The following is a 125,073-nucleotide window of genomic DNA, read 5'->3' as shown; positions in this document are numbered from 1 at the left end:
TCTTTAGTAAAATCGACTTACACAACCTGAAAATTTAGGAGAACTCCTTCATAGACTCTACCACTGAGTTGATGGATCTCCCGAAAATACAGTAGAAGAAAATAGTAGATTCAAGAAGGGTTTTGAATCAAGTACAATATCTGGTTCATTAGAGGGGTTATGGACCTGAACAGAGGTTGTGGGTCCCTTCTTGAGATTTCCATTTGGAGAGATGAAAAGCAAAATTTTCATTATCAGTTTCTGAGAAAACACCGCTAGGAGACCGTTTGTCCCGCGTCAATGGGGGGATCTGTTAGGTTTTCATCTCTCTTACATTTTGCTATTTACTCAGATCTGCTATGCAATTCACATGTGTCTTCCTCTGAGTGCTGATTAGAAGACTGTACTTTATAAACCCACACCTGTCCTGCACTCGTTACCAGTGATAGCATTGACAAGCTAGCTTCCTGGTTACTGTATCTCTGTGCTCCAGAACATGCATTAGTAGTTCCTGATTCTGCTTTCATTTGTCTACCTGGATTTGCATCTTACAAATCTGCTAGTTCCTGGCTCTGCTTATATTTCTCTCCTGGCTCCTGTTAACTGGTTTTGTATCAGCACGCCTTTCATATAGCTCAACTCAGTTTTCCAGGCACAGACTACGGTAACTATCTATTGCTCTCTTGTCAGGCTTCACAGTGATCACTGGACTCTGTGCTAATCTGCACCAGCATTGTCTCTGAGACATTGTTTATACTTTTGCATTCCCTCAAAGACTGCGTAAAGCTGCACCAGAATTTCTTCAGAGACACTGTTTATATTCTTGTATTAACCTGAAAGTCTGTGTATAGTTGCACCGACATATCTTTAGAGACACTGTTTAAAGCTCTATATTGCAACAAACACTGCTACTCTGCAAAATAACCACAACTATTTTATTAATTACAATCAGAGATTGTCTATTGTGGTAAAAAGGGAAAGAAAGTGTGTGTGTGTGTGTGTGTGTGTGTGTGTGTGTGTGTGTGTGTGTGTGAGGGAGGGGTATATGGAACATATAATTAACATAAGTACTTACCGCTTTGTGATCTCAAACTTAGTATGAACATCTTATAGCTATAACTACTATCATTTAAACTTTAGGTTTGAGTCCCAGCCTTTGAATTAGGAATAACCTCTGTCAGAGTTTGGGCTGAGAGTTGCTTACCCTTGTGCCAAAGTAGTATGCAGAAGAGATACCTCCATCAGTATGAAATGTTGTTGTTCCGAAGTATGGTGGTAAAAGGCCTGAAGTCCATTCTTTTAGCCACCATGACTAGAGAAATCTGAACGTGAAGCATTTTTATAATAAAAGAAAATACTTTTTAGTGATTGGTGCATCCTTCTTGGAGTATGAACTTTCGTGACTATGCAGCGGGCTCTCTGTCCAGATTTGCTTTTTCTTGAAATACTGAGAGCTCTATGGAGCAGGCTTTCTTACTGCCTTTCAGCATATAGTATATAGGAGTACTGAAGGCAAAAAGTAAAGTGGTGTGTTCTCTCACAAATTGCCACTAGATGGAGTAGATATTCCACGATATAGAGTGCAGCTGATTCACATCACATTGCCAGGTTGTATATTTATAGGGAACCGTTGATAGATATATATATATATATATATATATATATATATATATATATATAGTAGAGATGGCACTCATCATTTAAAAGAAATAGTGTTTTTTTTATTTTAAATCCAGTTTCTTTATACTGTAGCCAACATCATGACCTTATCAAAGAGAAATCTATATAGAACAGCAGACAAATATAAATGAAATAAGCAGGGTTGTCCATAAGTGTGGAAACACACTTTTAATTCTTTTAAAAAATTATAGTCGCATCCAAGATGGCTGACTTCAAGATGGATGCCATAATGCCATACATCCAGTTTTCCACCACTCCCAGATCATATGTATAGATGCAGGACTAATATTTCCTTACATGAGCACCCTTCTGGTGATGCACACACAACACATTCTTGCTTGTAATTTGTTTTTTAATTGTTAGCATGGCAAAGTAGTTGACAACAAAATTCCACACACTTTTTGAAACCCCGATGCTAAGTTTACAGAGACCAACTCGCTACTCACCAGTCAAATTGTTTGCCATCAGTCACACTGCATAATGAACAAGTCATGTATAAATACTTTACACTCCTCCCCCAGACCTAGCCTTGAACGACAGTTGACATTCCCACATGGTCTTTATAGAGGAATTCTCTTCAGGTGCTCTGCTTGATTAGTCTCACCGCAGACACAATGTCAGCTGCTGTTAGCTGTGGAAAAGGATACCTCTAAATCACATAAAAATATGTAGGTTAAATCACACTCTATACTATTATTTTGTCACACATATGTCCTCCAACTGTATGTTTTTAAGCTAGGAGCACTGCTATACAAATGTGTAACCCTATCTGAGGCCTTGTCCTGCTGACTGTCAGCTAAATAACTAGCTTTTCTCTTAGAGGCCTGTGGAAAACCACTCTCTTTGTCACAATACACACACACACACACACACACACACACAAGTAAACTGCTATTCAGACTTTTAATTAGGCCACTACTTGGGTTTTAGCTTTGGTCTTTGTTTAGGCCTCAGGCTAGAGAAGGGACTTGTAGAATGATTGGGAGGCTTATGCTGTATCTGGGGCCTGTGGATACAGGTATTAGTTCCTCCTAATGCCTCCTAATTTCTCTGATTCATAAAGGACTGTTTATGCAGAGGTTCTGGAGTATGGAGCCTAGGAGTGCAGGAGTGTCTGGCCTTGCAAGTAATAGGTGTCGGGGAGATGTCTCTGATATTTCTGTCATCCCTCTACTTCTTGTACGGGAAGTCTAAGCCAGTATTTTAGTGGTGAACCGCCCATGGTTGGCTATGGACAATAGGCAGTTTCCAGCTGGTCTATGAGTTGATCTGATGTAGATGGGGTTGATCTGGCACCCGGCAGACCAGAGGCCACTGCTCCATTGGCCAAATCCACCATGGGTGAGTATTATTGGAAGCGCTGCGGCCCGGCAAGGGGTGGGAAGTGCAGTAGCTGAGCAGCAGGAGTAAGGACAAGTTTCGTGGAGTGTAGAATAAGTTCACATAAACACTGAATATAAATTCTGGCACTAAGCCTGTGCAATTTTAAATGATAAAGACATGCAGAAATATGTTTTAGGGCAAGGGGATGCCCTTAAATTATGTACGAATAGAGCATATAGCCGGAGCTCGAGTGAGATGCTGTCTCTCTGTGTGGTTGCCAGGTCACACTCCATTATACACTGGAATTTAAACGCTGCATCCCATTTTAACACAAGTTCAATATGTTTTACTGCATGTGAAAATAAAGCCAATTATATTCTATATGTCCATATATTTGTGTCTATATATACTTGCACCGCGGCACGATTTGTTGGATGCTGCTTGCTCTATGCATGACATCACACTTCAAAAAGTCTATTGGTCACATTGTATACATACCCACTAGGGGTTAACAGGTGAAGTTACAACTGCTTATTGCTGTCAATGGCTTATTCCTTCCAATACCCCACTGAATGGAGTTGTGCACAGAGACCAATGGACCCCATCCAAATGAATGACGTGAATGGACCATTGACATGAATGGAGCTTCACAAAATTGTTAAGTTGTGTTTTGCCCAAATGAATAGAGATTTAGTCAGTCACTATTGATATGTGATCAATGCAGAGAGCCTCCAAGACAGCCAGTCAATCACATTGCGTCTCTCATGGAAAACTGATTATGATTGGCTAAGTAACTAATGGAGGTCCCGGAAGCCCCTAGGAGTGGTTCACATAATCTAATATTGTATTTTATTTTTGTCCAGAATTTTTTTTTCAAGAAGAAGATTACAAGAAGAATAATTCCCTCGGATTACAAACTAAGAAGATCTCATTTGTATTACAAATCAAAGAAGAATCCTGTGGATTACGAGAAGAGGATTATAAAAAGAAGATCGCTTTGGATTACAAAATTAAGAAAATATTTTTTCTATCAAAAAAATAAATGGTGAACAAGGGTTTGACGTGTTTTTTTTCAATAAAAGGTAATTTAACAAGTGTGCTTCTTTGTTTTATTTGGTGAATTACATGTATTCTGGCTACTAACATTTCGCTGGGAAGAAGGTTACTTTGATTGCCCATTAGGTTAAAAAAACAAAAAAGATGTAGAGGAGGAAGATAGAGAAAGGTCCCGCGCTCTTTCAGGGCCCACTTGGTTCACCCATGCCTGGCTCCAGTCCTGCCAATGCCGGCCTAGTTAGTCCACTATAGAACTGTACCACTGGGCCTATGCCACCATGACCCGTCGCCATGAGGGAAGAACCTCTGGGCAGGGTGCCGGTGAATCCCACTGATGAGCTCACTTACACAGACCACCCACGTTATGGAGCTGCAGCCTGAGTCCAGATAAGCCTGGGCCAGACAGACCAGGGCCTGGTCCCCTCTTCTCTCTTCCCTCATGGTAGGCCAAAAAAAACAAAACTGAAAAACAAAATGAAATAAAGAAAATGCTCCATGTGACTCAACCTCTGAGCACAGGGTGGGCCCATAAATCAAAGGGCTGTTGTGTGGTCCTCTTGACTCCTTTTGGTATATGAGCACTGCACACCCTGAACCTTTGGAGGCCACTGAACACCGTATCATATACTTAAATTAAACTAAAATTAAAATCTAGGTCAGTAGTGCTTGATATTATTTTTATTATGCCACCATATTATGCAATACTACACAGAGAAAATTTAAGCCCCTGCACCATTGGAGCAACACACACACACACACACACACACACACACACACACACACACACATACCTCCCAACTGTTCTGATTTCTGCGCAGGCCCAATTTTAGGGCTCTGCCCCTCCGTCCCATCCTGGGACATGTTTGTCCATAGGGTGGGAATGCTGGGGGAAGGGCAGTATGTTATGGGCAGCCCTCTAGGGGTATGGCCCTGTCCTCATTGTGATGTAACCACGCCCCCTGTCCCACCTCTGGAGAGGTATGCACACAGCAGCCAATTAATGGTATATTTTGGAGTGTGGGAGTAAAGTGGAGCACATAAAGGCAGCCCATGCAAACAGAGAGAAAACTTACAATCTCCACATATAAGGCTCTACTTGCAAAAGAACCCATGGTCCAGCAGTGTGAGATAGCACTGCTAACCACCGTGCCACCTACCACCCAAAATGTTTAACTTAGATATATATTTATGCTCTGTCTGCACTAATAATTCTCTTCCGTCACCCACTCTCCAATAAAACGGGTTGTGCTGAATATCATTAATCTTAGTGCCTTTAATATCCTTATTGTGACAGAAAGATAGTGCTGACAAAGTGGATGTGCTTTTCTCTCTCTTCTATGGCTCTTGTCATTTCTGCATATGAATACCCACAAAGAAGGATTATTCTGCTGTTTAGTGCTATAGTGAATACTATAATCTGTCCCTGTGGTTATTTATATGTGGGAATTACGACAAGAGAATAATGAATCGTCTTTTCTCTATTGATATGACATATCGCTTGGACGTACACACACTGTTTGCATTTTAATATTTGACGTTATAAGAATTAAATATTGTGTCTCTTTGAGCTGCTCCATGCCAAAGGAGACCCAGAGGGAAAATATTAAGATGCATTTTTTTGGCATTTTTTTGGACTGCCAAAATTGATGTTCAAAATATAAATGGTGCCCCCAAAATGACATACGTGTTACCCTATCTTATTGCCCCACTAGCAATCAAATTATTGCCCCTTAATTTCATTATAAAATAATATTGCCCCTTAATTTTATTGTAAATTAACTTTGCCCCCACAAGATCATCAGTTCAAGTTAATTATAAATAAATTTTGCCCCCTTAATCAATAAATATTTTTTTCTCCATAATTCATAAGTTAATGTTGCCTTCTCTTATGTTATAGCTGAAACAGCATTCTGTTCAGGTATCACCTCCATTGTTCTGGTGTTTTGCAAAACTGCTTGATACATCCCACACTTTCTATTCTAATCATGGCTAAAGTTGGGACGGTGATCTCTAGTTTGGCGCTTTTGAAAATATCGATTTACTATCCCTTTTGGCCAGATTTATGAGTTCACCCTTTTGTACATCTGTGATTTTAAGAACTGCTGAAAAATTGCTGAAAACCATAGATTTCCACAAACCGCAGCTTTGACACAGTTCGTCCTCAATCTCACAACATTGGGTATTCCCCATTCCCAACATAATTGCACTTACTGTGGAAGTGATCAGGACAAGAACCGATGCAATCAGCGTTGAGTATTGGCAAGAACAAAGCATCTGGGCACAATATGAATTCTCAGATCTTCGCCCACCCAGAAGACGACGGCTCAACTGGACGCGCTTCACGCTCCTCTCGGTTGGACGAATCTGTGGGGTCGAGTGGAGCTGTTGTGGTCCAGGAGCCTCACTGGATACAGCGGTGAGATCTACACTGCCTCCTGCTGGCCGAGTGACTCCAATGCACCAGAGCTTCCTTCAGTAAGAGCCACCCATGTGGCCATCAGTGGGGCCAGGAACTACATAGCATACTTGCCTACTTTCAGCAGGCGACATCCGGGAGAGGGGTGTGACTAGAGGGCGGGGCCAAAATTAAGCGATTCCTGGTGAAATGCGTCATTTTAGTAAGGGAATTGCGGGATGCGGGAGAAATGGCAGCTCTCCCGGTTGGCCAGGAGACCGACCCGAATTTCGGGAGTCTCCCAGACTTTCCAGGAAAGTTGGCAAGTATGAGTTACAGACTTCCTGAAAACTAATACCCCAAAACCTAGGAACACATCTCAAAATAATTAATTCAGACAGGCTTAAGCTTCAGCACGTAAAGTGCTTTACAAACTATGTGAGTGAAAATCATGCTTGCCTATGTCTCCTGAAATGCCTGGGAGGTAATAAAAATAAAAAGGGACTAATATTTTAGCAGCCTGATATGTAGTTTCTAAATGAACACAATTTTGTTTTATATAATCTTTCAAACCACATCTGGCTACTTGCTATATCCTCTAACACCACCAGAGGGCTTCATCGGTCTAAATTTACACCAGACTTGATTGTTTGCATGCTTATGCCAATTTAGCTTTTCTCTTGTGCTGTCAGCACTGAACTTTTAAAAGTCTTATAAACCATGTATTAACCATTGTTAGGGATCACAATATTTTTGAAAATGCTGCAATAATTGAAGCCGACATACTGTCTAAGCAACAGATTCATGGGTGAATTAAAGGAACTTATATATATTCAATATTGTATAACAACAAACAACTCCATGGGGTATATTTACTAAACTGCGGGTTTGAAAAAGTGGAGATATTGCCTATAGCAACGAGATTCTAGCTGTCAATTTGTAGAATGCACTAAATAAATGATAACTAGAATCTGATTGGTTGCTATAGGCAACATCTCCACTTTTCCAAACCCGCAGTTTAGTAAATCTAGCCCCATGTCTCTACTGACATAGTTGTTTCACAAAAAGCAGTCAACCCAATCGAGATGAATGGAATTGTCTTATATCAGGTTGGAATCTGAGTCCAAAGGAGGAACAATGATGAGGTCCCTCAAACATACTTTGAACTGCAAAAGACAGATTTAAAAACTTCTGTAGGAGAAGGAATAACCTTTGCATCAAGAATATCCCAGAATCTATTGATTCCTCTCAGTTGGAGCCTTTACTCTCGTGCTTTTTCCTGTCCCTATTACCGGACTTTTCTCAAGAACATCTCTTGATAATTTTTATAATTCAAGAGAAAATAGAATGAATACAAATTTACTCAAATTGTATAGAATGTTCTTTATTTTGCCTTCTGTCTACAACTTCACATGCTGGTGATGTTGGTATGATGATTATCTTAAAATAAAAAAAGATTGTTTAAAAAAACAAACAAAGAAATATATAAACCCCCGGGTTGTATATGAGGGACTTGCCTCCTTAAGAAAACTGCTAGGAACAGTGAAATCCTCAGTAGACACCAAAAAATTGAATAAGATGAACTGTAGTAGAAACTTAAGTGTACAGTCTTACTCTGGAAACGATGGATTCTTGTGTCAAACCTGTCTATATGCCTTCATCACCATTTATTTATATAGCGCCACTAATTCCGCAGCGCAGGGTAAAGCAATACAGAAAGAGACAAGTAAAACCAAAACTCCAATAGCTCCAAGCATAGCAAGTACAAGGAGAAGAAGAAATGGAATTGAGACAGAGGGGAAGAGGGCCCTGCTCACAAGAGCTTACATACTAAAGGGAGGGGAAACAGACAGCAGTCACGAGAGGAGTCAGTAGAAAGTATGAAGCACAAGATGAGTGTGAACAGGAAAGAGGGAGAAGGTGAAGCTTTTGAATGTAATGTCAATTGATTCCCCACTGGCTTGAAGGGCTGTTATTGTAGCTTGTTCGTATTACAACTCTGGACCTGGTGCAGAGCTGAAAGCAACTTGGGGTGCGATTTATGGCCCAAAAATGCACACACAAAATAGTGAATTTAAGCTGGGGAGGTTGCACAGGGCATGTTTCATGGAGCTCCTACTATTGGGCTGTCTAATCCCATAATACCTGGGTCCCCTGTCCCCCTTCTCAAATCCCAGCACTGAGATCTTTCCAGGATACACCACAATCAGTTTTGGCACCATAATGGCTGATTCACGTCGGCCTTCTAGCTACCATCTAAAGCTAGATGGCTCTACATAGGACTGAGCTAGGAAAACCATCCATGTCTGCCTGGTGCTACTCACCTTCTGGAGCGTCTCTGAAGCATCGCCTACTCTATTCTGGTGATCCAGCATCATCCCACTCGCCTGCTGACTTCCATAGCATGTGATTTCAGGCCCTTGCATATGATGCACAAGGCCACATATCAGCCAGTGGCCTTGTACATCATCTGCCAGCTCCCACAAGCCGACCTGCTTGAGTCCTCCAAGCCTCCTGGCCTACCGGGAACTGCCACCCCTACTTGGTGTCGCCCTGCTTGCAGCTTACTATTAGCGCTACTGAAACCTCCTTCTACCATGACATCATACTCAGTGCCATTATGCTTCTCTACTATGTTCCTCTACTTTGGTGATGTCACAAATCGGGATCTTAGCCGCACTTACCACATCCGCCGCTGTCATATCACGGCTACCTGGGTCCCTTCTGGCCGTCTGCAACATTCCCATCATCCACACCTCCATTTGTAAACAAACACATACTGTTTGTTCTGCTGCATGGGCGCGGCCATCTTGGATGCAGTCAGGTGATCATTCCAGACCAACCAGATTCTGCAGCTGTGATCACATGAACTGATCAGCCAATAGTTGTTTGGGACACCCTATTTAAACCTGCTTCTGTGATCTGTTCATTGCCAGAACAACACACTTCTCTCCAGAGGACAGTTCTTGGCTCCAGTGTTCCTGTCTGCATTCCTAAGTGCAGTGTTCTGGACTGCATTACAAGTGCAGTAATCCTGACTGCATTACAAGTGCAGTGTTCCTGTCTCCATTTCTAGTGCACTGTTCCTGTCTACATTTCCAGACTGCTAATTCCCCTGCTATATTCTACAATCAGCAAGAACATGAGCAAGAAGTTCATCCAGGCTGCTAAGTTCTGTTTCACTCCTGCTCCAGCTAGTCCCAAGGGTCCCGAATCGGATCAAGAAATTCAGACGACCGTGACAGGTGATTGCTTTCCATGTTTCTCCCCACTGCCCCATACCCAAAATGAAGGGTCCCACTTGATTCTACTGTCTCTCCTTATCTCCCCTCTAGAATTTAAGCTCTCACAGGCATGGTCCTCACAACCTTATATCTTATGTTTATACATTTGCCTTGTATCTTCCTTGTCAATTATGATGTTAAATTTGTTCTGTTTACCATGTGATTTGTTCTGTTAATAGCATCTCTTATTCCGCTAAATTGTATGTCTCATGTCCTGCCTGATTTTAAATCAACAACTCAGGCGCTTTTAATTATCACTAACCAATTACACCTCAGTTACTGCTGCTGTTTCATGGAGATATTGCTCGATCCCCAAATACACGAACAAGAGCATAAAATGAAAACAGCGCTGTACTAGAATCAAAATATGTAATGCTCTATAAAATAATGTCAATTATACACCTTAAAAAATGTACTCGTTCCCATCCACATAAATAAAATTATATATTTTATTTTAAATTGTCAAACATATTTGAAAACAACCATTGAGTACATGTAAAAGATATTCATATGAAACTCCCAATAAGAGACTTTGGAAGCTGCACTAAGGTTCAGCTCTGGGGATGATGACCTCTTGAAGAAGCATGCACCCTTTTCAAATTGGTCCCCTTCAAAAAAGGCCCCTTTCCATCTAAGAGAACTCAGCGCCGTTGTATGTTTCCTGGGGAAGCTCACATTAGAAAAGTACTATCATCGGTCAATAAAGAAACCTGTGAACAAAACACCCGGCATCAAAGACCAGCAGAACATCGAGTAGTCTACCTACCCTTTCCCCAGAATGAGGTCAAAGACAAAGCAGTCTGGGCCAAAATGTAGAAGCAAAAGACAGGGAGCTAAGAGGAACCAAAGAGAACAATAACCCTTAAGTTGAAGCTCAGGGAGGAACAACACTAGAATTAAACTAAAGATAATGCTTTGAAAAAAAAGGGTGGTGGTTGGCTGCTAGAGAGGAAGGTATGTTTTTCAGAGCAACTATCCAAACAAGACTTTAAAGGAGTATTAAAATCAATTTAGATAGCCATCCCCAGGCATAAAGGTTAGATCAGGGGCAAACGCGGGATTTGTAGAGGGGGGTTTCCACACCACGCCACCAGTGGGCGTGACCAGCATGCATGGGGGCGTGGCTATAATATTAGACAGTGCTTGGCTGATCTCCAACTCTTCCTATCCCCATCATATACATGGGCAATGCTGCGTGCACTACTGTTAGGTGCACACAGCTCTCCCTGTTCACGCAGAGCCGTGTGAAGCAGGGGCAGGGTCCAGCCACCTCAATTATACAGTGCCCCAGGCTTGGAGGGGGTTTCCAGGCACTTGGAAACCCCCCTTCGGTTTGCCTATGTACATAATAACCCGCCTACCTTAGTGGGTGAATCAAATTAACTTACACAGACATCCTGGCTCCTTCAGATCACATTGGAAACCGGCAGGTGCATGACCTACATGGCCTACAAAGCTCAAAGAAATGTGCGGTGATTGTGTTCGTACATTATACATCATCATCATCGCCATTTATTTATACATCCATGTCGCTGACGGAGACTAAGTTTAGATCCCGACTCGAGGACTATACCCAGAGCCCATACTAGTCCTATATGGGAGGAAGTAAGAAATCAAGTATAGTATTTATTTCCCCTCCTCAGACTTATGTTCTTATGTTGGAGAGAAATGTAGAGAAGTGGGAACATTCCTCCATATATGGTGTGATTGCATCAATATTGGATTAATATCATAAATCTGATAGAACTAGGAATACACTAATTAATTGTATCTGGTATAGTTCATCCATGTAATATGTCTTTGGTCTTTAAACGATACTATCCTGACATAGGACTTGGGAGTTCTGGTTTCCAGCCAACAATTCTCCTATTCTGCCTTACAGCACTGGGGTCATGAGTTCAATTCCCGACCATGGCCTTATCTGTGAGGAGTTTGTATGTTCTCCCCGTGTTTGCGTGGGTTTCCTCCGGGTGCTCCGGTTTCCTCCCACACTTCAAAAACATACTAGTAGGTTAATTGGCTGCTATCAAAATTGACCCTAGTCTCTCTCTGTCTGTGTGTATGTTAGGGAATTTAGATTGTAAGCTCCAATGGGGCAGGGACTGATGTGAGTGAGTTTTCTGTACAGCGCTGCGGAATCAGTGAAGCTATATAAATGGTGATGATGATGATGATATCTGGTACGATCTACATTTCTATCTACATTTGTGAGCTACAACCTGTCAAACATTACCTTTCCCATGACATCTTGTTCCCTCCCCTCTCCTTATATTAAATAAACAGCAGTATTGCAGATTTAGAAATTCAAAGTGCAACTTTATGTAAAAGATGTATGGTTATATAATGTCTATTTACACAATCTCTTGGTTACAATTTTATCGATCACTATTGTTTATGTATTTTCCTCACTCCTATAAAAATAAAGAGATTTAAATAATAAAAGAAAATAAGATAAGGTATATGTGGAAGCGGTATGCTGGGCCGTTGTGCATGGCTATACAACCTGTGGCTCATCAGGTGTTGTGAAACTACAAGTACCAGCATACCCCGAGAGCGATGGGCTGGCAAAGCATGCTGGATTTTTTAGTTTCACAACATCTGGAGAGCCATAGGTTGTTCATAACTGCCAAAGTGGATGTGTACAGAGTGAGAGGGCCAAGAGGAGTGGTATTAAGTATGGAAAAAAACTATATTTTAGTCACAGCTATGACTGCAATAAAAACTGTGTGTAAACATATAAAACCTACAATATAAAAAATATTAAACAGGTATATCCAGTGCAAAGTATAATATACATTCTTATGCAAGAAGCAAGCAAGAGTCCACTCAAACAGGAATTTTTAGCAGTAATAGGTTATTCAAGAACGTGAAATTGACAGCTGCATTTCAGGAAGAGGAGATTTATCCCGAGTCTGGGACTATGAAGGAGGATCAGAGTCGTCATCTGTTTGCTTAGCTATCTTGACCAAAATGTTTATTAGCATACAGGGGTCTTGTTTCGTAAAAACTTGTAATTGAAAAGGAAAACACTAATGATATCTACAGTCATTGACAAGTCTAAAACCAGCCTTCTGTAAGGTTTAGGGACCACTAACTGTCCCAAAGTGTCTTTTTCTTTTTGTCTATTAGATACAATAATTTTTCTCTATAGCCATATGTGAGACTGAACCTAGATTTGGGATTTACAGTTTTTCCATCAGTTATCTTTATACTTTCTCTTGCTCTAGTAAGTATAAGGTCTCACATTGGTTGTGAACCAAAATAATCTTTTCTGACGTCCAGGAGAGGTGTACAATCATGAATAGCAATTTCATTTTGTATATCAGAATGATCTCAGACATTCCAGAAGCATCATTTAAGCTGGGTACACACTGACGCAATTATTGTGCAGATCACACCATGAACGGCCGTTTGGTCAGATATTGCAAGAGTGTGCACGCTCCCATAATCATGTATTATCCTACCAAAGCACATTGCATCTGTTGATTTGGTTTTATAAACTTCCTAAAAATCACGATCAGCGGTGTAATGATGTCGGGCAAATGTGGCAGTGTGTACGCAAGTCACGACCAGCAGTGTAGGCAGATATCTGTACAGTGTACAGAGTCACGATCCTTTCAGCAGATGGTTATGAGAGATGAAGATCACAGATCTGAAGGTAAATCATGTAGACGTGTACACATGAATCGGCATGATCATCGAGGCTTTCAGTTGTCGATAAAATTGTTACAGAAATCACATATTAATGCAATATAGTTTTCCTAACTTTACAGGATGATCCGTCACTAGTTTGTTTTCTCCTAAAATTTCCAGGAATATGAAAAATCCCTCACCAGGATAGCATCATGCAGCAGAGAGGGGACTAGGCCAAACTGGTGCAATACAGACCCATAGGTTCTGTTAACCTTTACAATAGCAGTCTGGTATTACTATGTATAGAAAGTATCACAAGTGTATCAGAGTATCTGATTAAACTACACAAGTCCAATAAAGCTTTTTCACATCAATTGCACGGTGGCTCAGTGGTTAGCACTTCTGCCTCACAGCACTGGGGTCATGAGTTCAATTCCCAACCATGGCCTTATCTGTGTGGAGTTTGTATGTTCTCCCCGTCTTTGCGTGGGTTTCCTCCGGGTGCTCCGGTTTCCTCCCACACTCCAAACACATACTAGTAGGTTTATTGGCTGCTAACAAATTGACCCTAGTCTCTGTCTGTGTGTGTGTGTTAGGGAATTTAGACTGTAAGCATCAATGGGGCAGGGACTGATGTGAGTGAGTTCTCTGTACAGCGCTGCGGAATTAGTGGCGCTATATAAATAAATGTTAATAATAATAACAGAGAACATCATGTTTCCCTGGTTCATCAGTCAAAGGACAGTTCGCTGCAATATGCCCTAACCCTTGACAATAAAAGCATTTTATGGGCCCTGCAGCTAGACCGGTATAAAGTACTCTAGGCCTTCCTGGCTTATCTGGCCAGTCTGCAGGTTCAGGGCCTAAAGCCTCATCCCTTTTAAACACAGTGGAGGCCATTTACAAAGCACGCCACAGTGCACCTCCTTGGTAAGTTCAGCACACTCCAAGGTGCATGCCTACATTTTGCTTTTGGGAATTTCCCCTGCAACCCAGAAGTGAGGTGAGACGCGGACAACTCTAAAATGGCGCACTGACAATTCTAAAATGGCGCACCATGCGACAGTGTAGATATCTCCTCAAAATTTAACCTTCCACTTTAAGACCTTTACATTGTTTCCAATTTTCACGAAAAAACACACGATTTAACCGTATTTATGGCTAAATTAATCAAAAGTGAGAGGACATGTGGGAATTGTGTGTATGTGAAACTTTTATTCTATTGCTCAGAATGTGCTTCCCCACCATCAAGTGCAAAACAGAGGCACAAAACGGGTTCCATTTAAAGTATAGGACGAGTACCAAAGGCGGACAACTCTGATCCGTCGCTAAACTGAAGTCCGTTTGTGGAGTGGAAACAATCGGTCTTACATCTGGGAGCGTGGGGACATTTCTGACTGGTACACCCATTGGTGTGTTAAAAACAATTGAAAAGTTAATACGGAGGGATGCAAGGATCCGTGGATTAAGTTTCCAATTCATCAGCTTGGAAAGTTGCACTCAGCCTCTTGGAGAAAGCGGCTTACACAAATGGATCTTTGTACAGCAGTTCCGGATTCAGCTTGATCCATTGTCACATTTGCCAGGGTCTTGCACCTTTTATTTATGTCCTCCATTAACATGGTCAGCAGAGCAGATAACCTTCCTGCTGGTTGTTATTAGCACACTTCTGCTTCCTGGTATGGTCGTGCAGTACAGCAGTAGATGGTAACACGGCCACATTGTCCACCTACCTAGCAGTTAAGCGTGCAGGCTTCCTCCAACACAAGCTTACTGCAGCCTTTTCACTCACAGGGATAGACTTTTCAAACTTTTTAAAGGTGTTAGTATGAGTTGCTATGAGCAACTCCTCCACTTTTCCTTTCTAGAAAGTTTGATAAATCGAACCCACAGTTTGCAAAGTTTCCTCAGTTCTCTTATGCCAAATAACCACAGGCGTTTTACTTGCATCTTGTAGCTATAATAAAAGCAGTAACAAAAACACATATTAAAATGCAAACTCGTTCGATTAGCTTTTGATATGCATTTTTGCTAGCGTTAAAAAGGTCACCGAAGGCTTCCTGATGAATTTAAATATGGCAAACACAAAAAAAGTATATAAAAAAGCAGCGATCTGAAAAATGCAACACAAACACAACACAATGCACGTATAAATGCCAATGGGAATAGTAACACTAACAATTAAGGTTTCTATTGTCAGAACCATTGATATGCTTTAAGAATGCATGTAACGTTGCCAGTGGTTATGAGGCCTGACACAGATAGTCTCTGAAACTGAGGACACATGAAAGTCTAAGGGGTAGATTCTAAAAAGGAAAAGTGGAGATGTTGCCCATAGCAACCAATCAGATTCCAGCTATCATTTTCTACAATGTACTAAATAAATGATAGCTGGAATCTGATTGGTTGCAAAACCTTCTTTCCTTTTCAGAAGGTTTGTTGAATCTACCCCTTAAAGACCTGTTAGCCCGTGCACCCTCTGTTTAGAGGCCATATTCTAAATATCTGTCCTGGCGTAAATGTTTCAACCTCCGATTTCTGCATGTCGCCGGAAATTGGCGACTTTGCAGTGAAAATTTAAAGCGGCGATGGCTTGTAAAGGCAGGATTGTCTTTACAAGCCGCTGCAGGTTTGCCTTCGGAGGATGATATATTTACCCCCTAGAGTTGAATGGACGCTGGATCCAAGTACTACGCCGACTCTTAATCCTAGTTGGGAATTTTGGAGGTCTGTACTTCCCTCGCATACTTTCTCCAGCATATAAATCACACATGTATTTATGATAACAGTAATAATATTTACAGAGCAAAATAAATACATTATTAACTAGTGTGTTTTTATTTGATAAATTCTGCTAAAACACAGAACTGCTTACATATAGATTTGTGACTATTACAAAAAAAAATGTATGTAGTGACAGTTTGGTGTCTTAATAGATATGGGAAAAGCAATACCAGAAAATAAATGGCAAATTATAATGCTGCGAAGCCCTGTAGGCAGATGCAATTAGAAGTGGTGTGGTTCAAGTAGGCAGGACATGATCGGTTTTGTTGGGCACATTAAACATTGCATTAAAACCAGTTCCAGGACTGTAACGTCAGCCTTGTAAAGCTGGTAAACTGGAGCAGTGAGATACTGGTGACTGACAGATTAGGCTGGTCTGTGTAACACACCCAAACTCCACTATCTACAGGAAAACTATGAGTGGAATTCACAAATGTCTCTTCAGAAAGAATTCTAACATGTATTCTTAAAAATCTTCTTATTAATATGCTATTTACTGTTACATATTGTGCTTTGTGAATTATTTATTATTCATACTGAAATGCAGAAAAAATGTGTTATTTTTATCATTATCAACAAGTAATTTTAGTTAACGGTTTAACATTAATTATTATGAGTAGCACAAAGCAGAATCCATGTACGAAAGTAAAAAAAAAACAACTTAAAAATCAAAAGAAATAAATTACTATTTACAAAAGAGTAATTCAATAATAGGAGTAATAGATTAACAATATTAGCAACCTTAACAAATAACACCTATCAAATAGTACAACCTTTTGAGCAAGGTTAATAAAACTATTTATTGCACTTTTACGTTTCTTTGTTTTTGCTTTGTGAAAACGTAGATTTTATTTTGGTGAAAAACAATTACAATAATCAATGTCACTTACTTGGTTGTGAAGATCTCACACAATCTGTTACCACATCAGAGTTTTAGGACAAAGTTAAAAACCCTTAACTTCACTGTTGATGGAGGGTATAGAGGGGAAGGGGCTTTGCAGTTATCCAATACTGCCTGGAGATGAATTAATTTCTTAAATGGTATTCCCCTGGAGCCAGTGATTACACCTACAATGTGGTAATTGCTTTGTGCAAAAACTGAAATATTAATATTGCCTACGTTTGTAAATATAGCTGATCTATGTAACATTTTATCATGTTTATTAAATCAAGGTAGTAAAAAAAACAACATTAATAATACAATGCAAAGAAAAAAAAATGAACAGTGTTATATGCATATAACAAATGGTAGTTAAACAGTTTTCTCCTTCAGTATGATTGTATCCACACATAGGAAGGAATTCAATTGGCCCCGCTACTTGAAAAAGTAACGCAGCCTGCACACTATTACTGTTATTACGGTAATAGTGTGCGCGTAAATACTGTTATTACAGTAGTTTTAATGCTGGCTTTTAGCTCGCAGCTCCCTGAGCTTTGAGCAGAAAGCCGGGTTAATATTACCATAATAACGGTAATAGATTTTATGCGGCGGTACTTCGGGGGGAATTGAATTTCCCCCATAGGGCCTGAGTCATTAAGAAGTGCAAAGCAAAAAAAAAAAAAAAGGAGTAAGTTCGCTCCTGGACAAACCTTGTTACAATGCAAGGGGTACAAATTAGTTTATTATAGGACAAGCTACTGAGGTAGTCAGGACCAGGCCAAGGTTTAGGACAGGCAGCACATGATCAAGGTTGGAATAAAAGCCAAAGGTCACAGTCAAGAGCATAGAGCACCTCACCACCACTTACAAAGCCCTCTCCCAGTCCACTGCCCCCTATATCTCCAACCTCCTCACCATTCACACCCCTGCCCGCTCCCTGCGCTCGGCCAATGACCGTCGCCTCTCCTCCACTCTGATCACGTCTTCCCACTCCAGAATCCAAGACTTCTCCCGAGCTGCTCCCCTCCACTGGAACGACCTCCAACGCTCCATCCGTCTCTCACCCAGTCTGTGCTCCTTCAAACGGGCACTCAAAACTCACCTGTTCCTCAAAGCCTACCAACAATCCACTTAACCCTTACCTTGTTGCACCTTCGCAAACATCCTTCTCTCGTTCTCCCCTCTCTCCACCAGCCCCGCCTTTCTCTCCCTTACTTTAATGGCTCCCTCCTGTGCCTGTTTGTCCACCCTCCCTTAGGATGTGAGCTTGTATGAGCAGGGCCCCTCTCCCCTCCTGTCTCCATACCTGTTCTTCTACTCCATCTTCGCTCATATGTCTGTCCGGAGTTCTGAAGTATTGGTACTTTGTGTTTATTGCTCTGTACTATGTCACCCTGTATGGTCTCCTGTTTGTATTATGTACGGCGCTGCGGAAACCTTGTGGCGCCTAACAAATAAATGATAATAATAATAATAATAGAGCATTGGTCAGAAACAAGAAGCGTAGTAACGGGTGATCAAGTTAGCACATAAACACCTGTATAGAGCGGCAAAAATACCTTATAAATCTGCCAGCAGGTGTGACCTTGACTTGCGACTGAGCGCTCAAGGGTAGAAGAGGGGATAGAGGGTGCAGGAAGGCATATATGGAGCGCCGCTAAGCATGGCTTGTTACAACTAGAACGCTGTTTGTTTCTATGTCTCTCCAGTGATAGTATAATGTGCAGTCTATTTTAAAATGCAGAATACTACACTTTCATTCCACTAATGCAGTGCTACTTGCCATGTGGACAATAATGTTAAAAGTACACATGCTTGCTTATACATTTCTGGTGTGGTTACTTAAGCACACAAAACACATTTGGCTTTGGACATAACAGGTTCCATTAATCCATCAATGCAACATTGTGTTACAAAGCAGTAATGGAGAGTGAGTGACAGGATGCAACACTTTAATGCTTGGAAGCACAATATCAGGACAGGATGCGTCTATGATCAATCAATATTTAGCTATATACAAAAGTGCATGAATAGAATTTGCATTCTCATTATGAACCTATGATCCCTATGTCTCTACATTACTGCAAAGTTATATGTTTAGTCAACTGAGTGAAAGCAACGGAGATTTGATAGAGGAAAGAAAGATGGTTGGTTTCCTCCGGGTGCTCCGGTGTCCTCCCACACTCCAAAAACATACTGGTAGGTTAAGTGTGTGTGTGTGTGTGTGTATTAGGGAATTTAGACTGTAAGCTCTAATGGAGCAGGGACTGATGTGAATGAGTTCTCTGTACAGCACTGCGGAATCAGTGGCGCTATATAAATAGATGATATAAATAGATGATGATGATGATGGTGCGGCTGGAGCCACAGAGCAAGAGAACCCACCAGGGACACAGCGATGCAAAGGGATCCATCGGAATCTTCTGTGCCGTAGAAGCCAATGAGTCATTTTAAAATCACACAAACTGTCATTAGTGACACAGTAAATAAAACAGACAAAAACATGCAGATCCCTAACTAGTTACAAGGATGCAAGCGAGTGCTGGTATTGGAGAGGAGAAACAGTCGGGACGGTTGTGGTGATAAGAAACGTTCAGACACTGTGTTTAATGCTTAATAATAGGTTTCCACCTTATGGCTCAGCGTCTATAATAAGGTGTAATAATAAGGTGACTATCAATCAAGTCTATTACCTGGGTGGAGAGTGCACACAATGGGAAAGGTTGCAGTCAGGATTTTATTAGAACGCCCATCAGATGAGGTTCACAGGGTTTTGGACTCTGGCTGGAAAGCAACTCACGTCACCTTTCGCTGGGCCAATAGTGTCTATTACTGTCTCGCCAATGTGGATAGATCAGATTTGCAAAACTGATAAAATACAACACGGATGTTTTTTTTTAAATGATACAACAGATAAAACACAAAGGGGGGTATTCAATTGTCCGCAAGTTTTTTTTTTTCCCGCAGCGTAAAAAAAAAATCTGCAGTGGGTTTTTACCTGCAATAGCGACCGTTTTTAGTCAGCGCTGCGCGCAAACTTGTGCAATTCAATTGAAAAAGAGGGAACGCCGACCCTGCCCGTTAAACATTATGTTTGCGAGTTTTTAGGGGAGTGAAGGGGAGTTTTAACACGGTCGTGTATAACACAAAAAAAAGATTTTGCATACATTAGCTTGCTTTACACATTGATAATATCTACATTACAGTACTTTCTTTAGCATATTTTTTAAATGAACTATTTTTACCATAGCATCATCTATACCATTTCAAAACACATTTCTACATTTATATTTGTACCAAAAACATACATAAATATAATTAATTATTTTATTTCATTATTTTTTCACAAGACAATCAACTTTTTTAGGCATTAGTGATAAACATAGTTTAAAGTTTTTTCACATTATTACATGATTTCAAATACTTTTCAGAGGTTTTTTATTTTTAACACACCCCAAAGAGGTGCGAGATAAAACAGCATATTTGCCTGTTTAACGCGTCGCATTAAAAAACAATTGAATAACTTTTAATGCGGCTGCCTCTTGCACACCCTATACTTTCAATAGACCGTCTACTGGACCGCGAGAGGACCGTTTGATGAAAAAAAAAACTGAGCGTTAAAAATGGAATTGAATCGCGGGTAAAGTTAACCTGCTTGAAAATTATAAAAAAATGACAACGCGGTCAAAAGAAAAACTTGCTGCACTTGAATAGCCCCCAATGCGGATGGTCATCTGTCATCGCAACGATGGCAGATGAATTGATGGGACCATTTACTACTAAGTCAAGCAGGGAAAGTGCATCCGATATGAGGCTGTCCCTACGATGACATCTTTCTGATCTGCAGTCTTTACTGTGCATGCGTGACCTAGGCATATGTCATTCACGGAAATTAATCAGAAAATCCCTCTACCGCAGGGGTCAGGGAACGTTTTTACCTTTTACCCCCAAATATATTTAGAAACGCTAACTTTACCCCCTTGATTTGAAAGGAAGGAAATCATATATTATTAATTATTGGAATTCAAAATTTTATTGAATCTATTCACAATTTCTTTGAAAGCTTCAACTTCAAAACTTCAGGTTTTGGAGAAATGAGGTTGCTTAATTTTTGATACGAGAGCATCAATATTGGGGCATTTTGATGTCAGAGCAATTTGGGTACAGTCTTCTGCGTCCAATCGATTTCTCTGCTTTGCTTTTATATTCATTAGAGTGGAAAATCCTTGTTCACAAAGGTAGGTTGTCGCAAAAGGCAGCAACTTTTTGACTGCCTCCTTATGTGCAATTCTGATGCCTTTGCAGCTGTTGACATCCAAAAATATGACAGATTTGCTTTGTTTTCAAATGCAATACGTGCTTCATTATTGCATCGAAGATCAAGAAGTGCCTCTGCCAACCCTTGAGGCTCTTCTGGTACAACAGCAATTTCACATATAAAGGGGTCTACAATCCAACTGACAGCATGTGAATCAGCAGCATTAACCCCAGGGATTTCATTTTTACCCCATTTGGGGTAATTTACCCCTGTTCCCTGACCACTGCTCTCCCCATATGATAGAATGGCTAATGTTAGACACTGGGGACAAGTTAAATTCGCAGCATTAAAATTGCCCAGTCGGCAGAGCCCAATGATTATTATAGGGGACTGCAGTTAATGCTGTAATTTGCCTAATGCAGGATTTTCTCCGATATTTTACTTAAAAATGCCTAAACTATGCGGAAAATGAAGTTTCTGCATGGTTTAGTGCTTTATAAATAGGCTCCTAGGTCAGATGTAATTCGCATACAGCATACCTGCTAATTGTCCCTTATTTTCTAGGATAGTCCTGATTTTTCTAGATTTTAAACATTGTCTGTGCAATACAATTGGGTATTTCGGCTACTAACTGCAATGATCACTATCCATTTTATGCTCTGGGCTTTACAACCTAATATGTAATAGGGACATTGAAAATGCAAATAAATGACATTATAACCAAGCTCTGTGCACACAGCATGCTGGGTAATGTAGTCCTGGCATAATGTCCCTGGAAATAATTTGAAAACAATGATACAGGCTATGTATGGGGATCTTAGGTCCACTCCCTCTTCCCCATGCACTAGGCACCTCACTGACCCCCAAATGCCCCTCTCAGGAGCAGAGCCAACTGCGCATGCGCCATACACACCCCGGAGAGCGCGCACCGTGGCCGCGCACACGCCTTGCCACTCAGCAGCCCTTGACGCATGCGCAGTACCCGGCTAATCCTGGGACTCTGAGATGTGCGGACTCCCGGGGACAGTGCAACCGCTCCCAGCTCACGGTCCCGGGGACAGCCGTGCACAGCCCGCTCTGTGAGCACCAGGCCGGCGGTAGAGGTGACCCGGACGAGGTGCTGGGCTGCTGGTGACCTTTGGCAGGGTGAGTTGCACCTCGCCCCCTTTGCACACCCGGGAACGCACAGACAATGCAGAATAACAGCCTCTGATCTGGACTATATATCTCTATTAACAGAGCCTGCTGTGTGCACAGCCTCCATCTGCAATCCCTATAGCCTAATCTCCATATACATCTTACTGTACACATATATACAGAGCTATTTATACACATGCACACACCTATCACATGTCCCACACACCACCACTGATCTGTATATAGTGTCTAGCTTGCAGTTCATTCACTTATTGTTTATACATTAACTTGTAATACTACATCCCTTTCAATGCACCTTTGTCTTCTTATTCCCCCCTGTAGTAAGTTACTTCCAGCCCTTCTACATTGTATATACCTCTGTATATATCATATAGGCACACAAGTCCTCTATTAATGTCAAATTCCTAGTCTTGATTGTAAAGCATCACTTAATATCTATCCCCTCCCTGTTTATTGCAGGGATCATTGTCGACACTATTCCTGCTGTATAGTATTTTATTGTTTATAGAGGTCATCTCAGTAGCCTTGTTAGTAATTTATCTACATACCACTGATAACTATATATGCAATAATCAAAAAATAAACTGCTTCCATTAGTTACAGTATGCATATCCAGCAGTGGTTTGAATTATAAATAAAGTGTAATTTCCAAAGCTGCTAGGCTTTTATAGCGGTGTAATAATTAATCTAATCTATGCACATATATTTATGCTGACAGAACAGGTATAGTTGTGTTGAGTTTCACTGACACATAGGAGAGAGTGTACTAGAAGGCAGTCACCTCTTCATTCACTAGTAAAAGCTAGGTACACTTTGGATAAGAAGGATGTCCATGCTTCCTTTGTTGAGCCGGACTGCCCTGCGCCCCACTGTCACCCTGAAGCCATGGAGCTGGCTGGGGATGAGTGGCAGGAGGTGTCCTGGGACCTCTGTCATGAAAAGCTGCCGACTGATGGGCACACACCCAAGGAAAGAGCCCATGGAGCCGCTTAATACATCACAAGGAGCCAGGGACTTCATATACAGCCTTCATGCTGCCGAACGGAGCTGCTTACTGAAAGAGCTGCACAGATTTGAGTCAATAGCTATTGCACAAGGTAAGGCTAACACACACAGAGCATTTGAGGTAGTATTTGTATTTACTTCAGCTTATTGTGTTTCGTTTTCTCCTACAATTATTTTAAACATGACAAAAAAGGAATTGGTTTATAATACTGGCTGCAAGTCCAGTCATTATTTCCTGCCGTATAATACTGTGGAGCAGTGAGTGCATATGCAACCTCTGACCTTACTGCATCATAATTGCAAATATTTGTAGTAACCTCATCGCTGGCTAGCTTTTTTTTTTAAAAAAAAATATTTTTTTTTTTTTAACTCTCCACCTGCTGTCATCCTGTCCCCATCTTGCCCTCAGAATTTCCATTATCATGGTAAATAAGGAGCATCGATGCCTGTAAGCTTTGCTTACTTCCACTTTAATCTACTATGAAGCAGTGGCTGAAACATAGTTTTTGTCCTTGTGTAAACCTCTCTCGTGGGCGTTGCTATTTTTTGTGCTGGTTTAAAGGAACATTCTAAAATTCATATGGATAACATTTTAGAAGCAATTTTATTTTTTAAAAAAATATTTGGATGTGTTACGTGTTGAACTCGGTCGAGGTGTCTGGTAGGAAGTTTAACAGCAAGCTGATTAATGCAAGGAGTTTGGCTGGCATTGATCAGTTGTCATCATTTAATCAAAGACACAGGACAACGGGAAGAAGAAAAGCTCCATAGTCCAACTTTGGTTTTTAACTGAACTAACTGCTGATGAACAGTTTATTTTTCAGCCTATTTAAAATATTGTCGTCACGTGTTTGTGTCAAGAAGAATATTCTATTTATTAAAAAGAAAACATAGACTATACATTGTGGCTGTCCAATTTTTAGGTCGTTACCTATACAGATTGGGCTTCACAGTCATTAGCACTGATATAGCTCCAATTTTTTATATATATATATATATATATATATATATATGTATATATGTTAACCCGTGCATGATACTCATGCATTCTAGTCAAATCAAGCTACTTAAGGTGTTAAAAAGGTTCTTGTCATGCATTTGGGCCTAGCCCAGGCCTCCTCAGGGGAAGAGCGTTACTTCCCGACGCAAGCGCCCTTTTTCAACGTGGTTTTGTCCACATGTCACCACCTCATCATTTTTCTCCATCACCTCATCCTTCATCTTCATCGCCACATCCTTCATCAAGCTACTTAAGGTGTTAAAAACTCCCCACTGTCACCCCCGGCAACCACCAACTACTCCCAACTGTCACTTCTTCAAGAAATATATAGGTCAGTGTATACCTCTGCCCAGCAGGTGGCGCTGCAGCTTGTTTTTTTTTTTTTTTTTTACACACACGCCACTAGGCATTTATATAGTAGATAGATATAGATATATAGATATAGATATATATATATATATATATATATATATATATAATATGTGTGTGTGTGTATGTTAGTGTATAAGACTGTAAGCTCCAATATGGGCAGGCACTGATGTGAATGATGACTGTACAGTGTTTCGTAATATGATTGGTTAGCACCAATCATATTACGAAACACGAAATAAGGGAACAATTATAATAATAATAAACGTTCGTTGTAGATGTTATTAGCTGAGATATTTTATATGTTCCTGAACTTTATATGGCATCAGTAATAAATAGAGATTTCTTTGTGAAGACGTTTCCTGACGGATATTTGGGTTTATTTGCTAATTGGTGCCAATTTTGGGAATTAGCTCGTATCTGTCTGGTGCAGGTGACACAATGTAACCAAGTGTCTGGTTACTATTATAAGTACAAATGTTGCACCTAAATGCAATGTTAGTAAATAAGCCCTTCCAATAACACTTATTATAAGGAAAACAAGTTTAACTATATGTGTTTGTCATACCTCTAACCTGCAGATATCTCCCAACTTTGTCTTGATAAAATAAGATTGGCACCTTTAACCCTTTTGCTGCCAGAGGTCTGCTGACTTTTTATACCTGGGGTGTGTGGGCCAGTTATTCACATTTTTGTGTGCACCTATTAAACATGTATTACAAACTTACATTTATTGTGTGTAGAGCTCATACACACTGCTCAGCTGCACAGATCATTTCTGGCTGCATGGCGGCTTGTTAGCGCGTTCGGCAGACGGCCGTACACACAGGCCGACAGCGGCAGCCTATTGACCATGTTTTCTGCCAAGCTTGATAATGATGCTCTCGGCAGCATATAATGTGTCAGGCAGTGATGGGACATGTAGATGGTCATCAGGGACCAGGAGCGGAGATCTTTATGATCAGTGACGGAGTCCCATAACAGGGACATTAATGCGCTGTCGCAGTTCTGGGGTCTAGGTCCTTCTGTCGCATGTTATGGTAGCCGCGAACGGGTCGGTGAACAAGGCGGTTGTAATAGGTAGCTCAATATATGACATAACTCTGGGACCAGGGAATTATGTCTGTGGGGAGAGATAAGGTAGACAATTTGGAAAAGGAATGTAGAATGTAGCCGGTCATATTGACAGATGCAGTCTCATTTGCCTTATATGTAAACATACATAGCAATGGAAGTCTACATGCACACGGATGTGACCTCTTTGGGAGCTTTGACATGCATTCATTAATGTGTCGCAAAGCTGCGCGGTAACAGGTATATGTAGCCCCTTGGATATCGTTCCCATTATATTTTACAGTGCGTTCTAGGTTGGGTACACTGCAGGTAATGTTAAAATTAGAGATGCTCACTGACCCCCGTGAACTGGTTTTGGATCTGGATTAGCTTTGAGTTTTGGTTTTGGCAAAACCACCCTTGTGTGTTTTGGTTTTGTATTTTTTAGAAAAATTGCCTAAATATGCTAAAATCACAGAATTTTGCTTTTTTTTTTTTTTTCCTACATTATTATTAACCTCAATAACACTAATTTCAAGTCATTTACAGTCAATTTTGACCACCTCACGGATCACAATATTATTTTCATACACTTTCGGACAAAGACTGCAGTGACCTGGTTGGATGGTAAGAGACAGAGCAATGACACAAACACACGGCAGTTCCTGGTACATTTAGGACACATTGGCACACAGCAGTGGCAGAAAAGAAAAATGGTGCAAGATGGAATTGTCCTTGGGACCGCCCTCCCACCCACCGTTATTTTGGATCTTAAAATGAAATCCAAAACTTCCGAGATCCGACGATGTCATGATGACGTTTTGCCTCCTTTTCAATTCCGACTCGGCTCGGTACTCTGATCCCCCAAGTTCGGGTGTGTTCGGTTTCCGAGGAACCAAGCCTGAGCATCTAGTTAAAATTGACACCGCACAAAGCTAAGCAGACACTGGTTCGGAAAGTGGGTACATTTGCTTGCTTTACTTTTATGAAGCATTGGCATTTCCTAGTGATTATACGGGGTTGTAGACCTGATTTTAATCTTTGCCTGTATGAGCCCAATACAAGAAGCATAAGTTTGAAGCAATCTTTTATTTGCTACAACAGTCTTCATGTTTTCTTTTATTCACTAGACGGCACCCATGCTTGTTCTTCATGAATACGTTTGCTCGTATCATTGCAACTTAAACTGGGTGCACACTGCAGATGGGATTTCTGTAACGATTTTACCAACGACTGAAAGTCCCGATCAGCAGCCGATTCATGTGTACACACTATACACGACTTACAAGATTTACCTCCAGATCTGTGCTCTTCATCTGTCATAACCATTTGCTGAAAAGATCCTGACTCTATAAACTCTATGGAGATCTATGGACACTGCTTGTCATGAGTGTACATACTGCAGAATTTGCCTGACATCGTTCCATCGTTTATAGAGATTTTTAGGCAGTTTGTAAACTCAAATCAAACGATACAATGTGCTTTGGTACGATAAAACATGATCGTGCATGGTAGCCTACACTCTAATGCTATATAGGACCTTTACATTGGTTAAACTGAAACACATTTCCTAGATATTATTATCTCTGTCTCAAAACCTGCTTACACAGCCATACAGTTGTTGGCATCCTCTGACTGGAGAAGAAATGGATTTTTGTTACTGAGTAACAGTGAATCACATTAAGCAGTTTCAGTGTAGTTTTAAAAGTCATGCATTTCAAAAGCCGAATAACTCTTTACCAAATCATGTGACTTCTCCTTTCGTTAGTGAGGGTGTTGCTTCCTATTGGAGATACAATGACTTGTGAACCAATTACAGATATTTTTGACACCATTCTCATAAGATCCTATGGTTCAGGCTTAAGCACTCAGTTGCTCGTCACCTGCAGTGGAACTACAATTCCCAGGAGGACCAGCTTGCTGGAACTTCGGTTGCCAAGTCTTGCTGTAGTACCTGCCATCTGTTCTCCAGGATAGGTGTAGCACTGTGACCTGGAGAGGAGTTTATTTTCAGATTCCAGTTGCCTCAGAGCGTTTGTGGAAAACATGAGGCGGCTTTGATTCAGTTTTGGGAGTTGTCATCATGTGATGTGGAATGAATAGAGAAGTCGGCTGGTGTTCAGAGCAGTGATTCATAGGGGTGTCAGTGAGCTGCTCTGTGTTCTTGGCGTTTTGGAAATGTGTCAGAGTGCAACACACAATCCAGCCTTCAGTTTCCTATTTCAGGGGCGAAGTATTTCAAAGTGCCTGCAAGTTCAGGAGCAAACTCCACTTGTTATTTTGTCCTTTGTTTCCCTGCTGTAAGTGTTGGTTATTCTCTGTTTTCAAAAATATGAATTTCACAGGAACATGAAACGTTGTAACATCTTCTCGAAAACCTCCCTGCTTTGTTCAGTAAACTGGCACTGAGAATGGCACGTAGTACTTGCAGATGTTATCAGATGCATGCTGATGGACTTAATTGTTGGAAATTGCTCTGAAAAAAAAGCTGTTTAGGATTTTGCATTGATTGCATGCTTGTCATCTGCTTCCCCGACGCCTTTGTCATCTCGGAGCCGAGATTCCGTCTGATTTCCTAAGACACAGGATTTGTTTTCGGGGAGCGCAGTTCTTGTCAGATATTGCTACATTACATTCATATATGAACAGTACATATGTAGCGTGCACTAAGACATAGATACGGTACATGCTTTCATTAGTGTTACACAGAGTCCCACAATATCCACAGAAAGTTGATATTAGACTGCATTGTGGTTCACGTGTGTACAATGTAGGGGACAGTTCTGACAACTGTAAATTGCCTTTAAAAAGAGAATAATCCCTCCAAATGTAATAGCGAAATATAAAACAAATAAAGTGAAACAAAAGTGAATTAAAATAGCAAAAATATTTGCTATGCCCCGCTACTTAATATTGCAATAATTATTATATCAATTGTTTATGCTTGACAATATGTGTTTTTATGTATCACTCCACTATGAGACTGACTTGGTCAAAATGACACTGATGAGATTAGTGGTATGATCGTTTTATAATTAGTACCACCTAGACTGACTACTGCAGTTCATTAGTTTTCTTAACATTGCTAATTGACAATCATATAAATAAGCCTATCAAGGTAATCCTATATAGTTGCTACGTATTGCGTATGTAGCATACCTAATATGTTAATTATAACTGCATTATCTCTGTCCTATCGTTGTCCAGTCTCACACTTGCATTCTATTGTATCAAACTCAATAGAAATTAGGCGCTGTCTATGGCTGTATTAGTGGGACACCTAATAAAAGTGTTTATAGCTGCTATAGAGTCTAAATCCTCCATGTTAATTGATCACACATACACACTGAAATATTCAGCTAAATGAGGATTGAGTGCTATCTATAATAATATGGTGAAACTTGTTATATAACACCTAATCTCATACTCTTAGCTGCTGCTAGATCTCGATCATACAGTTAAACGATCTCCCACATGCCCACTGATATATTCAGCCCATTCATACAGCCCTACCTATGATAACTAATTGAGTTTACTAATAACAAGGAGTGAAAATATGCAGTAGCGAGGCAAAACGCCAACGCGCGTTTCGCTATTCGCTTTTTCAAGGTTGCTGTATGAATGGGCTGAATATATCAACCCCCTAATGCAGTTATAATTAACATATTAGGTATGCTACATACGCAATACGTAGCAACTATATAGGATTACCTTGATAGGCTTATTTAAATGATTGTCAATTACCAATGTTAAGAAAACTAATGAACTGCAGTAGTCAGTCTAGGTGGTACTAATTATAAAACGATCATACCACTAATCTCATCAGTGTCATTTTGACCAAGTCAGTCTCATAGTGGAGTGATACATAAAAACATATATTGTCAAGCATGAAAAATTGATATAATAATTATTGCAATATTAAGTAGCGGGGCATAGCAAATATTTTTGCTATTTTAATTCACTTTTGTTTCACTTTATTTGTTTTATATTTCGCTATTACATTTGAAGGGATTATTCTCTTTTTAAAAGTATAATTAATAAAGATTTATATTTTATATATAATAAAGATCGCTGAGTGCCTCTGCAAGCACATTTTCTCTTTCCTTAACTCAGACAATAGAATTTTTGTGCGTGAGTGCACCAACCAGTATTAATAAGTTATACGTGATCAACAATTGTGTACTATCTGGTTATCATAGTAGCGATCACCTGGTGCAGTGGTATCTTCTCTATTGAATTTAACTGTAAATTGCCATAATTCTCCTGCAGTTCAGTAAATGAAAGTTAATGTCTGGTTGCCATGGGCAATACCACTTTTATTTTCTGCTCCTTTTTATTTAATAAATAACCCATTTTGTGTGTGTTTAAACTATATGTGCAACTGTACTCACAAATCTTGTAACAGTGATCAGCTCCTTGGGCCCATCGCAGAGATCTGGGACGCCTTTTGCAAATATAAAGTGCTGTTATTTAGTATAGTGTTATAATGTAGGTAATGTTATAGAATTTGTTGTTTTATGTACACGTTTAAAATAAATTATCCCTGCCCCTCCTCATGCTGCCTCTAAAATCCCCTTATAATTAAATTGTTTAGCAGTGCTCCTCACAGTAACTGTAGCAGATGTCACAGTGATACTTTCTCAATGTATGATATCGTTACTCGTAGGCAAACCGAGGGGAGGGTTTCCTAGTGCCTGGAAACCCCCTCTAAGTCTGGGGCACTGTATAATTGAGGTGGCTGGACCCTGCCCCCGCTTCACACGGCTCTGCTTGAAAAGGGAGAGCTGCGTGTACCTAACAGTAGTGCACACAGCATTGCCCATGTATATTATGGGGATAGGAAGAGTTGGAGAGCAGCCAAGCACTGTCTAAAATTATAGCGACGCCCCCATGTATGCTGGCCATGTCCACTGGTGGCGTGGTGTGGAAACCCACCTCTACAAATCCTGCATTCGCCCCTGTTACTGATCAGCACTTTAATCTTTTTCTATTTCTGATTTTTGGAACTACCTGGATAAGAGATCCAATAACTGCATGTATCCGTTTATTCTGGTCCTTCCATAAAAAAATATATATATTTTATTTATTAAGCCTTTTTAAAATAAGAAATAAACGGATGTCTGCTAATAATTGATATTTTCTATCAACGTCCTCCCCCTCACAATTAGCAAAATGATATAGTCTGATGTTAGGTGCCCCTGTCGGTCTAATTCTGCTGCTTGCTGAGAGCACTGATTGTACAGCCGTGGTAAAATATTGCATTTATTTTCTGTTTATCTCTGGCCGCTTGTGTCTACAGTCTGTGTGGTAATGGCTTTACATTATAGACGTGTAAGCATCGTTTGTTTGTGATGTGCAGGGAAAATCATGTTTTTGTCGTGAAGCGATCCCAGTGGATTCCGTGAATCATGAGCCTAAATTGATGCTCGTTTTCGTGCAACTCTTCTATAAAGTTCTCAGCGCTGTGTGTGTTTTGCACCGCTGTGGCTGAGCTTTTCCTCTGTTTGTCTCATTAAGCCCAGGGCTCCTTGTAAGTAACTGCAGCACGATCAGTGATAAGATACTGCTCTGCCTCAGGACCAGGTCTCCTAAGACTCTTATAATTACGGTTGTCCTAGGCATACTTGGTTGTATTGATGTTTTTTTAGAGTATCTTTCTTATGTTAACTTAGTTAGAGGTGTCAACTTGAACTAAAACTGAACCTTTTTAAAATCAAAATTTTCAGTATAAAAATTTGGAAGTAAAACTTGTTCATTGCTTATCTCCTATTCCACTGCGGCTCTGATAAAAATTATAGTATCGCCCATTCTGTTAGAGGTAGCAGAAACATTGGTGTCGTGTTTAGGACAGTATTCTGATTTGGATCCGGAGACGGGACAAAAAGCTGAAAATGCAGTCGTTTAATTACTGCCCTATCTCCCGCCTAATATATGCTTCCAAGCCTCTTGAGCAGGATGTTTGCAAATGCCTTACCGGCTTCCACTCCTCTCATCTCACGGCCTCCTCGACCCAATTCAATCTGACGTTTGCTCCCCCCACTCCACAGAAACAACCCGCGCCAAATTCCCTAACACTCTCGCTGCTTCATCTAAGGGTCACTTTTTCCTTTTTCTTGGCCTCTCTGCTGGTGACCCCCATCGCCTCTCTTGCCAGCTCTCCATTCTGTCGGCCTCCGTGACACTGTCCTCGCCTGGTTTATGTCCTAATTTAGCAACCACTGCTTTCCACCCCCCCCCCCTTCCCCCTTGGCCCTCACCGGTCGGGGTCCCCCAAGAATATGCTCTTGGCTCCTGTTTCAGAGAAGCATCTCATTCACTCCCTCATAATCTCGTGTAGATTACTGTAATCTCCTCCTCTCTGGCTCACCTGACTGCCACCTCGCCACTCTTCAGTCTATCCTCAGTGTCGCTGCCCATCTTATTTAACTCTCTCGCCGCTCTACTTTCTCTGCCGGCCGCTACACTGCTACCCATCTATTACAGAATATAATTCAAACCTCTCACCTTCACCTACAAAGCTATCAGCCACCTCTTCCCTACATCTCCAACCTTATTTCTACCCACAGTCTCTCCCGCTCCCTCAGCTCGGCTAACGATTGCCACCTTATTACCACACTGTTCCCTCTCCAGTATTTCACCTGTCCTGTTCCCCACCTGTGGAACGCACTACCATGACCTATTAGATTAGCCTCTAGTCTCCAATTCTTAAAATATGCTGTTAAAACTCATTTCTTCATTCAAGCTTATCAACCCTCCCCCTAACTTCCCTTTGCTATCACCTCTACTACCCCCCCCTAAGTGCCACCCTATTTGTGTCACTTCCTCTTGGTTGTAAGCTCTCGTGAACAGAGCCCCCTTTCTTTTCTTGTGTTCTCCTTCCACCATAACACTTACTGCTCGGTCCTCTGCGCCTCTATTCCTGGTTCTCCTGCCTGGTTTCTCAACCCCCTGAGCACAGGCTACTTCATTTGGGTGTTATCACTTATGCTCACTGTCTGCACAATGACTTAATCTGCAATACTATGTCCTCTGTTGATTTGTAACTGATTGGCCCTTTGTATAACTGTAGAGTGTGATTATGTATTTTTCGTAGCTGTGTGTTACTGTAAATGTCTACTTTGTTCGCCCGCTATGAACGGCACTGCGCACCTTTTGTGGTGCTCTATAAATAAAAGATGACAATGATTTGACTTTCCATGACATCATTGACCCTTCCTCTGCACTGCAAGTCTGGGAACCTGTCACTCACTCTGTCTGCTTACTTAGGGACTCACCTCCCTCCTAACATGTCAACCTGAGTGATAAAGAGCATGGTCATAGTTAAATGTAAAGACTCCATTTATTATATACATGTTATTAAACTCTGTAATGTATTAGATTGTAAGCCTGCGAGCAAGGCCTTCTCACCTCTTTGTCTGTTTTACCCAGTTTGTCCCCAATTGTAAAGCGCTACGGAATTTGCTGGCGCTATATAAATAAAAGATTATTACATGTTTTGTATATATATTAATGTCAAGTAGAGCCTTAACTTGCTCGTTAAGAAGTACCAGGACTCCAGTTTAATAAATATTGTATAACAAAAAGGCAGCTTTCTGATTTTCCCTTAATATGTTGTTCAGTCCTTAAAAGATAACCAGGTTATAGACTTTTCTTGTATTGTAGCATTGAGTTTTAAGGCTAGAACATAAACAAATGCCACATAACTAATATGGTTGGAGGGCATAGGAGAGTTTTCTATTTTATATTATCTTCTGCTTCCTTTCCACCATTTGTTAGGCTTGAAATTGTCAAATGTGTTTTCGTTTTCTAACGCTTGGTGTACTGATGACTCTATATAATTTATATTATTATTAGAGCTCTTTGGGGGTCTGGTTTCCATAGTGATACATGAGGTTCACAGGCGTTAATGTGGAGCAAGTCATTTGTAGCGCAGAGCAACCAGTAGTAGCTATTAGGACCAATGCTGTTGTTTTCTTTTAAAGGGGTCTGACCAGAAAGAATATTGATGTTATTTTATAATCGTTTTGGCTTATTGTTATAGTACTAGTTTCCCTGATGTAGGATATTCTCCAGTGTTTATCTCACTGAGATAAGGTGTGTGACTGACAACTTGCCACACTTGCTGTGCAGAAATACTCTGTTTGGATTGGTTGATTTGTACTCTGGGAATGGACCAGTGATATCTCAGCTTTTTGTTTGTATTCAATTTCATTAGGACATTGTCTTACAGATTTGGAAGGGGATTCAGCTGTCTGTAAAAATGTGGGGGATTTAATGCTCTGTACCCGAGCTGCAGTAGAATGTCAGGTTAACAGTGAACAATGTTTTTTTACATTCTTGGTTCATATCAGAAATTGTTAGTTGTAGGATTGTATTGGTCCTCTCAGACAAATAAAGAAAATGGAAGTTGCTCAAATCAATTTATAGGCTATATCAGGTGCATGAAAGGGTGGGGTTATCCTAAAAGGAACAAACACAGACAAATTCCCCCAGCACACTGCTTTAGCCAGCAACAGATCTGCTATTTCTACTGTAGATAAAAATGCAAAAGTCTTAGTTGCACACATTTGCAAATGTATGTTGAAGCCACCCGCCACTCCACGGTGCTTTTGCTAATAGGGTGGTCCTACTCTAAACAATGAGAGTCCCATATATTTGGGCCATACATATGTGTTTTTAAATTGAGAGCTAACTTACCAAAGCGGCACCCCAGAAGCCTCCAAATAGCAATCCAATGCCAGCACTCCCCCTCAGCTACTGACATCAACATGCCTCTCAGACAAATAAAGAAAATGGAAGTTGCTCAAATCAATTTATAGGCTATATCATGCGCATGAAAGGGTGGGGTTATCCTAAAAGGAACAAACACAGACAAATACCCCCAGCACACTGCTATAGCCAGCAACAGATCTGCTATTTCTACTGTAGATAAAAATGCAAAAGTCTTAGTTGCACACATTGTATTGGTCCTCTAAGTTTCCCGTGTAGAATTGATTAATAGAAACATGTTATTACTCTGCTGTCTTATTTTTGATCATCAGTAGGTGACTTGTTTTTGTCTAGAATTATCCTTGTTGGCCAAGACCAAAGTAGAAGAGGCTCGTCCCTTGGGGAGGGGGAGGGACAGGTTAATTGCTTGGAACAGAAGGTACAGATTCAGTTCTTCCCTACAAGGTTGAAAACAAGATGATCCTGACTGTGATAGTCATCTGTGAATGCAATCAAGCATTTCATTCAGTTTATTTTGCATTCAGGATGGAGAACTGGGACAAGAAGTTAGAGTTTACCCTTGGCTTTCACAGAGTGCCTTTGTGGGCTGAATGAATGTTAAGCCCATCAATCCACTAGGGACTGATGACATCATTGAGGCTTAAGGCATGGGGTGCCTCATTGATGTCATTTGTCCCTATTGACTTGTTGTGTCTAGGGTGTCTCCGCCTCACAACCTTAATTTTTATCTCTGTGTGCCAGAAGGACCAGACCTTGGGTTGTTGATCCATGAACAGCGTTCACACGTGTGTGTTCATGGTGCCGTGACTTCTGTCTTTTTTTTTTTTCTAGCTCACTTTCACTTTAGAAATGCATCATCCACCCCTCGCCAATTTCCACTGCCCCCCCCCCCCCCCTTTATACCTGTGCCACTGTATTGCCTCACGGAACCTTGAGAAACCTTTGTTTGTATTATTACTTCCTTTCTATTAACATATTGTCCAAAAAGTTCTTTAATGGTCCAACTTTTTTTTTTTTTTTTTTCAAAGTGAACACCATGCTCATACATTATGTTGTAATAAAGCCCCTTCCCAGCATCTAATACAAGGTTGCAGTATTATGTACCAGAAGACTGTGTGGCCAAAATGTGCCAATTATTCATCTGGTTGTTATTGGATATATTCATATTTGTGCGGTTTGTTATTAAAAAACTCTTTTTAATACTGTACCGTTTTGTAAATGGACTACTAACCCCTCCCAGTTTATTCTATAAATATTAATAGGGAATTAGCTACTTCACTTCTTTTTGCCATTACCAGGAATATGGTAATTCTTATTTCTCAATCTTGATATCTTATATATAACATTTTTGGTCTCTCTGTTTGTTTGTTTGTCTGTCCAGTTCTGCATTGGGACACCCCTGCAACGCTTAGGATGAAACAAACGTGAGGTGGTTCGCTTGAGTCCTTGCCAGGTTTTAGGGGGGGATAGGGTTCCGGTCGGACCTCCCGACCCGGACCCAGAACTTTGACCCGGGGAGCCTGTTCTGGACTTTCCAATTGATGGATTTGGATGACCTTTACTATAAAAATGACCCTGGGCAGCCACCTCATGGGTGTATTGGAAGAGCTGCTAATTATTTCTAAAAGGTTGACCGTTACATCTAACTCATTGATAACTTAATAACTTGAAGATTTAACCTGGGCAACGCCTGGTACTTCAGCTGCTTCTTAATATGCTGAGATTAACTAAAAAAAAAAATGCCTTCTGGAAATGCCGATGTTCTGCTGTCTCCTTTCAACCCTAGGAAAAACAAGAGAACTTGGGAAGTCAGGTACAATTTGATGCCCATGTAAATGACAACAGACTCTGTATCTTGTTAAATGGACTGCTTGTTCTAATCATTGCAAATCAAACAATTGCATATGATATTATTGTGACATAGGAAAAGGTTGAGTTTTCAATAAAGCAAATACTGGGTTGGGTCCTACAGTGCTCCTCCTCTCTCCCTTTAGAACAGAACTTCCCCCACTACCTTTTTGCAGCAGACATTACCTAGTTATTAATCTCTCTCTTGTTTAGTTGTGGTAGAGTTTATTTGCACCGTTTTCGCAGGTAGATCCTCACAATGTCGGGCATGGCCTTGCAGAGCAGGATTACAACGCACAATAATAATAGGTTTGACAATTCATTTTGTTAGTAGAACTATTGTCCTTTTCTGTAGAGTTCTTGGCAAACGTCCCAAATTTCTCATTGTGGTTGACGATGTCTTTTTTTCCTTGTGAATTGTTATGTTCTTGTCAGGTTGCACTGTCTTTTTTTATTGAATTAATAATGTGACAACAGGAGAGTAAAAATTACTTAAAGTCTGTATTTAATGCTTTTTTTTTTTTTCAGCCCATGTAGTAAAATACACCATAAAGAGCTATTGTTATATTTTCGTCCATTGCTGCTCGTACGAAGAACGAGGAGGGAGGGGGCAATAATCCAGCTTGTACTGGGCCAGGATGGGTAGATAGGGGCTCTTCTTATAACCATGCCCCACCCCCCCCCCCCCTCCACACACACACACACACACACACTCTTTAGCGTCCCTTACTACACGTGCATGTTAAATGACTTTTAGTCCTTGTGCTGGATGTAACTCCATATTACTCTAGGGGTATCTTTACTCTAGATAACTCTGAAGCCTGTTCTCCTTGCGCTACTCATACTACTTATAAGACACGATATTGCTACACTGAATACATAGTATCAGTGTTTTAAGCGTATACAGATCACTAAGTCTTTACACTGCAGAATATAATATAGCAGTGATAGAAGAGGTCTAATGCAACAGATCTCCGATTCTAGGATCAATGGTCAAATACAATTGAGACGACATAATTTAGGACAGCCCGTTGCCAAGAGGGTATAACATTAATAGTCTTTATTTATCAGACTCACTTGCTGATAACCCCAGACAACATAATTGAGAATTAATAGATGTGACCAGCTCTTATAATACACCAATTTTTTTTTATTCTGTTTATATTTTGCTGTTTTATTACAATTAATAAAAATAATTTTTTTACAGTTATAATAATAAAAGTTAAGTTTTATGATTCAGAGCCTTGTTGTTTTCCCTATAATGATTATCAACTAGTGGTCTGTGCATCTTAACAACCATTCTTTTCTCTTTCTTCAAATACCCTGGTACTACACATTTGGTTTTGATGCACCCCTTATAGTAGAATTATATGTTATTATTTGTGCAACTTTCCCTCACTTCCCTGTTTCCCTTACTGTACAAGCTGGATGTAACTCTCCAGGTCTGTTGGTATTTTCCATGTGTAGAGAAACTTGCACCACTAAGCTTCAAATAATTTTCCATTTAAACATAAATATACACTTTGCTGTCAAATAGTGTAATGTGTCCCATTTTACAAAAACCTTAGGGCATCCTTGCTTGTGTTGTCCCCTTTGGTCAATTATGATTACATTTAATATGGGCAGGTATTGTATTATCGGGTGGCTGCACCGCCCATGTATGTATTTACTGAAGATTCTCTCTCACTCCAATTAGCAGAACTGTGGGAGTTTCGTGCCAGGAGAATGAAGGTCCGGTGGAAGGTCACTAAGCACCCTAGGTGCCGGCTGTCCTTAGTCGCTGATTACCTTGTGTAGACCATGCGGGAGGCAGCAGACAGAGGAGAGGGGGGGGGGGGGTGTTACAGTCAGTGCTGAGATGTGACCGCCAGCTGCTCCTCCCTATCCGTGGCAGGATGATAGTGAGGCGCTGCGCTGTGACATCATCTTTTCTTTATAAATCAATAACCTTTGTACAAAGCATCTCTCAGACATTGGTGCTTATAAGTGAAATCCCACATAGCTCTTTTCTGTTTGTTTTATTTAAACAGCAAGTTTTGTACCTAGTAAATATGAAACTGAAAGTCATTTTGCAGGAGGTTTCACTATTGCTCAGTGTTCCATTCGCATAATTGATCTGCAGAGCATTCTGTTATGTCTGCCGCTAGATAAATGTCTCTCTCCTGGAAACGTTTGGTTTCTGCTAGTTCCCCGGAGAGTGTAATCTGAGCCCCATCTAGCCATTTCTGTCGTTCAGGGCTCTGTGGATGGGGAGAGCAGCCTGGGTCCTTAGATGGTGGATGGGAGAACAGAATAGAGGTAGCAGGTTCCAGGTCTGAGATGCTAAAGGGTATAAGTAGAGATATTGTGAGTGGTGTAATACACAGCTCATTCACTGACCCTTGCTGCTGAGTGACAGAAACAAAGACGGACACACATGGCTCTGGCATTTTTATTTTTGTTTCTAGGTGGAAGATCCCATGTTATTTGTGGCACATATACATATTTTCCCACAGTAGCCAAGCACATTAGTGCACCTGTAACTTAGTCTGAGCCAGTCAGTCACCAAGCTCCTTGGTGGTCACATGATAGAGAATGCTGTATTTTGTGCAGGCGACCATTCCAAATCCTTTCTGCTCACTACATAATGTGGTTGCGTAATGACACTTGGCAAACAAAATAATAACAGATTAAATTAAAATTCAAAGGGCAAAGCGCAAATCTTGTGCAGTCACAATTCGCTTTGGGCAGGTGAGTTAAGTAGAAGGCGGCAGGGTGGGGTGTGTTGGGGGGGTCATTGCAATGAAGGTTTTGCAGCTGTATCAAATATCCTTTGCTAAAGATAACAGTATCACAGCTAATAATATACCTATCCAGGTCACATGTGGGTCATAGAGCATTACACTGTTTGATGTGTGCATAAAGATACTGCTTGTTATTATTAATATTATTAATTCTGGGATTGTTAGGTGAATGGTTAAATGAACAGAGCTCCTATTTGAATAGCAGATTCTACGAATCGCATGCATGGCATTCCTCATTTGCAGATTTATTTAGCACCTGCATGAATGTGGTCATTTATATGGAATTTTAGCTGTTCGTTGCCAGATTAAACTGGGCGCAGTCTGTGTGTGGCTGCGGGAAAAATAATGGGATCTTAGGAAAAAATCTGCTATCTATCCCCACCTTCTAGTGCAGCAGAGACTGTCATCTTACATCCAGAGCTATTTATATCTAAGAGCAGTCAGTGACATATGGAGGGAAGAGATACATTGTGATTGCAGATACAAGATCATAACAAAGCACTAGAGTGCAGGTAGTTTATGTATCTGGGGCAGGAGGTTATCATAGCCTGTGTCACAGGGAGAAACATATAAGGGCCGTCCTGAGCTTCTGGGGGATTAAATCTGCAAAATAGACCCTTTATGTCCATCAGTCTTTAGTGGCAGTCTTTAAGTATCCTCTGTGCATTTGCTTTCTTTCACTTCATTGTGTTTAATTAAAGAAATGCTATGCTGTGGTTATAAAAAGGATTTATCATTACGTTACAGGCAAAGTATTAGTCATTCTGTGCAAAAAGCCTAATTTTATTCTGTTTATTAATTAAAGAATGATGTTTTGCAACAAGAGCTCCAAAACACATTTTATTGTGGCTTAATGGTGTAGTGCTTCAATTGGCCGCATTACTGCCTGAAAGTACCGCGGCCGATTACCGATATTACGGTAATAGTGCGCGTAATTACCGTTAATACGTTAATTTCAACGCCGGCTTTTTGCTCGCAGGGTTAAAATTACCGTGTTAACAGTAATAGATTTAGCACCGCGTTACTTGGGGCAGAATTTAATCCCCCCCCCCCCCCCCCCAGTATGTTGTCTCTTTAAGGAGCAAGTAAAGCCATCATTTGACATTAAAGCATGCAATAATGGTTACTATGTAATTTAAACACCTCCTGCTTAATATGCAAGTCCTAGTGACAATGAAAGCAAGAAATTATATTTCCCAGCATGTCATCCCTGCTGTTGCCTTTTACCCAGTTTTCTGTGTGCACAACGTCAGGCAGGTGGATCTAAGCCTGATTGTGTGATCGTGACGAAAGCTCCTTGGGGAGACCGTAGAATTGAGTCCAATGCTGCAGGGAGTTGATGCTGAGTGCTGTAAAATTGGATGATATGTAGCCACAGTTGCAGACTGTACAAATAAACAGGCTTTTCAGAGGAACATCCTTTAGGTACTTTTATTCTTTTTTTTTTTTGTTTGTTTTTTTTTTTTTTAGTGGTGTAGCAATTATTTTGTAAGGGACGCGTAATTAGACACTTTCCCTAGTTTCCCAAAAATCAAAAAGAGAATATAAATTAACTAAATGTGTCCACAAAGTTCTTTCAGCCCTCTGCAGCTGGTTGCAATATATGAAGGTAGAGGCTTCAACTCTGCAGGCAGAGTGTGACTGATGTATTTGCAGACTTGATATGCGCAAGGGAACAATGTGTATTGGTCGGTACATACTACATATGGGGGGTTCCAGTGATGTCACAGGAGCTTATCTGACTTCTGTCTCAACCTTTTTGACCTGTGTCAGAGCCCTTCCTTCAACCTTCACGTAAGCACTCTATGGTGGCAGAGGCTGTCCAGCTGTTAAATGTTATTATTATTTTAATCTTCTTGTCACACCTCTCCTTGTTTAGTTTCCATAGGATTAGTGTTAGTTATTGTATACACAAAGTGTACCTGTATTTATAATCTGGCGTATAGTAATCCGTACACTGGTAGATACAAGCCCTCTGCACGAGTCTTCCGAGCAGTCTGAGAATGTTATTTATCCGTCATGTCTGCCAGATGAGTTGTAGCCGCCTCTGTGGTGTCGTTCATTTTAATGGGAGGAAGTTATAAGCGAACCTCGCTATGCGGGCGTTGAGGAATCGCCATCTATAGCTGTCTTCTCTAGTTTGACCGTGCAACAGAAATAATTACTGCCTATATCATTTCCATTTTCCTGTTATTATTCTCCTGACGGACATTTGTTTGCCTTAGCACTGGAAGTCTGCCAGAGTAATTAATATATACTAATCCTTTAGAAGAAAAAAATGGAAATAGCTTTTTGAAGTCATTTTATTGTTGTCCATTTTAGCGGCTGTCATTGGAAAATGTGCATGTAAGTAAAAAAACAAAACAAAAAAAACTTTATCGAAACACTGCATAGTTACAGGTCTGGTATGTACATACATACAACACATGTGGAGCGGGGATGCTGTTTATCTATCTAAGCCCAGGAGTGGGGGACTGGCTGCAGAACCCATACTTAGTACAAGCCAATAAAGTAAAGTCATTTGAAGGTAGAAAGAACAACTCAGCTGGTGGTTCATTTTGGTAAATGCACTTTAATTGTTAGCAGATAACAAGCCAAACAATGCTTTATCTACTGAATAAATTGTATTATTGAATGAATCTAAAGATTTTTGTTTAACGATTCCCAGTTGTGCAGATTGCTCACCGTTTGACAGTCTATAATTTTTGTGGACACCCTCCAATCTGCCCCATAATGGTGGTTTTCTCCTACCCGCTAGTACAGAATTGCGGCTGTGTGCTGACAAGCAGGAGAGAGCTCTCATGGTGGCAGTGAAAACTGGGTGGGAGATACAAATTCCAGCTTAGTATGTATTTAGCGAACATAGCAGCTGATTGGCCAGGAGCCAAGGCAAGTCCAATCAGAAACCACGTTCGCTCCAGGCCCTCTATCCCAGTGGCTTGAACAGCGAGGCTGATCGTTGCCTCTTCGCTGTTCTGTCTGCACTGCTGAACCTTTTGGATGGATTCAAGTAATGCTGAGGAATCGGGCTGGATACAAGGGAGATGTAAGAAGGTGCAGGGGAGATCTAAAGATTAGACATCTATATTGCATTGAATTGCATATCTTGCCTAGGTTAATAACTCTGAGCAATAATTTGGTCATTGTACAACGTGTTGATCTGCACAGACCAAGAAACCTATTTCCCATCTTCATGTATATGATCGTGAACAGATGATGTTGCTCGTTAATGAGGTATTGCTTGGCGTCTTTGCATTATCTGACATTGTGAGGATCATTAAGGTAAACGCTGAGTATGTTGTGACTTCTGTCTTATTTCATTCCCGGTATATACTTTTAAAGCATTAATTTATATCAGAACGGTCCTGGGTATTAAAAGATTTATATCTTGCTATTGACAGACAATTAAACTGATAATGTAGCCGTTGGGTCTGGTTCTTTGTCCATGTTCCTAATCCTATGCAGTGTCAGCACGTCGGGCTCAGCGCTGGTGTCTGAGCAAATAAATTCATTGTGGGCTACAAAGCATTTCATTATGTCCCGGTCATGTCAAATCCAGCAGCTCCAGATGAGTGATGGCTGTTTTATTGTTGGGCTGTTGTGTTATTATAGGTTGTGTGGCCGTATTGTAGAGCCAGCTAATGCTTTACTGATGGCAGCTTTTCATCCAGCTTTACCTACTTTCCTTTATGATCGCTTACAAAACAACTTCACAGCCAAATTGATCTCAGTTGCTTGTAGAACTCGCAGACGTCTACTTTGGATATAAAGGGTAAATCCGTGATTTCCAAATTATGGTTGTAAACTTTTCTGTTGCCTTCTGGTTGAAAAGTCTGTTGTTGGATAAGAGATGCAGACTTGGGATAGCCGTAGTTTCAGATAGAGTACCTTACAGATCCAGCCTTGTTGGTCAGATACACAACGAGCTGGCAATTGCTCTTCTATGTTACTGATAACGTTTGTGGCTTCTCATTAAGTCCTTAACTTGGCTGCTCTTTGGAGGTAGATATCAAGCCTTGCGGCTACTCGCTGGGCTTGGCAGCAGCTTGCTCTGCGGCTCCCAGTTCTAATGTTGCTAAAATAGCGACAAGGGAAACGTGTGTGCAAAATGTTATCCATTTCAAATAAATATCTGTGATCTATTAAAGGACCACTTACCAAAAATACAAATTGATTCAGTGCAAATAAAAAACAATAGAGTAGTTTATGACCTAGCATTGTAGAGTCTTGTTGCTAAGTTATAAGTTTAGATCATTCCCTGATTGGTACAGAAGGGTGCATAGATTTGCACAGTAAAGTGACGTTGATTGCACAGTGAGCAAGTCTTGCACATTATGATAGGTGGTCCTAGGTGGTGGATTCCTGACCACCACAGGATAGGTGCAATGATGCATGACATTATCTTCCTGATCTGCGAAGATTGGGTTTAGTTTTACTGGGTGAGATAGTTAAATAGTCAGGAAGCAAAGTGTTTGCACACATTTGAAGGTGGTGATACATTTTCTGGACACCACAGGGCTTAGCCGAACATAATGACCTGAAATTTAGATTCAATTATTGGAAAGATGTATGTACTTCCACCAACATGGTCTTAAGTTGCTTGTTCCTTCCAAATAATGGACAAAGTGCTTAGATATGCAAATATAGATCAGTGTATTCGGAAATACTTCAGTATCAAAACCATTGGACCATGAATAGGGAGGGGTCCCATAATTCTATAACTGAAACATGTTCACCCCACGACACCCATAGGCCCTGACCTTTGTGCGATCTATAAAACACACCACCTACTACTGTGTCATTAAACTCAAAATGTAGGTGTTTTGTGTGTCTGTATCCCGTTCATCAGAATGCAAATGGAACACACCTCAAACTAGACAGCATGCAGATAAAGCAATATGTACACTGATCAACGCAGAATGCGTCGCACGTAATTTTCTAGTGTTGATCTGTTCCTCTGCAGCCGTATTGAAACTGCTGTGTAATAGACCTACTTGACTTTAATAGGAAACATTGCTCCCTATATTAATGTACTTTTCAACTCCATTATGATTCTGCTGAATGTAGATCCATGGAACGTAAGTGCAGGGAGCGTGGACTACGCTAAAATTGTTATTACGAGCATTAAAAAAATACAGGTGCCACAAGAATCTGCATATAGGATAACCGGGATTAAAGATTTGCAGGGGCAATTCCATGAATATCCTGTTTAAACCCAGGACACACGGACGCTTTAACCATCAATGTGGTGTACAAGTGCCTAAGCTAGGAGTTATGAAAATATCTGCATGTCCGATAATTAAACCTCTCGATGTATCCATGGATGTATGTGAAGTGCCTTAGGAGTATATTTACTAAACTGCGGGTTTGAAAAAGTGGCGATGTTGCCTATAGCAACCAATCAGATTCTAGCTGTCATTTTGTAGAATGCACTAGATAAATGAAAGCTAGAATCTGATTGGTTGCTACAGGCAACATCTCCACTTTTCCAAACCCGCAGATTAGTAAATCTAGCCCTTAGTGATGTCAGTGCATCCCAGTGAACGGACAGGCTGCATTATCCAGGACATTGGTTCATCCCACAAGTTCTCTGCTTCCTACTGAATGTGTAGGAGACTGATGTACTTTTTTTTTTTTTTTACAAAATGTGTCTTATGGTTCTACATACGTTGGCAGTATGACAGCTGTAGATCTGGCGTGCCTAGAATGCCCAGCTGGCACCAGGCTGTGTACACGTTCCACAGAGCGTTCCGCAGCTTCAACAAAACAAACAGCATATTTCTTTGCTTCCCAAAAGAAACGAGAGTTGGTTTTGAATAGCTTGTTCTTCCCGTTATCATCTGCTCGTAATTTGTGTGACACGAGCCCAGTTTAAAGCGAAGTGACGATGACGGCCAGCAGAAACTAAACAGAATGTATTGATTTACAAAATGTAATTTAATGGACGACGGACCTTTGTGTTCATTGTGACTTTAATCGCACGACATGGCTTTATTTCTGGAAAATTTAAATGGAAATAATTAATATCAAAACACGTGTCAGCTGCCTCAATCTAATCTGAGTTATTGGATTGCGAGCCATTAACTCGCAGGAAGTCACGGTTCATCGGCGGTAAAGATGTGTGCGATATTTGACACCGTTCTGATTTCACATGCAGAAATTCTGCATGAAGTATTACAGCTTTCTGAATGTACTAACGGGCAGCCAAATGGCACAAGATGTTTTGTTTTTTTTGTTTTTTTATTAACCTACTAGGAACAAAATGTGTGATGCAAAAGAATTAGAGCTTTAGAGAAGGATGTCCAAACAAAGTTACATGTCTATATTTCTGCTGGCTTGCTGTGCAACAGTGCAATATTTCATTAGCTTAAAATGCCATTATAAATCTCTCTCTTGGCTGATGAGCTGTCACTCGCTCACAGGTCTTACCGGCAGGATTTTTCCACTGTCTTAAACATTTCCAAATAAAGACCAGGAGGCTTCATTTTGCAAAATGTAAAAATATAAACTTTATAAGCATATTTATATTATGTTTAATAAATATAATATCATACTTGTCTACTGTGCCATAATGTCCAGGAGATTTGCAAACTTTGGGTAGTTCTCTCGGACATCCTCCAACATCTTGTCCCCCCTGGACGGGAGAGCCCTCAATGACCCAATTCATGGCGAATTGCGTCATTGACTGCCATGGCACGTTGACGCAATGGCGGCATTGTACCATGGTTGGCGGGTCCAAAATTATGTGAATCAAGGCACTATATGAGCACTACAGCCAGCAGTGTTTGTTAGACCACTAACCACCAGTCTGACCAGTCCTGGCAGCTGTGGGCAATAACCTCCAACATTTTTCTATATTATTGCAAAGTATTACAACTGCCCCCACCCGGCTGCTTCTTAATGCCACCCGGCTGGAGAAATGTTCTAGAGAGAGCACTGAAGTATGTATAATATGTGGTGTTTATGTGCATCTTATAGCTAGCTACATGTTTATGGGAAATAATTTATTGAATGTCAGTAGATATTCTGGAGGTTACCATCACTGCTGGGTGCCACAAATTGCTAAAAGAGGTTTATCGAACCCTAGACTTCCAGCCACACTTGTCTATTATTTAATACTATCCAAAGCACTAATACTCTGGGGATTGTAAGCTTGCGAGCAGAGTCTTGTTTTATTACTGTGTTTGTAAAGCACTTATTAGTGAATATTGAGTCTAGACCCAAAGGGGGGTATTCAATTGTTAGCGTTAACGGGGAAAAACGAGCGCTCAAAAAATATCACCGTTTATACGGTAATATTGCGCGAGAAAAGCATTAATACGGTAATTACTCGCGGAATTTCAGCTCGCTGCTCTCTGAGCGGCGAGCTGAAATTCCGAGAGTAAACTACCGTATTAATGCTTTTCTCGCGCAATATTACCGTATAAACGGTGATATTTTTTGAGCGCTCGTTTTTCCCCGTTAACGCTAACAATTGAATACCCCCCAAAGTGTTGGTGCTCTTTTTTTAAATGTTGCGAGCAGGTCCCGCTTCGGTTAGTTCATGTCTGATCAGCTCTCGCTAATCGTAGCGCTATGTGAAATGTTGGCTCTCACTGGCTTATAATAAAAATGTGTATTCTTTCCTGCACAATAGCAAATCTTTTGCCACGGCATAATGTGGCGGTTATGGAGCGGGTCTCTTAGTCTCTGGTGGCTGATGTTTGATAGTTTAGATGACTAGTCTGCACAACTCCTGGGTTTAAACTGCATCCGAGGACTTGTTCTGTTTATGTGGCTGCTTGCACACGGGGAGCGTGTCTGAAAGGCGGACAAGACATTTTAATTCTGTGATGTATTCTAGAGATTCTTTTCCATCCCAGGGCTTAGTCCCTGTTGACGTTTTTCATCTCTGGTGTTTTTTTAATGAATGCAGCAACTGTCGATCTGTTGACAGAGATTGGGGTGAGAATAAGCTGGCTGCACAGTTTGGCGTTTCATTCAAGAGGGATAAGGATTTACTAAACAAACTTCTCGGATCTGTAATAGAGACAGCCAATAAATACATCTCGGTGAGCCTTGTTTATTTTCGTGATTTATGTTGATATATCACAATATGGATGTCAGAGTAGTGCGCAGAGCTGTAAAAGCCGTTATTGCCATGACGTGTACTTGGCTTTATTCCTTTGTGCTGTACTAGGATGTTGTTTTTTTGTTGTAGTGCAAAGTATGCTGCAGGTGACCGTTTTGTGCATAATGATGTAGTCTCTGTTGAGCGCCAGGTTCTTCTCTGTGTGCTTTTTATTTTTCACACATGTCTGTGCAGCATTGAAGGCCTTGTAATCGATTTCTGAGTTTATCAGTCTCTGTATTTTAGGAACCTTGGCCCACTCATCCTTACAACACTGCTTCAACGGATTGATGTTTGAGGACATCTCGATTAATGTCCTCGCACATCACCTCAACCTTGATTTGTTTTCTTTTTCAGCTACTTAGATGTAGAATGGCTTTGTGGGCTTAGGGTCAATGATTTTAGCCACGTGTCAGTTGTCGGACAGTTGGTCTCGCGTTTTCTTTAAGCATCCTCTGAAGTTCATGGTGGATTCAATGATTACTTTGAATCCACGGGACCTGGACACCTTGCAAAGTCAACTTTGGTTTTCTCTGTCCATAGGACATTTACCAGAAGTCTTGTGTTTCATTTAGATGCAACGTTGCAAGCTTAAGCCATACTGAAATTTTTGTGTGGAGATAAGGGGCTTTCCCTTGGATACCCTTTCATGAAAGCCATATGTGTTTATTCTTTTTCTGATGGTGAAGCCAATATCTTTTAACATTTACCTTGTTGAAATTTGTCTGTAGATACCTGGAAGTAGCTTTTGCGTTCTCTGCGATTTCTCAGAGAATCCTACGGTTTGATCTCTAGGTGAATTTGCCGGGACATCCGTTCCTTGGGCAACTGCCTTCAGTGTTCTTCATATGTAAATAATCGTTCTCACTGCAGATTGACGGCCTTCAGATGGTTTGAAAATGGCCACTTAACTTTCCATACTGATGAGCGGCGATAATGACTTCTCTGTGTTCTTGGCAGATGTATTTTCTCTGCGGTACGGTGTTGGCACAAAACAGAGAGCTCCATACTGAACTGTTCAAGGGTCATATAGAAGTGGTAGCGCTTCCTGATGACCAAATAATGCTGTTCACTTAATAATCAACACTTGGTTCGAAATAAGTCCCCGCACCTTTGTAATGTTATGCTCATTTTTTGTTGAATATATAACAAAATAAACATTTGTTATGGATTTGTCACATGAGATTAGATGTATCACATTTTAGGACTTGGGAAGGAATGGATGATTAAGTTTGTCCTGATATTTCGAAAAAGGTGAACGTTCCTTTTCAGATGACGCCCCCACCACACACGGATTGAGGATACTTCATTGGTAAGTGGGGAAAAAAAGCCATGATCTAAAGGTTTGCATGAAGGTCACCTCCGCCTGTGCCCGTGCTCTTTCTATGTATATATGACTTTGTGTCTTTGTGAAATACTTACATTGAGTGCTGAGCCTTTAATTTAATAGGTTTGACAGGTATAAAGTAGTTTTGTTTTGTTTCCTCATCCTTTCTAGCCAGTCGATATCCTAAAGCTCCCCTTTCAGCCCCGAAGTATGGTGGTCAGTTGGTGGCCGTAGAAGACGACCCCTGTGGTACGGTGAGGGGATTGTGGTGTGTGGCATTCATGAGACTTTGTGGCTCCATGCCTACAGCTTCTTGCTTGATATTTGCCGTGCTGCTGTTGCATGACTCTGACACGTCGGCTGCAGATCCTTGTTGTGTGAGTTTTTATTTTAGGGGAAGGTTTAAGGTTTTGGTAATGGCCGTTGTGTTCAGCTCTCTTTGTGTTGTAATTCTCCTTACTCTCACAAAACAGCTTACATGTCAACACCATTTTAGAAGGTCACCAAGAAGAGAATGCAACATGCAACTCCAAATGTCAAATGAACTTGTTATATGTTTGCATGTTGCAAATAATTTCATACTGAGCTGATATGAATGATTTTGTATTACAGTGATGAGTATAGGAGCCATTCAATATTGGCTTCCAAGCAGGTTTGCATTGAAAGGGTGTGTACTTAAGTGATAGAAACACTCCTAGGAGACGTGTGAAGCCCACAACGTGGAATGACCTAAGCCCCAACGTGACACAGTCTTGCCACTTTTCAGAGGGGGCTTGACCGTGTCCTGATTCCCAGCCATAGTCTGTAGGGAGGTATGAACCATTGCAATGCTGTCTGCAGAATGGCTGTAGTAGCTAGTCTGTGTATCCTACTTGCACAGAGAACAGCTGCAAGAAAAAAAAAAAAGGTAACACAAAATGGACAGTAGAGGAAGAGGAACTGTCCAGGCACTTCTGAGCTGTCCTACAAAGGTTAAGCCTTGATACCACGGCCTACCTACTGCTGAAAGGTAATACATTACAATGGCAAATCTGTGTTGACCTGATAGATTTAAAAGAAGCAACTTGTTTGAAACAACTTGTGAAATAATCATAAAATGTACAAAATGGCACCGTTTCCTTTGTCGCCATATTTCCTGTAATGCCACCGCAAAACGCTGAACCGTTTACGTGTGATTTACTGTGCTTGCCCTATTGGCACGTGACTGCGTGCACCTTAATAATTCCAGTATAGCCTGTTAGAAAGGCTTCATGTGACCGCTTTTATCGACAGAAACATGACAAACTGTGTTGTTTAAAAAAAAAAAAAAAAAATTCTATGCAATCCCTAAAATAATAATGAAGATTTTTATATTTGTACTTTTAATACTGAATGATGTTTACTGAAACATTGCAAAAAACGTGAAACTTGTCTGGACAACTAATGTAATCTGTAGCTCCAGTTCTAAATCTATTATTTATGCAACGATTATTAAAGTTTATGTTGCATGGTTACGTTTATTGACAGCTTACTGAAACCACTAGACAGGATGACCGACTTATGCATTAATCAGGGCTGGCCAAACTTCAAGCCCCAGCATTCTGTGCCAGCTATACACTGGCAATCTACTGGCAAAGCATGCTGGGCCTTGTAGTTTCACAACACTCGGAGAGCCAGAGGTTGACCAGACCTGTGTAACACAGGATGGGCCTAGCCGCTCCCTTTCACCAGTGCTGTACCTGAGAAGGGTTATCTAGGTAGCACAGGTTGGGGAATGGTATGCAACTGGGAAATGAATATTTTTTTTTAAAATAAAAACAAATTGGGTGTCGTCGGTGCTGTATCTGTATTAATCTGCCGTTTACCTCAAGCTGTGTTGTGATTCCCAGGCAGACATATTTATCTGGTACACCCAGCTGTGCTCACTCGGCTGCAGAACGGAAATCGATTGGGTTTTGTAATTAGACATCTAAATTCTCAGTAGCCCTGGAAGCTGATCAGCAGCTGAATTTATATGTTCCTTCACAGAAACTCTCATAAAACTCAAATTCACAGATCAATGTAGTAACAAGTACAATAATAGATGTGGCACTTACAGGCTTTGTGTAACGGTTCAGCAATCTCTCTCTTTCCTTGTTCTCAAAGTGCCGGCAGATTTGTGTAGTGTTATACCATATGGTGTGGAATTCAAGATTAGGCGAGTCATATGCAATACGTTAATTATATTTACTTTACTATATATACACACGTAGCTCTGCATGGGTGCTTGCAGACTAATCAACGTTTCAGACCTCGGGGACTATAGTCAAGACAAGCATGTATGTCTATATACAGCAAAGCATTGTAGGTTAACGGAAAAAAAAAAAGGTCTGCTTACACAAATCACCAGCATGCTGTTACTTGTAGTTCCACAACGGCTGCAGATCACAGGTGGCATTGTTATCTTGCGTTCATGAAAATTATAGTAAGGTGTCATCACTTACATATCCTTAAACAGGATGACACCTGGGGATCTTTTGGCTTTGTGTAGTTATGGCTTGCTCTTTCTTTTACTGGAAGTGTCTTGTGTTCTAAAGGAATGTTCATACTATTACGGAATGTAAGGGCACAGCCCATTGGCTGTAAGTTACTGCAGAGATGGACAACTGGAAGCCTGCTGAAATTTCTAACACCAGAATGTTTTTCCTAGGCTCCAGCTTGGGCAATGTTGCAATCCCCAGCATAGCATGACCACTGGATATATCAGCGATATTACAAATAATAGTAATTGTAACACAAATACTTAAAATCTTCTAAAAAAACCTTGCAGACAAACCTAACGGCCAGGACACAAATTCCATGGGCCAGATTCTTTGTCCGAACCGCTCAAGCCTTTCCAAAGGTGCGATTCCTGGTCTCGAAAGTCCTGGCTTTTTTTTTTTTTTTTTTTTTTTGTCTCGTTCGAAAGTATGGCATAAAAAAAGTGTATTGCACGATACTTCCTAACCTTAAGCGAATAGTAGAGAATACTTAATAAATACCAATAAATATTCTTTAATAAATAGCAATAGCTAAAATGCGGTGTTGAGCAAAACACATGGAATTAATAACCAAGTGCATGCAGAGGCTGATAAGAGTGGAAGTTGTGAAACGCGTTGCGTAATTGTTTCTGATTGACAACTGCTGCCATTTCTGGTGGTTCCACGAGGGCATCCTTGCTTATTATCGAGTGAGTCCTGCATGGGCCTGTGGTGTTTGTTTTCTTGTATTAGACTCTGCCTAATGCTGCTGTTTGAGCTGCAGACATACACGTTTTTTTTGCCACACAGATGTTTGAAATAATGTCCCCTCAAAACACTTCCTACTGTCATTTTAGAACCACCACTGTCATCAATTATAACTTTTAATTTTTTTTTTCTAAAATAGAGCTGCTTGTAGCCTTAATTATGTCTGTCTTTAATTCGACTGTCACAATGAACTATTGTCATATTTGATATACATTTGTTGGTTGGCATGTAAACGCTTTTCCAACTTAGTCTAGATGTGCAAAATTCCTCCCCTTGAAAGTTATGATTTGTACTCGATTTCCACCATTTATTTGAGGTGAAAAAATCTCCTCCGATACCTGCAAAACCAGGAATATCTCCCAGACTGCGCAGCCTCCAGTTCTTGAATTGCATTACAATATCCTTGTGTCTCATAATTTTTTTTTTTTTTTTTGCAATTGGCCACACAATTAAGGTGCATTAGTGAGGGAAGCCTGCTGCATTCCGTATGGGGTGCTCAAGTCCGACTATCTCTCACCATGAAAAGGAGTCAAAACATGTTCTCCCTTTAATGCCATCTTGACATTACGGGGCGTATTCAATTAGGTCTGGAGATCGCGGTTGCGTATTTCCCTTCGCCACCCTATGGGGCGAAGGGAAATCGTTGTTGTTGTTGCAGTACAGCGTAGTACCTTCGCCGGACGTTCCAGAGCGTGACCCCGATCTCCAGACCTAATTGAATATGCCCCTATGACTATATAAGTAGCACAAATGCATAATAATTCACATAGCCGATGATGGACACTTAAAAACAAAAAAAACCAAACTTTAAAATAACAACACGCTCTCGCTCGCTCACAGAGAACCTTGGGTGTACGGTTTGTAAGAATTGTCCCATGTATGAGCGTTTTTAAATAAGTTTACCCCAAATCTTAACATCTTTAGAATATCATCTACGAATTGCACCTGTGGGTAAGATATTTGTATTGATTTTGCAATTCTGTTTGCTATTTGCAATTAACTGGTGTATGGTTAATATAAGCGATGAACGTTTCTGTTGATGGCGTGTTGGCAGCCAAGACGGGAACGAGTGTCAGCATTTCCGGAATTCATTCCAAGCTTCTCTAATGCCGCTTTGTGACAAAGCATATTTCTAGACCTGCTTTAGTAGGAAAATACTTTCAATAGATCTTGTGCTAACACAGACATGAGCAACGTAGCCAAATAACTACTAATTGAGGAAATGCAGCGTCTGTGTCATTTATGGAGATGAGATTAGACTACAGCATTACAGCTACATCATCTCAGAGTGATAAAACTCTCCAAACTATGAGCATATCTATCACCGTTGGCCATTGTACCCCATGTCTTCAGACACTGCCAGCTTTGAAACATTTGCTCATACCACTTTTTTTCCTTTTTTCTCCTTATCGCAACTAAACCAATTTATCACATCAGTTTTCTATAGATGTTATTTGCTGTCAATCAAAATATAATTTTTATTTTCCCTCCTTGTTTCCCACTATTCGTTGTTCATTGTCGTTACCATTACCTGCCTCCCTGGCAAAAAGCATCTGTACCCCTTTCAATTCATAAACCAGGTTTCCACCTCCAGATGATTTTAATTTTCTGGCTGGTTATCTTTCTGTGTTCCTTTTTGAGTTTTGTAACCATGTCTTTATATGATTGGCCATACGACACAGAGCCGTCTTTGCAGCAGTATCCGGTGCAGTGGAAACAGCAGAGATGTGTTGTCTTCAGAGGGAGCGAACATAAACTTTATAAATATAGGTCACAAAGATATAGCAATGTATTTAGTAAAAGTGTGTATGTGCAAAATCAATACATGTAAGTTATCTGGCAAAGAAACAACACTTTAAAGAATAGTTATAATAAAATAAATAATTGCAGATGTCTATGAAAGTTATACGGAAACTTAAATGAACATTTGTTTTATTGTCCTCACCTCTGAGCCCTCCTGGAAATCTTTTTAATGTGTCTCTAGCAAGGGATGTGCTTACTGCAGCGTGTTCTTTCCATGCCCCCCCCCCCAACTTGCAGGCATTTTGCACAGATCCCACCCAGATTTACTCAGTACCCCCTGGATTAGACAAGCAGAGCGCTCAGTTATCCCCCATTTGAAGGTTCACTCCATAGACCCTCCCTCCCATTTGTAGGCCTGCTGAACTTACAGGCTTTACCTGCTGTTGTGAAACACCATCTGTAAACCATGGGGCAGCCATTTTGTGAACTAAACCAATACCAAAGAGAATGCAGCCTTTCCATTGACTAGAAGCCAGTTACATCGCTGAGGTGCTTCCTTATACATATTTATGAAGCAAAGTCTTCTAGTGAGTGAATAGGCTGTGTGTTCTCTTGTATAATGTTTCAGGCCACAAAATGGTCGCCTCCAGTTTAGGTGACACGTTTTATATCCTTCCATGACCTCTAGGTCATCCAGGTGAACAACACCAGCATAAATCTAACTCCCTTCCTTGACGTGCATTTATTGATCTTTAGCTTCTGTCACATCTTGTAAAATTGGCTCATCCTTTTCTAGAAGGGGAATGTTCAATAAAATAGATTGGATGAGTGGAGCGCCTGCAGTGTTCCTGTTTCTGCTAATTATGCGTGATGTCAGGGTCATTATCAGCCCCTCTTGAATTATGAGCCTAGTTCAACAGCACCACGATCCAGTGGAATTACTTTTGTTTTTCAGGCTTTTGGTTACAACCCAATAAGATCTGCACACTCTTCCACCATTTCATGATATGAAGCACCTGACCGTCACGGCAGCCATTTTGTGTGCGGTGCCAATATTCACTTCGCTGTATATCTTTGTAAATGTATTGGTTTTTTTACTATTGTGTTGTATTTCTGTATAGGAAATGTATTTCTAATGTATTATGCCAGGTTATAGGAAATCTGTTTTGCTGAAGGAAATGCTAAGTAAGTCTTTTCATATCTGAATTGACGTACACATGCTTTTGCCTGAATGCCCAGCAGGAGGTCGTTGCCTATCAACCTGTCTTGTTAAAAAGATAGACTAACTACATAAATAATGCAGCCAGCAATTCATTTAGGAAATTGATGTACAGTAAATTTTTTAAAGCTTTAAATTGTGTTAACTCCAAGTCTAGAGAAATATCACATCCTGATGTTAAATTATCTGATGTAATATATCTGACCTTTTGGCGCCAGCTAGGATCAATGGGCTGGGCTTACCCCCTGCTGACATGTGTGAGAATCTGTATAAAAAGAGCACTGTTTTTCCATTCAATGTATTATTCCATCTGTAACTTCTGGATTATCACCAGTACCTCAATCTGGTGTGTAAAAGTTCTTGTCAGGACTCTTGAGCAATAAATCATCACTGCATTCCTGCAACTGTTACCTACTGTATTCTGTGAACAACAGATAAGAGCTTACACTCTAATCCATTTTTCGGCTGTCCTGTATTGAACCCAGCGTCTGTGTCAACGCTCTGCCCGCTACCCAGCAGTCGTGATCCATAATAAGCAGTCAGTAGGTACCAACCAATCTACAGCAAAGAGGTGCTGTAGCAGCTATACCAGCTACTCCAGAAGTATGCGGTTCTGGGTGCTGCAAAGTCCAGTGGTGGCAGCCGAATTCTACAACTAGTGCCCCATTTGCATTTGCAGTCGGCGAGTGTCTGGTAGCAAGGTGACACCGCTAGAAGTGGTCAGTAACAGTCGGTTACTGACGATGAGAAGGAAATCAAGATAAACTGTGCAGGAAGAACATCCCCCCCGGTTCCTCCTCCCCCCCCCTAAAGACCGGGTGGCAAAGTAAGACCACCCATTCATAGTGGTGTTTTCCATCAGATGCTGCATTTTTTTTTAGACCGTTTACAGCAGTTATAGGCAACCTCATCGGACGGCCCTCTAACCTTCAAAAGGGACGCACATCACCATTAATCTCCATAAAAAGTTAAAGCAATAAATTTAATCAAAGCAAGAAACACCTATCTGTAATAACATATCAGCAGTCCTTTCAATGTCAGATAAACAAGTGTTACAAGCGGTCATAAACACATCTGACATCAAAGCAGGAGAGAACTGGGGGTCGGCAGGTGAATCCTCGGGGGGCCGCAGGTGAATCCTCAGGGGGCCGCCTGTTGTCCATCTTTGGTTTATAAGAAGTCAAACATCTGATTGGTTGATTTGGATTAATTTGTTTATTATAAGTTAGGCTTACCATTGTACCGATGAAGAGAAATCTATTAAGTTAGTGTGACACAATAAAACCATCATCATCATCTATTTATATAGCGCCACTAATTCCGCAGCGCTGTACAGAGAACTCTCATCATTCCCTGCCCCATTGGGGCTTACAGTCTAAATACCCTAACGCGTACACACACACACAGACTAGGGGCATTTTTTAAATGCAGCCAGTTAACCTACCAGTATGATTTTGGAGTGTGCTGACACTATGATTTAGTCATGCCCCAGTTAAACAAGAAAGACACGTCCAAGTCATTTTGCTGACACAAGAAATACCAGCTGCGGTGTAACCAACTGCTATAATAAAACTGATTATTACATTTATTCCCCGGTTTCCTTTTCTCTAGAGAAAGTCAGTGTCTTGCCCAGAATTGTAGTTATATTGCACAATAGGCAGATTATAGTTGGCTCTTCCTCAATATTTGCTTATTTTCATCTTTCACATCCGGATACAATGTGTAATGTTGGCTCTCCGCAATCTTCATTGCAAATGACATATTCTTATAGTTTACTCTATCATTTCTATATCTGTTTTAAGAATAACCTATAGCTGTTTTTTGGTTTGTTTTTTTTTGTTTTTTTTTGCTTTTTATATATCCCTCATCCATTTTGTGGCCTTTATTAGTATGCAGCATATACATTTGCTCAGAATCCTTCACATCACCGAGGCATTGCCTGATTTATATTTACGAGATACAGATTCTTGGTGAATTGGACGGCTGCAGCCATGAATTTGCTGCCTCCACTGTGTGGAAGTGACTTTAAAATATTAAGGTTCATTTCAGTGAAACATTTATGGTTAAATGTGCAAACCTTTTGTAAACATTAGGGCTCGGTTACTAACATTTGCATTTAGATGTATTGTTGGCGGAAAACCCCAGCAGCCAGTCAGCAATTAGCTTATTTTCTGATTAGTGCAGTTTAGAGAATGAAAGCAAGATTCTGGTTGATAGCTTATGGATTTTGCACCTAAATGCAATGTTCTCAGGGAAGATACCATTATATCTTTTAAATGCATTATTTTTATATAAAAGGTGGGGAACGAGATACGTAGAGCAGCCCTGTAGATATACAGTTAGAATCAGTCACTAGTTAAAGAAACTGGAGGCCCTGGGCTAGGAGACCCAAACTTAATAGTGTCTGATCATGAGAATCAAAACCTCGTTCTCTTCGTTATCAACTCAATGAAAGTAGAACATGCTGAAATTTTAGCATGGATAAAAAGATTGTTCATAAGTTTATATCCTTTAATACGTTTGCAAAATTCTGGAAATAATGAAGATGTTCACACAAAGCATTCAAAGGGGAATCACAGCTATGTTATAACATTACACTATATATACGTAATGTAAGTCAGAACAGTTTCTTTCAAGCTTTTTTTTGGATGCAAACATATCAGTTATATCATTTAAAATCAGTACGTCGTAGTTTATCATTTTCTATGCAGAGAATGCTTGGATCTGAAAACCCATCTTGGGACATTGTTGACCGTAGATCATTTTTAATTCTTTTTGGTCTAGAAAATGATCTTTAGCCAGTACAGTTAGTGACCATTAAACACAGGAACAATCTGAAAATTGTTTCCACATTTGGAAAATCTGTCCGAATTTTCTCCTGGAATATCATTTGATGCGTATCTTGGTGGCTGAAATTTTCTTTTTCAGGGTGAGCTTGTTTGGCGTACATGGGGGGGGGGGGGAGTGCGAGAGTTCATTGACTAGACAAAGGTCAACATCCTTTGGATACTTTCGCATCAACATCTTGACGCCATTGTGAATCTGTCCCTTGCAGGTTCACCAAAAATGAAAAATTGCCAGCTACCCTCCTATACACGGATGGTCTACTGCCTAGGTTGGCTTCAATGACCAGGATAAATGAATTTACCTTAAACTTGTCTCTTGGGGAACGTTCGTCTAAAGCTTCGGGTGCTGTTCGATCATTGTTTTGTTTTTTTTGTACTCTTTGCCAAATTTTTCCATATTCTAAAGAAGATTTTCAGCCTGTCGTCCAGTATCTCTTATCTCCGTTTCATCGCAGTAAATAGGAACGAGGATGTCAACAAAGTTTGCATAACTTGCACTAATAGCTGCAGTAGATTTGCCGTGGGCCTCCCATCTTGTATCTGATAAATGTTTAGGAACTTTTGATTCAATAGACAAGACATTTTATAGCACTGCCCATCTTTTTGCAGAAGCTATAGAAAAATCAATAAAGCTCATTTATTGTGGCAAAAAAAAATCACTGCATCCAGGTACGAGTCAACTGCGATTTGTCCAACTAGATTTAGGGAATGTTCAGCGCATGAAATTGTGCAAAATTGTTGCTATCCAGAATAGTTATACTTTCCGGCCGTATTGGCTGCATTGTCAAATGATTGTCCTCTAAATCTACTGAAATCTATTTCAAGTTCAGTGCAGTAGTTCAGTATCGGATCCGTCATACTTTCACCGGTGTGATCTTTCTGTTTCAACTGGTAAGTTGAACAACATGGGAAACATCGGGGGTTGAATCGATTGATAAACTAAAATAACCTGTCTGATATCGCTCGGTGTCGATTCTCAAACTTTATTAGCCATCAGCTGGATAACCTCTTCACATATGGTTTTGCATAAGTACGATGTGATGGTTTTCTAAACAGCGCCTGTTGATGAAGCCAATGTTCATTATAAATTCAGCAATTATCAATTCACTAGATACCAGTCACATTATTCAGGTAGTTGATGACGCATATCTCCGAGTCACGACTAATACTTATGAGGTACCGCTTCCTAGTGAGCCAATATTGGTCGAGCTCTTAAAATGAATGTTGCCCTCGTATTGGTGAGAAGGGCCCATTTAAAGTAGAAATCACATGTATGTGTTTTTTTTTTGTTTGTTTCATTACTTAAATGACTGTGGCAGGCTAGAAGTAGAAGTTTAGTATTTTTCCTTTGTTTGTTTCTTCAGACTGTTATGATGTATATTTCCACACAGTGTAATGTGAATACCATGGCAGCATAATGTCTTGAGCTCTGTCTGCATTGTAAGATCCTCATTCCCCCCACCCCACCCCCCACTCTCTGCCTTCACATGACTTGGTGTGTGTGTGTGTGTGTGTGTGTGTGTGTGTGTGTGTGTGTGTGTGTGTGTGTGTGTGTGTGCCTTCACATGACTTGGTGTGTGTGTGTGTGTGACTGGCAGCCATACTTGTCAGAGACAGCTAAGAAAAATGATGCATGCTTAAAATTTAAAGAAAAAAAAAAAACCTACGTGGAATTGGTTATTTTATTACACTCCAGACCTTATGATTGTCATTTTGGTACATATCTTTTTGTTGTTTTTCTTGCTTGCTTTTTATAGCATGGCAGTATGTCATGCTATAAAAAGTAGGGTTGTGTCATAATTACAGGTACAGTAATTCCTGTTACACCTCTCGGTATTCTCAGAGATACAGACTTGCAGCTACTGAATGGTTTACTGTCTGCATCCTCCTGATGATTATCCTGCTTCTTAGCAATAGTATTTAGAATTGTAGAAGTGTGTCAGCATATTATTTCTTCTCCACAAGAGATGGGCAGCTAGCTACTTAATGCAGGCCGTCACATGACCTCGGATACCGTTCTACAGTAATATAGAGCATGTTCTGTTTTCACACTGTGCTACGGAGGTGGTTAGTCGGCTATCTGCAATGCCAAGAGACTAAAATATTGTGCCAGGCTGTTTCTTGACGCTGCTAATTTGCATTTCGTTAAAATCTTAATCCATTATAGAGTTTTGCATTTTTTAATTAATAGGTTAATAGGTTTTTAATAGGTTTAAAAGGGCACCTTTTCGATGGTCGCCAGCTGTACAAATTCAGCTTACTGTACCTGACTTGTGGACTGAAACTTTGGCTTAGGGATCAGTAAATTTCCAATGTGTGGAAATTTAAAGTGGTGAAGTGTAACTTAATATAGAATCCAGATATGATTTCAGTGATCTTAAAAAAGGAAAAAAAAATTGAATAAAAGAAGAAAGCAAAGAATATGCTGCAAACAACTGTCCACGTGTCCTGTCTGAGGCCATGCTCGTGCCTAATAATATAGCTTATTAAAAATATAGATTTAATTTGCTGGTTCGGGTCTGAAATATTTTGCTTGTTTATTATGATGAAAGTGACGTCTGCCTTAGTTTCTTTTCCTATTACGAACCCAGCTCTTCTCGCCAGGCTCGGCTGTCCATCCATAGCTTAATATTCTGCAGGCAGTGAACTGCTGGTGCTGTGATGTCATTCCGTAACGTGATGGCTCTCCTCAAACAGAGCGGTGCCAAGGGCCACTTGTGAGGCCTCCGAAAAATATCCCTAGACTAATAAGAGACCTCTTTTGAGTATGTTTTTGGGATAGTGGGTTCTAAAGGTGACAACATATTTAGCATACAGTATACCTTACTATCTTCCAACCTCCATCTCGCCCACTCTTGCTGCCACCCATCCTTTCTGATTTCAAGACCCTCTTATCACCCCCATGTGTCAACCGTTTGTCTGCCCCTTTCCATTTAGAGTGTAAGCTCTCTTGAGCAGGGCCCCCTTTCCTCCTATCCCTCCTCTTGTCATCACCAAGGACTTCTGCTCACCAGCTGCTCTGCGCGCCTCCTCTTTGGGCTATCCGTTTCTCTGGTCCATATAGTCGCGCCCACGCTCATGGGCACAGGTTTACCCCTTGAATCCCATTGCCCATTTAGGCTTTTATTACCTGTGTTGAGAGGTGTGGTGTTGTTTGTTATTTTTGTCTAGTAATATCATATACTGTTTTGTTGTTTGCCCTCTGTATGGCGCTGTGGACCATTTGTGGCGCCCTGTAAATAAATGAGAAGAATAATATATTGTTTATGGTCTAAAGGTAACTACATTTGTTAGCGCAAAGCGCACCAGATTCCTACATGCAGGGGAGATGAAAGTATCTAACGGTGTGATGAGCTGAGCCAACATTCAACTTAGTGATGTCACTAACCCCTGGGGGAAATGCTACCATGATATCACTAATAATGAATTTCTAGGCTGCGCTGTTTTTTAACCAGAAACCGGTGAGACCATTTGTTTTCCTGTTGAAAATGCTCAGTCATCTTACAGTAATGAGCATGCAAGGAGAAGTTTGCACATAATTACATAGTAAAGGTGCCATTGGGACCTCTACCCGTGGGCAGGGTGTACGTTTTGGCAGGCAGCGGTGTAATTAATATGCCAACTCACCCTAGCTTACTGCTGTTTGTTTTAATATGTTGTTTGTCACTCCACATTTTCTCATAAATCATCTCCTCTTGTATTGCAGAGAAGCTCGAAGCCGCCCCACCGTCCTCCAGGCAGCTGAAACACGGTAAGCCTGCACTGCTTAGTACATAATGCAGATTCAATTGAGGGTAGAACCACACAAAGCACAATTATTCGTAGGAGAAAAAAAAAATTATTGAGCAAACAAATGTGTGAATAATCCTCCCAGGAAGAGGCATTTTAGGTCTAAATTCTGCAGAATATGAACTTGGCACAAAATAATTAGTGATAAAAGAGAAGGGAAGACCTTTCACAGCAAACCAGTTGAGCATTTAGAAGACCTCTATAATGCTAATTTTCTTTTTTAGCCTTATTTCTAGAGTTAATAACATGGCCATTGATAATTGTCAACGGTGATGTTCATATGCCACATTGAACATGATTGGTTTACAATGTTTGCGTTATATGTCTTGGTTACATTTGCACACACCATGCGTCCGATCTATATCGGGTCATGTGACTCAACGCTCAGGACAACTTGCTACCAGTTGGTGGCCGGGTTCCGCTAGACAGGGAGATGCGTGAAAACTGTTCTATAAGGAACTGTGTAGATATGGTGCTGATGCTCGTAGCAACCAATCAGAACGTAGAGTTCATCGTCTGAACTCTACTAGAAGAATGGCAGAATCAGATTGACTGCTGTGGTCAACACCTCCTTTGAATGTTCAGATCATGGCCGTTTTGATTGGCCCCCTAATGGTCACATGATATCACTCAATTGTCGGGTATGTCTATTTAATGTCTTTAGTTACATGGTATTGCTAGCATCCGAAGAAATAATTAGACCCCCTAAATTTGCTTCACATCAACATGCTCTGAACTAGACACCCCTGGGGTATGGCATACCCTCTTCTTCCTGGACAGTGTTAGGTGGTCGTGTGTAAAAAGCCCCCCCCTATACCCTTGATGTGATGGCACGAGCTATACCCTGGTGCCAACAAAGACTTTACTGATTCGATATCTGTTCATTTATGCCAGGTCTGTAGGCTGAGATTACATAGGTAAATATCACTTTCAGAAACATCCTCTTCTAACAAAACTACACAAAAATGTTGATGGGCAGAAAATGTTAATAGTAAATGGATTTTACTTTTTAAAGGTCGCCCAGCCAGAAATGTCATGGTATTTATATTCTTGTTTTAGTCATTTTAGTTTTCTACAAGGGAGAAATAAATTAGAAAAACAAATTTTTATTCAGTAGTGTTACATGTTTGACTTCCTGGACACACACGAACGAGGAAGATCACACGATAGGAACATGTTAGTGGCGTGTTGGGCTTTACTTCTTGGTGTAGTAAGTTGAAAAGCTCTAAGTGGTTGATGGGATGATGATGATAATCCCGTTTAAATGGATTAAGCATCGTTCTGCTCCTGTCCCGTCTTCTGGCTAAACCCCGGAGGTCTATTCCTCATCCTTTACGTTTCCTATCAAATGACTATTTTATTTTTATGTCTTTTGATTTTTAATATTAATTATTGATATTATTCCAATCTATTATGAACCAATGTTCAGCTTATCCACCATTGATTCTGCTCATCAATTATAAATGTTAGTTATTGGTCACTGAAGCAGTTTTCACAAATGCAGATAATCTTATTTAGAGTTTAAAAAAAAAGTGCAGTAACCATTAGCAACCAGTCAGATATTTACTTTTATTTCCATAAATGAGGTATACGATTTGGTTGCTATAGGTTACAGCACATTTTTACCTGTGTCCAGTTATCATCGGTGCCCTTTATGAATGTCCCTGCTTGTTTTTGAACACTTTATTTAGAAAGGAAAACAAATAAGACCAGGTACTATAAACAGCACAATATCTGTCTGTGGTGCAAAGTATACAATGTATCCTTCCTGAATAACCTACTGACTGGCTGTAATATATGCCATGGAACTTTATTCTTAATCCTCCTCAGCTTTATTACTGTAGAATATATTGAGTGTGTGTGTGTGTATGTATGTATATATATATATATATATATATATATATATATATATATATATGCATACATGTGTAGCTAGCATAGAGTGTTTTGTGTAACGTGCAGAACACACTTTTTTAGTTGTGACTTCTCTCATTTTTTGTGTTTCAGTTTTCGTCCACAATGCACTACCGTTCATAGGTTTTGGCTTCTTGGATAACGCCATAATGATAGCAGCGGTGAGAACAATTGTATTTTATTTTTTTTGCTAAGAAATTCTAAAAGTATCATTGCTAAAATTATCTTTATGAATTTGCATGTAAAATCAAATGTTCTGTTTCTGGAGGTCAATCTTTATCGCCTGCGGTGTGACCAGGCAGGCTTGACTAATAGCATTGACCTCATCAGCCGAAGTCACTGGTTTGTAGCAGAGCATTGTGGGAGAGAAGCCGTCGTCGGAACAGATTGTCCTTCTACCTGTCCTGTTGGGACCGTGCAGTGTCCGTCTCTTCTGCGTGTTACGGATGGCATTTACTATACAGAGTTAGTTTAATATCATACTCTGCATAAACCACCCAACTGCTACTGTTTGATGTACCCGGCTCACGCTGTCTAATGCCAGCATCATCTTATTATAACCTCTTATTTATAGAGCAGGGACATATTTTACCGGGCTGTGCAGCTCACCAAGTTTCCAGATTTTATGATACAAAGGAAGTGGTTTTTCACTGGTGAGATTGTGAAGGTGAGAACAATGACGTCTGCGATCGGTGGCCTGACTGTAGCAATCCATCAGCTTGTCATTGTTCCCTCTGCAGTTTATAAATTGTAAACAGGAACCTGATTGGTTGAATCTGCAATATAACTTTGTTTTCTTTTGTACCAGTTTTCATAAATGTCCATGTCGGTTCCTTAATAAAGAGGGACATATTGAAAACTGATGTTAATTACGCAAAGATGGGTTACAACCAATCGGATTGTAATTTTCTCATAGTTTAGCTTTCTTTCTTTTTTGCACGCCTATTTTGTGCTCCAGCATCCAGACATTTTCCAACATTGTCTTTAGTTTTAGTCTATAACTGCCTCAGGATAGGACTGAAGACGCTCCCTGGCCGTACTGTCATGGGAAATGGTTAAATTAGTTGATTTGTGTCCATCAGATAATAACTTTGCAACAAAGCAAGTGTTCTGAATGTACCATAGATTGGCATATTGAGGGAAACGTTTCTAAACATGTGCAACTAACAAAATGTACCCACGTTGGAGGCAGCCATTTTGTGGGATGGTCCGCTTCATAACCGTTAATAATGCCTCCAATTCAGACACAACCAGTGACATCAGTAAGGCAAAGTGATAACGGTGACAACTGAGCGTTCCAACAAGAGTACCAGTAATCATCTTGTTGTCTCCCTGGGAGATTCAGTTAGGAGCGATGTCCCGCCGGACGTCAACAACATGTCCGGCTGGGTAGATTATTACAGTAAGGAATCTCTGCTCGTTTTCCTGAGCTCCTCTATGGGGCGTGAGGAAAAGCGATCGATTTCTGGCTGAACGGCGCCTCAGAGTGTCTCCCCGGACTGTGAACACTGTGTGCTGCTTCCTCGTTAGGTCATCCTGTGATGTCGCTGAAGTGTTGTCACAAGGACTTCCCAGCAGAGGGCAGTCTCAGGGCAGAATAGAAGAGTGTTATATCAGCTTTTATCAGCCTGCCCGTTCTGTTATCTCCAGCTCTTTGAAATCCAGACAACACTGAATCCTCTAGTGCTAGCTAAAGGGTAGTCTCCTCAAGTTAACTAAAAGTACATGCTTTGCTTTTAAATCCCTATCACAGGGGACAACGCAGGATTTGTAGAAGGGGGTTTCCACATCACGCCGCCAGTGGGCGTGACCAGCATGCATGGGGGCGTGTCTATAAATATAGACAGTGCTTGGCTGCTCTCCAACTCTTCCTATCCCCATAATATACATGGGCAATGCTGCGTGCACTACTGTTAGGTGCACACAGCTCTCCCTCTTCAAGCTGAGCCGTGTGAAGCGGGGACAGGGTCCAGCCACCTCAATTATACAGTGCACCAGTCTTGGAAGGGGGTTTCCAGGCACTAGGGAAACCCTCCTTGGTTTGCCTATCTATCATTCCTGCAAATATAAATGAAGATATATTGGCATCTCTACACTCAGGGGAGCTAACTGTTTACATCATCAGGTAAATTACTGCAGTTCAATTTACCTGTTTTTCCCTAAAATATTTATTCCATTTCAAAAACAGAAGAAAAAGCCCTCTTCTGAGAAAAACAATATAAAATCCACATTGGTAAACTTATGGGGGGGGGGAGATAATCCTGAAAAAATTGACTCACTCAGAACCTAAGTTCTTAAATGATGATGATAAAAATAACGGTTTGCCTTTATTTCCATTTCATCTTGGTATGAAATGAGATAATAATTAAAAAAATTAATTTAATGTTGATGAAATGTTCTTTAAATACATACACTGAAGCCAACAACAGGCTTTGTTTCAATCATTTTGCAATAAAATCCAATAAAATAAATATATTTCAACTGATTATATGCAATGCAATGTCTGGGCCATTGGTGTGATTGTGTTATTGGGTGGAGGGCAGAGGTGCATATGACTGGGGTAGTATCATGTAAGGAGGGGTAGGCAGGTAAGCCGGAAGATACAGATTGAGAGTTAAACCCACCCCACGCGTTTTGACTCCGCCAAAAGGCCTGAGAGATGGCTATCGGGATTACTGTCCAATATCTTGACACGTGATCCACATCTGGTGTCGTTGCGTCCTGTTGGATAACTGCTTACAGACTGACAGCGTTGATCAATTACAAATCTATCCAATTATTGATTCAGTAGGATCATGTTTGGGCATCGCAGTTGTTTGGGGGCCACAGTCATAGCAGAATGGGTCGGTTGCCCAATATTGGTACCTTTATGTCAGCGGGTATAGCCAATATAAGACAGTGAGTGGAGCAGGGGGTACTCCCAACAGCTCAGAGTACCGTCAGATTCCTATTACCTCTCTGTAAAATAAACTTCATACGTCCACCTTTTAATGTATTTACACAGGAGCTAATGTAACAAATCCAGTACCTTGCCACATGCCAGATAATACAGAAGTGAAAGTTGTTCAATCAATTTTTTAGGTTTATAGCAGGTGCTTCAGAGGGTGCGTTTATCCAGCAAGGAACAGAGAGAAAAATCCCCCAGCACACTGCTTTAACCAGCAAGGGAGCTGCCATTTCTATTTGTAAATAAAATGCAGAAATCTCATTTGCACACATTTGCAAATGTATGGAAAGCCACCCATCATTTCAAGGCACTTCTGCTATTCTGTACATACCAAATGGTAAAGGAAAAAAAAAACTCTCCTATAAACATTTCAGTCCCAAGTCCTAGTTGCCTGATGTTTCTGAGCTTATAATACAGGTCCGATGTAACGTGTCCTCCTCTGAGTCCTCCCAGCAGCTGTGCACTGATCGTCTTCTGGCTCACACTTCTGTTCCTCGCATGCTTCTTTTAGTAACACAATTGACTTACTCTTTTGGAAGGTCACACTTGGAGGAGGGGGACGCACTGGGAAATGTCATGCATGATTAGTGTGGACCTCCTGCCGATATGTTAGACAGGCTGCAGATGACATTCATCATTCCTTAGCAGAGACATTTCCAATTATGTTGCTTTTCTGATTAGAGTCACAGTAAAATAAAACCTTTTTGGCTTTGCATTTAAAGACGATTACAATGCATGTCTGCAGTTAAAAGATTCCGGGGTAGTGGTGCAAATTAGAATTACATCTTTATGTCCCTGCGCTGGCAGAGGTGTAGTCTGGCTAAAAATCCTCCAATTTCACTCTCCACAAGTTTATTCCTCTACATTTTGCTCCCCAATGCAGATCTACCCCGAGGTGATTCACTCATCCTGCTGCTTCTAATATGTGTATCAGTGACGTTACCAGAGAGCATAAATAACTCTCTGATGGAAGAATGAATGGAACAAGGTGCCAGTTTGTTCACTAAAAAATGTTTTCTTCTGAAAAGTTGCCAAAAGATCTATATCTCCCTCTGAGATCCACGTAAGCGATCACTCTTGTAAATGGCGAGTTGTTTTTATAAGCAGTCAAATGCTGAGTGTTTGAAAATAAATTCCTGTTATTACTAAATGTCCTTTCTATAGGATTAGTTTATCACATTAACACAATGCCAGAAAAGTTTATTTTGTTTTTTTGTTTTTAGTTTTCCTCCCCTGGTTCAATGGGGTTATGATTGACAGGTAACTGGTATATACCCAATTTCAGATCAATACTTATCTTAAGATCTGCTTTGATTGCAATACGGTTGGGACTACTCTAAAGTTCTGTGCTCTTTTTTTTTTCTTTGCTTTAAACGCAGCTTGAGTCTGAACGAGAATCGGGATCTAAATTTGAAAGACCACCGACGTGGTCTTTCAGCAGTTCTTGTTGCTAGGAGTTATTGCTTTTTTTATTCAATAGCACATTAGGAATGATGTGCTCATTGTCACAGCCGTTGGTTAATTTTTTTCAAATGGTTGACTACCCACCAAGCAGCATATAACTGCTGTCTCTCACCCGTTACCTGAAGCCAGGGGCCCATGCAACACATAAGATGGGTACACACTACACTGTTTTTGTCCAATAATCGGCTCAAACAGCCGACATACGACCGCTCGTTCAAAATTCGGGTCAGTGTGTACAGTGACACGATGGTCGAAAGTCTGCCCAAATGGACGATTGTCGCATCATTTGGTTGGTCGTACCGTTTATTATTTTCGTTCCAATCTCGTTTCCGCTGTGTAGTTTGTATAAACTTCCGACCGATCCACAACAGTGAGTATGAAATTACAGTCATTGCTCACGACAACATGGCTGTAAAAAGTCGCTAAAGGGACGTCCGCTATTCCCTTTATCGTCCTAAACAAGGCTAGTGTGTATGCAGTCCATGGACCGAGCGATCGGAACATCGATCGCATGTAAAATCGCTCGGCATAAAAAGTTGGTTGAAATTTCTGTAGTGTGTACCCAGCTTAAGAGGACTGGAGTGTGTGAGAGTGATTTGTGTACTGATGTGCAACAACGGCTTCTAGCTTCAGGTAATGCAAAGGGTCCACATGAATGACCCTCCCCCTTTATCGACAAGGTAGGGAGGAATGGGCGAGTCAGAAAAAGTGGCGCTGTCCAAAAACTGAACTCCTCCTTTAAGGGTTAGTATTTAGTTTCTTATGACTAATCTGCTGACAATCTCTCACTAATCCCTGTGACATTTTGTGCAAATGACAAGAGTGAAACCGATTCCAAAAGATTGCACGGTGGCTTGGTGGTTAGCACTTCTGCCTTACAGCACCGGGGTCGTGAGTTCAATTCTCAACCATTACCTTATCTGTGTGGAGTTTGTATGTTCTCCCTGTGTTTGCTTGGGTTTCCTCCAGGTTCTCCGGTTTCCTCCCACTCTTCAAAAACATACTAGCAGGTTAATTGCCTGCTATTAAATTGACCTCAGTCTCTCTCGGACTATGTGTGTTAGGGAATTTAGACTGTAAGCTCCAATGGGGCAGAGACTGATGTGAGTGAGTTCTCTGTACAGCGCTGCGCAATTAGTGATGCTATATAAATAGCTGAGGTTGATGAGAGATTGCTGCTGTAGCGTAATGTCTCATTTACAGGAACAAATTTCAAACTCAACAGACAAAACCTCTTATTGTTTTGTGGGCGGTGATAGGTCCGATGTAACTTTTGTTGAGTGCCTTTTATAGAAATCTTAATGCAGAGTAACTGGCAGGACGAGACTTTACACATAATTGTAGGCGTTTTCATTTTGGAACAATTAGGGAAATCCGCTGGCGTGATTGGTAGCAATAGAGATAATAGAGAACCTGTTCCTTTACATCCTCCTTTGCCAATTAAAGTAACGCTGGAGGGATTAACTCGGCCGTCCTGCCTGTGCTTGCTGTTAAGATTACATTATCTGCGGAAGTTTGCCAGGATCTTCCCAGTATCCTTGACAACAGAGTGGTTTTGGGCAGTGTATGAGCTCCAGTGTTGTAATGGTACAGAAGAGAGCGTCTGAGGATTGTAATGGCAGGAAATATAGATATATCTGTTATGTTTCAGAGTCTTGGTCTGCACATTTCTGTCTATTTGCTATTGATCAGCATGTAAGCACCATCTTCTGTGGCTGAAACAAAATGTTTATCTCTGTATAATACCTGTGTTGAAACACAGTGGACTCATTCAAAAGTGTTGGTTAACAATGTATATCCTGCAAGTCTGGCCTGACACTTGATACAGCACTGGATTATGGAAGGAAGTCATTACTATACTGTTAAAATGTCTTCAGGATATTTGACTATATTAACTATATATCCTATTGATATTATTTTTGACAATATAAAAAACAAAATAATATGTAGCCCTTCTATAGATGTTGAAGAACCATTACAAGTCATTGCATTCTAAAAAGTAAAAACAACTCACAGTTTCCACAGTGTTATGTGACTACCTTGGCAAAAACAGTCACATGATGTAGTGAGCAGAGAGACTTTGGAATTTCCCTTTGAGCTCTGTCCTCTGCTCTTACTCAACTTCCTTTTCCATCATAATTTGCTCTAGTACTAAATTATAGGGATTACAATCATGAAATATTAGCAGAAAGAATTACAACTGATACAAAAGGTATAATTGAACAAAATTCTTTACTTTCAGTTAATGAGGTTAGCATATAATGGTGATTGTTGGGCATGAAATGTATTTGTGTACGTACGTACGTACGTACGTACGTACGTACGTACGTACGTACGTACGTATGTACGTACGTACGTGCATACACAGTTGCAGTTGATGCAGCTCCAGTTAGGACGTCTTTCACATTTCAGCAGTCACTGGAAGAACCTGCTGAGAGCCCAACTTCCTGTCTTTGCCCGCTCAGTAGAGTGATGCGGACGGCTGGAGGCTGCCCCACTTCCTGTCTTCACTAAATCATAGGGGACACCACTACCAAGATGGGAGACGGAGCATAACTATTTTAATGCATTTCACATCCAGGAGACTGCGGCACAATGTCTGCGTTGTACACCAGAAAGGTTCCAAAGAATGTCTCCACCCTGCACTCCGTGTATGCATATATATATATATGTGCTTTAACACTTTCATTATAATCATGTCTTGTCAGGTGAAGTATGATGGGTACGATAAAGTCTTGCATTGCATATTTGTTTAATCTCATTTTTATTGTTAATTACTGTTAATAAAATTCCTCCTCTCACAGATGTCTAATGTATTTTTATAATTAAAAAGAAAAAAAAATTGGTCAGTGAATCATCTTAAATATGACTATCTTTTACTTACAGGGAACACAAATAGAATTCCATATTGGGGCCATTTTAGGAATTTCTACCATGGCAGGTAAGTGACCATTGCACATTGTTTCTTACGAACGTGCATGTGTAATGAACCAATAAGATATGCAACTTAAACAAATCTATAAAGTATATAAAAATAGAATGGTAATCACAATAATGGTCCTACTTCAATTGCAATTAAAGGGTCTTCTCCTTATTATAATCCCTTTATCTCCTCCTAGAGGTCTCTTGTCAAACTTATTGAATTGTTATGATCCTCTCTCAATGCTATACTTTGGGTTCATGGGCGAGTTGCAATGGATATGTGTGACATAATTATATGAGATGTCATTTGAGCATGACCAGGTCCAGAAAGGACCGAGAATACGACGAGTGCAGGCAAGGAGGTAGCAGACACATCCCTATGTGTTTGTTCATAGGTTACATAACAGGAGAACATACAATTATGCCCAGTACTACACCTGTATTGTGTGTATTTACTGAAGGTATAGTCTATATCTGTGTTTGCTTGTTTAATATTTTTTTCTTTTTTAAATTTGTTTTTAACTTTTATTTTTTTTTGTCTTCTAACATGTATAATTTTATTTTTTGGGGTATAGCATTCAGGTCTGTGGATCAGCGTGTAATTACATGCATTACCACTAGAGGCACTGTGGAAAAGTTGATTGTGGTCTTACCAGACGTCGTATAAATCACAAAGAAAAACAAACCTAACTGGCGCTAACAATCCAAATAAAGTAACACTGCTGGAACTCCGGAGATTCTGTAGACTCGCATAATACTGATAAAAAAAATATATATAATAGAGAATGAACAGTACTAGTGTTACAGCCATTATAATAACATTCAATAAATGTAAAAAAAACAATCCAAGGTTATACATGGCACATAAATGTATTGGAGAAAATGACATTAGTATACTATATATTAAATAAAATAGTATAACAAAATATTAACTAATTTCAGGGCAAGAAGTTTGCATTCAGTGGAATGTGATACATTATTACAGCTGTATATTGCGCCAACATTCTCCTAAATCTTACAAAAGCCTCACGTATGGTAACATACAGTAATTCTCCCATTTATCTGAGGAGAGACATATTTAAGTTGAAGGAGCAGAGAAACAAACAAAGCTCAGTAGGGATACTTATGAGGCTGTGTCCTTAGTAAATAGGAACATGATCTCTCCCATTATACTTGTGAAAGTAGTCCTTCATGTGAAAGAACCATTATAAGGATATAAATATGACCACTTCTTAAATTCTTTTTTGATTGCTTGATCCAGCTGTATAAGAGTCCAATGGAATTCTACTGTTTCCCGTTATCTGTAACAAAAAGATCCAATTAAAGCTGTTGGTAACTGACGCGTTTCTCCGCATGTTCAGTTTCATCAGACACATCTGTGATATGATTATAACTTTGGCTTGTTCTTGACTCTGAGTAAATACCAGTGCTGCTTGTACTCTTATCATGAAACGCGTAAGCTGCAGCTTAGCATCTCCGAGCAGCCGTTCACACATGGTTCTGTTTCTGCATTATTAACCTCGTAAGTGAGAGCTATGTCATTGGCAGTGAAAGCATACCTCCCAGCCACTCCAACTTAGGCGGGACTCTCCCAGTTTAGGTTTAATGCATTGAAACCTTTCCCCCAATTCTGCAACAGTTGGGTGGTATGTCCCAATCACTGATACCCCTTCATATCAGTGAGTACCAGCAGGGGTGCTTGTAGGGGAGAGAGAGGGCTAGGGAGTAGCCCAGAACTTAGCAACAATGGACATGTCCAAGGGGGAGAGTGGCACACACCCAAAGTGACATGACCACACCCCCGTTTAGCGGGATCACATGCACATTCGTGGTGGCGCATGAAGGTTGACCCAATTCCTCAATAGAAAAAGTTCTGAGGTTTGGCTAAAGGGTTAAACGTTTTTTTGGCGCTTTTTTACATCACCTAAAGCAGAGTAGTGTATAGATATCAGCATAAGCATCGTTGGGGGTTTTGGAACTATTACCAATCCACTGAATAAAAATATGTACTAGAAATATGTGCAACAGTCACCACTAAAGTAATAAAATACAGTTGTCGATAGATACATTTTGATCTTTAACATCCTTTTAATTAATTGATATATAATTTAGATGAAGCTGTAGTTATCATCATCACCATTTATTTATATAGCGCCACTAATTCCGCAGCGCTGTACAGAGAACTCGCTCACATCAGTCCCTGCCCCATTGGGGCTTAGTCTAAATTCCCTAACATACACACACAGACATAAACACACAGACTGCCTAGGGTCAATTTTGATAGCAGCCAATTAACCTACTGGCATGATTTTGGAGTGTGGAAGGAAATCGGGGCACCAGAGAAAATCCACGCAAACACAGGGAGAACATACAAACTCCACATAGATAAGGCCATGGTCAGGAATTGAACTCATGACCCCAGTGCTGTGAGGCAGAAGTGCTAACCACTAAGCCACCATGCTGCCCCATAATTACATTAACCCCACAATTACTTTATTAAAAAAAGAGTAGTGAATATTTATTTCTTTTCAAAATAACATATTTTCCAGTTATTTATTTTTTGAATCTGTTACATTGTAACAATTATCTGCATATATACAGATATAGAGAGATAGATAGAGGTGTGTGTGTGTATATATATATATATATATATATATATATATATATATATATATATATATATATATATATATATGAGAGAGAGAGAGTAACTTTTTCATGTACCTCCCTAAGCGCACACTGAATATATATGTCAGATAGTGCAGTAAGAGAACAATATAACTTGGGAGACCTGAGCACAGTCCAGTTTAAGCCGTATGTCAGACTGTATTGATTGATGGGGACATTTTCCTGTCCTGTTACAGTTCCCTATGTTCTGTAGATCACACAGTCCGAGGTCAGGTCTATCCGATCACATGTTACAGTGAACGTGGAATCTTCTTTATAAGCTCATAGAGTAATTCGTTTTATTTCCTTTTCTCTCTTACCTACAAGTCGGTTGTGATTACCGTGATGCGGAACACTCTGATCTCGCTGTGCTGGTTTTGTTCTGTTGAGTTCACTGAAATCATTTGAAATCTGATTAGGAAGCTTTGCTCCCCTCGTTCCATATCATTCAGTAAATGATCCCTGAGGGTGCAGATGTTTCACAAGGTAGATAGTTTAGCTCTGTGATTTAAATGCTTCAGCCCACAATATGGATTCTAAATAGAATTGTTTAACGAAAACCCTGCGCCATCCAAGTAAACTTCTGCCGTGGGGGTGACTTCTATCATTTCGTTATGTTTTTTTATCTCGGGTAGACAAACCTCTAAGCGAGGTTAAATGTTGTATGGTCTAAGAATGTTTGGTAGGTGCGAGGTATTGGATAACAGTTTTTACTAAAAAAAAAAATCTGCCAGTTTTAATCAAAATATGTTTTTAGAAATTATTTTTTCAGTGAGCGATTTGTACGCACTAATCCTGATATACTGACAATGCTAAGATTATCTAAATAACATTTTCCATGTGTTCATTAACATACTATCCTCGTTCTCAATTAAGCCAGACCTGCCGCGTTGCATAAACGCAAAAACACTCTTAACTTCTTTTGTGCAGAGGACTTTGTGGGTTCCATGTTGCTCACTTTTGTGACTAGTACTTATTTTTTTAGGATTGCATCACTGGTCTATGCAGGTATGGGATCCACTATGATGCATGTGAGTTTTGCTGATAAGTCATCATTTTGTAGGATCATTATGCAAAACTATTTGAAAATTCCTATATCCCATAAGGCACCTGCCATTCCCTTCCCCATTAAATTGTTTAGCAGTGCTCCTCATAGTGATTGTAGCAGAAAGGCACTTGGTGATCATATCTGTGTGTATGAGTATATTACACTTTTAATGCACATTTTCTTTCTGTAAATAATTGTATATTTGTGTCAATTATACATCTTATTTACTGTACTCAGCAGTAGCTGTTGCTGCTGATTATGTGACCCACTCTGAGCCACAGGGCTGGTCCTCTGCCATTGCTCCTGGAATACTCATTAATTCGAGCAGCGTGTGAATCTCCCATACACTGGCCAGATCATGGGGGCTCAGGAAACAATGGCTGCCTTGGGGGCCTCGCTCGAAGCTGGTAATGCGATCGGCAGCAATAGATCATACTTGACATTCCTTCTGGAACGTCTGGTAGACACATCCTGCAGTTGGACCTTCATTGACTTGAATCGCTTTGAATTGCATCACTTTGGCCCCGTCCCTCGCAAAGAAATTATGCAATCACGTCATCTTGCGGCAGGGGGAGGGGGGGCAAAGTGACTCGTGATGCCCCTCTGCAGTTCACCAACCCTCCAGAATCTCCCAGATGGGTCTAACTTAAAGTAGGCTAGTTGCAATAGATATAATTAAAGTAATTATAAAGTAACGACTGCACCTAGCCCAAAAAACAGGTAGGTGGGCAGTGGTTGTGGAGAGAAAGATGGCTTAAAAGATTATAAATTGTAAAACAAAACGTTGCCGCAAATTATTACAGATATTAGAAGTCTCCTTATAGCCCGTTTATATAGTTATAGAATTTCTCTTCTTTAATCCTCATAATCTACTGTAAGAGGTACATTATCCATCAATAATTTAACAGCAATTATACTTTGTCATTATGATTTTCTGAATTTCTTGGGTACTGGGCTTCCGGATGAGATCCCTTCTCTGTATAAACCATTCCAATAACGGCTGTTTAATTATACTCTATAGAACGTATGTGTCACACACATGTATAGAATGAATACATTTATCAACATCAGGTCAAGATCATCCTATAGTTCCCATACGTAACATTGTAGGTTATAATCTGAGCGATGGACAGTATAGCAAATGGTAAAACAGTTTGCACTTATATTTTTTAGACGAAATTCTATTCCATGTAGTGTCATTAGTCGCATAGTAATTGTAAAATAAATATAATTTTTTCTATACTACAGTTTTAAAAAGCCATATTCAGACACAGGCAGACTAGGGTTAATCTTGTCACCGGACAACCAGTATCCTTTTGAGGTGTTGAAGGAAACCCACGTAAACACGGGAGGAACATACAAACTCCACACAGATAAGGCCAAGGTCGGGAATCAAACTCGTGCCCCCAGCGCTGTGAGGCAGAAGTGCTAACCACAGTGCAGCCTTGCTGTTACTTGGATTACAATACACTGATATTACAGGAATAGGAAAGCACTGCCTTGGTACATAGTGAAAATGATTCTATTTTTTTAACATATCTTCCACTAATGCTTTTAGGAAAAAATTGCAATGTGTTAAAACATTATCAGTGCTTTAGTAGGTTATTTTGGGTAAACACATATTATCACAATTCAGCAGCGTTGGGCACGTTTCTGTAATATAACTCTGTCCCCTTCACAATGTGTGCGTAACTGTTTCCTGCAAAACTGGGTCATTGCGTGAAATAAATTCATGCTATTTCGGGACCGGTGGAGAGACATGACTCCCTGCAGAGATACTCCAGAAGGCTGAATGGAGTTATAAATAAGTCCTCGTCTGATCCTGTCTCACTCCCAGATGAGGACGGCTTCTGGGTCGATACTATGGGAATGGTTGTAGTCTCGTCATACGTCGGTACGGATCAAAGTGGAATGAGACAGAGTCGGCAGAAACTCAAATCACTTTTGTGTGAGATAATTAGTAGTAATATGTAGGTGATCTCCGAGAATCTCCTGATTGGTGGGAAGATGGTGTTTGATGTTGAGTGATAATATTAATGTGGACCAGTTACCATGAATGAACACTTTCTTATGTAATCCTTTATCCAAATGGCCGATATATCTTGCTGGTCATGTGTTCCAGACCTGTCGGCTTGTACAGTTTATTTATATTTTACTAGTGTGTCATTTCTTCCTTGGCTGGTGACCGTTTGCTGCTGCCACTGGCACACTATGCAAATGAGAGGGTGGAGATACAGCTAACACTTTATGCTCCAGTATAGGGTATGACGTTACTGGCCATCGTCCTTCACTGTTCTTTTTAGCACACAGTCAGCAGGGCGAGTCTCAATATTATGTTTTATAGCCGTATTATGAAACCTGTGGTTCTCCAGCCCTTGTGGAACTACAAATGACAGGGCGGAGAGACATAGGACACCCTTTTTGTATTAAATGGTGATAAACGGTTCACTTTGAAGAATTAATACTGGTCGTTCGTTTTGCAATACTTCAGCTTTTATACTGTCAATAATGAGGATTTTGTAAGGTTTAAGTCTATAGTTTTGTGTAACGTTTTCTTTTGTGTTTTTGTTTGCAGCTGCAGCTCTAGGAAACCTGGTGTCCGATCTTGCTGGACTTGGGTATGTTTCTTATTGGAATCCATTGTGCGTACAATTCCTTCCTGTTGGTCCGCTGATCACATGGGCGCCCGCTCCCACGCTGCGGATGTAGATGGTCTGAGCAGCAATTTGCAACATCGCAGTGATAGGACTGTATATAAAGCTACCTTAATGCCCCGCCTACTGCTACTGTTGGACCCACCCTCTTAAGTACTCAACTGTTATTTCATTTCCGCTAGAACACTGCTCATTTCTACCATGAGCCAGAAAGAGAATAACTTGTAACCGAGAATAAATTATATTAAGATAGTGCCTGTCTAATCCGGGTACTGAAACCTCTATACAACTACAATCATTCAGACTTTTTTTTGACAGTTGCATTTGTACATTTTATTGTTTATCTTATATGAGCATAAAATTGTGTTTTGTTTTCCATATGAAGTATGTCTAGATGTGATGACTGTTGCCTGATAAGACAGGCTCAAATCAACTTGTTTTGTTGTCCCAAAAACCTCTGCAAGACCCTCTTTAATCCTCTGAATGTGCAGTGTTACCCCTATAAGTTAATTATTATGTCTGTGAAATTCGGGTGCAGAATTGGGCACATGAACCCGGGGTGAAATGCCGGGATTCGCCCCTGCGTTCATAAATGACCATTAGTGTATATCTACATTTAGGTTATGGAGGTAAAGAGCACCTACTCACCGCTCTAGAGATCTTTAGAGTATCGCTTATCGACCCTGCACCCTATGCTAAACTTGTTGTTAGTCCTTCCAATAAAGCTTAATTGAATTTTATTGAATATATTTTGTAGTACACTTTATTATTAGAAAGTTATAAAACTCCACACGTAACTTTGCCTGTTTGTTTTTAATATCTACACGTTTGCAGGCAGGAAAACTGATCTATGTTTTATTTATTTTTTTAATAACCGTTATTTGTATGTATTTCAGACTGGCCGGTTACGTTGAAGCAATATCGTCACGGCTGGGTTTGCCGATTCCGGATTTGTCCCCTAAACAGGCAGATATGTGGCAGACACGTGTCAGTGCGCATACGGTAAGTGAAACATCCCTCCAGTCGTCTTGTATTAGTAACATGGTGTCAGTCACATGTTTACCTTTTTATGAACTGTGGCCTGACCCTCCGTTTCCACGGCGTTGCCTCAAACGGCGGCTTAGTGGTTAGCACTTCTGCCTTACAGCACTGGGGTCATGAGTTCAATTCCTAACCATGGCCTTATCTGTGAGGAGTTTGTATGTTCTCCCCATGTTTACGTGGGTTTCCTCCGGGTGCTCCGGTTTCCTCCCACACTCCAAAAACATACTGGTAGGTTAATTGGCTGCTATCAAATTGACCCTAGTCTGTGTGTGTGTGTTTGGGAATTTAGACTGTAAGCTCCAATGGGTCAGGGACTGATGTGAATGTACAGCGCTGCGGAATCAGTGGCGCTATATAAATAAATGATGATGATAATGTGTATTGTGTGTTGCCTCCTATGTCATCATAGTTATACAGCAATGATTAATAGTGTCCTTTATATTGAGATGAAATCATGAGCAAACTTGTTACCTACATCCGCTGGAGCCAGCCATAGCAGTGGTCTGTGGACTCGCTAAGGACTTGTGACATCACTGAGGCTGGAATCGCAAACGTGCCTTGTATCTTAGTGATGTCACTATTCCTGGTGAGATTAGCTGCATTCTCATGAGTATTGGCTCAGACATCCGCACAATTTCTGTTCTGTGTGTAGACGATGAGTCCTATTTAAAGAAATACATTTCTCAAATCTGAAAACGATACACTGCTGTGCACATGTTTTCTGGTTATTTTATCCCTCACATGAATCAATATTGGAGGAAATGAAGCCAGTTTTCCTGCCTCCACTTGAAGGTTGTATTACCAGATAGTGACAAGCTGTCGTGTAGGACATTCTTTACCTATAGAAGTATTACACTTCGCCTTATAGTGTCAGATAATCTATACGGCACAATCTCATTATATAATGAGTGTTCACGTCGTGATATATGAACTTTGTATTTACTTTGTATGTAAGCATTTGTGGGGCAGATATAGATTCCCGAGTTTCTGGTTTTTGTCAGGCTAAGAAGAAAAACTTCCCTTTGTTGTCAGCCTGTTTCTCCTGTGGACTGTAAATAATTGATGTTGCTGAGATTCAGATTGGAGACTGCTCCTGCCAAAGCTCTAATTCACTGCTCTGGGATACGAGGACAAAGTGACGGGATGTGAACATGTTTACAAGTACAACATATGCACTTCTGAAAGTACAGGCTTTTGGGTATTGTCGGTGACAACGGTCTAATTATCAAAGATCTATTGGTGTCGCTGTAATAAACAAGTTAAATGCTAATTATAGTAAAGAATTCCATCAGATTATTTATTGTTGCTGTATTCTAGTCCCAGTTGCTGACCAGACTTTGATTTCACTGCAACAGCTGGAAAAATTGTCTCCATTAAAGCGACGTGGATCCGTTTTGTTGACTGATGAATAGAGGGATATAATACCCACATAAAAATCATTGTACACAGGCATTTATAACTGAGTGGGTGACTGGGAAAGTACAATATGTTCTAATTTTTCATCACGGGCAGTATGGTGGCTTAGTGGTTAGCACTTCAGCCTCACTGCACTGGGGTCATGAGTTCGATTCCCGACCATGGCCTTATCTGTGTGGAGTTTGTATGTTCTCCCCGTGTTTGCGTGGGTTTCCTCCGGGTGCTCCGGTTTCCTCCCACACTCCAAAAATATACTAGTAGGTTAATTGGCTGATATCAAATTGATCCAGAAACAGATTACACGACGATGGTGGAGCAAGTCCTTAGATTGTAACAGATTGCATTTGAGCCAAATGGCAGCATCTGAGCAAATGGCTTTGTAAAACCGAATTATAGGACACCGGGCAATATAATAATTTAACTCTATATTTACTAGTTTACAGACAGTATACAAGTAGCCGGGAATGGTCCAAGGGAGGCCAAAAAGTCTGGAAATCGGAGAGGAGAGAGGACATAAGGGAAAAGTCTCCATCGTTTTGTCATAATTCTACAAATGCACTCAATGAAGCTACACGAATCCTCTGTATAATATGCATGTAAACACAATGTACATATACACTATATATATTACCAAAATATCTTCACAGCCCAACACAGAAGCAGTTGAACACATCTAGTAAGCACCTTTTGGTTGTTCATAATAATATAAATCAGGCTTTGTAAATATGTGCACAAATAGAAGTAATGAAAATATTATTAATATGACCATGGATGGTAATACACACAACTCTGTGGAAAGATGCGAAGTGCGTTTATTTAACACAGTAGAATTTAAATGTGAGTTCTAAATAAAGTGCAGTGTGGAGGCAGAGCAGTATTTCTTCTTCCATCTTATCCACTATATGTTAAGGGCCACACTGGACCAGGGAGTCAGGATCATCTTATGTGACCACATTGGATGGAATACAGGCCTTGTCCCTCTGCTGCCCGATCCGCTTAAAATGCCCACTTTTTGGTGAAGCCACTCCCATGTCTATGTAAGCTCCACCTCTTATGAGGTCCTCAGTTTGGTACAATGCACTTGAGCAGTCAGATTCCTTTTTACTTCATTGCAGCCCGTCAGTGCTGCGTTTCCTGCCACGTATGATAATAGTCTTTTACGAGGATCATTATCTGGCACTGTGGATATTTTGATGGTCTCACACCCCTCAGTATCTGTCCAGTTACCTTCTATCAGCGCAGAGTCACAGCCTGAGGCCTGTTATAATTGCTGTATTTTACAGAAAGAGTTTTATTTTTGCTGTGTTAGAAAAAGAAATGCTCAACTTTTTACTCTTTGTAGCCCACTGTAAAGTATACATCAGTTATTATGAATGTACTGTCACTTTCTGCAGTCGTCTCCAAAATCTGTTTTAAGGAGTGACTTTTGCAATTAAATACACAGAATGTCACATTGTGATTAGCTGACTGTTGTATCTGTATCTATGCTGTCTTACACTTAGTTTTGGGTGATTTCCCCTCAGCAGGTGCCAATGTTTCGTAGTGTTTGGTGCTGGGCACAATCTTTTATGTACAGTCAGATACCCGGTCAGCACTATCGTCCATCCTCAGCTCGAAGCTATCTGCAGGGGGACCCCTCTCTGAGTCACTCTCAGCAATATGCATAGCATAGTGAACAGGTGTTGGGGAGGTTAATTTGCATACAATATAACATGTATGCTAGCTAGTCATGAAGATGCAACAATACAAGGCAGGTTTCTTGTAACCTTCAATGTATCATAATCATCATCATCACCATTTATTTATATAGCGCCACTGATTCCGCAGCGCTGTACAGAGAACTCATTCACATCAGTCCCTGCCCCAGTGGAGCTTACAGTCTAAATTCCCTAACATATAAAACCAATTACATTGTGTGTGTGATCTTTCAGTATTGCAATTTTTTTCTTTGTAACTTTAACTACATTTATTTATTCAAAAGGAAGCTCTCCTAAGATGAGAGATGGGAACAACATGTAGGATTTTGTAATTGATCTTATATGTTTCTTCAGGGGCCAAGAAAAGTCCATTTCATTTATTAAGCTGTGAGTATCTGGCAGGTTTCAAAAGTGGAAATGTTGCCTAAAGCTACCAATCACATTCAAGCTGTCATTTTGTAGAATGTACTAAATAAATGATAACTTAAATCTGATTGGTTGCTATAGGCAAAATCTCCACTTTGACATGTTCCCGTGGATTTATTTCAGTGAGTTATCCTTTAAATGACTGCTAAACGGCACAATTAACATTTTTAGATATAAGCCATGAAGATCAACTACATTGTTCAGTGTTTACCTGATATGCCACTGCAATTCTGGAAAAATGTAATAGGTCTGTTCGCAAAGCACCCCCTAAATATTTCCTTCAATCAACTTTTTGCTTCAATCATTAGACAAGTTGGACTAATCTAATTCATCATCAACATTTATTTTTATAGCGCCAGTAAATTCCGTAGCGCTTTACAATTGGCAACAAACATTAATAAAACAATACTGGGTAATATATACAGACAGAGGGGTAAGAGAACCCTGCTCGCAAGCTTACAATCTATAGGACAATGGGAGTTTGAAACACAAGGGCACGTGCTACATCATATTGCACACTGGACCAGCTAGAATGCAAAGGTAAAAGTACTGAGTGGGCTGTGTGTGTGGCAATGTTGGTCAGAGGGTTGTTGTCTTGTGTTAGCTGTGTAGAGGGTGGTAATAGGATAACCTAGTGAGATTAAGATGGTGGTTGAGGAATATTATAAACTTGCCTGAAGAGGTGGGTTTTCAGAGAACGTTTGAAGACTAGAGGAAAGTCTTACTGTGCGAGGGAGGGAATTCCACAAAGTGGGTGCAGCCCGAAAAAAGTCCTGTAACCGAGAATGGGAGGATGTGATGAGAGTGGAAGAGAGACGTAGATCTTGTGCAGAACGGTTGCATTTGTTCTATCTAAAACTTGTTCTTAAAGTACTCCTGTCACCTCGTAAACAGTGGAAGCATCCACATTGTGGCTTAACTGTCATTTGTGGCCATTCACAAGAATGTCATCAGTCGCATAATTCAGTAACTTTAATATTGTTTTATGGCGATATCACTGTAAGTAGTGAATTGATAGACTGCGTTCTTATGAATCAGCAGTTCAGCTCGAAAAACGACTATGTAATCGACAGGATGCAATTTATATAAAGCTTTTTGTTTTAATTACAAATTGTCCAGTACCATAAATAAAACGTGTGTTTATTTCCCCTCCTCTTTAGGGTAAAGCAATAGGAATTGCCGTCGGCTGCCTTTTAGGAATGTTCCCCCTGCTCTTTTTCTCCTGGGAGGATGAGGAAAAGTCGGAAAAGAAGAAGTGACGTTTTATACCCTAATAAAAGTCATACCTCAGCCAAGTATGCAGTCACCATATATACAGCCATCAGAGAGAGAAACTACAGGACTCGTGCCCAAGAACAAAGCTACATTCAGCATGATCTGACCCCCGTCTCCTGGCTTTCATGTACTTTTATGGCGTAAAGGAACAGTCAGACTTTTCTACGGCAGATTCATTATTTTTCATCCTCCTGCAGAACTTTCCAGACGTCTGAATTTTTTGCAGTTTGGAATAAATTGGAACTTTTTCCTTCAAACAAATCTAGTTGTCTTTGTAATCTCTGCCGAAAACCGGAGTCAGGCCCGTTCTCCGTAACGCTCAGACATTAAACACTAAACCGGCAGGTAACTTTTTCTAATTTATGTTCCGTTAAGATAACGCACCCTGTTCCGTGCTAAGAGATGGAATGTTGCGTTATCTTAACGGAGCTACAGTAACGCTCTCTTCCCCGTAGAGCTGTAGAATATAGATATCAATGGCTTCCACAACAATCCTAGCGATTTTCTTGTTTTTGTTTTGCATGGTTACTAAAATATCCTTGCACTCACTTTGGTGCCTGATGTGGGATTTTATCTGTTTTGCCTTTGGTCTTTTTGTTTGTTTCTCTTACCAATATAAATAGCAAGGTAAATCATTTTCTGATGTAAAATATTTATTTTTCTGTGCAAACTTTTAAAATGTTGAGAAAGAAGAAGAAGAAACACTTATTTCACCAGTTAATAAAGCGTTTGGCGGTGTTATCATATTTGGAACATAAATGTAGCTAAGTATTTAATATATAATTGTAGTGATGGCTCACACGAGTCTGTTCAACTGTTTTCCTGCAAAGGAGGTTGTTTTAAAGGATGTTGGAAGCAATGGTATTCGTTTCGGGTGCTTATGGTTAATAAACTGTTTTGGTCCGAGCCCATCTCCGTTTTTACTGAAAACTCATTGTCCACTCCACCCCCAAAATTACTGTACTTTTATTGGCTGTCCCAGCTGATGGCAAGCCGAGACAACTGATCATAAAACGGGTATGGCTGAGGTGGTGCTGATGGCTGTACCATGAAATTATTTAATATAGTTTATATAGCGCTGATCTTATTATGCAGCGCTGTACATTGGATATGTAATCATTCACATCAGTCCCTGCCCCATTGGAGGTTACAATCAAAAATCCCTAATACAGACAAGGGTTCTATTAATCTACCCATAGGCAAACCGAGGGGGGAGGTTCCTAGTGCCCGGAAACCCCCCTCCGAGCCTGGGGTACTGTATAATTGAGGTGGCTGGTCCCTGCCCCCGCTACACACAGCTCTGCTTGAAAAGGGAGAGCTGGGTGCACCTAATAGTAGTGCACGCAGCATTGTCCATCTATATTATAGGGATAGGAAGAGTTGGAGAGCAGCCAAGCACTGTCTACTATTATAGCCACGCCCCCATGCATGCTGGTCACGCCCACTGGTGGCGGGGTGTGGAAACCCCCTCTACAAATCCTGCGTTTGCCCCTGCACCAGTATGTTTTGGAATGTAGGAGTAAACCAAGGAAACACATGGAGAACATGCAAACTCCATACAGAACAGGCACTGGTCGGATTCAGACTCATGGTCGGTCCCAGCGCTGTCAGGCAGCTATGCTATCTACTGTGCCACTGTGTTGCCCACTGAACCATGAATTTGGTTGCTAAGAGTCTTAAATGACCAATGAAGAAGTTTGCTGAAGGGTGAATACTCTTCTCTTATGTTTCTTGACGTCTTCCCAGAGTTTGCTGAACCTCATCTGTATGTATCTGCTCTGGAAAGATAAAACATCATTGGGGCTTACTGATATTACTGCATCAAACGAACAAAGTTCTGTGTGTTTAAAACTGTTCTACTGTAATGTTAGGTGGAAATGTTTATCTTTTGTTAAATCATCAGCTTTGTTTGTTCATTTTTATATGGAAAACATGTATAGATGGACAGTTGCCTGAGAAAATATGATTTACCTTGTACTCGCATTTTATTTTCATTTCATAGTTATTTCCTTAAACCCACAGCTTAAAGTGAAACTATATCACCAACGCACAATTTCGTATTATGTTGTGTAAAGATTATTAAACTTTGCAATTAATTTTATTGGAAACATGCCAATTTGATTTTACTAATTATTATGAAACATTCCCCTCTTTAGATTTAATGTTTACGAAGAGAGTAATTTTATTTTTTTTGTTAAAGGACTGTTTATTTGCAGACATTATTACAGAGGTAATGTTAAACTCTTGACCTAGAGATTACCGAGTGTGTCACAGTGAAGTTATTTTAATTCCGGAGTCCGTTTATCTAGATTCCAGGAGGAGGCCTAGTGCCGGGGTCTTCTATCCACTTTTTCTACACCCTATACAACTTGCAGCTAGCTCATTAATATATAATTTTATGTACATGTAGATCTTTCTTGGTGAGAGAGAGCTGAAATTTCACAAATGTAACCTCTTGTTACTTCTGGCAAATGCCTTTCTTGCTATAGAAAAGGAGGAACCTTAGAAAGGGTTTGGTATGTTCAGGTGGCGGTGAATCTGTCGACACCAGAAGGTCAACAGTCTGGCTATCAACAGATGTAGTGTGTCAACGTGCTTAAAATGTGGATATTGTGGATGTCGACAGTGGTGGGGTACGATAAAACTATGCTGATAATTCTGACACCTGTCATGCCTGCAAAAAAACCCCGAAAGAATAGAAAATCGACTTGAAAATAATTAGACTTACCTTCAAGACGACGCTGGAGATCCCCGAAGACAGCAGATTAATGACAGGAAGGCTTTCCGATTGGAGAACTCACCACCTCTGCTGCCTGATGTCATCACAACGTGTGTCAAGCAAAATTTAAAGCGACAATGTGGGGTCCCCTAAGGTTTAGTGGTTAAACACTTAACCCGAACATTGCCAGTTTAAATTTTGCTTGACAGACGTTGCGATGACGTTAGGCAGCATAGGCGGTCAGTTCTCCAATCAGAAAGCCTTCCTGTCATTAATCTGCTGTCTTCGGGGATCTCCAGCGTCGTCTTGAAGGTAAGTCTAATTATTTTCAAGTCGATTTTCTATTCTTTTGGGTTTTTTTGGAGGCATGACAGGTGTCGGAATGGTGGTAATCGTAAAAACGATCGACAAGTAGAAAAGTCGACAGTAACAATGTCGACATTCAAAGGGCAATACAACAATCATAAAGCTTCCTCCCCACTCCTAAAAACACATTATAACTTGTGCTGGCAGCCTTCGAACCCGACAACAATACAGTCGCTAGACCTGCCAGCACATCAATACAGCCAGCGGCAGAAATAAGTTAAAACAAACAACAACAAAAAAAGTGTGCCCACGCCTTCGAAATATATTGACCATAGTGCTGCCAACCCAGGCTGTATATAGCAAAATCAGGGCGGATAAAAAGTGTGGGGTCCCCCCCCAGTTTTTCTACTTTTTGCTTACCCGGTGACGCAATCATGTCAAATGGAAGATCCCATAGGGACCTTTGCAGGGGTTGCACGTCCTGAAAAGAGGGATGCCAAATGTTTGAATAAAATAATTCAATTAAGATTTATCCACAGAGTATATTTCCCACAAATGTGTTGAGGCATTTCAATCCCAGACCTACTGCGGATGTCACAATGGCCGAGTTTTAATACTGCAGGAAGGATATGGAAACATTCTGTTTTTAATTAAAATACATTTGGGAGTTATAATGGTTTTTTTCCCCATTTTATACAACTAAACCCTTGAATGGAGAAAATAAATGTCACGGGGACCTTAGTAAACTACAGGGGGTTGTAGCTTTCAGAAAAGTATTTGCTCAGTACGAGAAGTTCTTTGAATGTCTCTGATAAAGTGAATCCCCCAGGAAAAGACTGAAGTGACTGTACATGGCTGGTTATGATGGATAATTAATACTGATAAATTGACATTTCCTCTTGACCTGGGTCATCGCCTTCTGTTGTAGACATCGTAGTGAAGCGACGTACACACCAAAGCACATGGACAATGGGGCCTGTTAGTATGGTCAGAAGAAAACTACACACAAAGGCTGATGGTGGTTACCTTCTCACCACATCTTCCAACTTGCCCTATAATCTTCTTATGAATTTTTATGGATTTAACGTTTGTGTCTATGACAACCACCCACCTAACTTTTGTAGACACCCGTAGCAATCTAAACGATTTTACAATTTCTAGCTGGTTGTCCCAGCCGGTTGGTGATGGTCACATATAGGAACAATGTACATTCTGCACCGAACTGCTGCGTCACCCTGGAAGCCAAACTGCCAGCAAGTATTTCAATTCCAAATTTAAGATGATTTTGTAGAGAGTGATTGCTCCAACTGTCTGTCTAAATAGACTCTGCTGGCATTTTCAGACCTGTCACCTCTGGGATGATGCAGCATGTAGGGTGGATGTGTAAAAATACCAGTGACGTAACGAGTGGTTATGCACTTTAAGAACTGAAAAATGTTACAGCTTCTGCGCTAATTGGGGAGGTAAGGGTGGGATTATTAGCCAGGGGGCTTCCTTAAAGAGGAAAATGTTACTTGTAATTTTCTTTAAAATTTGCGGAAATATGATGCATTACCTTCATACAGTACATTTTATTAAAAAAATAAAAATAAATAACTGGTGTAACAAATGGCTTGCAGTGTATTTTATTAACATTGGTTATTTTACAATGATTGAAACATGTCACAATCCAGCACTCACCTAAGCCTGAGTGATGTGTGTGTGACAAAGGGTTAATCAAAAACATCCTTTTGGTCTGTTTTGAAAATCATTAAAACTCTCCCTGTCTGTCCCACACGCTAACTTTGCCTGACTAATTATGCCACCACCAAGGATTTTTGTGAAGAGTTGATACTCTTACTCAGGAAGCCTTTGGTTCACCCTTTAAACTAATCTATCACAATTTACTTGCTCAAGAGTTATCATAAACCTAATGATCTCCCATGATGCAGAGTTATCATGACCCAAGTGATCTCTTCTGTTTCAACTATGTAGCATTCTAAAACCAAGCTAAGTCTGACACGTGAATTCGTAAGAAAATTGAGACATAAACTTAAGTGTAATTTAGCATGGAAAATAAATCCACAATACTTAAGAAGAAATCAATTCACAAAATGACATACAAGATATAATGCAATAGTTTCTTGTAAAACAGGAATAAACAACAGAAATGGTAAGCTCATGAATTACCAAGCTTTCTGCTTGCTGGGAGAACATGAATAAAGGGACACTTCGCAATATGAAATTGACTCTCAAAAGTAAACAAATTTGTTAGATGTACAGGACATTTTAAACTTGCTGCTGGCAACCACAGCCCACCTTCCACTGTGATGTCAAACAAGGAGAATTTGTGTAAATGCAAATTCGGGTTTTTTATGATCTCTTTTCAAACACCTTGCAAATCAGGGTTTATTTACACTGGCCTAACTTCTTACCAGAATGTCCTACAAGGATGATTTTACCTCCAAACAATAGATCATACATTTCCCTTCATTTGTATGCCCAATATGACTCCTGTAAGCATGATATTTGAGCTGTTCAGTGACCCAGTCGAGATGTCCTCAGATATCACAGAATCACCAAGAATGTCAGGGGTATGTTTGTTGTATAGCACTAATGTTATTGATATAACCTTAAAGAGAGATTCCAATATCTTTAGCTTTATAACCTATGCCATAAATTGATATTGGGCACACATCTGTAACTAGGTGTCTGGAACTTTCTATCCATAAATACCTTGTGGGTAGATCTGAAGAGTTTAGAAACTAAATCAAAGAGAGAAAGTAATTTAGTCTCTCCCTACTCGTTTTAACTCTCAGAGTTCACCTGAGCCACACCATGCTAATACTAGGATTTAAAGCACAAACACACATTTGCAGTTTTATCTGACTAGTAATTAGCTTTTATATGACAAAACATTACATTTGCAGGAGCGGTTGTCGAGGCCCCTCCCCTAGTGCATGCGCCACAAACGAGCGACCATCTGATGCACTGTGCTTGTGCTTCGCAATTGATTAAAGGCATGGGAAGCCCAAACACATGAGTCTCCCTCTTTAATGACACATGCACATGGTAGAGGGGCTCAACAACCACACTTACCTGTTTGAATTGGGTGAGCTGCTTAAGGACTGTTGGAATCGTGGGACCCAGTGGATCTCAGGAGTTAAACCAGAGTTATTCTATAAAGGTTCCAGGAACATGCACTTCCTTGAGTTCTACAGTCTCTGTGTTGGCCGACGTGGAGCTAATAGACTGATGTACAATTAGAGCAAGCTCTGATTTATTTTTATTGTTTAAAACCTCGGTTGACCAAGATGGTGTTTAATATAGCCGTAATTTAAAGCTTGCCACTATGTATAGCAGAAATGTCTCGGTCAAAGCAATTTGCTTTGAAACTGCAATTAACCAGAACATTCTCTTCCCATTTAGAAGAACATTAATTATTTATAAATTGTTGTGTGTTTTGCCAAAACATCAAAATTATAAACATGTGCGATCCTGTATTCCTTCAGGATGGGGGGATGCACTTCGCATCTGTGAGTGAGACTTCCAAAGTCTCCTCAATCGTTTCTACTCCCACGGTTTCCCATCGCAGATTGCACAACGTGCACGGATGACAAATTATCTTGCACCAGAGAGGTCTTCTGCCATCTGCTGAGATCATGCCACGGGGCACTGCCCATAAGGTTGACTGTCTGGTTAGTGCTTAAATCAAGGAACCGTACAATTGACAAACAGTTTTCTGATCTTTTACAAACAAGGAAATTCAAAATATTTTGCTTGAAAGTCCCCCCCTCCTGCACACATATTTCTGCTTTCAATGTAGTGGGCTGCACGAGTAAAAATGAGTATAAAGTCTATCAACTCACCGCTATCTAGTGACATCTCTGAGCAGGGACGTAACTGGAAATGTCTGGATGTACTAGTAAAATTGTTATTGGACCCTATACAAAGCATGATAAAATCCTACCCACCGCAATGTCTGCTCAATCCTCGGTTATCATGCAATAGGTCAGGGCACTTATTACATTAGTACCAATCTGACGCTTATAAGTTATATATAGGTTTTAACATTTTCCAAACGATATTAACTTAAGTACATTTTTTCTGCTGGGACGGGGCCCCTGTGCTGTCTAGTAGCCTCTGAAGAAAAGGTAGTTTTGCCCATTATTTTGGCATTGGTTGTTAAAATAAAATATTGTTATCTTGCATGCCATCTGCAAAAGCATGCTTGGGGCAGCATGGTGGCTTAGTGGTTGGCAATTCTGCCTCACAGCACTGGGGTCATGAGTTTGATTCCTGACCATGGCCTTATCTGTGTGGCGTTTGTATGTTCTTCCTGTGTTTGCGAGGGTTTCCTCCCACAGTCAAAAAACATACTAGTAGGTTAATTGGCTGCTATTAAATTGACCCTAGTCTGTCTGTGTGTATGTGTGTGTATGTATGTATGTATGTATGTATGTTATGGAATTTAAGCTGTAAGCTCCAATGGGGCAGAGACTGATGGGAGTGAGTTCTCTGTAAAGTGCTGCGGAATTAGTGGAGGTATATAAATTGATGATGGGCAGGTTTTTCTTCCGGTGGTCTTTATCAAACTCTAAATGGGCAGTAATGTTCTTCTTGAACAGTAGTGGCTCCCTCTGTCCGGTTTGCTCACGAAGGGATGAGTGAGATCCCGCTGTCTCAACTCGTATTGACTAGACTGCCCTAGAGGCGAGGAGTCTAACAAGATGGAAATTATTCACCAGGGATTCCCGCCAGGGAATTTGGGCTTCAGCGGCTTCCACCCTGTAGTTCACGGCCCTCCAGGGAAGTTCCCAGTGAGACAGGTGGAGAACATAATAGGAATTACCACTTTAAAGGTAGAGCATGGGTACGAAGTTTAATGAGGTGTTGAGTATGCTGCAGGTGATGGGTCACAACTGTATACAGAGGAGTAGGAACCATCAGCAAAGTTCAATAATGCAGACTGAATACATCGTGAGCGTTGGTCACAACAGTACCACTAAAGAGAGGAACATAACTACAAAGTTCAATGAAGTGTTGAGTATACTACAGATAAACAGATCAGCGGAATCCAGAGATGCAGCAACGATGAGCCACAGCTTACCACAGGGATGTGGAAAGAGTCAGCAGTAGTCAGCGGTGCAGACAGTGAATAGCGGCAAGGTAATAACTGGAAGAGGCATCTGAACCAGACCAGGTGTAGACTTGAAGAACCAGCAATGAATAGGTGAAAGGAGGGGCCTTATAAAAGAGGACTGATCAATGGCAGAACTGACTAAAACACAGGTGAAATAATCAGAGGTGCAAGCCGTGGCTGACAGCCTGTGCTAAGACGAGAGGTTTAAAGTGATAGTCAGTGTTTTGAGGCTCGGGTGGAGATACCCGGGAAGTGGAGTGTGGCTCCCTCCTTGTTATCCTCGTATGCACACTATTCTTGTTCAGTGTTTGTCTGAAGGTGGACTCATGAACACTGGCATTAGCCAGTGCAGCAAAGGCCTACATATCCATTGACGTCAACTTGGGTTTCTTTGTGATCTCTCAGAATATTATATATTATTATAGGGTATATATGCCTTGATCTTCTAGTGATATTTGTTGAATGACCACTCCCAAGTAGAATATCAATGCTGTCAAATTTTCTCCATTAGTACACATTTGTATCTGCCTATTAGTGGGTTGATGAAGCCCATAGACTTTAGAAATCATTTTGTAACCTTTTCCCAGACAATTCTTTTACTGAAGTCCTCAGCAATCTCCTTAAATCGAGGCGTAGTATGTGTTGTCAACCCTGTGTGGAGAAGACCAGTCTTTGGTAGTGAAGACTCATGTTTATGTTTTTAAATAAGGCAGAGCCACCCAAACTAATCCTAGAGGTTCACATACATTATCCGACACAGAAATTTAATGTTGGATCATTTTGATCAATGAATGAATGAAGCAATATGTCCTTTGGTGTGTTATTTGGTTTGTCGTGTTCTCTTTCTCTATTTTTTATGACTTATATGCAGATCTGAAGACATATAAGTAGAAATTCAGAAAAACTGTAAGGGGATCACAAGCTGAACAAATATCTGCATTTTATTAAAGCTGAAATGGCTCAAAGGAATCCTTGGGACCCAAGAGTGGCTTTTTCGTGTCTTTCTAGTCACTTCTGAAATCCTCAGCTGTGTTTCATATCAAATCAATAAACATTTCCAACTGATCTTGAGGGACTAGTTCTGTAAATGTGTTTTATTATTGATTCACTAACTTTAAAGACAAACTGAAAACGCATATGAAAATATGGTATAACCGTATAACACTACCACACCCCCCCCCCATCTAGAAGAGCTTTCATGAAACACCCCCCAGCGCCCCCAATGAGTGTGATGATCATGTTCTCCTGCCGCAGGAGAGTTTTGAGTGTTTTGGTTGTACAGCTGCCATACAAATAGTGTTCTTCACACAAGAGTGCAGTTGAATATTGAGAGCACCGAGATTCAACATTCCCCTGCAGCTTTATAATATCATCATTACTGAGCCCCCAGGAGTAAACAGATCTCATGAATGGCAGGGGTCCCAGACACTGATGTACTTACTACTACCTGCTGGTGGAAGCCGTTATATTAGATGGATATTTTCATTAACCACTTAGTGACAGAAGGGTTTTCATCCCTAATGGCCAGATCATTTTTTTGCATTTTACCTATGCCTGTTGAATTCAGAATAACATTGCCATTATTTTGGGCGCCAAGTCATTTTTATATTGTTTATTAGGTATTAACATGGCTTTCTTTTGGTATGACTATGTAAAAATGCATCCCTATTTTATATGTAGTTAAAAAGGAAATTAAACCCAACGTTTCAAATGAACATCATTTTGCAGTGGTCCTAACAATGAGAGCAGTAACATAATTAAAGCCACTGCACCATTGTTGCAAAATGTACTGTACTATGTATCTGATATCTGTATTGGTTGCACAAAGCTATCATTTTACATTTTCGTGTTATGATTTATTCTTGCTGAGTATCAAGCATTCAAATCATACTGTGACAAAACTCCTGAAAAACAATTTGCATACACTCCAAAAAGTCATGAAGAGTGATCAGATGAATTGCAATTAATTTAAAAGTCCCTCTTTGCCATGGCAATGAACTTTATCCCAAAAACAACATTTCCACTGCATTTCAGCCTGCCACAAAAGGACCATCTGACATCAAGTCAATGGTTCTCTCGTTAACACAAATGAGAGTGTTGTCTTCCTCTGTTAACCATGATTATCTGCAAGGAAACATGTGGAGTCATCATTGCTTTGCACAAAAAGGGCTTCACAAGCAAGGATATTGCTGCGAGTAAGATTGCATCTAAATCAACCATTTATCAGATCATCAAGAAATTCAAGGAGAGAGGTTCAATAGTCGTGTAGAAGGCTTCAGGACGCTCAAGAACATACAGCAAGAGCTAGGACTGTCTCCTAAAGTTGATTTAGCTGTGGGATCAGGGCACCATCAGTGCAGAGTTTGCTCAGGAATGGAAGCAGGCAGGTGTCAGTGCATCTGCACACACAGTGAGGCATAAGCTTTTGGCGAATAGCCTGGTGTCAAGAAGGCCAGTAAAGAAGCCACTTCTCTCCAGGAAAAACATCAGGGACAGACTGATATTCTGCAAAAGGTACAGGAATTGGACTTCAGTGGACTGGGGTAAAGTAATTTTCTCTGATGAATCCCCTTTCAGATTGTTTGGGGCATCTGGAAAAATGCTTTTCCAGAGAAGAAACAGTAAAGCATCCTGAGACCATTCATGTGTGGGGTTGCTTCTCAGCCAAGGGAGTGGGCTCACTCACAATTTTGCCTAAGAACACATCCATGAATAAAGAATGGTACCAAAAACATCCTCCAAGAGCAACTTCTCCCAACCACCCAAGAACAGTTTGGTGATAAACAATGCCTTTTCCAGCATGATGGAGCACCTTGCCATAAGGAAAAATTGATAACTAAGTGGCTCGGGGATCAATACATCAAAATTTTAGGTCCATGGCCAAAAAACTTTCCAGACCTTAATCCCATTGAGAACTTGTGGTGAATCCTCAAGAGATGGGTGGACAAACAAAAACCCACAAATTCTGACAAACTCCAAGCATTGATTAGGCAAGAATGGGCGGCCATCAGTCAGTATGTGGCCCAGAAGTTGATTGACAGCATGTCAGGGCGAATTGCAGAGGTCTTCAAAAAGAAGGCTCAAAACAGTAAATGTTGACTCTTTGCATAAACTTTTGGCCATGACTGTACATCGTCCTGAGATCCACATGCCCCTTATCTATGTCTGGTCAGAATGCTCCAAAGCGACAGGATGTAAATATATACCCTCTGAGTGTTATAATATATAACTGATGATCATATCACACTCTATAAAGCCCATTATGCACATTAATGAGGGAATTCAGTTCCTTGTGATGTGCTGCTGGACATCAAGGCGATGTCTGAAGATCATTTCGAGGGACTACGGTACCCGAACATTGCTTATTTTCCTGCCATCTCACTACTACTTTATGAGTTTAAACCCTTGATGGGCCAGAGAGTCGTCTTACAGGAGACCCACTTAACCTAGTGAGACAGGTATAAACAATATCCCCATATATATCAGTCATCTGCTGAAATGTGTTAATTTAATGTAATCGTTAGATGGATGCCCCCATCCCCATGATATAATGGAGATGCATGGGGTCAGGATCAGGAAGGGCCAGTCCCAAATCCAATTATTAGGGCTGGCACCCTCTTCCCTCCATTGACTAGGCCTGTTAGTGTACACCACTGTCAGGATCTGCCTGCAGCTCTCTGCATTGCATGCCGCTTTGCATTGGCAGCTCCTGCCTCCAGGACTTTATATTTGTGTTCATTGTATATATTCCGGCAGTACCTCTGTTCACCAGAGGTGCTGCTATTGTGCTCTTTCCTTGTTATTGCTAGGGGTTAACCTGTGTCACTAATTATCTCCTGCACCTGGGTGATCCCTATTTATACCTGCCTCTCTGACTCCTGTGCTGGTCATTGTTGTTTTGTTGCCTTCCCCTTTGGTGTTGTCTCCTGGCTCTCCTGTGCTTTGGACTTCACATCACTACTCCGGATCCCTCTTCATCTAACCATTCCTCCTTTATCTGCAGTATTCCTTGCAACCAGTATCCAGTCATCTCAGATATTCCTGTGCAGTTTCAACATTATTTGGGTTATACTATTTATCTGAATTATGATCAATAAACACCTATATTCTTTATCTCATCCTGGGCTCCATAGCTGTTACTTTGAAGTTTGACAACCACACAGTCCGTCAGAAGCCAATGTGAGTAGCTTCCCCTCTCCTCCCCATGATAACATTGCCCATCCATGTTTGTCTCTTTCACCCCCCCTTCTCTGTGTGTCTGTTTCTGTCTCTCTCCTTTTGTGGGTGAACCCCCTCCCCTTTGTTAGTCTCTCTGTCTCTAATTTTGTCTATGTTTCCTCATGTGTCGCTCTGCTCCCCCGCCCCCCCCCCCAGTGTGCTAGTCCTCTTTAGTGCCACTATTTTTATTTTCCCTATTCATCTCTGGATAGTCAACACATGACAATCACATTTTTCTTTGATGCCGTTTCAATTTGCACTGAAGTGTAATTATCATTACAATAATTTATGCTAAGTTACTAATAACAACCACCAATCAGTATTTTCTGGTGTCTGTTTCTTTTTGTCTGACTATTCCCCATAAAGGGGAATAGTCAGAATTAGCACAGAGCTTCTCCCACTGGGCAGGACAGGATAAGCTGCTAATTTACATATACATAAACCCCTCTCCTTTTTTTTAAATCTTTTATAAACATGCTGGGACTGATTCATTAAGGAACGTAAATTCCGATACGTGCCATATTTTGCGAAGAATCGCTCTGCGCTTGCCCAGAACCGGACAATACACCAGAGAGTGCAGCAACATCCAATTTATGTTCAGTCTCAAAGGACACGTGCATCAGGCTACATTTTCATGAGCGGAATGGGGAGGGGACTGGGCGTATGCATGTAGTCAATGTACAGTACGGGCGTGCCAAGTTCGAGTGCACACAGCAGCACCGGATTCAAGCTTTGGGCATCTGTAAGGTGTCATTTGCATCAGATACAGGGCAGGTGTAAGTGCCGATTACTAGTGATGACGGCTGTGCATACATGCTAGAACATGTGTTTGCAATCAGGAGAAACTGTAAAAATACATTTTATATATAGTAGACATTATGAACATCATGATAGATGTACTGCATCAGACTGGTGGGATTTTATATTCCATATATGTATTGGGCGTATCCTGCAGTGTCTTGTCTCTGTCAAAGCAAAACACACCTAGACCCCATATTCAACAAGAGACTTATCTTCAGATCCGCCACTTGTTGAATATGGACGTGCATATGGCCAAATTACTTGCATTTTAAAAATCGCAATTGACTTTCGTTTTGTGTACCTTAATGAATCAGGCTCATTATATACTTCTAATTTACCATACAGTCATCTAATCATGTCTCAGTTATAGCTACTATGCCATAATTTTCCGCCAAAATCATTAATTCTATTTCACCCTTTTTTGGAAAACTCCTAGCATTTGTTCACAGACATTCGCTATTTTACGGGTTTCAGCTTAACACACCTCCTTACTGCCTCCCTAACCACCCCCTGAACCCTTCCCCATTTCCCTTGTATAAGCTCCGCTTCCTGTCCCTTCACCCAGTTCCTGGTCTATAATCTCCTCTAGCTGTCTATCCGATACCTCCCAACTTTTATATTGGGATATAATGCATGAAAAGGGGGCATAGTCATGCATCCTATGACTGTGCCATGTCATGTTGGGCTGTGCCACATCTGAAGCACTGGAATGCACCCTTCCCCTTCCCTAAAACACACCTTTAATGCCTTGCGCACCTTCCAATGGTACAACCGACATTGAAAGGGCATCAGTCAGCGAAATAAATCTACCAACTGTCCGGGAATTGTCCAGAAGTTCTGATGGCTGGTGGGATAGATCCTCAAATTGGGACTGCCAACCTAAATTTGGACTGTTGGGAGTTACGCTAACCAACTTTTTCCCCAGCATAGCTACGCCCTCCTTATTAAACTTCTCAACTACTTATTAACCACACTAGGCCTCTGAGGTCTTTCAGATGTAGCACGTAGGAGAGGTAGTATTGAGGAAAATGTATTTAACTCTGAGGTCATCTTAAGTTTCCAGACTAATTCCCTGAAGTTTTTAAGCACCGTCCATCTGTCTCTAAACTTGTCATTGGTACTGATATGTACCTCCTCTGTGCCTTCCAACTATCGACTTGATCCATATTTTCCCCACTCCGAATGCCTGGAACAAAAGATACTGTTTGGCTTTCACAGTCCTGGTGATTGATGACCCTATCTGTCCTACCATGGGCTCCTGCCTGCTCTTCCCTACACTCCTTTTTTGATCTTCACTAGAGCAACCATTCCCCTTTTTGCTAATGGAAGTATCCTGCTGCCGCAATTCTACTCCTGAACTGACATCCCAAAAGTAGCCAATATATTTTTTGGACCATGTCAGTTCAGGACTAAGCTCCCTGACGCTCTTTCCTCTACACCTTCTTCTGTTACACAGGTACCTACCTACCTCTACCCTCTTCCATCCATAATATGCCCAATCAGTACCTGTTCAGTGAGACTCCTCTCTATGTTGTCACCAGTTGTTGGACCTCAGTGTTGCACGTTGCTCATTTAGATCTGGCTTCCAGATAAGCTACATGTCCAAATCTTGGACAGCAGCGCTCATCCTCAAACATTTGTTTCAGAAGTGAATAGATAGCACAAGATGTACACTAGGTGGCACCACCAATCATGGAACACATAATCACTGCAATTTACTCAATCTATACGGATAGACTTATTCTATTCTTAGTATTAATTTATAAGGGCTAATTAGTGCAATGTATAGTACTACAGAATATCAAAGCAGTACTAGACTACTTATAACTAAAAAGTTATTATTTAAAATTAGATTTCAAAAAAATGGAGTGGAGAAAGTGGAGGGGTTGCCCATAGCAGCCAATTAGATTCTAGCTATCATTTACAGTATCTAGTACATTCCAGAAAATCATAGCTATTACAGAAGTTATTACAACCGTTCAGAGAAACTTACTAAAAACAAAAGGGACAAATTAGATATACCTTAATTTCCTGCTGGCAAATAATCCAATTAAATTGAAAATCCCCATACAGCTCAGAGACATTGTTTAGTTTTGTAAACCTAACCAGACTAGAAAATGTTTTATTAATGTATCTGTTGTAGACCTTATCGCTGTAAGTTCTGGAAAATAAAGACAAAAAAATTCTGTGGAGAGGGCTACATAAAATACTTACATTCAATTAAACAGAATAAACAACACACAATAATAAGAAAAACTGAGTGTATGCAGAACAACATAAGTGATACTGTGCTGTTTTCCATAGCAACATTATTAGAATAGATATTGAGAATTCCAACTAGCATAATGGTACATAATGAGGGAAGTTACAGGCCCAGGCATGCAGATTATGAACATGCATAATAATACGTGTAATAAAACAGATTCTGAAAATGACAGAAAAGCGACTCTGTGCAGTGGTCCCCACATAAAAATCAGAACAGATTCTGAGCATTGCATCAAACCTAAAATAAGGAAACTTGTACAATGCAGAGATGGATATTTCTTTATTCTCCAAGGCTTGAAGAGTGCTTTTAATATGCATGTCTTTATTTAAGCCTATCAGCCCTCCTCCTAATTCTGTTACCTCTGCTATCACCTTCACACCCACACTCGGCACCACCCTTTTTGTGTTTCCCCCTTCCCTTTAGGATGTAAGCTCTCAGGAGCAGGACCCACTTTCCTTGTGTTCTATTTCTACTATTCCATCATCCTCTGCACCTCTAGTCCTGCTCCCCTAGCTCTATAGTCTTGAAGCCTACTTCACATTGGCCATTACCATCATCATCATCATTTATTTATATAGCACCAACATATTCCGTAGCACTTTACAATTGGGGACAAACATAGTAAACTAATAAACAAACTGGGTAAAACAAACAAAGAGGTGAGAAGGCCCTGCTCATAAGCTTACAATCTATTGGACAATGGGAGTTACCATCACTCTCACTCACTGTCCTATAAAAAAACTTGATCTGCATTATCATTTATCTGTGTGTATTATGTTAATCAGTAGAATTCTGGTCACTGTATAATTATGTTTAGTTTAATAATGTAATGTGTTTTGGATCATTGCTGTCTGCGCCTTGTAAACTACTGTAAATTTCATGTACAGTGCTGCTGACCATTTGTGGCGCCTTATAAATAAAATATAATAATAATACTTAGAAATTGTCACGGGCACTAGGAGTCTTTACCCAGGGATCACCAGGTGGTAGGCTTACCAGAGCAATGTAGGTGGTAATAGGGTACTCTGGTAGCAGGGTGATCACGGAACAGGAAATAGCAGATGATGAGATGCTCAGGAAAGTCTATGACTAGCAGCACTGGTAATATGGAGGTAATAATACACGAGGAACTGTATGGACAAGGACACGTGAAGGTAGTCAGTGGTCTGCGATAGCAAGTTGTACCACTGCTATAGTGAGGAGGAATGTCCAACAGAAACGAGGAGGTGATGAGAGTCAGCGGTCTGCGGATAGCAAGTTGTACCGCTGTCTGTGTGAAGGAATGGAATCCAAGTGGAGGTATCCGGGGAGTCAGTGGTCTGCGATAGCAAGTTGTACCACTGCTATGTGAGAGGATACTGGAACAGGTGATACAGGAAACAGGGATCAGTGGTCTGCCGCTAGCAAGTTGTACCACTGAATATATATATGTGAGGAGGTGCACGGGGAGAGACTGCAACACAGGGTATACACGGCACCTTAAACACGATCCACAGTAATATGCACAATATAGATATATATATGAATGACTGAACAGCACTGCAAATATAGAAAGTCTCTTGAAGTAATCCGGCACAAGATAATACAGTCAATGATGGCAATAGACTCAGCGGATAGTAGACTCCAGAGGAGAACCAACACAGTCCAGCAAGATATGCAATACACCAGCACAGTCAATGAGAAGTATGCATACCGTGGTTCAGAAGCAGGCAGTCAGACAGGAGTGCAGCGATACCTGAGCGGCAGGAGGCCGGCAGGATGAGAAGTCCCTGGATGGATGAAGCAGAGGTCTAGTAGGTGCAGCGCACAGGTAAGTAGGGCAACAGGGACACGAATCCACAGGAATCAGTAGAACGTGGAACTGGACTCTTGGAGGACCCAGGAGAATGGTGATGGTCTAGCAGAGGGATAGCTGATGAGACACGAATCCAATGCTGACAGGCGGGTAGAGACCAGCGGAACACAGGAAGGCGTGGAGAGCGGATCAGCAGTAGATGGACGATTGCGCAGACAGCAGCAGCAGGACTCTGCGGACACACGGAGGTAACCAGTAGCAACCAGCAGGTGCAAATAGCGATGGAACACGGGAGAGCAGAGTAGACCAGGAGCTGTTGATCACGGAGAGTAGCGGATGGCAATAATAGCAGCAGTCTCGAGGAAACACGGGAGAGATGAGATGAAGACTGCGGTGCACAGAGGCAGCGGATAGGAATCAGCTAACAGTCACGATGATGAAACACAGACGAGTTGCAAGCTGGAGACTGTAGTGCACGGAGGCAGCGGATAGGAATCAGCTAACAGTCACGATGATGAAACACAGACGAGTTGCACGCTGGAGACTGTAGTGCACGGAGGCAGCGGATAGGAATCAGCTAACAGTCACGATGATGAAACACAGACGAGTTGCAAGTTGAAGACTGTAGTGCACGGAGGCAGCGGATAGGAATCAGCTCACAGTCTTGATGATGAACAGGTGAGTGGATGTGGAGAGAAGGCTGTAGTGCACGGAGGCAGCGGATAGGAATCAGCAAACAGTCACAATGATATGTGGTAGAGTGGAAGTGGCTTAGAAGACTGTAGTGCACGGAGGCAGCGGATAGGAATCAGCTAACAGTCACGATGATACACTTGATGGTAGAAGTGGTATGGGAACCACAGTAGTAGAAGTGGTTTGGAAACCACAGAGGTAGAAGTGGTTTGGAAACCACAGGAATCAGCAGCGCTGAATAAACGAGGAAACACAGGAACACCTTCAGAGACTCATGGGGAATGAGACTCCAAGATCAGGCAACGTGGTGTTGACCACAGGTGCTTAATATAGGGAGTGTTGCCTGATCTGCCAATTAAGTTAAAGGGACATACACTGAAGGATTGGAAAGGGCTGCGCATGCGCAGACCCTCAGGATGGAGGACGGCCACGGTTCCTAAATGTCCGGGAAGAAGCACTCACAGTCCGGTGAGTGACAGAAATACAGAGACACATCTTTAATCATTTGCATTTATCCATCAGACCATTAGTTCTGTCTTGAACTCAGTCCATGACAGTAGCTTTGCACACTTGCCCATATGACGCTAACTGTATGGAGCTCTAAGAACTCTCAGCCATAGAAAAACAGGTTCAAAATGGGAGAAGGAAGAATTAGGGGACCTATTAATTAACAAGCAGTGATATAAAAAACCTTTTTTTTTTTTTTTTTTTTTGCTGTAATACAAAAAAATCACTGATTTCACCACAATCTATCAGTTAAATATTTCGGGGGCAGCTGAGCGACACACTGCCAGTCCGAGGGATATGCGCATGTGTGACCCAGCTAGTCGGTTCATGCATGTCCAGTGGAACATGGAGCTTTCTGTTGAATACTAAAAATAAATAGTTATAAAAATAGATAAAAATATTTTTTTCAAAATAAAAATATTTAGTAAGTATATAGTCTATTGAAATAAATGCTTTGTTCAAAGAATAAAGCATTTATAATTCATTTTCTACTACCCTGAGATTGTTATAACTGAACAAGTACAGTGCATCATCTAACTATGAAGAACACAATCCAGCTGCCTTCCCCAGGCATCAAATCATGTTGTGGCTAAAATAGATATAGACCTACTTGCCCGCTGCTCAGACAGACCTGTCATATCTGGGCACTATAAGACGAGAATGTACGTAGAACAAAGTTCTATCATAGTGATAACGCACCAATAAGATGAGCTAGCCAAGTACTAATGAGTTTAGCAGCTGGAGTCTGGAGGCGAAGCTAAGTTAATGACATTACACAATATTATGTTAATCAGATAAACTTCTCGAATGGCAAAGCTTAATAAGAACACTGTAATATTTTGTGATGTATACCAAATATTTTTTTCCTACCTTTAATTATTGTGTATTTCTATCCAACGTCCCAGAAATATGACCGGAGATCATCTTAACAGTATACATTTTATTAGCATTATAATCATGCTCGTCATTAAGTTTGCCTGTTAGATTCTATAAAATGTTTGCTTATTAGGTAAGGAGTCAGCAGACTGAAGGAAGAAACTAATGAAATTTGTACAGAGATGAATGTTATACTTGTATCAAGTTGCTACTTGTGCCCAAGGCTAAGCACTAACTTTTAACTAACATTTTCGGCTGTAGAAATAAAGCAGAAACAGACAATGAAATATCCCTGAACATACTGACAGGGGAGGGCTGGGTTAGTACTTAGTTATTTGAGCTATATATACCCACCAGTCCTTAGTTGCCCCCAGGTTTAATACTTACTGATCAGCACTTTAATCTTTTTCTATTTGTGATTTTTGGAATGACACAGTGGCCTAGTGGTTAGCACTTCTGCCTTACAGCGCTGGGGTCATGAGTTCAATTCCTGACCATGGCCTTATCTGTGTGGAGTTTGTATGTTCTCCCCGTGTTTGCATGGGCTTTCTCCGGGTGCTCCGGTTTCCTCCCACACTCCATAAAACATACCAGTAGGTTAATTGGCTGCTATTAAATTGGCCTTAGTCTCTCTCAGTCTGTGTGTATGTGCATGTTAGGGAATTAAGTCTGTAAGCTCCAATGGGGCAGGGACTGATGTGAGTTCTCTGTTCAGCTATATAAATAGCTGATGATGATGATGAATCAACACAAAGCAAATATACCAGATGACAAATGGTAACTGAATACAAAAAGCAGAATAGTCAACTACAATACAAGATGGTAGTATGCGGTAAAAAGTATCTGTCACAAACAGTGTTCAGAGCAGGCAGCAGACAAAAAAAATCAATAAGAATGCTACAGTCATTGCATTGGGCAAACAAGGATGGTCAAGAAACAGGCAAGGTGAATATTCCAACAGACAACATAACAGTGCAAATGTTTTTACTCCGTTTCAGCACTGTATGAAGAGCATGTCCAAAAAAACAGGTAGTCCCATTCCCAATGGTGTTATAGTCTTCATGAGTCAGCAGTCTGGTAGTTAAGATCAGATGCCTCACCTTATGAAATTCTCGGCTAGAAGTCTATAACTGGGCCCATTGCCCAATTTAGATGACCTACTGCTATCAAGACACCAACTTGCAAGGATTTTATTTACTCCAAAACCCTGGCTAGGAATATTGGCTGGCTCTGGTTGGGAACTTAGTTAACTTAAGTAAATATGTTATTGAATATCTTCCCCTTCACCAAGAGACATCTCCATATCCCAACGAGTGCTGTGAAAAATCCATCAAAAGGCAATTTTAGAACTGTATATCTACTCTTTTAGTTTTACTTTCAGGGTTGTTGCTGATGGTTTCACAGTGAGGGGGCTGAAATTTGTCTCTTATATAAAGGCTTTGTCAATTCTTTGTGTGTTAGATCTGGGATCTTTTTAGGAAATTACAGTTAGAATACCAGGTGAGGAAATGTATCTATCAAGTATAGTAAGAGTGTTACCGTGGACTAGGGGAAACACCCACCTGAAATAATGCAGCCTTCCGGCTAAGTGGTGTGGAGGGAAAAGGGGCATTGAGGAGATGATAGAGGGAGAGTGAAGGTAGACAACAATGAAAAATAATTGTGATAAACATTTAATATCAATAATTGTACGCCACACCTAGGTAACATGGATATAGAAACATGGAAACCCATGGTTAGGTAGTATCTTCAGAGGATAAAAGGTGATAACCACAGACTAACGTAATCTGTGAACATCCTTACACATATAGGATGCTAAATTATATAAACTATAAGGTGGATGGTAACTGTGGCTAACGATACTTTATTCAACCATGTCTTTAGTGAGGTGCTGAAGATTTAAAGACTATAGGTGATTACAATATCATCTTAATATAATGCTTCTCATGGGTGCCAGGACATGAATCACGCCCCTTCAGGTGTTGTCCAACTTGTTGGGTTACCGATTAGATTTAGGATTCTCTCTGTTTTCCCATACTAACTACCAGTTTTCACACTGGTTCTAGAGGCGTGAGAGAAGATTACCAATCAGGGAATTGGTCCAGGTATTTTTGTCTTGAAGGTTCCATGCTTTCCTTGGTGTAGAAATTGAAGGCTTTGGGGATAACCCTAGCGTGGCTGTTTAAGAGGTCTTCTTTGAGTGATTTTATGGGTTGACATTGTTGGACTGTGAGTCACGAGAGGTCTTGACAGATCTGGATTCTGTCCATTGACGCCTATACCATCCAAACACCGAATGTTTTGAAAGATCCTTTCCTTTATGGAGTAGTAATGTAGCCTGCATATAATGTTGTCGATCTTGTCTGTTTGGGGAACGTCAAGGGCAGTCGAGTCAGGGTTTCGCTCTAACATCTTGGCAAAGATTTTGGTTATCATATCCACAATCCATAATATCCATAATTCCTTGGGGAGGAATGTTCCCTGGAATGCTTTGATGTTGCCACCGAATCTTGACCTCACTGATGACTCCTACTTCCATAACATCCTGCTACCCACATCACTTTCAAAGTTTAGTTTCCATCCTAAATTCTCACTGCAAGGAATAAAGAGATGAACGAGTAGATTTGCTAAAGCTTCTAAAAAGGAAATGGGAGGTATTGCTCATAGCTATCTAGTTTATCTTTAGCTATCTCATTTATCTAGTACATTCTAGAACAGCGGTGGCCAACCTGTGGCTTTAGAGTCATATGTAGCTCTTTGAAGTTTGAAATGTGGCTCCTCGTCGGGTGCATCAATGAAGTATAGTTGTCCAGGCACTGGTAGGGGTAGACAGGAAAAAATTCAGCTGCTAGACTGGCCGAAAGCAGACGCATCCTGCGTCTTGTGCAGAGAGGTCACAATGTCACAGACAATCCAATCAGGGAAGGAGGAGGAGAGAGTGTAGTGTGCTCTTCCTCCTCCTTCTATGTGGGCAAGTAAAGGGCATGTGAGATATGATGGCATGTGAAGTGGCTGATGGGCATGTAAGGAGATGTGGTAGCGTTTGGGGAGATCTGATGGAATGTGTGTAGGTCTGTAGGCATATTGGGAGTGTTGATGGGCATTTATGTAGCATATGGGATGGTCTATTGGCATGTATGGGGAATTTGGGTATACCTGATGGCATGTGGGGAAATTAGTGGGCATGTAAGGAGCATATGGGAAGGTCTGATGGCATGTATCACAGGTTGATGGGTATTTAAGGGGCACGTGGGGAAGTCTGATGGCATTTAAGGGGCATGTGGTGAGATTTAGTGGTACGTGGGGAGGATTTTATGATTATTCAGAACATTTTGGAAATGTGTTGGATGTTTTGTTTTTTATTTAGCAATATATTGTGAATTATGTTATATTTTCAATATATATGTGTACGGTATGTAAGCGCATGATTATAGCGGATATATGTATATACACACATATAAAAGGTAAAGCTGACTCTTTGCAGTACCTATAGATATTTTTTGGCTCTTGGGGCTAGATTTACTAAGCTGCGGGTTTGAAAAAGTGGGGATGTTGCCTATAGCAACCAATCATATTCTAGCTGTCATTTTGTAGAAAGTACTAAATAAATGAAAGCTAGAATCTGATTGGTTGCTATAGGCAACATCCCCACTTTTTCAAACCCGCAGCTTAGTATATATACCCCTTGGTCTCTGACTGGTTGGCCTGTTCTAGAAGATGACAGCTAGAATCTTAGTGGTTGCTATGGGCAACACCTCCACTTTTCCTTTTTTACAAGCTTTAGTAAATCTCCTCCAAAATGTCCATTGTTGTTTTTCTTCTGCTTTGTATTAATTAGTTAATAAGATTGTACCTATAAATCGAGGGTCACAAATAGTGATGGTTGGCAAAGGCCTTTCCCGTAATAAACAATGCTAAATTACCCTGACATTTCTCTGACACATTTTCATTTGTGCACATTATAATTTTTCTTCTCATTAACAAATTATCTCTCTGCTCTGCCCCAAGATCTGGGATGCTGCGTTAATGCTGCTAAGGCACTCATCTCCTCAACATGTCATACTCTCCCCTCGTTTCCCTGACAACTGCAAGATAAGTTGTTTGCTAAGTAATTGGAGGGTTTATTTCTGTCAGATGTTCTATAAAATGCTTTGTAGAATCTCCGCTGATTTCTTTTGTTTAATATAGAGTAAAGGAATGGACAAGCTGAGGTTATATGCTTACACTGTGCTTGGTAGAGATAGCTTGTATCAAAGATCTTGAAGCAATCTTAAAAATGAAACTATTAAAACTCTCTTGTGTACAATTCCCATATCTCAAACTAATTTAGTAACAAAGATGGAGGACATCGTTACTGGAAATGATGGATTCATTTATTAATGCCTCTCTTGTTGTTAGAGGAATTCAGCTTATGGAAGGCAAAAGAGAAGCGTCTCCTCATAATTTTATGTTAGCTTAATTGTATCACAGTGACAAGACCAGAGACTTGTAGATAATCCATCAATGTGAATACAATTATGTATTAATAAGTTTGTGTCTCCTGTGGGTAAGCATACTTCCCAATTGTCCTAATTTAGGCAGGACAGTTGCAATTTGAGGGGACTGTCCTTCGGTCTAGTGGATCAGGAAACTTGGGAGGGTTGCTCCACTGACAGATGATCCATCAATGCCACATGTACCAGTGATGGGTGCGCACGGTATTGCAAGGGTGTTTTTAAAGGAGGTGAAGGGCGCTAGAGGCCGGCCAATGCTTCGTAGGGTGCTGAGTTCACCCTCATGGGACATGGCACCCTGTAAAGTGATGTGGCAACAACCCCAGTGTAGCGTAAAAAAACAAATCAGATAAATATAGTGTCAGGTTAGCTCACGAATAATTGAGTGAGATCCTGCTGTCTCAATGAGTATTGACTAGACTTCCCTGGAGGCGCGGAGTCTAACAAAATGGAAGGTGTTCACCAGGGATTCCCGCAAGGGAATATGGGCTTCTGCGGCTCCCACCTTGCCGGTCGCGGCCCTCCAGGAAAGCTCCCAATGTGACAGTTAGAGAACAGGTTACATAGAAGAATAATGATCCAATTCGGACATCAAATGGTGGTAACGAAGATTACCATTTTATTATAAAACATTAATACAAAAGTTTAATGAAGACTTGAGAAATTTGCAAATGATGATCACGAAGATATGCAGGAATAGTTACTGTCAGCAGCATCCATTAATACAGGATGCACATGCAATAATCAAAGTCTCCACTAGTAATAGAATTGAGGCACAGGAATCAGCAAAGTCCAGACATACTCAGCCACAATAAAACACAGTTTGTCACGGATTGTGGAACCAGTTAACAATAGTCAGTAGTGCAGACAAAATAGGTACAGGAGTTGATCATGGCATTTACCACCGGCAGTGGAATAGGTAGACAAAGATCAATAAAGTACAACATACAACAGCAATGAACACAAAGCAGCGATGAATAGCAGCTTACCACGGATTGTGGAACAGGTAACAGTAGTCAGCAATGCAGGCCGAGTAGGTAACAGGTGTAGATCATAGCGTTTACCACGAACAGTGGAACAGGTATGCAGATATCAAAGTCCAACATACCGCAGCGATGAACACACAGCAACGATGAATAGTAGCTTACCACAGATTGTGGAACAGGTAATAGTAGTCAGCAATGCAGCAGCAATAGTGCACAGTTTCCACGGGTATGCATCCCAGCAGAGGCATCAGAATAAACAGTTAGGCTTGAAGAACCAACAATGCAAGAATGAAATGAGGGACCTCATAAAGGGAGACTGACCAATGGCAAAACCTGACCAGCACACAGATGTAGCAGTCACAGTTGCAGACCATGACTAGTAGTCTGCCCTAAGAACAGAAATTAAAGTGGCAGTCAGTGTTTAGAGGCTAGGGTAGAGGTACCCGGAGAACGGAGTGTGACATATGGATAAATAAGATGACAGCATTAGCCTTGTTGGTGTCAACTGTAGGGGGGGTTACGTAATTGTTCAGTCAATAATGAATGATGTAAAAAATATACTTTTGAGAGAAGAGCAGGGGCCAGTGGGGGGAGCAGGTGCGCAGAGTGGGGGAAGCAGGGGCCGGTGGGGGGAGCAGGGGCCGGTGGGGGGAGCAGGTGCAGCGGAGTGGGGGAAGCAGAGGCCAGTGGGGGGAGCAGGGGCTGCGGAGTGGGGAGCCACCCAGCACTAGCAGGCCTCCCTTACCTCCAGGCCCTGCACCCACTGTATTTCCTTCATGTCCCCTTAGAATGACTATACAAATGGTGAACATGTCAGCAGCTGGATGTCTATTAGATGCCAGCCGGACATAACAATAGGAGGGGCCTGAAGACACTCATCTTTCTGTTTTTTAAGGATTTTTTTTCCATGTATACTCCACTTCAAGCGTTGTGGAGCATTGTGGTTGAATATGTCTAGCAGGTATCTATGATCTCTCCCCATGACCAGATAGATGAGGAATTGAAGACTATTGCAAACATTTCTTAAATCTAAAATGTTTACTTTCTCACATTCAGGTTGACCCTCCACCAAAATAGGAGGTGCCAAAGCATGAAGCGATTTATGAGTTTAGGAGAGGACAGGTGACAGGAATTCTGACAGTAGGGCGTGATTCAGGATGATATGGAATGGAATTAATTACTTCAAGAATTTTATATGGACCAATTAACTTAGAGGGAAGACAAAGTCACATTTATTTATAGACTCACACCAGACCTTTTTTGCCACAGTAGAGACACGTGTAAGTTACATCGACGTCACTTCTCCTGTATAGATAATCGAGTACAGCTAAGGTTAAGGCTCTACTAAAGGCATTGCAGTTTACAGTGTAAAGGATCGTTGTAGCCCAAAGGCGAAACTGTGTATAATATTCCACTCCAAACTTCATTCCGTCTCTAAGAGCATAAGGTAACCTCTGTAGTGTTGCACTTGTCAGGTACATAGGATAGAAGTCCTAAACACTCAAAAATGCATCAACTGAGGACTATCCTGGGCTTTGCGGTTTCCAACTAGAGGCTTAAGTCTGAGGAATGCCCTGTAGGATCAAAATGTTGGATTGCCTAATTGACTTAAATTACAATTTTAAACTACTTTCAAGACTTTTCAAGGTTTGATGGTTGCCAGAAAACTTGAAACCTGTCGGGAAAGTTCATTTTGGGTTAGTGTTTGCAGAGGTTCAACTTGACAAACAACATTTTCTTAGAATCAGATCCTGCTAGAGAGATTCTTAATAATCTGAAGCAATGCTTGAATTTGCTGGACTGGGGTAAATGATAATATAATGTTTATGGTTCATTATAATGTAATGTCCACCAGTGACACGAATAGGTCTGCTACCATAGTCATGCTAGTTTGTAGTGGTCTTTCCCAATATAACTTAATGTGTTCACTGGTTCTCAGTTGCCCGCTGGTCTTTTACCCACAACTATAGTTCCATTATGGCTACAGGTAGTGTCAGACTAAATGGGTCAAATAGAAATCAGCAAACCAGCAGAATAACAGCAGGCAGAACTTGTGGTCGATAAATGGGCAAGAGGTCAGGGCAGCCAGCAAGGACAATGGCAAGAGGTCAGGGCAGACAGCAAGGACAATGGCAAGAGGTCAGGGCAAGCAACAAGGACAATGGCAAGAGGTAAGGGCAGGCAGCAAGAACAATGGCAAGAGGTCAGGGCAGGCAGCAAAGACAATGGCAAGAGGTCAGGGCAGGCAGCAAAGACAATGGCAAGAGGTCACGGTAGCCAGCAAGGACAATGGCAAGAGGTCACGGTAGCCAGCAAGGACAATGGCAAGAGGTCAGGGCAGGCAGCAAGGACAATGGCAAGAGGTCAGGGCAGGCAGCAAGGATGATAGCAAGAGGTCAGGGCAGCCAGCAAGGACAATGGCAAGAGGTCAGGGCAGGCAGCAAGAACAATTACAAGAGGTCAGGGCAGGCAGCAAGAACAATGGCAAGAGGTCAGGGCAGGCAGCAAAGACAATGGCAAGAGGTCAGGGCAGGCAGCAAAGACAATGGCAAGAGGTCAGGGCAGGCAGCAAGGACAATGGCAAGAGGTCAGGGCAGGCAGCCAGGACAATGGACAGGAACAATGCAAGGATCTGCAACAATGTATCCACATAGATTACAGAACCTATAACTGGAGCCTAGATGATGACTTGTCTGGGCTTATAAATACACAGTGCACCCACTGAGGAACATGTCAAGTTAGACAGCGAGGGCTACATGCCTGTCCACATGGTTATATCCGTGCAGATGCACAACTCATCGAGGAATATATGAAACTGCCAGTCAGGCACATATACACCTAAAATGATGCTGAATGAGTTAGAAACTAATACACAGTGGAGTTTGACAATGACTACATAGACATTCATTGGACTGGATTTACCAGTCACTGCAGTTGACATTTGTAAAAGCCTGTTCAGATATTGGTCATAATTGGCATTACATAAAATGACAATGGCCACTACTGACATTAATCAGCTCCAAGGAATAAAAATTGGGCTGTACAGTTGATTTAATAACGGCAACTTTTTAAAAATGTTGAAAACATGTTTGGACAAAGACCAAGATTTGCATTTGCACTCCGTATCGGCATTTTAGCAGCCCCGTAAATTATTCTTATTGTCTCTAAATTTGTATTATTCTATCGCTGAAGAGAGATGGAAAAAGGTCATCACTAAGTATTACTGAGAGCATTAATGTAATTTCATGCAGACATCAGTTCACTTCCATATTTTATAAGCTAAAAGCTAATGTCCTGGAATGCTTTGTCACCCATATAAACATTTTCCCAGACTACAGTGCAGCATTACTCAAGCTCTGTGTTCCAGTAAAACTTATTGCAGCTAATAAAGTTATGATGTTGTTTGGTTTTAATTACTGCCAAACTATTGTCTTATTAATATAAACACATTTAAAAATCTTGTCAACTGTAGAACATTATTCTCAGGCTTTATTATTCAAATTAAAGAGAAGAGCGCGTTCATTAGTAGTAGCAGTAAAATTGAAAGGGGAAACAAATTTTATTTTCAAAGTTGTCCTGTATTAGGAACAGAGATGCAACATTATGCAGCTGAATACTATACCTAAATAACAGATGTGTTAATAAACAACTAAATCTATCCATTCTGCATTCTATTCTGTCCTATAGAGGGAGCATATTTTGGGTGGTGCTTCTCTATCTTTCAGTAGTGTAAAAACAGCTAACAAATAAGGCTGACCATAAGGGCCACAAACTGCAAAAATTGGAGACCCACTCATTTTAATTTACACAATTGGTATAGTGCATTTCCAGGATCATAGTCTTTGGAACATCCCCCCAGAATAAAAATCTGCACCTACTTTTTTGTCTGGATTTGAGGATACAGCTTAAAATGCACACAGCAAAAAAGGAGAAATGTTACTTCATAGATTTGTATAACAGCACACACACACACACACACACACAGACACACACACTTTAGGCATGGCAGGCTTGCTGGGACCTATAGTACACCAGCAAAACACAAATTTAACCATTAAACTGTATTACCCAACACCCAGGCCCTCATGCTCATGTTTTCTTCTGGGGAAGGGTCACTGATTTCTTGGGAATTCAGTGCCGTGCTGAACATGCTAAGTCTGGTTGACTTTATGACAGCCTGCCATAGCCTAGTAAAAGTAGAGAGGGATGGTGGTTTGTGCTCCTTTGTAGGTAAGTTTGGCACAGGGAGGCTGCCTGGGGGATCAATGATATAAGGGACAGTCCCAACCATTAATTATTGTAGATAAAAAGTGGGGGTCCCCTTGGCGCACAAAAGAGTGTATAAGAAAATCTTTAAATAGTGAGACCCTTGTATTTTTATTTCTGTTGGGTCAAACATAAAATCCTATGTACACAGAATATCATAAACAGTCAACTTGTCTATCTACCTAGGATGTGACATATGGTATATTTAAAAGGTTGCAACCTATGTTTATAATATTCTGTGTACATAGGATTTTATGTTTGACCCAACAGAAATAAAAATACAAGGGTCTCACTATTTAAAGATTTTCTTATACACTCTTTTGTCATAGCTTAGTGCTCATAGAAGCCTTTCTTTTCTGACCACATTCTCTTTGTGCCCCCGATTATGCCACTATCCGTTATCAGTCTGTGTCACTAAATGGCCCAAGCACAAAACCATCAGGTATGTCAAATCCTACCACCCCAACAAGCGTCACAATCAACTCAACTGGAAACACTTCTGGGGGAGGGCGTGCCATTTACTTTTAATGATTTATTATGGTATTTATGATGGCGACTGGTATATCATGATGCGTTACTCACATACACATTTATGCTGACTCGCATATAGCCGTGGATACGCTATTTTTGCATGCAACTTTTTTTTCTGTTGCATAAATTACCCCCATTTTCGGGCCAGCTCTACATCAAGCCCATTGTCTATAACCTGAGCTGATTCTGCCGCCTGTTGGGTTGGTGGCAGGGTTCAACATGGGTGACTGTTTGGCACACGGGCCTTTCAGTGCCGTCATAGGATGACCCCGGCTGATAAAGGTCATCTAAGAATCAGTTTTAAGTACGTGTCTGATAATGATCCAGACACTTTTGATCAGAGTGTTCCGAGGTATCACACTCACTTGAGGCCACAAGAGGATTTAATTAACGGTACATTCTATGAAGTACCTTGGACATGAAGATCTTCAGATAACTAAATTAGAATTCAGTGTACAAAGTATCCACCTCTCCTGGACTAAAGCAGATACATGAGCAATAATCTTCCTGCAATAAATAAAATAATCATTTTACAGAGGAGCCAGGGAGAACACATTAATTTGCTTAAAGGAAGACAATAGATCATGGAGAAGGGACAGGCACGGAGCCGAAAACCTGTATTTATTAACTTATGTTGACAAACCAGAAACTTTAAAATGTACTTTGATAAATTATGCACATGTTCCAGTTTCTCGTTCAGGTTGAGTAATTGACCCATTAAAATCAAAGTGGCATGCCGTCCGCCACTAAATTACATAGCTCTGTTTCCATGACTAACAGATCGTCTTTCCTTGCACAGATAGCCTTTCCTTGTTGTGAGTCTCATCGTCATTCTATCTATGCTAATGAAACATTTCTCAGCTGTTCGGCACATGACAACAAAGAGCAGTATAGGATATCATGTCTTGGTATTACTCGTTTATTGTTCTGTACTGTTATTCCCTGTACTGTCCATTGTTTGTACTGTGTACGGCGCTGCGTAAACCTTGTGGCACCTTTTAAATAAATGATAATAATAATAATAATAATCATGGAAAAGATATAATAATATATTGCTGAGCAGAATATTGTAGCCAGGGGTGTAACTAGGCATGTGAGGGCCCTATAGAAAGATTTGGTAACCCACCCCCATGAGCATGAAGCATACAATTTCTCACTTCTGCTGGTTTACTGAAGCTCCCTCTAGTGATAAGTCCATAGCTGCTGTTATAGTAAACACTAGGAAGCAGCCTAAGCTATTAACCAATTATTTTGGTTACTATGATAGCAGCAACCGCCAAATCACTAGAGTGATTTTTAGTAAGGAGGATTTGGCTGCTGCCCCACTGCTGCTAACGGAGAGCGTACCTCAAAAAACAAAATAATATACCCATGGCAGGGTAGGTGCCTCCACCCTAGCTGCAGGCTCCATAGCAGCTGAACCCCTTGGTACCATGGTAGTTCTTTCCCTATCTGTAGCTCAACAGATTATGGAGATGTTCTGCATACCACAGAGACTCTCCCATATTTTGTATTTTTCCTTCTTTTAAAGCTTAAATAATGGACCTAACTGTGTTGGTCCTTAAGAGAACCTAATATTCATAGAAGGTGAAAGTTGGCCACATATAGTCCAATGTGCTCCTTTGGGTCGATCCCCACATCACCTGCTCTATTGTAGATTTAATTCATTTTGCATGTTGGGCCAATATAATTGACAGCCACCAAATCTGCAGACAGCATATACTCCAGAATGTTATGACGAGTGTACTTTGCCATGACAATGTACCTTATCCGAAAAACAACATTTGCACTGCATTTCTGCCCTGCCACAAAAGGACCAGCTGACAACAGGTCATTGATTCTCTCGTTAACACAGGTGAGAGTGTTGACGAGGACAAGGCTGGAGATCACTCTGTCATGCTTATTGAATTAGAATAACAGACTGGAAGCTTTAAAAGCAAGGTGGTGCTTTAAATCGTTGTTCTTCCTATGTTAACCATGGTTATCTGCAAGGAAACATGTGCAGTCATCATTGCTTTGCACAGAAAGGGCTTCACAGGCAAGGATATTGCTGCGAGTAAGATTGCACCTAAATCAACCGTTTATCAGATCATCAAGAACTTCAAGGAGAGAGGTTCAATAGTTGTGAAGAAGGCTTCAGGGAGCCCAAGAAAGTCAAGCAAGCGCCAGGACTGTCTCCTAATGTTGATTCAGCTGCAGGAACTGGGCACCACCAGTGCAGAGCTTGCTCAGGAATGGCAGCAGGCAGGTGTAAGTGCATCTGCATGCACAGTGAGGCGTAGACTTTTGGAAGATGGCCTGGTGTCAAGAAAGCCAGGAAAGAAGCCACTTCTCTCCAGGAAAAACATCAGGGACAGACTGATATTCTGCCAAAGGTACAGGGATTAGACTGATGAGGACTGGGGTAAAGTCATTTTCTCTGATGAATCCCCTTTCAGATTGTTTGGGGCATGTGGAAAAATGCTTGTCCGGAGAAGGAAAGGTGAGCACTACCATCAGTCCTGTGTCATGCCAACAGTAAAGCTCCCTGAGGCCATTCATATGTGGGGTTGCTTCTCAGCCAAGGGAGTGAGCTCACTCACAATTTTGCCTAAGAACACAGCCATGAATAAAGAATGGTACCAAAACATCCCCCAAGAGCAACTTCTCCCAACCATCCAAGAACAGTTTGGTGATGAACAATGTATTTTCCAGCATTATGGAGCACCTTGCCATAATGCAAATGGATAGATAAGTGGCTCGGGGATCAAAACATCAAACTTTTGGGTCCATGGCCAGGACTCCCCAGACCTTAATCCCATTGAGAACTTGTGGCCAATACTCAAGGGTGGATAGACAAAAACCCACAAATTCTGACAAACTCCAAGCATTGATTAGGCAAGAATGGGCGGCCATCAGTCAGTATGTGGCCCAGAAGTTGATTGACAGCATGCCAGGGCGAATTGCAGAGGTCTTCAAAAAGAAGGGTCAACACTGCAAATATTGATTCTTTGCATACACTTAATGTAATTTTTAATAAAAGCCTTTGACACGTATGTAATGCTTGTAATTTTACTTCAGTATACCATAGCAACATCCGACAAAGAGATCTAAAAACACTGAAGCAGCAAACTTTGTGAAAACCAATATTTGTATCATTCTCAAAACCTTTGGCCATGACTGTACACACTATACACGTTTTACCTTCAGATCTGTGCTCTTCATTTGTCATAACCATTCGCTGAAAAGATTGTGACTCAGTAAACTCTACGGAGATCTGCCTACACTGCTGGTTGTGAGTGTGTACACACTGCAGGATTAGCCCGACATCATTCCATCGTTTATAGAGACGTTTAGTCCAGTTATAAAATCAAATTAAACTATACTATTTTGCTTTGGAAGGATAAAACATGATCGTTGGAGCGTATACACTAATGTAATATCGTACCTAACATTTGTTTATTGCGTGATTGACACGATAATCGGGTGAAAAGCCTGTAGTGTGTTGAGTTCACAGCCTTCCCTCAGATATATTCAGTTTTGTGACATAGTGCTACTTACTAGTAGATCATATATATTATACGAAAACTTGCACATTCGTTTTTACAGCCCTTTAATCTGTCTGAGGTTTATATAACCTTTCATTTCAATGAACATACTCTTCAGGGAATTAAAATTTAAATCATCTTAGAACCATGACTTGTTTATTTATGATGTCCAGAAATGAATTCGATGCGACTGCTGAGTAATCGGTCTTGAACTTGCCAGATGTTGTCTAGGCTTTTTAATCTCTTGTTAAACCGGCTGTTTCAAACCTTAGATGTTCCTGAGATTCCATCTGTAAATCTCCAGCTGGGACAGAGCAGTTCAAAAATAAGAGTCTAGCTGAAGCTTGAAATGGATTTTACAGGAAAACCAGAGCTGGTGATTAAGTGACCTAGAGTCTGGTTTTATTCTTACATTTCTATTTGAATGTAGCACACAGCCAACACCAGTGGCAAGTGTATGAACACATCCAACGACTGCTGCAGAATGTTCCCTGTTCACAGTCAGGGGTTAATTGCAGATTTCCCCGATGCTCTATTGGTACCGACATAATACATTTCTCCTTCCTTTAAAACACAGATCAGAAGACGTTTTAAATACAACCCCAGGAATACTACTACTATAATTCTATATAGTTTTGGTAATGAACAAACACAGCGTCTATCTATTGTAGCTCCGGATCTTTCAATATCAAGTACACATTGAGCAGTTCAGTACATGCTTTTTTAGAACACAAAGTAAAATACTGCACAATTCTAAATTATAACCTGAAACAGACAATCTATTTGTGCCAGCGTGTTAAAAACATCATTTTAGTGTTCTGCGTTTGTTTGTTTGGTGTGTACTCCGCTGATACAAGTGTAACTCATTTCCCACACACCATTCCCTGTTAGCCTGTGAACATTGAGGCTGTTTGGGAGAAACTCATTTCCCACACACCATTCCCTGTTAGCCTGTGAACATTGAGGCTGTTTGGGAGAAATAGTGTTTTTAAATCTTCTTGCAGAACTTACTATCCAGTAGAGTTGCCATTGTTTGTCCCCTCTTTCGCTTAGACCTGTACTACAGCCTAGGATTTTTAGGGGCGGAAAGGGAAGGGGACTGGGTGTATGCACTTAGTCAATGTAAAGTAAGGGCGTGCCAATCTCTTTCGCAAGCAGCAGCTCTGGGCATCTCTAAGCTACGTGTTTTTTCTGTTGTATCCCTTGCACCAGCTACAGGTCAGGTGTAAGTGCCAATTACTAGTGATGACGGCTGTGTATGCATGTGTCTGCAATTAGAAGCAACTGTAAAAATGTATTTTATGTACAGTAGACATTAATAACCTTCTAAAAAAACTTTTTTTTAATGTTTTGTCATTAATGACTATGGGCCTGATTCATTATGGATCTTAACTTGAGAAACTTCTTATTTCAGTCTCCTGGACAAAACCATCTTACAATGCAAGGGGTGCAAATTAGAATTCTGTTTTGCACATAAGTTAAATACTGCCTGTTTTTTCATGTAGCACACAAATATCAACTTTAAATTTCAGTGTACAAATAAGCTATCAAGTATTTGTGCGCTACATGAAAAAACAGGCAGTATTTAACTTATGTGCAAAACAGAATACTAATTTGCACCCCTTGCATTGTAACATGGTTTTGTCCAGGAGACTGAAATAAGAAGTTTCTCAAGTTAAGATCCCTAATGAATCAGGCCCTATATTATTAACAGGTGACATTAGTTGAATATTTTTTTTTTATGTGCGTTCTTTTGTGACTTTATATTCCACATGTATTGTCTAGTGTCTTGTCTGGCCCAAAAATAGAGACTCTAACTGTTTAGAGTTAGGACCACCCTATTAGCAGAATCACCGTGAAGTGGCGGGTGGCTTTCCATACATTTGCAAATGTGTGCAACTGAGATTTCTGCATTTCCATGTACATATAGAAATAGCAACTCCTTTGCTGGTTATAGCAGTGTGCTGGGGGGAATTTTCTTTGTATTTGTTCCAAATTATATATATTCTATCTGGGTCATGCACCACATAAAATACAATTTCCCCTTTTAGAATATTATTTCCTGACATCCCTCTGTAAACCGTGTAATATACCTCACCCTCTTTCACTCTCCGTCTCTCCCACTCATGTTCCTTGCCCTCAGGTCCCCTTACATTGGCTCATCTCATGTGTCAACCATTTTTCTGCCCTTTTCCCTTTAGATTGTAAGCTCTAGGGAGCAGGGCCCTCTTCCCTCCTCTACTCATTACATATAACTTTTTTCCCAGGTTATCAGTTGCTGTGTTGAGAGTTGTAGTGGTATTTGTTTACTGTATTGTACTATTATACCATGTACTGTCTTGTTGTTTGTCCTCTGTACGGCGCTGCGGACCTCATGTGGCGCCCTGTAAATAAAAGTTAATAATAATAATAGAAGTTGACGCAAATAGCCAATCAGAAGCCGCTAACTTGTTCTGCTTACAGTCATCATCATCATCATTGCGTATTGTTGCACCAGCTCTCCAGTACCAATGAGCGATAAGCCTTCTGATAGGTGTATCTCCATCTGCATCCTGGTCTATTTTAGTTACAATTATGCCCTTGCTGTAATTGGCCTACACTTCTGCATTAAAACAGACATGTGTCCAACTGTACATGAGAGACACAGTTTTTTCCATCTGCGTCAAGCATCACATAAAATACCATTTCCATTGTTAGAAAATTGTTCCCTGCCATCCGTCTGGCCACTAACTTCTGTTCCCACCCAGGAATGATACTCACACTTATCTAAACCACAGGGTGCAGTCCACGAAACTTTGCTAGCCTAAGTGGTGTTTCACGCATTGATGGATGAGTGCCATGTACAGATTCAGGGCACAGCCATGGGAACCATGCGCGCCACCTACATCGTGCCTCATTGAAAAAGCAGATGGTGTTTGGTGGTGGTGGTGGGGGCATGCAAGGTTTGGAGTCCCACAAGGCCCTATGAATTTGTTTTATTGATGATATATTTATTATATGAGAGGATGCAAATTAAGAATTTAAATTAATTTGTTGACATCCTAAATAAGACTTTACATTCAAAATTGACACATGCACCTAATTCAGATAAAGTCAGCTTGGATTTATTTACTGAAAATGGTGGGGGTACCCTAGTAGCCAGTGCACATCGGATATCCACAGCCACCAATAGTTTATTATTGATATGCAGCCAACAGCACCCTAACCTCATTGACAGTATTCATACAGGACAATTCTTACGTATCAAAAGCTATTCAATGGTCTCTGCCTTTGAGATTCTGGCACGTAAATGATCTTATCTTTTTAAAGCCAGTGGATACCCTGCTAAAACTATCAATTGTTATAAAAGAGCTAAAAAGTCACACAGATATTCAATATATATAAAACAATCTCAATCAGATAATCACATTAGATTTATCTCTGAATATTGATTGTCATTAACCCCCAACTGAGATTTATTATTTATGAGTCCTGACACTTATTTTGGGACAGGATAAGGATTTTAAACATGTACCAAACTGCAAGTCGCTCTAAGAAATTAAAGACATCACTGTCAAGAGCCTCTATTTATTCATCCTAATTTAGGAAGAGATAGGCTTAGAAAACAAATTGGTTGTTCTCAAATAAATTTGGATTTTTTTATTAGTACATTTATTAATTATAAAAACAGTGGTGTAATATATCAGTTACAATGTAACTGCTTATATATTTATATTAGTAAGATTTTGAAACATTGTGGAGATATTAGAAACAAGAACCCAAGTGGCTTTAATAACATTCATTGGTACTGAAAAGAATCTCTCAGATATCTGGATATTGAGTGTATCCGTGTCTCACATGGTGGCCCAGCACTGATCTGAGGCATGGTGGATTTTGGAGATTTGCGCCATGAGTATCTTCATGAAGAATTATAATGTTCATCTTTCATTTAGGGATGGCATATTTATGACTCTGTCATATTTAATGTGTAGCACTAAGTGTGCTTATTCATTCAATGTTTTGGGTTATTAAGGCTCCAATGTAGTGTTGAAAATATTGATTTATTTTGTTACATATTATATTTAAACTCATTTTGAAACTCATAAGTCCTTAAGTATGAGCCTGAAAGTACATTTTCTATTAAAATTGACATCTACCATGGCTGTTTGTATATATGTATGTATATATATACATATATATATATATATATATATATATATATATATATATATATATGTATATATATATATATATATATATATATATAAAACATATGTTATTGATTAGTACCAATTTTTTCGCTTAATGATCCTTTTTTATTACCAGATTTGATATATTATATTTCTTTTGAATTTTATATACATTTTTTATTTTACGCTTATTATGATCACCAATGTTATTCAATTTAACTCAGCTGTTGTGGAAACTTGATATTATGTATCACCGGAATGCAGGGATGCGACACAAATTTAGGTGTAATGTAATGTTGGCACTGTTTGAACAGCGTCTAGCGTGCAATAAGGTACACGGATATATTGGCACTGTTTGAACAGCGTCTAGCGTGCAATAAGGTACACGGATGTGTTAGCACTGTTTGAACAGCGTCTAGCGTGCAATAAGGTACACGGATATATTGGCACTGTTTGAACAGCGTGTAGCGTGTATTGAGGTAGATGACCAGCAATCAGTGTACTGCTGAGTGTTGGAGGCAGTCAGCGATGTCTAAGACCGCTGGTACTGACAGCTGTATAGGTATAAAATCTCCCCAGTGTCTCTGCTGTTAAGCCTGGAAGAAGCCTACAGTGAGTGAGTGAATCACACGTTGGCTTATACTTATTGTCGGGGATTCTCATTGCTTCAAGTTATGTGAATGACTAAAAAACTAACCAGAGAAGTATGGGCTAATGACGCTGCATATTAATTCTACTTAAGTGTAAATCGGGGGATATGACTGTACTATCTATCTTGTGACTCACTGCCCTATTGTTCACTAGTAGTGACTGACTTATTGTAAAGCCACTAACGAGAGATTTGTACCTTAACGTCACCTTATTGACCTCCATGTTTTAGAAGCTGCCAGTCCAGTCGATCAATGTGTTTCCATTTCAATTATTAATTGGATAAGTCTGAAACATTTGAGAAATAACCTTTGTTGCCTAGAGAGCTAACTCACCTATATAAATCTTAAAATTATACCAGGTTCATTCTGGAAGTCTGCAGACTCTATATGACTGATGAAGAACTAACAACAGTATAATCCAATTCTGACTTGATGGTCTGACGAACAGGACAGCATGTATTATACCAATCACAAATTACTGTTATACATCTACAGCATTTTGATTGATAATAGAACTTAATCCTCTTTTGATGATTAATTATATTCTGTTTGTGCAATCTATGTATACCTTGATTGATAACAACCTGGCCTGATACAGTTCTTTAAAATGTATCATTTCTATGGAAGTAATCTACTAAAAACTGATTATTATTATTTTTCCACTATCCTAAAAGGTGCTAGAGAGATGCTGGGAATAAGAAAGCACCGTGCTGAGCAAAGCTTGGCCAGTCCTGGATGCACAAACACAAGTAAATGAAACAGAACCGCATTGCTGAATCACCGTATGTTTCCTGAAGCGATTAATTAGCTTTAAAGTAATTAAAGTTGCTATAAATCACCAAACAAAATTCACTGCCCGAAGTCTCTAATCTGCAAAGTAGCAGTTTTATGTCAAAGTCAAGTAAATTGCTGAGATTTTGAACAATGAAAATAGAAATTTTAAAATAGGGATTTAGAGAATTATGTGGCATTGGAGACATTTGTACCCGAAACATACTCATCGTCATCCTCTATTTATTTATATAGCGCTACCAATTCCGTAGCGCTGTACAGAGAACTCACTCACATCAGTCCCTGCCCCATTGGAGCTTGCAATCTAAATCCCCTAACGTACACACACACACACACACACACACACAGACAGAGAGAGTCTAAGGGCAATTAATATCACCCAATTAACCTACTAGTATGTTTTTGGAGTGTGGGAGGAAACTGGAGCACCCGAAAGAAACCCACACAAACACGGGGAGAACATACAAACTCCACACAGATAAGGCCATGGTTAGGAATCAAACTCATGACACAGGAAAAGACGGCGTATAAAAAGGTGCATTTACATGTATATGTTCAGTTGGGCACATCATACATTCTCTATTGGCCCAATTTAGATGCAAGTTTATTTCTGTACTGCCCATGGGTAACAAAATGTGTCCATATTTAGAGCATATCTTACACTTGTGGCTCCATTCAGCAGGATATGTACTATGGGGATGTTCATACATTGAGTACATGAGCATGTAGACATAAGTGAAGCATGTCTCCTAGAGATGTGGCCTAATTAGTCTTGAACGCATCTCAAGATAGCTTCTTAGGAAGCATATCTTTTCAGGGTAACAGCATTTTCTAGCAGCTTCTGATTGGCTGTTTGCGCATATTGATGTCACCCGTTGAGTACTTCATTCATTAACGTCCCAACAACATTATGATATTTGTGTCATCAATTTTGATTTCTTATTGCCCAGTTGGACCACTACCAGAAAGAAGACTTCCATTGGGCCTATAAAGGGATATAGTACAAGTGTGGGGGTGTTTGTACTTACATACATTTAACATGGAGAATATAGTTTTCGCATTTATCACATACACTGTAAACACATTTTTCCTGTGACTATCTGACTCTTCATTATATTATATAAATATTGTGTCTGACTTGTGTAAAGCGATTTGTGCTTTTATAACTGACACTGGAAATGCAATATTCTCTGTTGTGTATCTGACACACACATGTCATTTACCAGTATTTCTTATTTTTACAGAGATGTTTTGGTGGAAATGAGTAAAACTTGATGTGGCATGAAATATATTTATTTGTTGTGTATGTAAAGCTGTTCATTATAGGAGAACTGTTATGTTTTATCACTGTAAAGCTATGCTATTAAATGTATTTATCGGAGTAAGATTGCTTCCAAAGAAAATCACGCTTCTCTATTTGGCAGTCAGATGGGCGAGTCTGGGTTTGGTGTATGCCTGGAGAATGTTACCTGCCTGACTGTATTATGCTCACTGTGAAGTTTGGTGGAGGAGGGATAATGATATTGGGCTGTTTTTCAGTGTTTGGGCTAGGCCCCTTATCTCTAGTGAAGGGAAATCTTAATGCTTCAGCATACCAAGTCATTTTGGACAATACTATGCTTCCAACTTTGTGCTAACAGTTTGGGGAAGGCCCTTTTTTATTCCAACATGACTGTGCCCCAGTGCACAAAGCAAGGACAACAAAGACATGGTTTGATGAGTTCGGTGTGGAAGAAACTGACTGGCCCGCACAGAGCCCTGACCTTAACCCCATCGAACACCTTTGAGATGAACTGGAACGGAGATTACGAGCCAGGCCTTCTCGTCCAACATCAGTCCCTGACCTCATAAATGCTCTACAGAATGAATGGGCACAAATTCCCACAGAAACACTCCAACATCTTGTGGAAAGCCTTCCAAGAAGAGTGGAAAATGTTATTTCTGCAAAAGGGGGACCAACTCCATATTAAAGTATATGTTTATGAATACAATGTCATCACAGTCCCTGTTGGTGTAATGGTCAAGCGTCCAAATACTTTTGTCCATATAGTGTATTTCAAACTGTAGGGACATGCTCAGTGAAGTCTGAGAGCGCAATCATTTTGTTAGCATATTACCAAAACGAAAGCAAAATATAAACATTTGCAACATGCAATTGATGTACATAACAGCTACAACTACTGCGACCATCTGCTCCCGCATGGTGGACCCGTCGTACAGCAACCCTTAAATCAGTCAATGATAATTACAGTGAACTTTTAAAATGTTTGCTGATAATTGAGGATGATTGTACTGACATTGGAGCCAAAGCCAATGGATTCTTATCCATACCAGAGGCACTTCCTGTGTGCTCTATGTTATAACAATTTCTTAAATTAATCTCTCCTTAATAATACAAACATAGCACTACAAGTCAGCACCACATGCCACCAGATCTCACCACATGCCATCAGATCTCCCCACATGCCATCAGATCTCCCCACATGCCATCAGATCTCACCACATACCATCAGACCTCCCCATATACCCCTCTAACCTCTTCACATGCCCCTTAGATAACCATCAGATCTAACCACAAGCTATCAGACCTCAAACATGGCAGCAAACCTAACCAAATGCCCGTTGCATGCCCATTAGAGCACCTCACCTTCCCCTCATATGCCATCAGACCTCCCCACATGCCATCAGATCCCCCCATCCCATCAACCCCCTACTGAGACATCCTCAGATATCACAGTTATCACCAAGAATCAGAAGGGCTGTTTGTTGGATATCCCTGATGTTAATGATATAATCTTAAATACAGCATTCCAGAGCTTTTACAACCCGTGCCATAAATTGGTATTGGGCACTCATCTGTAACTAGGTGTCTGGAACTCTCTATCCATAAATACATCATGGGTAGAGCAGAAGAGTTTAGAAACTAAATCAAAGAGATAAAGTAATTTAATTTCCCTCTACTTAGTTTTAACCCCTGGCTGGACACAGAGTTCATCTGAGCCACACCAAGCTAATACTTCAAATTAAGTCACAAACACATATTTGCATATATGACTAGTAATTAGCTTGCATATGACAGGCTTCATCATGATTCTTCATTTTGCTGATATAATGACTTTGAAAGTCCCAGCACAATAACCATTGCCACTAGGACTTTCACGATGTAAGATGCAGTGAGGAAAAGCCCTACAGTATGTATTACTGCAGCCAAGGTGTTATTTTTGCTGAGATATCCACGCCTGCTATAGAGGCACAGATGTTAGTGGGTATTCATCTTTAAATGTGCAAATATCCTTTAAAATGTGACCTTGCTTATTTTGCATTTGATGCCACATGAGATTCTTTAAAATGTTCATACAGTGAAAGTACAGTAAAAGATGCATTT

General features: G+C 40.5%; 1 protein-coding gene across 2 annotated transcripts; it reads left to right on the top strand.

Annotated features, from left to right (window-relative positions):
* Nucleotides 1-22,227: 22,227 nt before the first annotated feature.
* TMEM65 (transmembrane protein 65) lies at nt 22,228-85,072 on the top strand. 2 transcript variants are annotated; one of them, XM_075214040.1, is made up of 8 exons: nt 22,228-23,527; nt 48,827-48,904; nt 61,415-61,459; nt 63,505-63,572; nt 70,709-70,763; nt 77,035-77,077; nt 78,010-78,115; nt 82,857-85,072. In XM_075214040.1, the coding sequence occupies exons 1-8, from the start codon at nt 23,257-23,259 to the stop codon at nt 82,953-82,955; spliced, it is 765 nt and encodes a 254-aa protein (XP_075070141.1). In that variant the 5' UTR covers nt 22,228-23,256; the 3' UTR covers nt 82,956-85,072. The 2 variants fall into 2 exon arrangements, with proteins under 2 accessions (XP_075070141.1, XP_075070142.1); XM_075214041.1 differs by lacking the exon at nt 48,827-48,904 and having other exon boundaries at nt 22,232-23,527.
* Nucleotides 85,073-125,073: the final 40,001 nt, after the last annotated feature.

Source organism: Mixophyes fleayi, chromosome 5, assembly GCF_038048845.1.
Source record: "Mixophyes fleayi isolate aMixFle1 chromosome 5, aMixFle1.hap1, whole genome shotgun sequence".
NCBI lineage: Eukaryota > Metazoa > Chordata > Amphibia > Anura > Limnodynastidae > Mixophyes > Mixophyes fleayi.
Note: the sequence above shows the minus strand (reverse complement) of the source record. Positions and strands in the feature narration are given on the sequence as shown.

Coding starts and splice junctions, on each gene's coding strand:
- TMEM65 (XM_075214040.1), top strand. CDS start 23,257: ATGTCCATGCTTCCTTTGTTGAGCCGGACTGCCCTGCGCCCCACTGTC. Junction 63,573..70,708: donor ACGCCATAATGATAGCAGCG/GTGAGAACAATT, acceptor TTTTACTTACAG/GGAACACAAATAGAATTCCA. Junction 78,116..82,856: donor CACGTGTCAGTGCGCATACG/GTAAGTGAAACA, acceptor CCTCCTCTTTAG/GGTAAAGCAATAGGAATTGC.